This window comes from Aedes aegypti, chromosome 1, assembly GCF_002204515.2.
Source record: "Aedes aegypti strain LVP_AGWG chromosome 1, AaegL5.0 Primary Assembly, whole genome shotgun sequence".
In the NCBI taxonomy this organism is placed as follows: Eukaryota; Metazoa; Arthropoda; class Insecta; order Diptera; family Culicidae; genus Aedes; species Aedes aegypti.
The window spans coordinates 45,549,110-45,680,232 of record NC_035107.1 but is presented as its reverse complement, the minus strand read 5'-3'; the positions used below and the strand labels follow the sequence as shown (position 1 = coordinate 45,680,232).

The 131,123-nt window shown below is 40.7% G+C and overlaps 2 protein-coding genes across 5 annotated transcripts; one reads left to right on the top strand and one right to left on the bottom strand.

Moving 5' to 3' along the window:
- Nucleotides 1-21,080: 21,080 nt before the first annotated feature.
- Nucleotides 21,081-94,035, top strand: LOC5579479 (nuclear mitotic apparatus protein 1). Of its 4 annotated transcripts, none has more exons than XM_021841573.1 (8): nt 21,081-21,392; nt 21,460-22,168; nt 22,235-22,449; nt 50,188-55,617; nt 75,052-75,331; nt 77,826-78,040; nt 78,254-78,655; nt 79,616-81,361. In XM_021841573.1, the coding sequence occupies exons 1-8, from the start codon at nt 21,354-21,356 to the stop codon at nt 81,137-81,139; spliced, it is 8,814 nt and encodes a 2,937-aa protein (XP_021697265.1). In that variant the 5' UTR covers nt 21,081-21,353; the 3' UTR covers nt 81,140-81,361. The 4 variants fall into 4 exon arrangements, with proteins under 4 accessions (XP_021697265.1, XP_021697386.1, XP_021697321.1 ...); XM_021841694.1 differs by lacking the exon at nt 79,616-81,361 and adding an exon at nt 93,748-94,035 and having other exon boundaries at nt 21,082-21,392; XM_021841629.1 differs by lacking the exon at nt 79,616-81,361 and adding an exon at nt 78,815-79,276 and having other exon boundaries at nt 21,082-21,392.
- A 7,489-nt stretch (nt 94,036-101,524) lies between these two features.
- Nucleotides 101,525-129,579, bottom strand: LOC110675740 (NECAP-like protein CG9132). The gene is made up of 4 exons (XM_021841490.1): nt 128,815-129,579; nt 109,691-109,881; nt 109,450-109,631; nt 101,525-102,767 (listed from the first exon to the last, which is right to left on the bottom strand). Exons 1-4 carry the CDS (start codon nt 129,101-129,103, stop codon nt 102,704-102,706), a joined length of 726 nt encoding a protein of 241 aa, XP_021697182.1. The 5' UTR covers nt 129,104-129,579; the 3' UTR covers nt 101,525-102,703.
- Nucleotides 129,580-131,123: the final 1,544 nt, after the last annotated feature.

Genomic DNA, 131,123 nt, shown 5'->3' with positions numbered 1-131,123 from the left:
GGGTGGTGGCCGATCAATGAACGAATGTGCAAGTTAAGAATCAAAGGCCGATTCTTTAACTTCAGCATAATCAACGTGCATAGCCCACCCTCCGTAAGCACTGATAATGACAAGGCGCATTTTATGCGCAGCTCGAACGCGAGTACGACCGCTGCCCAAGCCACGACGTCAAGATCATCATAGGAGATTTGAACGCTCAGGTTGGCCAGGAGGAGGAGTTAAGACCGACGATTGGAAAGTTCAGCGCCCACCGGCTGACGAACGAGAACGGCCTACGACTGATAGATTTTGCCGCCTCCAAGAACATGGCCATTCGTAGCACCTATTTCCAGCACAGCCTCCCGTATCGGTACACCTGGAGATCACCTCAGCAGACAGAATCGCAAATCGACCACGTTTTGATCGATGGACGGCACTTCTCCGACATAACCGACGTCAGAACCTATTGTGGCGCTAACATTGACTCCGACCACTACCTGGTGATGGTGAAACTGCGCCCAAAACTATCCGTCATCAATGATGTACGGTACCGACGCCCGCCCCGGTACAATCTCGAGCGGCTGAAACAACCGGATGTCGCAAATGCATACGCGCAGCATCTTGAGGCAGCGTTGCCGAATGAGGGCGAACTCGATAGGGCCCCTCTTGAGGACTGCTGGAGGACAGTCAAAGCAGCCATTAACGACGCTGCCGAAAGCGTTGTCGGATATGTGGAACGGAGCTCAAGAAACGATTGGTTCGACGAGGAGTGCCAGGAGGTTATAGAGGAGAAGAATGCCGCGAGTTGAGATGTGCCGGGATAAGGATGGGAGCATCTTGACGGACGGACGCGAGGTGATCGAAAGGTGGAAGCAGCACTACGATGAACACCTGAATGGCGCAGAGAACACAGGCACAGAAGGTCAGGACAGAGAAGGCGATGGCTACGTCAGCACAGCGGACAGCGGAAACCAACCAGCTCCCACGATGGGGGAAGTTAAGGATGCCATTCAACAGCTCAAGAACGACAAGGCCGCTGGCAAGGATGGTATCGGAGCCGAACTCATCAAGATGGGCCCGGACAGGTTGGCCGCTTGTCTGCATCGGCTGATAGTCAGAATCTGGGAAACGGAACAGCTACCAGAGGAGTGGAAGCAAGGCGTTTTATGCCCTATCTACAAAAAGGGCGACAAACTGGAGTGTGAAAATTATCGTGCAATCACCATCCTAAACGCCGCCTACAAAGTGCTATCCCAGATTCTCTTCCGTCGTCTATCACCTATAGCAAACGAGTTCGTGGGAAGTTATCAAGCAGGTTTCATCGACGGCCGCTCGACAACGGACCAGATCTTTTCCGTGCGGCAAATCCTCCAGAAATGCCGTGAGTACCAGGTCCCTACGCACCATTTGTTCATCGATTTCAAGGCGGCATACGATAGTATCGACCGCGTAGAGCTATGGAAAATCATGGACGAGAACAGCTTTCCCGGGAAGCTCACAAGATTGATCAGAGCAACGATGGACGGTGTGCAAAACTGCGTGAAGATCTCGGGCGAACACTCCAGTTCGTTCGAGTCTCGACGGGGACTACGACAGGGCGACGGACTTTCGTGCCTGTTGTTCAATATTGCGCTTGAAGGTGTTATGCGGAGAGCCGGACTTAACAGCCGAGGCACGATTTTCACGAGATCCGGACAATTTGTTTGCTTTGCGGACGACATGGATATTATTGGGAGAAAATTTGAAACGGTGGCAGATTTGTTCACCCGCCTAAAACGCGAAGCAACAACAGTCGGGCTAATGGTAAATGCGTCGAAAACAAAGTACATGCTGGTTGGCGGAACTGAGCGCGACAGGGCCCGCCTAGGAAGCAGTGTTACGATAGACGGGGATACCTTCGAGGTGGTGGACGAGTTCGTCTATCTCGGATCCTTGTTGACGGCTGACAACAATGTTAGTCGGGAAATACGAAGGCGCATCATCAGCGGAAGTCGTGCCTACTATGGGCTCCAGAAGAAACTGCGGTCAAGAAAGATTCACCCCCGCACCAAATGCACGATGTACAAAACGCTCATAAGACCGGTAGTCCTCTATGGGCATAAGGCGTGGACTATGCTCGAGGAGGACTTGCAAGCTCTTGGGGTTTTCGAACGCCGAGTGCTAAAGACGATCTTCGGCGGCGTGCAAGAGAACGGCGTGTGGCGGCGAAGGATGAACCACGAGCTCGTTCAACTCTACGGCGAACCCAGTACCGTGAAGGTAGCTAAAGCTGGAAGGATACGCTGGGCAGGGCATGTTGCAAGAATGCCGGACAACAACCCTGTAAAGATGGTGTTCGCTACGAATCCGGTCGGAACAAGAAGGCGTGGGGCGCAGCGAGCTAGGTGGATTGACCAGGTGCACCAGGACCTGGAGAGCATGGGTCACAGTCGAGGATGGAGAGAAGCGGCCATGAACCGAGTGAATTGGCGTAATATTGTTGGCGAGGCTTTATCAAGATAATTGATGTAAAGCCAAATAAGTAAGTAACTCTTCTCTAGCGCTGTGTATTACCCCAAAGGACGGATGCAGCATGAAAATGAAAGGTCAGGACATACATGCGATTGACAAGGTTGTGCATAGGCGAGAACTACCAAGGAAACTTCTACAAGCAGACGAAAGTAGTCCCTATGGGGAATCCTCTCTCCGTTTTTGGGCGAGCTATTCAAGGCGAATTTTGAGGAAAATTTTAAAGAAACAAGAATATAGTTCACCTACGAGAAGGAGAAGGAGGGAAAACTATCGTTTTTGGAACTACTTGTCATCAGGGAAGAAAGTCCATCGTTCAACTTCGAAATATATAGGAAGCCTACAAAAAGCCAGCGAGGGGAGGCCCTACTCCTACACATCGAATCATTCGTTCCAGCATAAGATGGCAATCATCATTGACAATAATTGTTAGGAAACACAGCATATTCGGAGTGCTTTGACGACACTCACTTCTGTTATCAATCAACTCCGCCCGAAGCTAAGGAATTTCGGAATCGATTTGGTGTTTTCCAGCAGAGACAACCAACTCAAGACTTCGTTAGGCTCAACCAAGGATCTGGTTAGGACACTAAACAAGGCTGGCGTTTACAAAATCAGTTGTCCTCACTGCAGCAAGATCTACGTTGGTCAAACAAAGCGATATCTCGATGTTAGGATGTCCAAGGAACACTTAATGAAAATAGGAAAATAGGAAATTCTCATAAACATAACGTGCAAGCTTTATTGAACCTGTTTTGGGTCTCTCCCATTATTACTGCCCTAGCAAAATATTGCCCTATCTCTATTTTCTTCTCGCATGTTTGCGCAATTTTCTTACTCACGGTTCTTCTGGGTGCACCCATTCAATCGGCATTCAATTCTGTTGCCGGAGCTGCCATAGTCCTCCGAACTACCTACTTGCTGCTGGGCATCCCCTGGCCGACGAATTGTGGCTGTACAACTCGTCCACCGTTCCGGCTCACACATACACATCGACTGCCTGTTGATCTCCCACCGCTCCAGCTGGTTCTGCTCGTGTTTGAGCTCACTGCTTCGAGGGGTTGTTGCCCTGTGACCGGCTAGCACTTCGTCTCTTCAAGTCCCAGCTCTCGCACGGTACTCGTTCAGCAACTGCGAATCCTGCAAACGAAGCGACGAAAGTAAACCGTAATTACCAAAAAAACCCTAAGGAAACCAATCCCTTAGCATTTTCTCTTCCAATTGTGAGTTGGCCACTTACTTTTCTTTTGGAAGAATTTTATAGGGTTCCGGAGGACGTCCGGACGACGTTCCGCCGATTGCCATGACCACAAACGACGTGACCTTTGATCGAGTGATGCACCAGTAGCGTGTCTAGTTGGTCCCGATATATTCGTATGTTGGCGGGCATTATTTGTGTCCCGCCCAAATTTCACACGTGGGAAGATTTTCCGCACCATTCTAGGTGTGATTTCGTACAAATTTTATGCCTGCGGCTTTCCTGGGATAAAATCACAACGTTAGGGCTTATGTTGCCCTTTCTTTTGACGTTATACTCATCACTGGTTATGCAGAGCGTTTCCACCGATTTTAACCCGCAAGCGCACGATTTTCTGCCGCAATTTTACTTTTTCTGGCTACTTGTCAGCTTGCTGTCGAGTCCGCGAGCGTCGTGTATGTGTGATTCACCGGAAAGACAGTCAGCGATTTTCATTCGCTTTCGAGTGACAGATGATCTTCTTTCATCGAGATTTTAGTTCACTTACCAAGGTTCGTATGCACGGAAAAATATTTTTTTGCAATTTCTCATCGTAATAGGCTATTTTTCATCACGTCAATCTGTCATGAAACGGCCTACTTTCCTGCACTGAAGTATGCAGTGCGGGAATAGACATTACCTAACTGAAACCAGTGCTGTAATGATTCATTACGCAACGCTTTTTCATTACGCAACTGTTTTGAGTTGCGTAATGAATCATAACACAACACTTTTTCAGAAATTGTAAAACAATGGTGAATGCATTCCGATATAATTTCTGATACCCTCAAGTGGTCTTCTACGAAATTGCAAAAAATGTTGTACGTAACTCGTTGCAGAACTCGATTTTTACAGCACTTGTCGTTATTATCCTACTCGACAAGCCTCGTAGGATAAATTTACGACTCGTGCTGTAAAAATCATCATTCTGCAACTTGTTCCGTAAACTACTATTACGGTGCTTGTTCTGAGCTGAGAGAGACTCGCGAAGAGGAAAAATATCAACGTCATATGCAGCCCAGATTCCCCTCTCACGAAACGTCAAAAAATGCAGCCCACCGCTGAAAAAGTGAAAAGTATTGTGTTCAAAGTAAACTGTTATTAAAAACCTCAGTCGGCGGAGCAGTTTTGGAATAAGAAAAAAAACTCACCAAGCACAGAAAAAGAATACCGTCTTCGCGAGTCTCGTCTCAGGTTCTGAGCATAGTGGTTTTCACGCCCAATGGTATGGGTACCCTAGTGTAGATGTAGTTGTGAACCTTAGAGGAAAACAATATGCACTCAGTCTCGAAAAACACGCAGAAAACGGGTTTAAATTTTTCAAATTGGGTAATATTTCCATATGTATTTTGGTGAGTCTGGAAAGCGTGTGCAAGTTTCTTTGAGGAAAACAAAAACAAACTGTGTATGACGAGCGTATGCTAGTCTACGTGTGTTCAAATGTCACTAAGCTCTATATCGCGTCTCCACACGGAGAAATATTTTTACCTAATTTTTGAGTTTACTTTACCCAAAATTAAGTATATCGATTATAGCTTCAACTCAAAATCGCTCGGTTTTCTCTTTCTCCCACACGAATATTGTCAAAAATAGAGAGAGCTGCATCTACCCAATTGGGGTACTTTGGCCCAATAAGCCAAATTTGAGTAAATGCAACTTTTCTTATGTTTGGGTCGAAAGAACTCAATTTTGCGTTAAATCAACCTAAAATTGAGTATATTTTTCTAATAAAATTAAAGCCAAACTACCTAGTGGGGGCCTTGGAAATTTAGCCAAAATTGAGTTATTGGGCTTAACTACGGAATTGCGTTGAAACAACCCAAAATTGAGTTGAATTCCGTCTCCGTGCAGTTGAACGCTGTCACTATCAAGGCGTAAAATTTGCTGATTTCGACTGACCGACTGCGATACAACTCAGATCACTTTGTATACCATCAACATTATGCTGGTTATTCCATCACCAGTGCACTGATGGTGATAGAATATGAATATCACTGAAAGGATAAGTTGGGTCTTAACTTTAGTTAATAAAACGACAACTTATCAGTATACGATATTTTTAACAGTGCTGTGGATGGATGGCCACTATTTGTTGGTCACCGAAAAACATTAATAGCTTGGACAATTACCACGTGTCACTCATTCTGCAGTGATTATGATCTAGAGGGCGGTGTAACTGCTGTTGGTTGTCAAATCAAAATGATATTGATAGCTCGAGTGTGATATTGATAGTTTTAGTCTGGGAGGGAAAACCAATACAAAATTTCTCTACGTCGCAGTGAGCCGAGATTTTGATGTCACGAACTGTAACTGTGAGCCCGGATCTTTATGGACGAACATGATAAAAGCGCGTAATTAGCCAAAGCATGTTTTTGCATTTAATCAAAAGTAGCAAAAATAGAATAAGAATCAATTCATGCACAATCAAAAGTAACGTCACGAGAGCACTGTTTATTCTAATTGAATATAACGTATTGGAATGAGGCTCTTTTTACTGTTAAAAAAACTGAAAATTAAATGCATAGAAAATGAATCATTAAAATAACCAAAACGGCCGCTATGGAAAGATTAGATAGCGCCACCGTAGTCTTGTGTGTTTGACAGAACAGCAATGCTGTCACAATGTTAAATCCCATATACAGTGGTGCCTTTGTTTTGATGCGGTGAGCACTTGCAAAAACTACCTTCAATGATAGTGCGCATCGTACCTTCGTGCTGTGCGTACACGAATTCTCTCTGCTCTTGGAAGTTTTCTTAAAAACTACCTAAAGCAATAAAACAGTACTTTTCAGTGCTACAAAAACAGTACTTTTCAGTGCTAAAATTAAAAACGGTACTTTTCAGTGCTACTTTTACTACTATTGATCCCTTTACGATCCTTGTTTGGACCCGTGCCTTCGATTTTTCGTTGGACCCGTTGGCGAAAGCTAGCGGTGGTAATCCTTCTTGGACACCGTCTTGGGAAAAAACCTTTCGAAGGTCACGTCTTCTTTCGTTTATTAATTAAACATGGTATCAACAACAAACAAAAGGAAGGGTGAATCTCTGAATTCACTACTTCCTTCCAAAAAAGTGGGTTTTAAAACTGTCACTACACGTGGCAAGAATGGAAGAAAGGACGTTTCCCCGGAATGTGAACTTTCTTCCAAGGGTGAAATGAATAATTGTATCGAAATGAGCAATCAGTTCGATGCTCTAGACAAATTTTCCGAACACCAAATCGAAGCAGCCTCTAGCCCAGGCTCTTTGATTCAAGTGAGGAAGCAAAGAGTGCCGCCTATCGTGGTCAGTTGTTCCGAATTTGCGGGATTTAGGCAGGAGATCTTGAACTCCATTAGGGGAATCAAGGTTTCCTTCCAAATCGCAAAGAAAGGAGACTGTCGCGTTTTGCCGGAACTCTTAAAGATCGTGAGCTTCTTCTCAAACATCTTGAAGAGAAGAAGCACAAATTTTTCACTTATGACGACAAAACTGAACGTTTGTTCAAAGTTGTCTTGAAAGGTCTCTCAAGTGACTATAAATCACCTGAAGAGATCAAAAATGGAATAAATGATTTACTTGGATTTTCCCCAGTCCAAGTAATCATTATGAAAAAGAGAACCCAATCTGGCATTGTTCGGAAAGGGCTTTCTCAAGAATTTTATTTAGTTCACTTTAACAAAAAAGAACTAAATAATATTAAAGCTTTAGAAAAAGCAAAACTTTTGTTTGATGTCCGTGTGACATGGGAACATTTCCAAAAACCTGGAGGAAATTACCAGAACCCCACTCAGTGCCGTCGGTGCCAAAAGTGGGGTCATGGTACAAAAAATTGTCGCATGGATGCTAAATGCATGATTTGCGGAGGTTCTTCTCACGCCAAAGACGTCTGTCCAGTGAAGGAAGATACCACCAAATTCATATGTTGTAATTGCGGGGCTAACCATAAGTCCAATTTTTGGAATTGTCCTTCACGCAAAAAGGTCATTGAGGCTCGTGCCAGGCAGATGAAAGATAATATCCGTTACGATAACGGTCGTTTCCGGAATTTGCCTGGTAGAGTATCGAACAATGCTCATTTTTCAGTTAACGATCGCTTGATCATGAATCATACCCATCAGGAAGATCATAATCATGCTCATTCACAAACTAATTTTAATCCGTCGGGTAGCCGTTCGAATCTTTCTATTTCGAATGTATCTACCCACGGTAAATCCTTTGCCGATATCGTATCAGGAAATTCGAACTCCTCCCCTGTTCGATCCATGGGTACCCATTCTACTTGTTTCAAATCAAATGGAAAAAACCCTACCGCCACAGGTAACTCCGCTTCTTCGTCTACCGGAAATTCCAATGGGAAATCACATGACATGTCTGCCTCTGATTTTAATTTTCTAACTGAACAATTGAATCTAATGATTGATGCAATGTGCAAAGCCACCACTATGACTGAAGCAGTCCAAGTAGGTGTAAAATTTACAAATCAAATTGTTATTGGATTACGTTTTTCTAATGGATCCAAATAATAATTTAAATATTTTAAATTGGAATGCTCGTTCTCTGAATGGTAAAGAGGACGAGCTGTTTAATTTTCTTACGGTTAATAACGTGCATATAGCAGTTAGAGATCCTAACTTTTTTGTTTATCGTAATGATCGACTTGATGGGGCATGTGGGGGAGTTGCAATCATCATTCATAGGCGTATAAAACATCAACTGTTTTCATCATTTGAAACTAAAGTTTTTGAAACTTTAGGTGTTTCTGTTGAAACACAGTTTGGTAAATATACTTTCATAGCTGCCTATTTGCCTTTTCAATGCTCTGGACAGCAAGTTAATTTGCTCCAAACTGACTTGCGTAAATTGACTCGCAATAAGTCAAAATTTTTTGTCATTGGTGACTTTAATGCCAAACATCGGTCATGGAATAATTCTCAAAGTAATTCCAACGGCAGAATTTTATTTGATGAGTGCTCTTCAGGATATTTCTCAATTCAATACCCTGATAGCCCCACATGTTTTTCCTCTTCTAGAAATCCATCTACGATTGATTTGGTCTTAACCGACTCTAGTCATCTTTGTAGCCAAATGATTACTCATGCTGATTTTGATTCTGATCATGTCCCTGTTACATTTCAAATATCCCAAGAAGCGATTCTCAATCCTATCAGCTCCACTTTCAATTATTTACGAGCCGACTGGAATATATATAAAACGTATGTTGACTCCAATCTTGATGTTAACATTTCTCTAGAAACTAAACTTGATATTGACAATGCTCTTGAAACTTTAACAAATTCCATTGTTGAAGCCCGGAGCATTGCAATCCCAAAATGTGAAGTAAAATTTGAATCCGTGATTATAGACGATGATCTTAAACTCTTGATCCGTCTTAAAAACGTGAGGAGAAGGCAATTTCAACGCACTCGCGATCCTGCTATGAAAATTATATGGCAAGATTTGCAGAAAGAAATCAAGAAACGTTTTGCTCAATTAAGAAACAAAAATTTTGAAAATAAAATTTCTCAATTGGACCCTGGCTCTAAGCCCTTTTGGAAATTATCGAAAATCTTGAAAAAACCTCAGAAGCCAATACCGGCATTGAAAGAGGAAAACAAATTATTACTAACTAATTGCGAAAAAGCTCAAAAACTTGCTATGCAGTTTGAAAGTGCGCACAATTTTAATTTAGGACTTACTAGTCCAATTGAAAATGAAGTTACTCAGGAGTTCGAAAATATTCTCAATCAAGAGAACGTTTTCGAAAATGCCTGGGAGACTGATTTGGAAGAATTGAGAACTATTATTAAAAAATTCAAAAACATGAAAGCTCCTGGCGATGATGGAATTTTCTACATCCTCATCAAGAAACTTCCAGAAAGTAGCTTATCATTTTTAGTTAATATATTTAACAAATGTTTTCAATTAGCATATTTTCCTGACAAATGGAAAAATGCTAAGGTTATTCCAATTTTAAAACCAGACAAAAATCCTGCAGAAGCTTCTAGCTATCGTCCAATCAGTTTGCTTTCCTCCATCAGTAAACTTTTTGAAAAGGTTATTTTGAACAGAATGATGGCCCACATCAACGAAAATTCAATTTTTGCCAATGAACAGTTCGGATTCCGCCATGGACATTCGACCACTCATCAACTTTTACGTGTAACAAATTTGATCCGTTCCAACAAATCTGAAGGCTATTCTACTGGTCTTGCTCTTCTAGACATAGAAAAAGCATTCGACAGTGTTTGGCATGAAGGTTTGATTGTAAAATTAAAAAACTTTAATTTTCCAACATACATTGATAGAATAATTCAAAGTTATCTGCCAAATCGTACACTTCAGGTTAATTATCAGAACTCCAGATCTGAAAGACTTCCTGTAAGAGCTGGTGTTCCTCAAGGCAGCATTTTGGGACCAATATTATACAATATTTTCACATCTGACTTACCTGAGCTACCTCAGGGATGTCAAAAATCTTTGTTTGCGGATGATACAGGCCTCTCCGCCAAAGGACGAAGCCTGCGTGTCATCTGTAGTCGATTGCAAAAAAGTTTGGATATTTTTTCTTCATACTTGCAAAAATGGAAGATTTCTCCTAATGCTTCCAAAACTCAACTAATAATATTCCCACATAAACCAAAAGCTCTTTATTTGAAACCTTCAAGTAGACATGTTGTCACGATGAGAGGGGTTCCAATAAATTGATCAGATGAAGTTAAGTATCTAGGGCTCATGCTAGATAAGAATTTAACTTTCAAAAATCACATTGAGGGCATTCAAGCCAAATGTAATAAATATGTAAAATGCCTCTATCCCCTTATTAATAGAAAATCAAAACTTTGTCTTAAGAACAAGCTGTTGATATTCAAACAAATTTTCAGGCCAGCCATGTTGTATGCTGTACCAATATGGACTAGCTGTTGTAATACCAAGAAGAAAGCTCTGCAGAGAATTCAAAATACAATTTTGAAAATGATTCTGAGGTTTCCTCCCTGGTATAGTACCAATGAGTTACATAGAATATCCAATGTTGAAACATTGGAACAAATGTCAAATACAATCATTAATAATTTCAGGCAAAAATCGTTACAATCTTCTATTGCCACGATTAATGCGTTATATGTTTAGGTTAAGTTAGGTTAAGTATATTAAAAACTTTTTTTTTCTCTTATAAGCAGGTGAAATCAACTCACCTGTAAATAAAACTGAACTGCTACGGCAAATGAAATGTAATATGTTGTTTACAAAATGTTAATTAAATCTTAAATTTGTTTTACCAAATTAGGATGATAGTGTTATCAAATAACACAGAACACCTAGATATAAGAAATGAATGTAATGTTTGGAATGATACTAATAAAAAAAAAAAAAAAAAAAAAAAAAAAAAAACTACCTTCAATGATCCATTGCGACCCTTTTCAATGTTTGACCAGAAAGATCGAAGGTACACACCAAATGAAAACTAGCGATTTTCACCAAGCCTGCCTTGATTGTCGTTGGCAAACTGGAGTTATCTTGCAGTTTGGATAAATTTTGTATCAAATTTCGTGTGTAGCATCTGTGCCTCCCTCCCAGGTTTTAGTCCACCAGCCATCAGTTGATATGATTGATATTCTGCAACTCTGTGCCCGACGTAGCTCCGACGCATAGATTGGAGAACATCCGTTTTTCGCGTGTAGAAAATTCCAGTTTTCAACTGTGCGAATAATATTTCGATAAACTAATAAAATAACATACTAATTTAACTTATGTAACAGCGGATATCAAAATTTTGTGAATTATTTTTTCACCTTAGAAATTGAATGTAGCTGAAAGCAGAGTCTATACTCTGGCGAAAAGTCTGCAAATAGGGTCCTAAAATGTTTAATGAAATCTTGTTTTCATTTAATAACACGAAAGAGCATGTTACTGCAACCTGGGAGGGAGGCACCGATACTACACACGAAATATGACACAAAGTTATTTCAAATTGCAAGAAAACTCCAGCTTGCCAACGACAATCAAGGCAGACTTGATGAAAATCGCTAGTTTTCTTTTATTGTGTTCCTTCGATCGTTCTGGACAAACATGGATAAAGGGCTTAAGTTTTCTATGCATTACATTTTCGTTTTTATTGGAAAAAGTTAAATGATGCGTATTTGAATACTTTATATTCAATCAGAATAAAAGGTGCTATTGTGACATTACTTTTGAATAAGCATTAATAGCTTTTCAAACGATTTTTTGTCACATTTGATAAAATGCAAAAATATCTTTTAAGCGATTACGCGCTTTTATCATGTTTGTCCATTGTTTTAGATCTGGGCTCACAGTGACAGTTCGTGACAGCAGAATCTCGGCTCACCTTGACGTACATAAATTTCGTATCGGTTTCTCCCTCCCAGACTGCAACTACTTAAGCAATTTCTCCTGCTCAAATAACGGATATATCATATTAAAACTTTAATTCAAAAATTGACTTTCTGACTTTCAAAAATTGACTTTCTGACATTTCGGAAGGGACACGGAAAATAAAATACACCCAAAAATTTGAGTTTAAACCAAGGGGTGTGACAAAATTAAAAAAAAAACTCAAAAATGTTTTTTGGACCATCGGAAAACATTAGAAAATTGAGTAAACGTATGTTTTTGACCTAAACTTAAGCGTTTGACACTAAAATTGGGACAGGGCTTTAGGACCCTATTAGCACCTGCTTTCGCACCTTACGACGCTTCTCAACAGAGACCAAGGCAACGGCAATACGAGGCCTTTCAACTTGATAATACAGTCAACAGAGTAAATTGCGTCTTATGTCAGAAAATGACGTTTGCCTTCGTTTTAGGTGGGCTATAGCCCATCTAACGGGGGCCCAATTAAAACGTAACCCACTTAAAGGGTTTATTCATAAATTTCATAACGCCAAAAACGACCATTTCAGATACCCACCCACCCCCTCGTAACGCTTTTGATATTAAGTTAGTGCTCAACTTCCGAGCCGATCAGTCGATCCTATCGATAGAGCGTATTTCGGGAGCCGTTTACGGACTATATCATTCAGTATATATCGGTAGTTTTACCGTCGCGACTAGTTTCTTGTGATTCGTAGTTGCCGCGTCGCCGCGATACGCGATGCCACGCCGCGAAAATACTTTTCGCGTCGATTACTCGCAGTTTCCGAGGCAACTTTCCCACGACGAAATTCATAAGTTCGTCGGGGAAAAACTCGGTCTTACGCGAGAGAACGTGATTCTACTCCAACCAAGCCGGCGGCTGGGATGCACCTTCGTAGAGGTCAACAACCTGGAGCTCGCAGAGAGAATTGTTCGAGAACATGATAACAAGCACGAGTTCGTGTTTGACGGGAAGGTGTACAAGCTTCGTATTTTGATGGAGGATGGAGCCGTAGAAGTACGCTTGTTCGATCTCTCTAACGACATTACCAATGACCAGATCGGTGAGTTTCTCGCCGATTTCGGAGACGTGCTCAATATTCGAGACCTTCTCTGGGACGAACGTTCCGCTTTCAGCGGTGTCAAGACTGGTGTTCGCATCGCCCGAATGGTGGTGAAAAAGAACATCCCCTCTCTCGTAACAATTCGTTGTGAGGACACGGCGGTGAGCTACAGGGGGCAGCGCCAAACGTGCTTGCATTGCCAGGAATTCGTACATGTCGGTATCCCATGTGTACAGAATAAAAAACTGCTCGTGCAGAAGCTCGTAGCGGACAAATCGTATGCCAACGTCACGAAGCAGCCAGCGGTATCAAAGCCGACAAAACCGATCATTCCTCCACCGAAAGTACCGCAGCCTCAGGTACAACAGCACTCGGTGCGGCTTTTGAATGACAAACCACACGAAACCCGAACAACACCAAAGCAATCAACCACGATGCCTCCTCCCGCCAGCAAACCATCGACAACGCACTCAGCTGATCGAATCTCGCCGAATGTCATGCCAATCGGCAGCATCATCACCTCACATAAAAAATCTGATGGTAATGACACGGATAGCTCGCAAGCATCGTGTAGCTCAAACAACAGCCGCCGTCTGCGCAGTAGACGATCGCCTCCAGGGAAAAAGATGCGACACAGCGACGAAATCACCATCGAACACGGCCGAGGCTCCGGAGATGAAATGCAGCAGTAATGGAGCTCACCAGCGTGAATATCGGCACCATCAACATCAATACAATAACAAACGCAACGAAACTGAACGCTCTTCGAACCTTCCTTCGTACCACCGAACTTGACATCGTTTTTCTGCAAGAGGTAGAAAATGAACAGCTTGCCCTGCCCGGCTACAATGTCGTGTGTAATATCGATCATGCGAGACGAGGAACAGCTATCGCTCTCAAAAATCACATAAAATTCTCCCACGTCGAAAAAAGCCTCGACGGAAGATTGATTGCTTTGCGTGTACACAACACAACGCTGTGCAATGTGTATGCGCCGTCTGGTTCCGTTCTCCGCGCCGAGCGGGAACGATTTTTTAACAACACGATAGCTTATTATCTTCGGCATCGCACCGATCACGTTGTACTCGGAGGCGACTTCAACTGCGTGATTCGACAGTGTGATGCGACAGGATCGAACTCGAGTCCCGCTCTTCAAACAGCCGTACAGCAACTTCGGATCCACGATGTATGGCAACAACTTCGGCCCCGAGAGCACGGATACACTTTCATCACGCACAACTCATCTTCCAGACTCGATCGACTCTATGTAAGTGCCGAGCTACGAGAACAGCTGAGAGCAACAGCTGTTCATGTTTGTTGTTTCTCGGATCATAAGGCCCTCACTGCGAGAATATGCCTCCCCCTCCTAGAACGAGCGCCTGGCCGAGGTTTCTGGTCCCTCCGTCCCCATATTTTGTCGAGAGAAAATATAGAGGAGCTCTAAACACAATGGCAATACTGGACCCGCCAACGTCGTTATTTTCGATCTTGGATGGAATGGTGGTTGTCATGTGCGAAACCAAAGATGAAATCATTCTTTCGGTGGAAATCGAAAATCACATTCGATCAGTTTCACCGTGAACAACAGCGTCTCTACGGCTTACTACAGCATGCGTACGACGGGTACCATCATGATCGCTCATTGCTCCCTACAATTAATCGTTTGAAGGCAGAAATGCTTTCACACCAACGTCGTTGTACTGAAATGTTTATGCACATCAACGAAACGCACGTGGCTGGCGAAGCTATCTCCACTTTCCAGCTAGGAGAAAGAACGCGTCGCAGAACGACAATAGATCAGCTTCGAAACGAAAGAGACGAAACAATAAACGATTCCGATGGTATTCGGGATCATATGGTCGAATATTTCTCTAATCTATACGCACGGGAGAATGTAGACGATGTGGAAGGCAGTGGTTTCCAATGTGATCGTATCATCCCCGAAAATGACCATGTCAACGCATCATGCATGAGTGAAATCACTACCGTGGAAATACTTTCTGCTATTCGCACTAGTGCATCCAGGAAATCACCGGGTCCCGACGGGTTGCCGAAAGAACTCTACCTTCGAGCGTTCGATGTAATTCACCGGGAATTGAACCTGGTAATGAATGAGGCGATCAACTCAAATCTCCCCACACAGTTTCTCAACGGCGTTATAGTGTTGGTAAAAAAGCGTGGCGCAGGCGACACCGCCGTGCGTACAGGCCAATAAGCTTGGTCAATTATGACTACAAAATTCTCGCACGGATCCTCAAAACGAGGCTCGAAAATGTCATGCGTATCCACAACGTACTGGGCGACGAGCAAAAATGTTCCAATGGCAAAAGAAACATTTTCCAAGCCACTTTAGCTGTGAAAGATCGAATTGCACAGTTAAAATCGAACAGACAATCTGCGAAATTAATTGGATTCGATCTCGATCACGCATTTGATAGAGTTGACCATAGCTTTCTATTCAGTACAATGCGTGGCCTTGGCTTCAACAATGCGCTAGTGGATCTCCTATCTCGAATAGCAGCATCATCATCATCTCGTCTGCTTATCAACGGATTTCTCTCTGCCTCCTTCCCAATACAGCGGTCGGTGCGCCAAGGGGACCCACTGTCTATGCACCTTTTTGTGATATACCTACATCCTCTTCTACGGCGCCTGAAACAAGTGTGCGGTAGGGATTTGATTGTGGCATATGCGGATGATATCAGTGCTGTTGTTACCAGTGCTGAACAATTGAATGCGATGCGTGATCTGTTTCGACGGTTTGAACGTGTTGCGGGAGCTCGTCTCAATGAGAATAAAACAACGGCAATCGACGTCGGGTGTACCGATGCCCCTTTGGCTGTTCAATGGTTGCGAACAGAAAATTCAATCAAGATCCTCGGAATAATCTTCTCGAACTCAGTGCGGGAAATGGTTTCGATGAACTGGGACACAATTGTAGCAAACTTTTCCCGACAGATTTGGCTCCATTCATTACGCACCCTGACATTACATCAAAAAGTAATTTTGTTGAACACATTTTTATCATCAAAATTGTGGTACATGGCGACTCACTTGACGCCGTTGGCGGCACATGTCGCAAAACTGACGGCGACCATGCGGAGGTTTTTGTTCCGTGGAGTACCGGCGACCATACCAATGCTACAACTGGCCCGCAGGAAGGAGGACGGCGGGTTGAATTTGCATCTCCCTATGATGAAATTCAAATCACTACTCATCAACAGACACTTGTTGGAGATCGGATTCCTTCCTTTCTATAATTCCTTTATAAATCTAGCAAATCCTCTCCCGGCAAATCCAGTCCCAGACCTTCCTTGTCTAAAATTAATTATAAGCAACTTGCGAAGCCTTCCCCTCCAAATCCGTTTGAACCCCTCCGCCGATCTCGTCTATCGATTCTTCGTGAATCAAACGGACAGACCCAAAGTAGAAACCGAACATCAAAACACCAACTGGTCTCGAGTATGGAAGAACATTTCAGCCCATGGACTTGTATCAGCACAAAAGTCAACTCTATACATGTGGGTAAATCAGAAAGTGCCCCACCGGCGGCTTCTGTATAGAATGCGGCGAACGGATGGAGAACAATGCCTGTACTGCGGTGCACCTAGTGAAACATTAGAGCACAAATTCTTCTCCTGTACCAGAGTGCAAGGTGCGTGGAGATTACTACAACGAAGACTGATGGCGATAGCTGGTCGACGCCGTTCTTTTGTTTGCGACGAACTATTACGACCTGCTTTTGAATGGAGCTCGACAGAAAGAAGGACGATGATTTTAAAAACACTAGTGAATTACATTACCTTCATTGATAATTGTAATGGTAGGATAGATGTTGATGCACTAGGTTTCGACTTAGAAATCGAAGTTTGACTAATTATGTAAATAATTATTTTTAAGCAATCGATCAAATAAACAAATAAACATAAAAAAAAAAAAAAAAAAAAAAAAATATGAGGGTTCAACAAATTTTGTATGAGCCGTAACACGTCAAGGACACCCACCCACCCCATTCAGCGTTATGAAATTTGTGAATGGGCCCTATTACAAATCCTTCCCGTGATGTACCTTACAGCTCTTAAATTTTAAGTTTTTACCAAATAGGGATGGGAGTTATGACTTTCTACATAGTTTAAGTGAAGCCTTTCTTAGCCGAGTGGTAGGAGTCCGTGGCTACAAAGCAATTGCTCTGGCTTTAAAGCCATGCTGAAGGTGTCTGGATTCGATTCCCGGTCGGTCCAGGATCTTTTCGTAATGGAAATTTCCTCGACTTCCCTGGGCATACCCAAGAAACATTTGCCTATTTTATAATCATTTATTAGGCAATTTTTCACAACTACATACTGAATAGTTGCTTTATTATATTACTTTGCAGCTGCTACGCACACATTGTTCAAGCAAATCTGGCGAAATTATTAGGCTACTTATCATTTAGTGATTGTAATCATGTATTGTTATGATGTTTATTCAGGTTTCACTTAGCCTAATAAGGACTGTTGATTTAACAACGCTAATCTAATAAACAACATTATTGCAGTTTAATTCAGTATCATGTTTAACAACATTTTAATTATTTCAATGTGAAGCCTTTGTTCAGGCGTTGTTCACACAAATTTGGAGAAGTTATAAAGCGTGTCATTGTATATTTACTTTGTTCTACAACTTTAAAATCGCTTTATAAGCATTTATCTCAGCTTTTATTCAACTGCCACAAAATTAATTGAAAACAAATAAATGACCAAAAATCGCTTAACACGGTACTTCAAATGCAGTGTATACTTTTATCATGAATTAATAACCACTTTTAATAATTACCTGGATACTGGATTCAAACTCGAGACCTTCCCATCGTCAGCGGTATACCTTGCCATCTGCGCCATCCTTGAATTCATATATCAGCCTTCCAGTGCTCAATATACACCGCTTGTAGCTGAATATTGATCATGCTTGCGCTTCTTTTCAACAATGTCTAATCAACAAGTGCTATGCTGATCAACAACTGAACAAGCGCATTACTTCTGCTGCTGTTCAGTACTGATGCAAGCTGAATTCAGTCGACTATTTATAGCGCACAGTGAGAAAATTTATGACAATGCTGGCCAAAATAAAGTTTATTCATAAAGTAAAAACAGTCTGAAATGATTAATTGAATTTCATAATAAGTTTTAACTTGTTAAAACTTTAATTCAATTGATCATCTAAGTATACTAACATTCAATAATTTCATATATTATATTTTTCATTAGGTTAATATTTTAATCATTTGTCGCATTTTTTCTATCTATTAAGCATTATAGAAATATAAAGTATATTCCAATCATTTGTATGTTAAACGTGCTTTTTTTGTTTTTCAAAATAATCCTATATCAGAAAACTGATTCAAAATATTTTCTAAACGTAATTGAATAATTGTATTGAGCATGTTATGACGAATTTGCCAAGGGCAAAAAGCCACTCAAATAGAGATAAATAATAATAATATTAGTAAGTTGAACTCTGGAATACATTATGAATACAACGCAATTTTTAGATATTTTGACCATTTTTCGAAAATTTGGCTATGGTGTGACTTCTTTTGTTAGGCTTATTTGTTGCTGAACAATGTGTTTAGTAATCGTTATTTTGTACTTCTTCGAGTTAATCCGGATGATATATCTATGTTGTATTAGGATTTTATAAAATACCTATTCAGCTTTTAATCGTGTTCTTGTTAAGCATGGAAACAGCTGAAGTGCGAAGCAACCAAAACGTTAGTTCGTCTCCTGTACATCTGTTTACCCAATTATATTTGTCTGGTGGAATATTGGCTCTTTAATAGAAGGAAAAATAACTTGTTCAACTCATAAGTAAAACAATCTTGACAAGTCGACAAAGATTCTTTGGAAAAGTTTAATAAGTGTTGATTCTACTATTATTCATTCCAATGAAACATGTTGAACATTAACTTAAATTTGAATCTTAATAGCATCTTTTCAACTCTTTGTAGTGCATTTTTTTCAACTGTCACCGTTATTCAACAATAATTAAATATGTATGTTTATTCGTGACTTTGGACTGTAAGTTGGGTAACCTACATGAAAGTGGTTATTGTTAAATTGTTATTTATACTTAAATTATCATTTATGGTATTTCATCAAAACCATGATAATTGGTTTATGGTAAGTAACTTTTTCCGATATCAATAACGTCGCAGATGATAATCACTACATTTGGAAAATTTAAATTACTTATGATCATTTTAATCCAATGTGATTCGAACTTGTCTTAGACTTGATTTGAAAAACATTTGAAACATTTGAAAATAACATAGAAAAATAATATGTTTTGCTTGAATAAAAGCATACTCAAATACTGTTATTCGCATTGTTTTTAAGTTTTACTAATCATGCTGGTCAACATTTTAAGTATGAGGCACTGAAACTTTTGTACGATTTAATGTTAATCAAATGTTCAATATTCTACTAAAATGATGGCTACAACCTATAGAAGCTTTTAATCAGACAATTGTTAAACTTCTTATGTGTTGTAGAACAAAAGCTACATTAAATGCATTTTCGGAGGTTTATTCAGCTCTTACTCGAAACACAAACTTCAAGTGGAATAACAGCTTTTTTATAAGCGGAAATTAATTTTATTCAATAAATGATTCAACATAAAATTTGTTCAGCAATGGTTGCTGCTATGCAGCTTGTGTTAAACACGTAAGTATTTTAAAAGCTACCAATTGTTCCTTGGGTAGAGTGTCATCGTACCTACCACCAGATATACGAATGCGAAAACGGCAATTTTGGCAAAGGAAGCTCTCGGTTAATAACTGTGGAAGTGCTCATTGAACCTGAGAAGCAGGCTCTGCCCCAGTGAGGACGTAATGCCAAGAAGAAGACTGTTACTGTTACGGGTATGAATTTTCATAAATATATTTATACCTTTTTATTAACTTGACAAATTTTTAAAGACTGCCTATATTTCAATTTTGAGCAAAAAACTGTTTGTTGTGAAATGTCATAAAATCAGTAAAGACATGCTTTTTCAAAACTTTTACAAACCTTCCCCTCATAAAATTTAATGTGTCGTACCCCTTTTAGCAACAACAAACCGAGTTATTCGTGATCAAACGTCAACATCCCACCGCAAAATCGCTAATGTTTGGAGGTGATGTTAACCTCCAAATTGCGAAATCATCACCTCCAAGTTAGTTCTTATACCCTCCGTTATATGAATTATGGTGGCGCGTCGATCGTCGAAAGTTTCTCGTTAAACAGTCAATTGGGTCCTAAAATTTTTAATAAAATCTTGTTTTTATTTAATAACCCGAAAGAGCATGTTCCTTCAACTACTTTAGCATTTTTTCCCGCTCAAATAACGGCTATATCATGTTTGAACTTTAATTTGAAAATTGGGTCCATAAATGAACCTTGACACTTGAGATCATGTTTGACGTTCGCTTAGTCGACAAAAACACCACAGGGGTTTTAGTTTTAACACTGGGGTTTTTCCTATCTGACATTTCGGAAGGGACACGGAAAACAAAATACACCCAAAATTTTAGGTTTAAGCCAAGGGGTGTGACAAAATCTAAAAAAAAAGTTTTTTCGACTTAAACCAACGGAAAACATTAGAAAATTGAGTAAACTTGTGTTTTTGGAATAAACTCAAGCGTTTGGAATTAAAATCGGGACTGGGCTTTAGGACCCTATAGTGGTTTCTGCGTTCGTGTACATACATCTGATAGCTGGTTGAAAATATAAACAAAGATCAGCTGTTCCCAGCAAAATCAAACGGCAGTATTTTCAACCAGCAAATTTGCGCACGTGTTCGTGACACCGCTCGGCGAGAGCTCAATTGAAATACACATCGCTAAACGCACCTCACTCTCATTTTCACACGTGAGTGACCCGCTCGCACGGTCACTCACTGCCGAGCGCCATTTTTGAATCCACTCCTTTCTGCTCTGCTCGCGAAGATCGCAACAAACGGCGAGAAGCGTCAAAACTCAAAATCCACTTCTGCAGGCAGGTAGCACAACGGAAAAAAATAACGTATTCAATCGTATGTTGCTTGTTTCCGCGCAATAAAACGCATAAAAATTGCATTTACATGGTGCAAAGCAAGAAAACTATGAAAGTGTAATGAACAAAGTGTAATGAAGTGAACCACGAGATCAAAGTTTCCGTTGGCTTCTGTTGTTGATCTCAGTAACATCAGAAACAAACATGGACGGACTCCGCTGGTCCCGGGTCTTGTTACAATGGGTAAGTGGCCGCCACTATTTTGTAATCAGATAAAATTTGTTAAACAATTCGTCGTTTCATCCCACAGGTGAAAGATTCCCGCCTCATTCCATGCGAGTGCGACAGTATCGAACAGTGCAGCGTCGAAGAATTCTATCAGCAGTTCCGCTCCCGGATTCACCAAACGGTGGCCCTTCCGGAGGACAGCATCATCAGCTTCCTCCGGCAGCATTTCCCCCACTACGAGCTGTATCTAACCGAAACCGGTCAGATCGCCGCTCCCGATCACTTCTACATCTTCTCCCTGTTGCTGTTCTTTTCCTGCGTTCGCCATCCGGAACGGTTCTTCCAGCAGATTTGCAACGGGTTCGACAAACCGCAGCAATATGCCGTGACGGCCTTCCTCAAGTCGATGTTGGAAAGCGCGCAGATGCGCCAGGAAATCGACCGGATGATGATCCGGCGCTCGATTCAGGACGCCATGCCACAAACAATGTTGCCTCCGGAGACGCCTCCCAATCCCAATCCGGCGCCTCTTCAGCGGGAATCCTCCCGGCTGAGTTTGCCTTCGCGGCTTACTTCCTCCACCGTCAGCAGTGGGGACATCGTGGACGGCAGTCCGCTGCGATTGGGACGGCAACCGCCAAAAATTTCGCCTCCCACGCCCAAAACGATCATTCTGGACGAACGGACCAAACAGTTGAAGGAGCTGAAGGCTCAACTGGAGGCGGAACGCTACGAGAAGGGGTACCTCGAGGTGCAGCTCAAGCAGCTGCAGGACAAGAACGAGAAGTTTCGTAAGTTTTTCTTCTATCACAAATCTAAAATGCTTAAAAATCTAAGGTTCGATTTTTTTCCCGCAGTGGAAGACAAACGGAAGTACGTGAAGGAGATCCGAGAGTTGCGGACGGAACTGCAGGCGTGCAATCGGGAGAACGAGTCGCCGAATAAGCAGCGTGGGGCGGACCACAAGGTGGCCCGCATCGAGCGGCTGCTGGCCGAGAAGGAGGAAGCCCTGGATCGACTGCGGATCGAGCTGGAAACGGTCGCCGAGAACAACCGGAACTCGACGGAGATGGTGAGTTGTGCTTTTCGTGCTTCCCATTGGAAATTTCCCGAACTTCCTTTTGAAAGTGTTGCAAACATTGCGGAACTTCCTCTTGGAAGTTTCCCAACCTTCCCCTTTTAAAGTGTCCCAAACTTCCCCTTAGAAGTTTGCCGATCTCCTTCTTGGAAGTCTTCAAAATTTGTATCTCAAAAGTAGCCTAAACTTCCTCTTGGAAGTTTCCCAAACTTTCCTCTTGCAAGCTTTACAGATTTACTAATGGAAGTTTCTCAAATTTTCCCTTGGAAGTTTACCGAACTTCCTCTTAGAAGTTCTCCAAACTTCGTTTATGAAGTTTACCAAACTTCCTCTTGGAAGTTTCTCAAATTTCCTCTTGAAATTTTCCCACACTTCCTCTTGGAAGTTTCTCAAATTTTGCTCTTGGAAGTTTCTCAAACTTCCACTTAGAAGTTTACAAAACTTCCTCGTAGCAGTTTCCCATACTTTCTCTTAGAAGTTTCCCAATCATCATCTTGGAATTTTCCCAAGCTTCCTCTTAGAAGATTATTCCTCTTGTAAGCTTCCCAAACTTCGTCTTGGTAGTTTCTTAAACTTTTCTCTTGGAAGTTTCCTTCCTTCTGGAAATTTCTACAAACTTCATTTTGGAAGTTTCCCAAAATTCCTCTTAGAAGTTTTCAATAAATTTCCTCTTGGAAATTTCCCTAACTTCCCCTTGAAAATTTCTCGAACTTTCACTTGAAAGCTCCCCTATTGGAAGTTTCCAAACTTCCTTTTGGAAGTTGCTCTAACTTCCTCTTGGAAATTTCCCAAAACACCGTCTCGGAAGTTTCCCTCACTTCATCTTAAAAGTTTCTCGAACTTCCTCATGGAAGTTCGTTAAACTTCGCTTGAAGTTTCCTGCAGTTCCCTCTGGAAGCTTTACAAACTTCCTATTGGAATTTGCTCTAAATTTCTCTCTGAAATTTCCCCAACTGCCTGTGGGTAGTTTCCTATAGGTACTTTCCGCTTGGAAGGTTTCAAAAACATCCTTTTGGAAGTTTTGCAGAAGTTGGAATTTTTCCAACTTTTTCTTAGAAGTTTCCAAAAATTTTCCTCTGGAAGTTCTCCCAACTTCCTCTTGGAAGTCTCTCAAACTTTCTCTTGGAAGTTTTCCAAAATGTGTCTTGGAAGTTTCTCAGACATCCTATTGAAATTGCTCTTGGAAGTTTCTCAAATTTTCTCTTGGAAATTTGCTCGGAAACATGCCTTGGAAGTTGTCCTAATTTCTCTTGTAAGTTTCTCAGAATGCCTCTCGCGTGTTTTCTCAACTTTCTGTTGGAAGTATCGTAAACTTCCTCTAGTAAGTTTCTTAACACTTTCCTTCCCATGGTAGCACATGTGATCCACCACTACGCGTATGTCGTATATAAACTGTACAAGTTAGATCATGTCAATTTTTTCATCACATGTTCACATATGTTTCATGAAATAATGTACAAAGTTTCATCAAAAATAATCACTTGGATTTCTAGTTAAAGCACAATAACCGAAGTAAAGTCAGCATTTTTTCTAATTTAAATAAAGTGGATTTTCAAACTTCTATATTTAGAAATATAAACATTATTTTCACCAGACAAAAATAAAAACAAGCTCGATTGAATTATTTTTCCAAGATTCAGTTGAGTTATTAGAAAATTCTTTGCACAAAACTATTGATTTTGCGGAAAATTAGGTGGATCACTGGTGATCCATTGGGAATAAAACGACAATTCTGTTCTAACCTCTTTTTCGAAAACAAATCTATCATCATGTTTCGGAAAATGATTTTAAGTTGGAAAGAAAATTGTAAGACGCTGAGGACGATCGATCAACAAACTGATATACTCAGCTATAAGGACGGTATGACGGAGTAGAACATTGTCCCGTTGAATACCGTTCTGTGCAAAGATCAATGATCATTCAGTTCATTTAAATGCACTAAGTGTGATGTTTGCTTGTGTCTCAAAAAAGACAGAAACTTCTTACCAACTCTTCATTTTCATCCAGAATTGACGATGGTCAAATAAAATGTATGAGTTAAAACAATGAAATGAAAACATATTGAGACCTCTTTTTTACCCTAGTTGCTGTCATCTTCCCAATGGATCATTCACAAGTGATCCATCACAAAAAATATTTTTTTCAGTTCTATTCATATTTTCGAGTAAAACTTTACATCTTTTGTTCTGGTGATTTATCCAGATATCACATTTTCTATTTTTAAACTACGGAAAATCTCATGGGAAAGAAAGGGTTAAACATTCTCTTGGACATTTTTTTGAAATTTCTCAAATTTCTTAGAGGAATCCCAAATTTCTTCTCGGAAATTTTTCGTACATCCTCTTGGAAGTTTCCTTAATCTCTTATGGATGCAGCAAATTTGTAATATTTTTGATGACATTGCTTCATGTTTCAGCAATTGTTTGTACAAATTTGTTGTACTTACGTAGAAAATAGCTTTATTTCGCAGTGAATGTTCTCTAAATATGAAAGTTGCTTAGGCTTTCGCATCAAATGTGTCGTAGTAAGGATATCAGAAGTGTAGCTTCGGAAGTATAGCTTTCTCTAGCTGAAAATTGCTCATTTTTTACTGAAAGAATCTCAATCTTCGGTAAAATTTGCTCAACTGTCCGAAGAAAATTTCTCAAATATATGGCCTAAAGTCTCTCAAATTTGGTTGTAAGTTGCTCAAATAGTCGATGTTATTTTCTCAAAGTATAATTGATTTTGATAAATTATTCAAATATTTCCTAGAAGTGTTACAACTTTGTCTGGAGCTGGTAAATGATTGCTTTAATTTTATTTTTTTGAAAGTGCATATACAAACAGCTTCAACTTCTTTTAGTAATTATTTAATCTTTTATCGGAAATTTTTAAAACATTGTTTAACCCATTGACAATTGAGATGGACGAATTTTGTTGAAAGTTGCTCAATAGGGGGAGATCCCCCACAGCACCCAATATCGGACAAAGCCGAAACATTGAGAAATCATGGTCCAATCAAGATGGTGTATTAGTAGAAAAGAAAGCTATTATGTAGACTAATGATTGCGTAGAATAACACATCCTTGAAATATGCATGCCTTTTTAAAAAAAGTAGAAAAGTTTGAAAATCTTAAAAAAATTGACGTATCCACTTAATTTTGAGCCTATTTAGTAAATATTTTGAATATGAAAAAATACTTTGGATCCCGCAAGCATGATCGAACATAATCCTAATTTGATAGTATGAATGTATTTTGTACCGTAAGGACGCCATTCACCGCCCATGCTCCATTCACCGCTCATTGAATTATTTTGAAAAATCTGAACAAATTTTCGCAATAAAAGTCATCAACATGTATTAGTATACCAGAATGGATTGTATCAGAATGAAATTCATATGATTTAATATTAAATACTATTTATTAAAAATAATTTTAGGCTGTTTAAGGCGGTAAACATGATTTGAACAATGATTTTATTATGGCAGATCGACAAATGCTTCTTAGCTGCCACGCTTTAACATGATGTTGTACTATAGTACAAAGATAACAATTAGCTAATGAAAGTAAATTAATTCCAATTAAGTTGTGTATATAGAGCCTTATACTTAGGATGAGCGGTGAATGGCGCCTTACACATGTATCATTGGCATACATGTTATTAGGCACCATTATACGTTGTTCACATTCGAACTTCTTTCCTACAAAAGCAAATGTTTTATCTTGCGTCTAGCGCAAAAAGTTGCGAAAAATATCGAAAAACCGATTTTTGACTTAATTTAATGTGTTGAAATGCTGTTAAATGAGTGGTGAATGGCGTCCTTACGGTACCTTAATTGAACTAAATATGGACAAATTACAATTTTGGTTAAGCACCTCATGTCCCTCAGTTTCGGACAGCTTGATTTGTTATATGATATCTTTGTAATTATTGCATCAGTGTCTCAGAATACTTTCATTTTTCATGGGTTCCGTCGATCATGGTATCAAATATGCAATAAAATTAAGAATAATGAACATTCAGAACAACATCGTAAAATGTGCTATTTTTCATCATATATGAAAGAGGTTTTTGATAAGCATTTTGCTAACTAAGAAAACCTCAAATTGTTCTTGTAAATGTAGCCAATGCATTGAATTGGTAATTATAAACTATTCATATAGTGTACACATTCGATGATGTAACACGAGCCCATAAAATCAATATTTTTCGAATTATGAATTTAGTGGCTTAAGTGTCCGGTACTGGGGGATCTCCCCCTATATCGATTTGAGTTCAGAATTGAAAATTACTCTAATTTTCACCAAAAATTGCACACTTTCGCTAATTGTTACCGTAAAATGAGGTGAATTTGATTACTTTCGAGCGATTATGCGCTATAATGCCTAGTAGAACGCATGTATTAGGGATCATGCACAAATTCCGTCACGCTTCAAGGGGGGTCAAGCCAAGTGTGACAAGCCTTACAACATTTTCGAAGCACTCAAACAAAAAACGTGACCAGGGGGGGGGGGGGGTGGTTTGGTTAAGTCAGAATGTAGCGAGACATAATTTGTGTACCATCCCTAAGGTATAATCCAAATATTTTGAAAACCTGTACCGGTTGGATGTTTATCGAATTATAATGAACGTAATTTTGACAAAAATGTTATCATAGCAAAAAAAAAATTTGTAAATCAAAAATTGGAGTTTTTTTTATTCTGAGATGAAGTTGATCAATTATTGCGATAGATTTCCTAAAATAAAATACTCTGCGCACTTTCGCCAAAATCCATCAAAATCTGGTAAAATATTTAAATTTTCATTCAAAATTAATTTTTCATATATTGCTACAATAGTAATCAAGAAGTATGCGAAGAATTTTCTCGACATATTTACGTTTATTACTTTAATAAAAATTAAAAAAGCTTTGAAAACATTGAAAAACGTCCAAATTGACTGCCCGTTAGCAAAAATGCTAAGGGAGTACCTCATCACTTAAGTTATTTGAAGCAAATTTAAAAGAATATATTTCAGATTTTTAGTACGTAGACACAAGTTTATTTATCAAGCTATCTTAACTGGTAAAGTGCAACATAGGGGAACTGGGGGTAAAATGAACACCCTAAGCATTTTTCATGTTTTCTTGCCTATGAAGCTGTCATAATCTTTTTCAATTGCTCAGAATTGAAGAAGGATGTTTATGCTATGTAACAAGTTGAAATATTGTGATGGAAATATAATTTTATCAACATTATTATTATTTTGAAAATTGCTTTCCACAGAGTCAATGTTCCAAACATGTGGGTAAAATGAACATGTAACGGAGGTAATATGAACATATACTGGGGGTAAGATGAACACATGCTGGGGGTAAAATGAACATGTAGTGGGGGTTAAATGAACACCACTCAAATTGAACGGATTGCGGCATGATTCTCGGCGTCTGGTACATGATCAATGCATATTTCACAGATATTCTGGAATCGATGGAACGTTCAGCTGCGACCATTTGGATGGCTTACTGTCTTTGTATTTCCTCCGGGAAACTTTTGGCATCTGATATAAAATCCGGTAGTATTCGTCCTGCCATGGTGTTCATATTACCCCCATCTCGAGTGGTTCATTTTACCCCCAAGCAATCAACATATTCAAATCATTTGTTCTAAGAATTTAGAAGATAAAAATGCTTCATATTTCCGTCTACTTATCATAAATACTTTAAAGATATGATGTGCAACGCAGTTCAATAGATTTTTGATGATTTTAGTCATAAAAACCTTAAATTCCATGAGTGAAAATTTACATCATATGAGAAAACGGAGAGGCGTACTTTGTTTTTGTTTACTATTACAGCTTTTGACAGTTCAAGATCGCGTTAGAGTTGTTGAAATAGCTCCTTTATCTGAGGATTAAGGATGGTACTATGTTTTGCATAGTTTTGTAGCATAATTACCGTAAATCACTAACCTGTTCATTTTACTCCCCCTGTTCATTTTACCCACAGTTCCCCTATATTCTTTTCATTTTCTTATTTTTCTTAAGTGCGCATAGTAAGGAACCATATTTCAACTATGTTCCTTACTATGCGCAGCAGTTTTAAAACGTTATTTTCAACATGCAATCAACCCTCTATAAGTCGGTATTGAAGGGAATCATCGACTTATCGGGCCATCGAGATATGGAATAGAAATGCTTTGGAAAATTGTTTGAGGAGACCATCTTGGTAATGGAATATTCAAAAATGACGTCCATATTTTTTGTGATTTCTACACTCCACCCGCTCCCTCCCCTGTCGTGCTTTTTACAGTACCTAATGCATGCATTGTCACATTTTGGTAGACTCCTCCTTCCCCGAACGATGGACGTCATTTTTGAATGCTTCCTAACCATGCAATAAAGTAATTTTGATTTTTTGTTTAGTTTCATTTGACCAAGTAATGGAACATCAACTCAGGAGGTTTAAGCGTATTTGCAATATAGAAACGCCAATAAAATACTGTTATTGATTTGCAATAGGAATCGTTCATTAATTACGTCACGCTTATACAGAGCGGCGATACTTCTTGATTGAGTGATGAACAATACACTAAGAATACGATAATATCATACAAATAAGGGAGATGGATCGATATACCCTCTCAAATAACATTCACATATAACAAGCCAGAACCCGGCTCTTACTTATTTTTTTAAACCCGGACCCGACCCGAATCCGAGGCAATAGTTTAATACCAAATTCGGAAAAGCAAGAAAATGAAGAACAAATCAGAGTTTAAATGCTAGTAATGCTTTTAGTATAATACTTAACCCGTTATAAAGAATTTATCGAGTGCGCAGAGTTAGGAACCTTAATGCGCAGACTAAGGAGCATTGCAAAAATGAGTGCGCAGAGTTAGGAACACGTACACCCTAGAGAAGATTAAAAACATTGCAAAGAAAATCATTACTTAGAGAAGCTTTTATATTTTTCCCTTATACATAAAATCAATAGGTATCTGCTCCCAAAATTTCAGAGTGCTGTGTTTTGTTTTCAATTAATTACAGCTTATTGAAATTTGAAAAGCCTTAAGTGCGCAGAGTATGGGGCCTTCACGGTAATATGCTTTTCATTGAATTTGGGGTCACTGAACGAATCTGAAAGGAGTCTCACATATAACAGGTTATTGAAATACATCATTATACAGTGGGATTCCGTTTTTGGCATGCTCCGTTTTTGGCATGCTCCGATTTTGGCACCCCCCGATTTTGGCAACAAAATGGATCCGTTTTTGGCAACATTTTTCAATACCATTAAAATTTGTATTTATTTTGTTAATATTATCATGTCTGTTGCTTTAGTCATTTGAACAGCATGTCACCTCCACACTGATTATATTCCAGAGCTCCATTTTCATCGATATTTCATCAAATCTCACCAACTACTAAGGACTCACGTACGCGCTTATTTACTTCAGAATGGTCATTGGTCATACATTGACAACGTTTCATGAGGCCAATAATCTCCACCAGTATCTCAACTAAAGACTCTTTTCTTAGGCATTCATATTGAGTGTCCAGCCCACTTGAGTCTGCCAGTAGGTGATACAATAAAAAACACTATTCTTCAGATTTGGAACAGCTTGTTTGAACAAAGCACCAGCACCGACATAAGAGCATAGTCTATGACTCACACAGAGCTACAATCATAAATCTTGTCTCATCTTTTTGGCTCACTGTCTTTATAATTATGTATTTACAAACATAGCGCATGTAAAAACACACCGCAGCAGAGTTGCTCGCTGTCACTATCAACGCTTAAAATTTGCTGAATTGTACAGGCCGACTGCGATACAATTCGGATCAATCTTTATCACATCAACATCATGCTGTCTACTCCATCACAAGTGCATTGATGGTGATAGACTATGGATATCACTGATGGGTTAAGTTTAGCCTTAAATTAAGCGGTTAAAATGTAAATTTATCAGTACGATATTTTTGACACTGTTACAGGTAGAATGAAACTATTTGTTGGTCACTGAAAAACAGTAATAGCATTATTAATTACCACGTGATCACTCATTCCGCAGTGATTATGATCTAGAGTGCGAAGTCGCATCACTGCTGTTGGTTGTCAAATCAAAGTGATATTGATAGCTCGCAAGTGATAGTGATAGTTTTAGACCATCAGCCATCAGCTGATATGATTGATATTGAACAACTCTGCACCGCAGTAATATATACAAATATGTACAGCAAAATGTCGTGCATCATAACTTTTAATAAATTTCATTAAATAACATGACAAATGCGAATACAGTCCAAACTACAATTTATGTATTCTCAAAAATATCATTGAAGCGTGCGATAAATACGACTGAGAGTGTTTTAACTATTTGTCTGTGGTATTGGTGTGTATATTGATCTCTCTGCGTCAACTATTGAAAGCTACGTTTCCTTTTTTTCTATAGACTCTGTAAGGCGCTAGATTTGTTAAGAGACGATCCAGAATTCTGTAATCAAGCATACGTGTCTTAACATCATCAAAATGTTCCTTACGAGCTGAGTCTATGAGATTCCTAACTGTACCCTGGAGAATCCTTAAGGGATTCTTGGTTCTTGTGGAACTTTCCAAAAATTTTAACGAATTCATGAGGATATCTGCAGGTTCCAAGTGGACACTGAGGGCTTCTTGAGGGATCCTTAGAGTGTATAAATGGTTATGGAGAATTATGTCCAAAATCTGGTAATTCCTAATAAACACTAGGGCGTCCTGTAAATTTTAAGCGGGATAATGTAGTATTTTTAATATTTCCGGCGAAAGCTTGGGGGTTTTGAAAAGGTGCCCAGAGGAATTTGAGGTGTGCTAATGGTAGCCTAATAATAATAAACTTAAAATGTTTTTTCATCGGAGACTTGAGAATTTTCAGCAACATCGCAGCGGAATTCCAAAATATTAACTCCTAGCAAAATCCTTAGCAAGATCCTGAGAACTCTATGCAAGATCCTGCGGATGCTTGGCTAGATGCTTCAGAGCTCAAGCATTTTTCTGTATATTTCTTATGAGAACCTGAAGATTCCTATAAGGTTCTTGAGGTTTCATAACAGGATCCTGTAAATTTCAGTTGATTTCATAAGGTAGGTGTCAAACATGTATCAAGCTCAATGAAAAATTAAATTCTACAGAATTACAAGTCACATTTATGCATCATCTCATCTTTATGTTTGCCCTTTTGATTGCAGTCAACCGTTCATTATAAAATGCTTTACTTTATCAGAAACATAAATTGAAAAAGCAATTCTAAACTTACCGAATTTTTCAAATTTTACGTTTAAGTCCAATAGTTAAACTGATTTTCAATGTTCATTCAATTAAAAAAAGCTAATGCCGTTATGCAATACCCAGCGCTTTTGATTCGTAAATTCGTCTTTATAAGAAAACAAAAAAAAAATTTCGTGTTCTCTCATAGTTTTAAGAAAATGTCTAGTTCTTGAATAAAGGTCACTTATGCGATTATTGGTTTTACAAGGCCCATTTATACAAAAAATAAATAAAGCTTCTAAATATAATTGAAGACGTTGAGGCGTAAAAACGCCACCAGAAAAAAGTTTGCCAGATTTAACATTACGGGGCTATAGATTCATAGCATAGTATAACCCTTCGGAAAAATACTTCGAAGTGAACCTTTTCGAAGTCTCAAGGCCTTATGATTCCATACAAATGATGTATTAACATTGCAATGATGTTTTCATAACCAATAATGGAAAAATAAAATTTGAAATATGGGTTCCGATTTTGGCACGGTTCCGTTTTTGGCAACTGAATATTTAAACTTTGTTGCCAAAAACGGAATCCCACTGTATTTATAGCCTTAGCAATAGTAAATTTTTGAGGAAGAATCTTTCATCAAACATTTCCTAAAAAAACTGTTTATCCATGGTATAATTATATTGAAAGTCGAACTGAATTTAGGAACATCAAGACCAGCTATCAGGTAATGCGATATCACAGAAAATGTGCCATTAGGCCGAAGTATAGCTGCTGGGTCGAAAATCGTTAGGCCCACCGTACTTCGGCCTAATGACCTGACATCTTAAAAATTTTCCCTAGCAGTTGTTATAAACTCTAGCAAAATTTCTCTAGCAGTTGCATAAACTTGCGCTAAAATATATTCAAACTTTTATGGAAAGTGTCCTAAACTTCTACAGAATATTGACTCAACTATGACTGGAGTCGTTCCATTTTCCATCGGAAATTACTAGAACTTCTACAGAAAGTTTATCAAGCATACCATAGTCCAAAAACAGCTCAAATTCTCTCCTGCATACACTTTTGATTTCAAATTTTCTTTGAATGAAATCGTTGAAAAGCATAGAATGCTTAAATCCCGTAGAAGTTATTTTATTTCCCCCCCCTAACATAATTTAGGCTGATGTTTACTCAAAATTTCGTTTTTTCCCAAGATTGCCCAATTTTTCGTTGGAAGTTCACCAAAAAGCTAGCTCAAATTCCCGACTTTTGCTTTAAATTATTGCAAAAAAAAAAACCTGTTGATTCTATGTAGATTTGTGGCAGGGATTTACTCAAACATTCACTATGACTGTCTCAGCTTTCGCCAAAGATTGTTCAAAGTTTTTCATTTAGCGTTCGCTGTAAATTGTTGCAACCATAGCTTAATCTTTCGGAAATTCAAATTCAAATTGTTCAAAATTTCTCTACATTTTTTTCAAACTTTCACTGAAACTTGTACAAATTGTCGCTTAAACTTTCTAAAACTGAGTGTTGCCTATGCTTCCGTTCAAAGTTTGAACACTAAAAAAATCGCTACCTTGCTCAATTTTGCACTTGAAGTTGCTCAATTATGCACTGGATGAAGTTCTTTAGTTGAAAGTTCTTCCAAAAGTTCAAATTTCCAGTACAAATTACTCAAACTGCTGACGTAAGTATTACCGCTCATTTGAACTTTGTTGGAAATTTCTCATAGTTCCACCTGAAGGTACTCATCTCTGGAATTCGACATTGCTCAAATTTCCAATTTAAGTAGCTCAAAAACCCACTGAAGTTACACGATCTTCCTAACTAACTTTCGCCGTAGTTTCTAGAATTTCAGCAACAAAATTGCATCTATTGAGAAGAAGAGATTTGTTAGAAAAGACGATTCCAATCATTTACTGTTTGCTTTATAGTCTAAATTTACATAATTTTTTTTTTTTGTGGTGGTAAAATTCAGTTTTATTTACAGGTCATTTCAGGGTACAATACAGTTATTTACAAGTCAAAGACAAACAGTTATTTACACATCGAGATGAAAATTAAGTTGGTTAACATCAATTAAACCGTTAACGTCATTAACGAAGCAGATGTATTTTACAAAAATTTTTAGCATCTCAACTCTTGTTGTTTTCCTTATTCCGGGCAACGCCGGTCGCATCAGGTCTTCGAACGATAACCGTCTCCATCCATCCATCAGCGCGGTTAGCCTCTGTTGTACGACCGTCCATGCCGGGCCGACACGAGCACATTCGCTGAATTTATGCCGGAGCGTTTCGATTTGTTGTCCACCGCAGTGCACGCAAAATTCATTCTCTGCTCTCCGCATCACGAACAGCAGTTTGCGGTGCTCCCACTTCTCGTTTACCAACAGGTATAACTTGGTTCGTTCCGCCGAAGAGAGCTGCTTAACGTGGATGCTACGCCACGCACGTGGCCAGTCAATCGTTGGATGATTTTGTTCCACCTTGGGCAAGTCCGTCTGCGCGACGAAATGCCGATGGATGAGATCGGCGGAGGGGTTTTCTTGGATAGGGGGTGGAATGTGGGAGTAATTTGAAAGGATTATTTTCAGGTCGGGATTATCGATTGAAATTGCTGGGCGGGGATTGTCGTGGAAAATAAGGGATTTATAATAGGGAAGGGAATCGATCTCTTTCAGATGACGATTGATGGCGAGTGATTTTGCCTTCAACGCTGGTAGATGAAGGTTTAAGCCCCCATGCTCCTTGCTGCGCGCAAGCTGCATCATCGGAACGCGGGCAGGCATTCCTCTCCACAAGAACGCGCCCATCGTGGAGGTGACTTTCGCCGTGTGTACACCTAGTGGTGGTAGCACCGACGAAACGTACCAAAGCTTCGACGTGCCGAACGTATTTAACATAATCACTTTCTGGTGTAAAGTGAGCAAACGCAGCGAGTGTAGCCACATTTGTTGCGCAAACTTCCCCACCAGCGCATTCCAATTTATCGTTGTCATCAGTCGTATGGAGTTTGCGAAACTGATACCCAGAATTTTAACTACATCGGCTGTCTGTAGCCACTGGGTATTTATCGCATTGCCCTCATAAAAACCAACGTTGATTGACACCGTCTTTCGCAAGTTCAAGCGGGCGCCGGCAACAGCCTCGAACCGAGTGAATATTTCATTCATCAGTTCGATCTGCCCGGCTGACGTCACGATGACGCTGATATCGTCGGCGTATGCGACCAACAAATCGTTGCCGCATGCTTGCTCGAGCCTACAAACCAGGGGGTGGAGGTAGAGCACGAACAGATGCATGGACAACGGGTCACCCTGCCGGACCGAACGTTGAATCTCAAACGGACGTGAGAGACGTCCGTTGATGAGCAGCCGAGAGGTGGATCGACTGGCAATGCGCGAGAGAAGAGCGATGAGATCCCGATTAAAGCCGAGCGAGCACATGGTGTCGAAGAGGAAAGAGTGCCGGACCCGATCGAATGCGTTCTCCAAATCAAAGCTGATAAGCTTGCCGGCGCGCCGGTGGTGACGGAGACTCGCAATCCGATCTTTCAGAGCCAGAGTGGCCTTGTTACGCTCCGAATTGGAGCATTTCTGCCCGTCGCTCAGCACGTGGTGGGCTCGCATGACGCACTCTAGTCTGGTCTTGAGAATGCGCGAGAGAAGTTTGTAATCGCTGTTGAGCAGCGAGATGGGTCGATAAGAACGGGCCGTGTTGTCGCCTCCCTTCTTCTTCACCAGCACGATGATGCCCTCCACAAAAGCAGGGGGAAGGTTGCCTGCTAGTGCTTCGTTGAGCAAGAGATTGAGCTCCCGATGGATTACATCGAACATGCGGAGATAAAATTCTCGTGGGATGCCGTCATTGCCGGGAGAACGCCGCGGGGCACTCGCTCTGATGGCAGAAAGTATTTCTGCTGTGGTGATCTCGTCCGTGCAGGCTTGATTGATGGGATCATCGGGAGGGATCACACGCTCGCATGCAAACCCGTCATCGTTGTTGTCGTCTGCTGCTTCCTCTGTGTACAGACCCGAGAAGAAGTTGAGCAGATTTGCTTCGATCGCTGCTGGCTCGGCAACGGTCTCATTCTCCTCCGTTCGCAACTGGGTGATAACGGTCCTCTTCCTTCGTCTCTCCCCCAACTGAAAAATCGATACGGGTTCTCCCGCCACGTATGTCTCGTTCATACGCATAAACATGTGCGAGAAATTTCGCTGAAGCGCCAACATTTCGCCTTTCAAGCGATTGATTGTGGCCAACATTTCTGGGTGTTGGTAGTACCCATCGTACGCTAGCCGTAATTCCGCATATAGACGCTGATGTGCGTCATGGAATTCGTCATAGACGATTCGTGATTTGCGTTTGAAGAAGGTTTTGATTTTTGGCTTAGCGTACGAAAGCCACCACTCGATCCACGACCCGTAATTTCTGCGCTGCCGAGTCCAATATTGCCACTGTGTTTGGAACTCGGCAACGTTCTCGTCGGTGAGAAGAGACGGTCGAAGGGACCAGAAACCACGGCCGGGCTCATTTCCTAGCTGGGGGAGGCAGACACGAAGTGTCAGCGCTTTGTGGTCCGTGAACGAACAGACATGCGTATGCGCGGTACGCAAATGCTCCCGCAAACCGCTGCTCACATATATGCGATCGAGGCGCGATTGTGCGTTCCGGCAAACGTAAGTGAAACCGGCATCTCGGGGGCGCAACTTTTCCCACACATCGTGGAGCTGCAACTGTTGCACAGCTGTTTTGAGGGCCGGGCTGGTGTTTGCGCTAGACGAATCGCATGCTCGAAGCACGCAATTGAAATCGCCAGCGAGGATAATGTGTTGAGTGGGATGGCGGAGATAGTAGGCTAGAGTGCCGTTGAAAAAATCCTCCCGTGCTGCGCGCTGTGCAGAGCCGGACGGAGCGTAGAGGTTGCAAATCGTGGTATCGTGCACTCGCAGAGCGATAAGGCGGCTATCCAGGCTTTTCTCGACGTGAGATACCTGAATGTACTCCTTCAGAGCAACAGCTGTTCCTCTTCTCGTGTGGTCTACATTCGTGTATACGACGAAGCCAGGCAAGGAGAGCTGGTCGTTTTCCACTTCTTGCAGACACACAATATCGAGGCTTTGGCTGTGGATGAAGGTGCGCAGCGCCGCTAGTTTCGTGGGATTGGTGATGGTGCCGATGTTGAGGGAAGCGATATTGTAGGATGTGAGAGCCATTACTGTTGTGAATCCTCATCCTGCTCGTCGTCATCGTCTTCTCGGCGTGGCTTTTTGCCGGGTGGTCGGCCTCTGCTTCGCCTGCTGCTCGTGGATGCCGACGATTCATCGGTCTCGTTGCCGTTGCCATTCTTGCTGTGCGATCGCAGCGCATGGATTGGCTTTTTGAACAAGTCCACCACAGCAACATTGGGTTGGGTAGCTTCGGTGGCTTGTTGTGTCGTTCGGTGAGATGACGACGGACCTTGCGCACGATGCTGATGCGGGCTGGGGGACGCCGTTAAATCAATCTTGTCGGATTGACTGTTGCTTTTCGTCGCCGGGGCAGTCTGTTCGGTCCGACTCGGAAGCTTCGGCAGCTCGGGAAAAGCAACCGGTGAGGCGAGCGATGGCGCGGTAGAAGCTACCGATTTCGTGTTCGGTGGTTTCACACCGGACGATTTTTTTGGTGACTGACGGATGCCACTTTGCTTCGCTACGTTGGCGTAGCTCTTCTGCACCAGCAGTTTTTTATTCTGGACACATGATATGCCAGAGTGTGCCTGCTCTTTGCAGTGTTTGCATGAGAGCACCTGCCCCTTGTACACCACATACGCTTGCTGCCCATCGATGGTGACCCACGAGTCGATGTTTCGGTTTAGTAGCATACGGGCAGACCATATGCCGAGTGGTATGCCGGCGAACTCGTAGCTCTCTCCCCACGTTAGCTCGTGAACCGAGATCACTTCACCAAACACACGCAAGAACTCCACGATCTTCTCCTTCGTCACGTTTTCGGGTAGGTCATGGACCTTCACTTCGACACTTCCATCCTCGATGGTTATTCGAAGCTTGTGCTTCTTCCCGTCTATTTCCACTTCGTGACGTCCATCGTGTTCTTCAACAATTTTCTGTGCGAGCGTCAGGTCGCCGACCTTGACGAACGCACATTGTTCACCTCTACTACACTGTAGTCTCAACACATCTTCCTTCTTCAGGGCGAGCACTGTGCGGCAAAAGCCGTGCACCTTTTCGAACGACGGCTTCACGGGGAAGTTCGAATAATCGATTCGAAAGGTGTTTTCTCGCCTCATCGCGTAATCACCACACACGCGACGCGGCACAACGGAATATCGATAGAACGATCTGAAAAAAATGCCTGACTAATGAGGAGCGCAGTCGTAAAAACGTCTATGCGTCTCAGAAGCTGAGCGATAACTATAATCTTTCGGAAATTCAAATTCAAATTGTTCAAAATTTCTCTACATTTTTTTCAAACTTTCACTGAAACTTGTACAAATTGTCGCTTAAACTTTCTAAAACTGAGTGTTGCCTATGCTTCCGTTCAAAGTTTGAACACTAAAAAAATCGCTACCTTGCTCAATTTTGCACTTGAAGTTGCTCAATTATGCACTGGATGAAGTTCTTTAGTTGAAAGTTCTTCCAAAAGTTCAAATTTCCAGTACAAATTACTCAAACTGCTGACGTAAGTATTACCGCTCATTTGAACTTTGTTGGAAATTTCTCATAGTTCCACCTGAAGGTACTCATGTCTGGAATTCGACATTGCTCAAATTTCCAATTTAAGTAGCTCAAAAACCCACTGAAGTTACACGATCTTCCTAACTAACTTTCGCCGTAGTTTCTAGAATTTCAGCAACAAAATTGCATCTATTGAGAAGAAGAGATTTGTTAGAAAAGACGATTCCAATCATTTACTGTTTGCTTTATAGTCTAAATTTACATAATTAGCTGTTTTTAGATTCGTAGAACAGGTAGAAAGTGAGGTTACGAGTCGCCTCTGTGACTTCACAATCAACTTTCCATACATTTTAGAACTACGGTATTATAATTAAGAAAAAAATCGCATTTCTCAAATCTCGCATCATTGAGACCCCAGTATAACCCGGAATATCTCCGGCATGGTTCTGAATTCTGCATTGTTCGTTTATAGCAAATAACTTATACCTTTTTAAAGAACACTGGTTTCAAAAACATCGAATGAAAATCGATGAAATGACAGCTATTTGAAAATACCTTGTCTGGGATCGGGTATACTTACTTACTTATTTGGCTTTACATCAATTATCTTGATAAAGCCTCGCCAACAATTATTCGCCAATTCACTCGGTTCATGGCCGCTTCTCTCCATCCTCGACTGTGACCCACGCTCTCCAGGTCCTGGTGCACCTGGTCAATCCACCTAGCTCGCTGCGCCCCACGCCTTCTTGTTCCGACCGGATTCGTAGCGAACACCATCTTTACAGGGTTGTTGTCCGGCATTCTTGCAACATGCCCTGCCCAGCGTATCCTTCCAGCTTTAGCTACCTTCAAGATACTGGGTTCGCCGTAGAGTGGAGCGAGCTCGTGGTTCATCCTTCGCCGCCACACGCCGTTCTCCTGTACGCCGCCGAAGATCATCCTTAGCACTCGGCGTTCGAAAACCCCAAGAGCTTGCAAGTCCTCCTCGAGCATAGTCCACGCCTCATGCCCATAGAGGACTACCGGTCTTATGAGCATTTTGTACATCGTACATTTGGTGCGGGGGTGAATCTTTCTTGACCGCAGTTTCTTCTGGAGCCCATAGTAGGCACGACTTCCGCTGATGATGCGCCTTCGTATTTCCCAACTAACATTGTTGTCAGCCGTCAACAAGGATCCGAGGTAGACAAACTCGTCCACCACCTCGAAGGTATCTCCGTCTATCGTAACACTGCTTCCTAGGCGGGTCCTGTCGCGCTCAGTTCCGCCAACCAGCATGTACTTTGTTTTCGACGCATTCACCATTAGCCCGACTCTTGTTGCTTCGTGTTTCAGGCGGGTGAACAAATCTGCCACCGTTTCAAATTTTCTCCCAATAATATCCATGTCGTCCGCGAAGCAAACAAATTGTCCGGATCTCGTGAAAATCGTGCCTCGACTGTTAAGTCCGGCTCTCCGCATAACACCTTCAAGCGCAATATTGAACAACAGGCACGAAAGTCCATCGCCCTGTCGTAGTCCCCGCCGAGACTCGAACGTACTGGAGTGTTCGCCCGAGATCTTCACGCAGTTTTGCACACCGTCCATCGTTGCTCTGATCAATCTTGTGAGCTTCCCGGGAAAGCTGTTCTCGTCCATGATTTTCCATAGCTCTACGCGGTCGATACTATCGTATGCCGCCTTGAAATCGATGAACAAATGGTGCGTAGGGACCTGGTAAGTACTCACGGCATTTCTGGAGGATTTGCCGCACGGAAAAGATCGGGTCCGTTGTCGAGCGGCCGTCGATGAAACCTGCTTGATAACTTCCCACGAACTCGTTTGCTATAGGTGATAGACGACGGAAGAGAATCTGGGATAGCACTTTGTAGGCGGCGTTTAGGATGGTGATTGCACGATAATTTTCACATTCCAGTTTGTCGTGCTCTTTGTAAATAGGGTACATATAACGCCTTGCTTCCACTCCTCCGGTAGTTGTTCCGTTTCCCAGATTCTAACTATCAGCCGATGCAGACAAGCGGCCAACCTGTCCGGGCCCATCTTGATGAGTTCGGCTCATCCATCCTTGCCAGCGGCCTTGTTGTTCTTGAGCTGTTGAATGGCATCCTTAACTTCCCCCATCGTGGGAGCTGGTTGGTTTCCACTGTCCGCTGTGCTGACGTAGCCATCGCCTTCGCTGTCCTGACCTTCTGTGCCTGTGTTCTCTGCGCCATTAAGGTGTTCATCGTAGTGCTGCTTCCACCTTTCGATCACCTCGCGTCCGTCCGGCAAGATGCTCCCATCCTTATCCCGGCACATTTCAGCTCGCGGCACGAAGCCATTGCGGGATGTGTTGAGCTTCTGATAGAACTTCCGCGTTTCTTGAGAACGGTACAGCAACTCCATCTCTCGGCATTCCACCTCTTCCAGGCGGCGCTTTTTGTCTCGGAATAGGCGGGTTTGCTGTTTCCGCTTCAGTCTGTATCGTTCCACGTTTTGCCGCGTACCATGCTGCAGCATTGCAGCCCGCGCTGCATTCTTTTCCTCTATAACCTCCTGGCACTCCTCGTCGAACCAATCGTTTCTTGAGCTCCGTTCCACATATCCGACAACGCTTTCGGCAGCGTCGTTAATGGCTGCTTTGACTGTCCTCCAGCAGTCCTCAAGAGGGGTCCTATCGAGATCGCCCTCATCAAGCAACGCTGCCTCAAGATGCTGCGCGTACGCATTGGCGACATCCGGTTGTTTCAGCCGCTCGAGATTGTACCGGGGCGGGCGTCGGTACCGTACATTGTTGATGACGGATAGTTTTGGGCGCAGTTTCACCATCACCAGGTAGTGGTCGGCGTCAATGTTGGCGCCACGATAGGTTCTGACGTCGGTTATGTCGGAGAAGTGCCGTCCATCGATCAAAACGTGGTCGATTTGCGATTCTGTCTGCTGAGGTGATCTCCAGGTGTACCGATACGGGAGGCTGTGCTGGAAATAGGTGCTACGAATGGCCATGTTCTTGGAGGCGGCAAAATCTATCAGTCGTAGGCCGTTCTCGTTCGTCAGCCGGTGGGCGCTGAACTTCCCAATCGTCGGTCTGAACTCCTCCTCCTGGCCAACCTGAGCGTTCAAATCTCCTATGATGATCTTGACGTCGTGGCTTGGGCAGCGGTCGTACTCGCGTTCGAGCTGCGCGTAAAATGCGTCCTTGTCATCATCAGTGCTTCCGGAGTGTGGGCTATGCACGTTGATTATGCTGAAGTTAAAGAATCGGCCTTTGATTCTTAACTTGCACATTCGTTCATTGATCGGCCACCACCCGATCATGCGCCTTTTCATATCACCCATCACTATGAAAGCTGTTCCCAGCTCGCGTGTATTGCCGCAGCTCTGGTAGATGGTATGATTACCTCTAAACGTTCACACCAATTCTCCTGTCCAGCACACCTCCTGCAGCGCTACGATGTCGAAACCGCGGGTCTTCAGTACTTCGGAGAGTATGCGAGTACTTCCAATGAAGTTGAGAGATTTGCAGTTCCACGTACCGAGTTTCCAATCGCTAGTCCTTTTTCGTCGCTGTGGTCTTTGCCGATTGTTCCGGTCTGTATTCTCTCGTTGACGTTCCTGTGCTGATGTGTTTTTACGGTTGGCTTGCAGGGCCTGACACCAACCCCCTAGATTTCCGGAGGACCATTCCCCCTAAATGTTCGGAGGGCCATAGTGCGCAGTTTAGCTTAGAGTCCTTCTCTGGCACTCGGACGATGATCAGCCGCCCCTGACATGGGGAACAGACGCTGTTGTGAGTCGCTCCTAACATGGAGTACAGACGCTCCAGGTTTGCAAAGGCAAAAGCAAAAGCAAACCCCCCCTTCCCTGTCAGCATACGACCAAAGTTCCCACCGGGGGTTGGTTACCCGATCTTCCCCAAGGTTACTCGTACCCCGGCCAGTACCACGAGGAGGTAGGGATAGGAGTTGCTGGGCAAGAGGCTAAGGACCGCACAAAGGGGTCTATTTTATTCCTGCAGGTACGCGAGGTACCAATGGTACGCCATGCCCAGCCATTTACTGGGATCGGGTATGTAAAGGTTAAAATCGAACTGTGATTTGATCAAAGTGCTGAAGGTTATTTTTAGTACAAAGTTTTTCAATAAAGTATCCTATTTAAGATTGCTTGAACTAGCGCATAGAATTGCCCAAAGTATCGTTGAAATTTACGCTATCACTTACTCAATCTCAAAGAATCAACATAAACTTTTGATGAAGTTTGCTATACTTTCGCTCTTCTTCTTCTTCTACTTCTTCTCCTTATTCTTCTTATTGGCATTATATCCTCACTTGGACAGAGCCTGCTTCTCAGCTTAGTGTTCAAAGCCAAACTTGCCATTTCCGCATTCGTATAAATATCGTGGGGCAGATACGATTATACTCTAAGCCCAGGGAAGTCAGGGAAATTTTCATTTCGAAAAGATCCTGAACCGACCTTTGCCCTGCGTTACTCAAATTTTCAATAAATTTTGTTCACTTTTTCGCTGGATAATGTTCAAACTGGAGTTTGTAATAGCTCAAACTTCCGCTTTACACTGTGTCCAATATATTCTCATACACTTTTTCTTTTCTTTGGTATAACTTTACTGAATGTAGGATAATCCAATGTTGTAGTATTTCATTGTAGTCTGGTAGTATTATACTAACGTAGAATAGCTTGTTTTATGAATAAGAAAAAATTGCTATGATAAGTGATGAAATGTCCATTGAAGTCGTGTTTTGCACTTAAAATGAATTTTTGTTCATATTGGTCTGGTTTACAATGTGAAAATCAGAGCATTCACAAAAAAGTTTCAGAAACTTTAAGTTAATCCCCTGGCCTGGATCATGGGGATTGACGGTGCCAAAGTGAAGGTGCACCGTAAAATAATATCCGTCTGTATAAAATATCACCTTCCCAATACTTTGGCACACCTCTAACGGATCATGATTTATCATGAAACGGCTGCTTGCAGGCTGAGGATCTGCTAATATGTTTCTGCATATTATCAGGTACTCTTCGAATGGAGGGACCGCCAGGGCTCAGTAGTTACTTATGCACCACTACTTGTTGTTGCAGTTTGTTAAATGAATTGTAGCATCCTTTGTACTAATCGGTAATGGTGGATAGGTTTCGAAGCTAACGCATGATCCAACTTTTTGTTATGTGACTTAAAAGTGATTATTCGGTGAGTTTTTGTGTAACATTCGTCGTTATAAAATTAATGATTGTGAGGGTGATAATGATACTTGATGAATTGCATAGTGATGATGAACTTTTGAAATTGAATTTGAAGTGATTGTGAGGGTTACGTGAATACCACAGACATAATAATATCAGTATGCATTTTGCACTTATTTCTTTAAACAAAAACACTATTGCCTAGTTCTTTACACTTTTACAAGGACAGTGTTCATAATAACAGCGAGTGCAATAGAAGTGATCGAAGTATTTTTTTTTGTTACGGTCGTTGTGATAATTCGTAGTTCAATGAAATAGTAAAAAAATAAACATCCTTCAATTATTGGCAATAAAATAAATTGGTATGAAAGTGGCGTGATGTAATATTGGTGAAACTTTTAGCTTTGATAGTGGAAAGTGATAACGAAAGTTCATACATGATAATCGGATATAGAAGTGCTAGTGTCAAAAACAAAAGTGACGACAGCAAAAGTGAGGAAATTATGTGACAGTGGATGATAAAATAAAATGGGGAATGAGGACCTTTTAATAAAACTATTTCGTTCTTCACTTTAACCACTCTAGTAGCATTTCAGTCCTTATCATAGTTTGATAGTAGTCTGAACTACTAGACTGCAAAACTACGGTAAGGGCTGATTGCTGCTAGGGTACACAGTGACCATTTTAGCAACATTGCTTAGGAACGTCTGTGTGATGAACGCAATAGAGGCTTATAAAAGCAAATGCTGGGAAGGAGCTTAGGGCAGATTAAAAGTGCCAGTACTACCCCTATCGCTACCGACAAAAAAAAAAAAAAAAAAAAAAAGAAACTTTAAGTTAATCATATTGCGTTTTGAATAGATAAATATTGATAAAATTTGATAAATATATGTGCGATAACTGCAGATTGAAATTGGGCTCTGCCTATGAGCGTGCCGCTGGAAATATTCTTCGTAAATTCTTAAGTTGATAAAATAAGTTTATAATTGAAATATTTCCAAAATATTTCCTGTAGTGAATCAGTATTATAACCACTTTCAAAAAATATTATTACCAATGATGTCAGTTAAACAAGCGCAAAGTAACATTATCTCGAATTTGTATGAGAATATACTGGACACGGTGTAGGTTTACCAAAACTTCTGATATTTACTAACAATTCTGCTGTAACTCCTTCTGGAGGTTGTTCAAACTTTTTATGGAAGGTCCGTAAATTTCTGATGAAGCTGGTCGAACGTTCGTTGGAAGTTGTTCACAATGTCAGTAAACTGTAAGTACTCGAATAAATTCTAAAAGTTGCTTTCGATGTAAGTGTTTTAAACATATTCAGCAATAGTTTGCTGAAAACTGTTCAAACTATCGTTGAAAATTGTTCAGATTTTCACTGAAAATCGCTCTAACTTTCGTTTTTTGTTGCTGAACTTTTACTTAAAGGCGTTCAAACGTTGCTAAACCGTAGCTTAAAACTTTCACTAAAATGGTTCAAACGTTCGCTGATAGTTGTTCAAATCAGAGTCTATATACAGAAAGTTGCGCGAAGAGACTTCTTTGAATTATTGTTCATCTTCGCCTCCGAAAACGGCCCCTATCTGTTTTGCTGGTCGGCTCTGTGGGGTTGATAATTGATGTTGGCAAACGGGAGCACCACCTAAATTACGACGCGCTGCTTTTGACGTTACTGGAAGAGTGACGTGTTGGTTTACGCTATGCCTACTAGATAGCCTTAGCCTTATTTACAATTGGGTGTTATCTTTACATTCTTTGCCTACTATGTTGTCGCTAAGAGTTATCATAATGCCATTGGGAGCAAAGGGTTACAATACAGCGAGTTAATACCACACAGGCTCGATAGGTAGATTTGGTTTCACTCTTCGCGCAATTCATTTATAGACTCTGGTTCAAATACTCGTTACAAGGTTATCTAATTTTAAACTTCCGATAAAAAGTGAATCAAACTATCGCTAAAAATTACACAAACTCTTGCTATTTTTGCTGTAACTTATGCCAAAACAAAATTCCTAAGATGAAGCTCAAACTTTTGTTTAAAGTTGTCCAAACATTCACGAAAAATAATTCAAATTTTAGCTGAAAGTTTTTCAAACTTTCGCTATTTTCTGATGGTTGCTTCAACTTCCACGTTGCCAAAAGATTCCACTCTTTCCATCCTTTGATTGATTTATCTTTACACGTGGAATTGAAACAAATTCCAAATCATGTGCATCATCATTTTTCAAATTTATTATTAGAGCGTAAATTTAATGGATTTGATAGAAAGCAAATATTTTATACAGATGGATCGCTCATTAATAATAATGCTGGTTTTGGTGTCTATCATGTAGACGTTACACATTTTTTCAAATTGCAATCTCCTTGTTCCATTTTTATTGCCGAATTGATTGCTTTGTATTTTACATGTAACTTAATTAAAGAGTGCTCTCCAAATGTTTTCATTATATGTACTGATAGTATGAGTTGTATAAATGCTATTAAATCCATTAATTTTCATTATAAGACACACCATTTGTTATTATTGTTGAGAAGTTTGTTGTATAATTTACATAATCAAGGATTCGTGATTAAATTTGTCTGGGTTCCAGCTCATTGTCAAATATTTGGTAACGAGCAAGCCGATTGTTTAGCTAAGATGGGTGCAACTCGAGGTATTATTTTCAATCGTGATATTTTTTATCCAGAATGTTTTTCAAAATTGAAAAGAGTCACAATGAACTTCTGGCAAATTGACTGGAATTCTAGTGATAAAGGTCGTTGGTGTCATTCCATTTGCCCAAATGTCAATAAAAATCCCTGGTTTAAGTATTTATCTTCTGGTAGAAATTTCATTTGCCTTTTTTCTAGGCTTATATCTAATCATTATATTTGCAATAGCCATTTATATCGCATTAATATTGTAGATTCTAATTTATGTGACTGTGGCGAGTCTTATCAAGATATTGATCACATTATTTTTCATTGCAAGAATTATGTTTTACCTAGAAAGAAAATTCTTGATCATTGTCAAACATTAGGCCACTCTGTACCTTCATCCATTCGTGATATTATTGGCAGTAAATCTCTTTCTATGATGAAAATTATTTTTGAGTATTTAAATGAAATTTGTTATGTTGTATGATACCGCCTTTTTCAATTATCTTTTCAGAGTTCAAGAAATCTATCTCATCGTTTGTCCGTTGGCCACCACAGCTTATTGATGTTCTCCCTTCAAGATCTTGGCTCTGTTATGGATTATTTCCGGTTGAGCCTTTACTTTATAAGTAGTCTAGTCTTATTTTATAACGTTTTTGAAAAGATGAAGAGGTTTTGCGCCCTTTTGAGAAGTATTTTGAAAGAAAATCACTCAAAGGGGTTTTTCCCTCTTCCAAATTTTTTGTTAAAATAAATAAATAAATAAATAAATAAAAGATTCGCTAAAAGTTTCTTAAACCTTCGATAAGAAACACCCAAATTTTCGCTGAAAGTTGCTCACTTTCATTCATAATAGTTGCTCGAGTTTTTGGTTTAGGTTACTTAAACTTTAGGTTATTGAAACTTTCACTATAGGATGCCACAGTAGAGTGATGCAAATTTTGAAATGTTTGCTCCCCTATGCTTAAACGATTTTAATTATGGTAAATAGCATCCTCCCAAAGTTTGAAGTGATTCGGAAGAAATTTGACTGTGCACACACCATTTGAAGTTTATATGGAGATTACTATGAAAAAGGCCAATCTTTTGTGTTCAGCTCTCTATCTCTCCGTCATAATATTTTTTGGAAAAGTGAACAAATTCTTTTAATGTGAAATCCTCTTAGCTACAACTTTGCCGAAGACCACTTTTCGATTAGACATCAGGATAAATTGTTATTCATCATCATAAAGTTGGTTTGCATGTAGCATGCTTCACCAACTGTTCGGCAGGCAACAGTGGTGCTCCTGGCGGGAAGAATAGATCAAAGTAATCCAGGTTACTATGTTCTACAGCAAATAAGCAGTGTTGCTCTGAAAGTAATTGAATGATCATCTCAGCATGATTAAGACTTTGTTATCAATATTAACAAATTATCCTTAAGTCATGTGGTCTTCGGCAAAGTTGTAGCTGGGAAGTTTTCACATGAGATGAGTGTGTTCACTTTTCCATAGATTATTATGACGAGCAGTTACAAGACTGAACACAAAAGGTTTGCGTTTTCCATAGTAATTTCCATATAAACTTCAAATGGCGTGTGCACAGTCAAATTTCCTCCTAATCACTACAAATTTTGGGAGAATGATTTTCATCATAATTGACGTCGATTAAGCATAGGGGAGCAAAAACTTCAAAATTTGCATCAGTCTAATGCCACAGCGTAAGCTATAGGTTTCTCAAATCTTTGCACCTTTCGCCCAGAGCTGAACAAAAGATAACTGAACGTTGCTGAAATAGCTGAAAATGCCTGACACTTTTGCTGTACTTCCACTCACACTTACACTCAAATTCTCACTTCAAGTACTCAAAACTTCGCTGATGGTTGCTCAAACTTCTATTTTAGGTTGCTTTAGGTTTCAGCAATTTTCTAAACTAAAACTAAACTAAAAATTTATCAAGCTTCCGTTAAGTTGTTAATATTTCCGCCAACAACTTTTCACGCTAAAAGATGATCGAACTTACTCTGAACGTCGCTCAAATTTCCGCTGAAAGTTGCAACATTTTTTAAATCTAAGAAGCTTGAATTATTTTAAAAGGTTTGCTAAAAACTTGCTCAACTTTTGCTTCATGTTACTCATACATACCCACCTGCTTTTGGACTGTAGGGCTTACGAAGATCAAAGGAAGGAATGTGAACTAGGGTTAACTATAGGTAATATTTTAACAAACGAAGAAGAAAACGAGAAAAAATTGGAAAATTTCTTGAGGAAAACTGAATTAATCAACAAATTATGAACTGTAGCTAAGACATTGTTTAGAAATAAAATTTTAAAGGATGAATGGCCACTTCCGAGGCTAAAATCCAAAACAAAAAAAAAACTCATACATAACATCAAAATTTAAGTAAAATTTTTAGAAACTTCCAAGAGGAAAGTTTGGGTAGCTTCGAAGAGGAAGTTCGGGAAACTTCCAAAAGCAAGTTTGAGAAACTTCCAAAAGCAAGTTTGAGAAACTTTCAAGAGCAAGTTTAATAAACTTCCAAGAGAAATTTTGGGAAACTTCCGACGGAAAGTTTGTAAAGCTTCCAAGAGGAAGTTTTGAAAATTTCCAAGGGGAAGTTTGGAAAACTTTTAAGAGACAGTTTGGAAAACTTCCAAGAGGAAGATTGAGAAACTTTCAATAGAAAAGTTAGGAAACTTCCAAGATGCTGTTTGGGAAACCAAGCGCAAGTTTGGGAAGCTTTCAAGGAGAAGTTTGTGAAGCTTCCAAGAGGAAGTTTGGAAAACTTTCAAAAGGAAGTTTGGGAAACTTCCAAGAGGAAGTTTGGGAAACTTCCAAGAGGAAGATTGGGAAACTTCCAAGAGGAAGATTGGGAAACTTCCAAAAGGAAAATCGGAAATCTTCCAAGAGTAATTTTGAGAAACTTCCTTAAGGGAAATTCGAAAACTTTCTCTTGCAAGTTTTCGAATTTCCCTTTAGGAAGTTTCCCAAACTTCCTCTTGGAAGATTCTCAAAATTACTCTTGGAAGTTTCCCAGAATTCCTCTTGGAAGTTTTTCAAACTTCTTCTTAGATGTTTTCTAAACTCCCTCTTGGAATTGTTCCAAAGTTCTTTCTGGATTTTACTCTGAAATTTGTAAAAGGAGATTTGAGGAACTTCCAAGAGGAAGTTTGTTAAAATTCCAAGAGTGGAAATTTTGGGAAAATTCCAAAAAGAAGTTTCAAGAATCTTCGAAGAGGAAGTTCGGGAAACTTCCAGGAGCAAGTTTGAGAAATCTCCAAGTGGAATTTGAAAAACTTTCAAATTTTGGAAAACTCCAACGGCAAGTTTGTAAAAGAGGAAACTTAAAACATTTCCAAGGGATAGTTTGGAAAGGAAGAGAAAGTTTGAGAAACTTTCAATAGAAAAGTTTGGAAACTTACAAGATGCTGTTTGGTAAACCAAGATCAAGTTTTGAAAACTTTCAAGGGGACATTTGTGATGCTTCCAGGATGAAGTTTGGAGAACTTCCAAGATGAAGTTTAGGAAACTGCCAAGATGAAGTTTGGGAAATTTCCAAGAGGAAGTTTGTGCAATTAAAAAAAATTTTGAAGTTTGTGAAACTTCCAAGAGGAAGATCGGGAATCTTCCTATAGGAAGTTTGGGACACTTCCAAGAAGAAGTTTGGGAAACTTCCAAGAGGAAGTTTTAGAAACTTCCAAAAGGAATTTCTGGAAAATTCTAAGAGGCAGTTTGGGAAACTTCTAAGACTCAAACTGTTCTTAAAGTTTTGCATAAATCTGTTCAAACTTTTTCTTAAAATTGATCAAACATTCACTGAAAGTTGCTCAAGTTTTTGCTAAAAGTTGTTGTTCCACTTTGTACTGCTCAAACCTTCACTGAACGTTTTCCAAACTTTCGTTGACAGTTACTATAGAGCTGTCGTTAAACGTTACTCAAAACTTCTGTTGAAAATTGCTTTAAATATCCAAGTCAAATTTATAGCTGCTACTTAACATCAGTGGTTCTAACTCTTCTTTTCCTCTCTCAACACTCTTCTTCCTTTCCCCCAAAACAGATCAACTACCGCAACGTGCAGATCGTCAAGCTCAAGGACCAAATCCATGAGCTGGAGAACTCGCTCGGATCGCTGTCGGAGTGCATCGCCGAGAAGGACGAGGTGATCAAGTGCCTGCGCGAAAACAACGAGGAACTGCAGCGCTTCATCGAGGAGAGTCGCTTCAAGCAGAGCGGACCCCTGCCGGAGAACTTGAACACCTCGTTCGACGGGATGATGGAACTGAGTTCCGGTGGCAGCAGCAACGGCAACGGAACCGGCCGAAGCTACAACATTACGCCGGAGAACATGGCCCATGCGGTTGTCGATGTGCAGCTGAAGGAGAAGGAAGCGGAGAACTGTCTGCTGAAGCGTTCGCTGGAGATAATCGAACAGGAGAAGGTTCGGGTTTCCGGCCTGGTCGGGAGCTTCTTCCGATTGTACGGTGACCTTGTCGGAGCGATGCCGTACGGAAGTGCGAATCCACAGGATGTTGGATTTGTGGAGAAGATGAACATTTTCAAGTCGTGCTATGAGTCGTTGTTCGAGGAGCTGGGGAAGTTCAAGGAAAGCAAGGAGATGCTGGAGGAGAAAAGCGACGCACTGGAAAAGGATGTGCGGGCGTTGAAGACGGAACTTCTGGCTCGCACGGAGGTGCTGGAAAATCTTGAGCGGCATTCGGCGGATATTGAAAGGCAGCTGGAGCTGGTGAAGCAGACAGCGAACGAATATCAGCGGAAAAATCAAGCTCTGGACGAAGATGTGAACAGGCAGAAGCGCGATTTGTTGAAGTTGATATCGGAGAAGGATGCCTTGAGTCAGCAGAATCTCACGTTGAATGTTGAGTTCAATAGCTTGAAGGGAGAGCACGAATCGCTGACGGCGAAGATTGACTATTTAATGCTGTCGCTGAACGAAGATTACGAGGGCAGTGACTTCTCCTCGTGGTTCGACAAGATGGACGATCTGAAAGAACGTGTGCGAACATTGAAGGAGGACAAAGAACGTTTGACGGGCATGAACATGAAGATCACAATGGAAAAAGTTGGCTTGGAAAAACACATCAGTGTCAGTGAAATGCGGCTGAAGGAGATGAAAGAACTACATGTAGAATCGGAGAAGAAGTTAAGGCGACTAAGCGAACAGTTGAGTGAAAGTGAAAAAGCGTTGGAAGAGAAAGGTAATTGCGTTACCTCGCTGGAAAAATTGAAAGCCGATCTGGAGGAGAACATTCAAGGATTGTCTGCTGAGCTTCTAGAATCGCAAAGCAAACTCACCGAAATGTCCGAAGACTTCCAATCTTGTGAGGAAACGCTTCGAAGCGTTAGGGATGAGATGAAATCTCGAGATCACGAGCTGTCGTGCGCTAAGGATACCATTGAGGAGCTCCAAACAAATTTGGAGAAACAGCAAGTTGAGCTTCAGAGTGCGATGCAACTTCAGCTAGAGACTGCCAGTGAAAAAGAGCAACTGGCAGTCAATCTTACGGATATTCAACAAAAATTGTCCGAAGAAAGTGAGATGTTGCAGGAAACAATCAAGAAACTTGAGAAAGCGAATCTTGAAAGTCAAAAACTCACAGAACATCGAGATAATCTTCAACAGGAAAAGCTCATATTGGAAGAAGCCCTTGCAGAACAATGCAATGAGTTAGGCAAACATTCCAAAACGATTCAGAACCTAGAACTGCAATTACAAAACCTGCAGCAACTGCTTGCCGATGAAGCCGATCAGTCGAAGGAAACTCAGCAGTCACTCAACGCTCAAATCATCGATCAGCAGCAGCAGCTGGATGCTTCACGAAAAGAGCAACAAATTCTATCCGCCGCCAATCGATCTCTCCTCACTGGGCTTGAATTGGTTCAGGAGAAGATCACTCAACTGGAAGGTCAATATGTGAGCAAAATCGGCACTCTTGAAGCAAAGCTCGGCGAGTTCGCGGCCTTACTGACGAAACTCTCCGCGTACCAGTTCAAACTGCGTTTGGAGAAAGCCCAGTTGGAGGACAACTTGGGCAAGATGATACGGGAGTTCGAGATCCTACAGACGGAGAATGATAAACTGCTCGAAGCAGAGAAGGCGTTGCAACAGACGGTGCAGGAACTGCGGTTGGAGAAGACGGCAGTAGAGGAGCGAAGTGTCGGTCTGGAGGAACAACTCGCGGAAATGGAAGTGCGAGTCGATTTGAATGGTAACAGAATCAAAGAGCTGGAAGGAAGCTGTGCCGAACTCGAAGCTGAGAGAATTAGATTGCTCGGTGACGGTAGTCAGCGCGAGAAGGAGCTTCAAAAACAGATCGAAGAAGCTGCCGCGTGCTATGAGAAACTAGAACAAAAAAACAAGCAGATGAACAAAGCTCAGTCCGATCTGCAAGTTCAGCTCATCGAAAAGTTGGAGCAGTTCAAGTGCGTATCTAATGAACGCGACGAGATGGAGGTCAAGTGTGCGCGACTGGAAGTCGACATGAAGGAATTGCAAGCCGATTTAGAAGAACAGAAACAAAAGACGGCCAGCAACTGTGAAGCGAAGGCTGCACTGGAAGCTCAACTGCTAGCAGTACGAGAAGAACTATCGCAACTAGAACAGGATAAATCTCGCGTGGAGGAAGCATTGGAAGAGAATCGAGCGACGCTCGAGGAACGTACCGAGACAATATCGCGACTGAGTCGCGAAAAGGAACTGCTAAGCGAGAAGGTTCAAGAGTTGGCAACGGTTCTAGCAACCGTTCGGCAGACCAAATCCACCATACAGCAAAAGCTCGAGGAACAGCAGGAGAAGTCCGACGAGTTGTCCTGTCAGCTCGAGGATCTTAACTCGAAACTACTGGCAGTTGCGGAAGAACTCGGTCGAGTCACCGAAGAAAAGGAAGCGATACTGATCAGGCAGAACGCTGAGAAACAAGAGCTCGTCGAGAAAGTGGAAGAGTTGACTGAGTCAATAGCGATGGCGGAAGAAGATCGAGATACGTTGCGCGAGGAGAAGTGCCGACTGCAAGCAGAAGTCGAACGGATCGAGCACGATAAGGGATCCCTGGACGAGCAGTGTGGAAAGTTGTTGAAGCAGCTGTCGAAGGAACGTGAAGATGCGGCGAATGAGAAGGCACGGCAGGAGATCACGATAGCGGCTCTAGGCGAGGAACGTGACGCGTTGCAGGAGAAGTTGGCTGCGATCGATGAGGAGCGGGGCGCTCTAGCCGGTAAGGTAGCGGAATTGGAGGAGACGAAAACGGGTCTGGAATGTGCGCTCAGTGACAAAGGGGCGGTGGAGAGCAAGGTTGTTGAGCTATCGAAACTGATCGATGAATTGCGATCGGAGAAAATGAAGCTGGAAGGCGAGTGGTCAAGCTTGAGCGAAGAGCTGCATTCGAACAACAAGACTATCGAAGAATTGAAGGAGAACGTTCGCACTTTGGAAGAAAGCAAAAAGAACCTTCAAAGTCAAGTTTCAAACGGTAATGAAACCAACAAACAACTGCGACAGGAAGTACAAGATTTGTCGAAGGCACTTCAGGCGTCGAAACAGGAAATTGAAGCAATGGAGGTCGAGACAAAGAAACTGGCGACAGAATTGACTCAATCGGAAGCTAAGGTGGAGGAACTCAGTGCAGAGATCAAGCAAACTAGCAGTCAACTACAAGAAGTGGAGGCAATCCTGAAAACTAAGGAGCGCGAATCAGCTGTGGTGTCTGAAAAGCTAGTGGAACGTACAAAAGACTTGGAATTGGTCCGATCACAGAAAGAAGACGTGATCTTGCAGCAGTCGAGGAACATTGAAAGCATCCAAACCGAACAACAGGAGCTTGCGAAGCGTTTACAGCAAGTACTAACTGAAAGTTCCAATCGGGAGGCTGAAGTCAAACAATTGACTGGCGAACTGAACAGCCGGTCGTTGGAACTGAAAGCAAAGGAACAAGAAGTTCATGCGAAAGAGCAAGAAATCCGTTCGGCAACCGAGTTGTTAACTGCTTCTGAAGCCAAGGCCGCCGAGCTGAGCCTAAACGTAGATCAACTCAACGCCGCTAAGAGTTCCCTCGAAATGCAAATACGTAAACTGCAAGATGACTTCGACCACGAGAGGGAACTCTGCCAAGCCACGGAACGGAAAGCGGAAGATTTGGCTGCCAGTCTCAGCGAAGCCAGCGAATCAAAAATCCGCCTCGAACATCAACTGCATCAGTTGGAAATCGAACGAACGAACGCCGAATCCGCAAACCAGCAACTCATCCAGCAGCTTTCCGACCTGAAAGCCCAAGTCGCCAAACAGCAAACTTCCATCGATGCGAAGGACACGGAAATTCACCATCTGACCGAGGGGCTGGAGAAAGTCAAACGTATTCAGTCGCACCTGGAGGAGAAGGTTACCGATTTCGAGTCGGTCGTCACCGAGAAGGACGAAATCGAAACCCAGTTGATCCGGTTGCAAAACGAACTGGAGACGATTCAGGACGATAAGCGTAGGATCGAGACCGAGTTGGATGCGGTCAAGGAGGAAAAAGCCGACGTGGATCGGCGGTTGATACAGCAACTGCAAAACTACGATACGGTGAACGAGGCTTATCGGAACGAACGGGAAGCCAACAAGGAGTTACAGGCGAAACAGCAAAATTTGAACAAGAAACTTCAAGAGGCGACTGCGGAGAATGCTCTGCTAGTACATACTCACGAAAGCTCTAAGGCGCAGTTGGCGGCCAAGGAGAAACGAATAGCTGAACAAGACAAGCAGATGGAGAAGTTGAAGCGTGAGATGGAGAACTTGTTCGGAAAGAACCAGCAGATGGATTCGCTGGCGAGCGAGTTTATGCACTTGAAGGTGGAGAAGTCTGAGCTGGAAGCCAAAAAGGAGGAACTGAATGAGGCAATCGAACAGAAGGAAATCGAAGAGAAGGCCATGCAGGAGAGTATGGAACATCTGAAGGAGAGTTTGAAGGTGAAACAGCAAGAACTGGACTCACTCCATTCGGATGTTACAAACCTCAAGGAGTCGCTGCACTCGTTGAAGATCGAAAACAGTAAGTTGAAGTCAACCCACGAACTGCAGCTAACGAAGATGCTCAATTTGGAGCTGAAGAATGCCGAGCAAAGCAAGAAGATAGAAAAGCTAGAAGAATCGTTGAATAAGACCGAGATTAGCCACCTGGAGGACAATTCGAAGGCATCCACATTGCTGAAGCAACTGGAAAAGTACAAAGGGTATATGGTGAAGGTGCAGGAGTTGGAAGAGCTACATCAGAAGGAGCGTGAGCTCAACAAAATGCTCAGCGGGGACATCGATGTCCTGAAGGCGAAATTGAGCAAGCACCGGGAGAAAACCGAGGAAAAAGAGCAGCAATGGAAGCAGGAACGTTCGACACTGCAGCAGAAGATAACGAACGAAATCAAAGAGAACGAGATCAAGTTGAGGGACTACCGCATCGAGTACGAATCCAAACTGGAGAAGATGAAGGAGAAAATGGTGAGTACTATACGGGTTAAGCATGTGTCAAATATGTTGAGAGTATACCCCATTTGGCATTGCAACAATACATGTTCTTGTTGTTCCGAATTTGATACTTTCATCTTCAGTCCATCCATACTAGAAGCAATAGTAGTCATGAAACATCTGGAATTTGTTCAGTCATATCTATCCCATTGAATCGCACTTTCCTTGCATGATGTTAAACTTATTCAAGTTCCCGCAATCCGCCTCGCGAAAGTTGTAGTTAACCCTTACGTCTTTCTTTGGCTCTCTTTCTTCCAGATGGTTCAGTCTACTATTGTGTCTAGTACTTGTGACGGTGCTCCTGAGGGTATTGCTTCCTCGTCGGAAACTACGGTATCACCCACCGAACCTACAGCAGTTGCACCTGCTGTTGAGGAAACACCTACCCGTACTGCTTCTCCTCTTGAAACGAGTGTCCGGTCATCCCCCGGCATCATCGGTGGAAGTCGTTGGAAGCGCGCGTTTTTCAAAATCATCAAATATCCGCTGATGATTCTGGTGGTGAACATTTTGCTGATCGGCTACATTAAGCGATCGTTGAGCGATGCCGATCTGGAGCTCAATTTGAAACCGGTCGTACCGCCGTTCCACTGAAAATGGTGGAAAATTGTACAGTAGCTATTGTTTTATATTTATTGCATGACTGAGTTTTTTACTATTTTAAAAAGTTTTATGAAAATTACGTTTTAGAATATTAATAAAGAGAATGGCACATGCTTGTATTGTTTGATGAATGGTTCACACGCCTCAATGTATACATTATGTTCTGTACAGATGTTGATGACACGACGAAATTCACGATGAACAGAAGTACATATAGCTGTTTCCACATAACAGAAGATTTGCCCGTATCCGCCGAGCAAAGGGAAAAAGTTCTAATTGCTGCTGCTTTGACAATTTGTAACGCATTCCCTTCGTCCTAGCTCAAATAGAATCGTTCGGATGTCTAGTTTTTCGAAGACCTTTGGACTTTTTGGAATGTCAACCGGTACTAATGTCCCCAAATTCCTTTTTAGTCAATTTTAATCCAAAACAGTTAACTTTTTACGGCCGTTTGGCTATAAATCGTTGCAAAATTTGACATGGAGGTCAGGAGCTATTTATCTATGTAGCTCGATTTTGTTCAAAAAATGATCGAAATAAATAGTTCAGCTTATAATTTAAGCTCCCTTGCACCGTGGACCTATGTTCCTATGGTTGCACAACCATAACACTACCATTCATATTTTTTCGCAAACAGGAAAATTTAAATGAAAATGAAGTAAGGAAAATTTCAATGAAGAAGCGAAGACAGCAAACTTATCTATTCCGGGATGAAAAGCGCCGCCTGGAAGAGTTGGAGTGCGAAGAGTTGAAGTAGCTGTACTGTTCTCGAGAAACGCGTAAGTTCTACAAGAAACTCAATGCATCCCGCAAAGGCTTTGTGCCGAAGGCCGAAATATGCCAGAATAAGGATGGAAGTATCTTGACGGAATAACGTGAAGTGATTGAATGGTGGAAGCAGCACTACGATGAACACCTGAATGGCGCAGAAGAGGAAGGCCAAGGCAGCAAGAGCAATGGCTTCATCAGTACGGCGAACGAGGGAGAGGTGCCAACTCCCACAATAGATGAAGTTAAGGATACTATCAAACAGCTCAAGAACAACGAAGCACTACTTGTCTGCATCGATTGATAGCTAGGATCTGGGATACAGAACAGCTAACGGAGGAGTAAAAGGAGGGAGTAATATACCCAATATATGTCAGTGAATCATCGATTTGTTTTCGGTGAGAAGTAACGTACAAATAAATTGCCATATTGTCCGGACGTTTCGGTCGTTTTACTGGCCTACGACCATCTTCTGCGGACTCTAAAATATATTTTTGAACATTTAAAACATAAAATTAAACCCTTACAATCAGTCTTCAAAGATCATCATTGCTGCACAAATATTTTGAAAAGCATGCTTTGAAATTATCAATGCTTCGCTTAGGATTCGAGCCTTTTCATTTCAATTGCTCCTGTGCTCACTTGATCAAAAATAATGCATCATTGATTCAAATCATTTCACCGCAAACTGCATACCGTTTTGTCTCAAATTCCGAACAGACTCATATTCAGAACACTCGGTTTTTGTATGGCGATTTGGTTGAAATGTTTCGCTGATATATGTCATAAAATTACAAGTAAATGGCAGTCAATTGCAATTCAATGTTAACGTATTCAAATCTATTTTATACCTCGGGAGTAGTGACGATTCTTTGGTTCGAGACCAGTAAAACTAGCTTAGATAAATTTATTTGCGAAATTATTCATTTGAATACGATTTATTCGTGCTGTTCGGAATTTGAATCAAAGTGTTCGGAATATGAGACAGAATGAACACAGTGTTCGGCATTTGAATCAAAATGTTGTTCCATACTTTTGCGTAAAAACAATATTAAACAAATTCAAACAAACAATTTTATCGGCACACCCAACAACTAACAGTTAGGCTTGGCGCATAAATTACAATTTTCACAAATATCATCTAATTTATGCCTATCATATGTATTTGAAGTCACTGTTGGCCTTAAGTGTTCGGAATATGAGTCAAAACGGTACTTTAGACCTCGGATTGCCAGCCTCGGTAATCATAAAAACAACCATTTTCAAAAATGCGATTTTCAGCGAGCTTTCAATTGGAACTTCTTGAAACCTATCTAAAGGGCAATGTAAACAGTATAGTAAATAAATAAATGTGTTATAGTCTAATGTACTCTAATGTCTAATGGGTATAAATTTATAATTTATATGAGTAATATCATTCGTTTAAAGATTAGCTCTTTCTACGAAAAAAAAGATAGTTTGATGTAAAAGGTCAGTTACATTTTCGCTAGTTGAGGTCATTTATGTCGTCAGTATTCCGCTAGTACTGCAGTATTAGCTTATCATCACATAACTTAGAAACATATTTCCTATTGGCAAGAGACAATTTATAGTGGGAATTCGCTCGCTGGGGGTCCACTACATGGAATGACTCGATGGTTGGATGGTCGCTGATTGGAAAAAAAAATCCAACTTAAAAGCACTCGAATGCCAAGAAAATATGTCAAACTGATTTGACGCCTGAGTACCGGCGCAATGAAGTATCCCTATATAGAACAAATGTGTATGTACGCACATATTTCGTGAGGATTTGCGCTCCAGATGCGTTAGTCTGGAACATTTTCACCAGCTGTTAGTCGCTCCAAATAACGGGTCGGATTTGCTTGATGGAAGGCAGTCGTGTTCCTACCAGCGAATCCCCGCTGTATATGTTTAAAAACATTGCAGATCAGACTGTCAATAATTTTAATTGCCTCGTTTTGGCACCCAGTTTTATGGAATCAGAAGAAATACATTGCGCCGATTCATCAACTGGATAGGTACTGACAAGCACTTTTTGACCTTGCAATGAAAAGAAAACATTCTTGGTTGCTAAGCCTACCAACAATGTTTGTTATCCTCCTGCAGCATAGTGCGCTAAGTCGAAGGAGCCACAAATGATTCAAATAAATGATGCAGTATTTTCACCGAAATGATTGGAGCAAATCAAAGCCTTGTTGGATTGGAAAATAAGGATCGTGCATTCTCTTTCTCCTTGTTTTATACATCAAAGCAACGAAATGCCAAGGCAATTTCGAAGACTGCTTACAATCTTCTAGCCGTTTGTTTACAGTTGGACGGCCATAACTTTTACAAACATCATAATACATACATTTCTACATACAACATAGGTACATACAAATATCTTCTGGTCAAGTGTTGGTAATAGATTTAAGCTTAGTTATAATAGAGTTGTACGCCGTCTTAAAATTGGTAGAGTTTTTCTGTTTGTTTACAACATTATCATCGCCTCGTATCGTAATGCGAAAAGTTTTTGTTATTAATCTAGTGTACAGTGATGATTCCCTAACCTCAAATCTACCTGTTCCACGATTACAAATTCTGGATTTTCAGCAACAAATTAGCATCTAACAAATAGAGCTTTGTTAGAGAGGAGGATTACAACCATTTACTTTGTGTTTTATAAACTAAATTTGTCGAATTATCCGTTTTTAGATTCGTAGAACAGGTAAAAAGTGAGGTTACGAGTCGCCTCTGCTAGTGTAGCTATTCGTAACTTTGTCAAGTATTTTTGTCTTGTCAAAGTCGAAAATATGTCCTTCTTCTATAGTATGTTGTGACAATCCTGTACCAGATATGTTTTTTGTTTTACATTATACTTATGCTGATTTAGACACTATAGAAGAAGGACATATTTTCGACTTTGAAAAGACAAAAATACTTGACAAAGTTACGAATAGCTACACTAGATTAATCCCTCTACCGGCAGCTTCATTTTTTACCGCAAGAAAAAATTTCAAATCGCTATAACTTTTTTGTTTCCCGGTATTTTTGCACCGTTTTTTCACAAGTTCTCAAAAAACTCTCCTAGTTTAAGAATCTGTATTAACATTGATCATTGGTCATCTGAATCCAGAGATATTCCGAAATTCCTTGGGGGACCGACGCGTAAACATAATTTACGTATATATCACAGGCTACATTATTTTTATCGTATTCGGATATCCACTCTTCGGAACAATACATTAATGAGAGCATGTTGTGAAAAAAAATGAAGCATTTTGGTCCAGCCGTCTTTGAGTAATGAGCATGTATGTTGCTGGTACCACGCTGGCCAAATAAAGTTCTTGAAAACTACAAAAAACCTCATTTCGTAATTTTTAGATATCTCTAAAAATACTTAACCAATTTGTATGATTTTTTCAGAGTAGCTCCTTATCACATGGCATTGTATAGTACACGTTTTATTTTTTCGATAAGTTGACGTAAAACAAAATGGCCGCCTGAGACATTTTATATGGAAAATGTCGGTCCCCCAAGAAATATTGGAATATCTTTAAAACCAGATCACCAATCATCAAGACCGACACAGATTCCTAAACTAGAAGAGTTTTTTGAGAACTTGTGAAAAAATGGTGCAAAAATACCGAGAAACAAAAAAGTTATCGCGATTTAAATTTTTTTCTTGCGGTAAAAAATGAAGCTGCCGGTAGAGGGGTTAATAACAGAAACTTTTCACATTACGATACGAGGCGATGATAACGTTGTAAACAAACAGAAAGACACTGCCAATTTTAAGACGGCGTACAACTCTATTATAACTAAGCTTAAATCTATTACCAACACATGACCAGAAGATATTTCTATGCATGTTGTATGTAGAAATGTATGTATTATGATGTTTGTAAAAGTTATGGCCGTCCAACTGTAAACAAACGGCTAGAAGATTGTAAGGTGTTAATTTTATGTTTTAAATGTGTTCTGACACATCAAGTCGCGGCGATTGAACCATTGATATCATACCCAATATACAAAAAGTGTAACAAGTTAGAATGTGAGAACTATCGAGCAATCATCATTCTTAACGCAGCCTATCAAGTGCTTTCTCAGATCATCTTCCGCCGTCAGCCGATTTGTGAGAAGTTATCAAGTCGGTGTCGTGGACGGGCGATCGACAACAGACCAAATCTTTATGTTGCAACAGATCCTCCGAAAGTATCGCGAATATCAAGTCCCAACGCACCACCTATTCATCGACCTTATTCAATCGGCCTTTGATACCATCGACCGCGAAGAGTCAGTTCATCTGTTTCGCTGGCGACGTGGACATTGTCGGAAGAACGTTCCAGGTGCTTGCTGAACAGTATACCAGGCTGAAACGTGAGGCAGAACGGGTTGGATTGTAGGTAACTACGTCGAAATATCTGCTGGCTGAAGGAATCGAGCGCGATAGAGCTCGCATTGGCAGACGCGTGATGATCGACGGAGATGAGTTCAAGGTGGTGGAGGAATTTGTCTAGCTCGGATCATTGGTAACTCACTGAGACAGAGCTTGCTTCTCAGCGTAGTGTTCTTATGAGCACTTCCACAGTTATTAACTGAGAGCTTTCTTTGCCACAGTTGCCATTTTCGCATTCGTATCGTGTGGCAGGTACGCTGATACTCTATTCCCAGGGAAGTCAAGGAAATTTCCTTTACGAAAAGATTTTGGACCGACCGGGATTCGAACCCAGACATCTTCAGCATGGCTTTGCTTTGTAGCCGCGAAAATTCGAAGTAAGCAAGCTGATTGGCATCTCTGAATGAATCACTACTGTCACTTTCCCACAAGATGCATTCATGCTGCCTCACTTGAGAACCGACACTTGTCTGGATAAGTTGCATAAGCATCGCGTGGAGCGTGATTCCTTTGATTATCCAAACTGCACAGTAACGTCAGATAACAACTGCAGCAGAGAAATTCGAAATAAGAATTGCTTACTATGGACTCTACAAGACCTTGCGGTCTGGCAAACTTCACCTCCGTACTAACTGTACCATGTACAAGACGCTGATAAGACCGGTAGTCCTCCGGTAGGGCATGGGATGTGGACAATGCTCGAAGAGGACCTGCAAGCGCTAGAAGTTTTTGAACGACGTGTGCTTACGACGAACTATGGCAGAGTATGTGAGAACGACGTATGGAAGAGAAGAATGAGCCACGAGCTTGCGCAACTCTACAATGAACCCAGTATCCAGAAAATCGCCAAAACTGGAAGGGTACGATGGCCGGGCCACGTTGTGAGCATGCCGGTCAACAATCCCGCAAAAATGATGTTCACCTCATATTCGGCCGATACAAGACGGAGAGGAGGGGGGCCAGATAGCCGTAGCGGTAAACGCGCAGCTATTCAGCATGACCATGCTGAGGGTCGTGAGTTCGAATCCCGCTGGTCGAGGATCTTTTCGCAAAGGAAATATTCTCGATTCCCTGGGCATAGAGTATCTTCGTACCTGCCACACGATATACACATGCAAAAATGGTCAATCGGCAAAGAAAGCTCTCAGTTAATAACTGTGGAAGTGCTCATAAGAACACTAATCTGAGAAGCAGGCTTTGTCCCAGTTGGGACGTAACGCCAGAAAGAAGAAGACGGAGAGGAGCGCAACGAGCTAGGTGGTTTGACCAAGTGGAGCAGAATCACTTTCCGTTGTGGATAACATACGTTACCGGCGCCCGCCACGTTCTAATCTGAAACGACTCAGACAATCTGGTGTCACTACTGATTACTACAGCGTCGCCGGATGAGACAACTGGGATCTCATCAAAATTGGGAGTGATACAAACAGATAAGGAGACAGCTGATCCTTTCCTGAAGCTGTATTGATCTTAGGAAACGCACAAGATCTACAACGCATTCCGCAAAGGCTTCGTGTCGCTAGTCAAAATGTGTTGCGATAGAGATGAATGTATTTTGAAGTATGAGGGCGAGGCGATCGAAAAGTGAAAGCAGCACTGCGATGAAATCCTGAATGGTGTGGAGGCAGAAAACGAAATGACAGGAGACATAATTATATCGATACGAAGGCGATGTGTCGACTCGCAACGGTCTAATCTGAAATCTCCTTTGAGGACTGCTAAAGAGGCGTTCAAAGCAGCCATATACTGCGTCGAATGATTATCGAGTAAAAGAATACAGTGCAGGATAATGATAGCAGGGAACTTGTCAAAAATAGGAACGATACAAACCGCTGGGGAGACAGCAATCCCCTTCATTCCCGGATTCCCGGCCGTTAGAAAGAAGCTGTGTCGTTCTCAGGAAACACACTAGTTCTACTAGAAACTCAACGCATCCCGCAAAAACTTCGTGTCGTGAGCCGAAATGTTGTTGTTTTTTATTTCATAGTAGAGTAAATAAAGACTTCAAAAGCCTGATCTGTTGTTTGTTGGCACGGTTTAGGGCTCACGTTAGGCACTTGCACCGGGGCTTTGGACAGCTTTCTGTGCGACGACGCATTCTACTCTTGGGCCGACCTCACGTCAAAGCCCTGTTGAACTTCTACTGGACGCTCATGCGCACTTCACTACTCTACTACGACTCGTTTTCCGCTGCTGCTGTTCGAGCTATCCTGGTTGACCAGTTGGATGCCGGTTGGAGGATGGCTTCCGGTTTACTGTCGCTTCGACGACTCAAGCCGCTAATACGCTACGTACTACTCTGAGTAGTCCCCGGTGTTGGATCTATCCTACTCCGACGAAAATTTCCTCGGCGGCGAAGATCTCCCGAACCGATGTTATCCGGGCTGACGAAGAGATCGGTCCTGTGATTCCGGTGGTGGGAAACTTCCGGTTCACCGGGACCCCGATGACCTTTTGCCGGTGCAACAACGTGATCTACTCAACTAGTCCCCAACGGTGGACGTAGTCTACTCCGAAGCTGGCCAGGCAGATATCGAGGTCGATCCTGCGATTCCGGTGGAGGGAAACTTCCGGCGATCATTTGCCGGTGCTGTTTCGCACACGACGTTGGACGGCCAAGTGCCAGGGTTGGTTCTGCAATTCCGTTTGAAGGATGACTTCCGGTTTGCAGCTAAGAGAGAAGAGACGGCTCACTGACAGCTGGCATGTTTTCTTGCCTTCTTTGAGTTTTTTCTTTAATTTTTGGGTTGTGCACAATGGTCAGATGAATTTATTTTGGTCAAAATAAGAAAAACTATTAATACAAAAAAATCAATAGCAGTTTGCCAATAACTATATTTAGGTATACAACTTTTACAAATGGGGCCCAGATAGTCGTAGCGGTAAACGCGCAGCTATTCAGCATGACCATGCTGAGGGTCGTGGGTTCGAATCCCACTGGTCGAGGATCTTTTCGTAAAGGAAATTTTCTCGATTCCCAGGGCATAGAGTATCTTCGTACCTGCCACACGATATACACATGCAAAAATGGTCAATCGGCAAAGAAAGCTCTCAGTTAATAACTGTGGAAGTGCTCATAAGAACACTGAGAAGCAGGCTTTGTCCCAGTTGGGACGTAATGCCAGAAAGAAAAAGAAGAAGAACTTTTACAAATGTGAAACCTTCGAAAAACACCTACAAATTTCAATTACTTTTACTTGATTTTTGACGGTTTTTCATACTCTGCCCTTCGATTGTGCGGTTTTCCAGTGACAGTTGGTGACAGGTACCCTGGACTTTTGATAGCTCGCAATCTAAGCCAGCTGTCTCCTTTCTCTCAGGTTTGCAGGCGCTCAGACGACATATTACCAATACTACGCTCCACTCGATCTAATCGCGTACGGAGGATCTAGCCAACTCCGATCGCTGCCCGGAGCTCTCTGGTCTTAACGCCACCTCCTTTGCAGCGACGACATAATCTGCGTTATTCCTCTGTTCATCGCATTCCAAGTACTTACATGCTGGCACATGGTCTGCACGATGTGGTCCAGATTTAGGATGCTTGCGGTGTCTGACATCATCTCGTTTCGTATATCCCTGAATCGAGGGCAGTCAAATATTATATGCTCTGGTGTCTCCTTTATATTTGGACAGGCCGGACAGGTCCGAATCTGTACAGATATTTCCGGAAGCATCCATGGCTTGATAAAAACTAGGTCAGGAAGAAGTTATCTTCTCCATGATTTCTGGTCGTCCACATCGGCACGTTAGGAATGAGCCTATGGGTCCACCTTCCTTTCCCCGAACTATTACACTCCAGCTGCAACTTGGCCGTTGTATCCAATCTGATGGTATTCCTCAGGAATATGTCAATGAAATTATGTCGACAAGCCACAAATTGGCCGATGTAGGCTTCAAGGTGGATGATACATGGCTAGCAAGCTTGCTCCTGATGGGATTGCCAGAAAACTACGAGCCGATGATTATGGGTATAGAAGCTTCGGGTACCAAGATAACAGCGGATGCAGTAAAATCAAAACATCTTCAAGATGGTAAAATCACGAGCGTTCCCAAGTACTGTGGATCGGAAGGTGCTTTCGTAAGTAATTTTCAGAAGAAGCCACCCAAGAAGGACAAATCTAGCGCCAAGTACTTCAAATGCAAACAGATTGGACATTTTGCTTCGGACTGTCCTCAGAAATGCATGAATGAAGATTCTAGTGCTGGACCGCATCATAGGAAGAGCTCGAGAAACGCCGCATTCAGTGCCAATGTGAACCAGATGAAGAACCAAGAACAATGGATATTTGATTCCGGTGCTATTGTTCATATGTGTCGAGAACGAAGTAAACTCATCGATGCCAGAAGCACCTCACAAGCTATCAATGCTACCAATAACGCAGAAGTTCCGGTGTTTCCAGTTGGAAATGTTCTCCTAGAAGCTGCAGTACAGCCTGATTTCACTCTCAGATGTTTTATGTGTTCCAGATTTGGCCATCCATTTGCTGTCGGTGAGCCAGATTTGCAAGAAGAGACATAAGATTGTCTTCACGGATAGTGCTTGCAAGGTCTTCAATGCTCAGACGAACGAGTTGGTTGCAATAGGATCTCAGGCAAACGATCTTTACAAGTTGAAGATGGTGAGTCAGGCAACAGCATGTGTGGCGAGTGACAGAAGAGAGATATAGTTATGGCTTTCCAAGATTTCAAAGCATACTTTTAGACACAAACTGGTAAAAAATTGAAGCGATTAAGGACCTATAATGGAAAGGAGTATTTTGGAAGCAATTTTGAATGTTACATTCGTGAACACGGCATTTTACACGAGACAACAGTTCCATATAATCCCGAACAAAATGGTTTAGCAGAAAGGAAGAACCAATCGATTGTGGAGCGAGCTAGGGCTTTTTTATTCGATACTGCATTAACCAAGCGGTTCTGGGATGCAGCTGTTGGTACTGCAGTTTACCTTAATAATGGTTGGTATCCACTTCGTAAGTACTGTGCAAAAGGATAGGACAAGTAATGGCCAAGAAATACTTCAGCTGTCCAAATTACTTGAGCTGTATCCAGTTGACAAGTAGCGCTGATTTCGTAACATTGGTAACGCCTGCCGTACAAATCAAATGGAGCTGTCACTATTCCGTACGGAAAAATGTGCCGCTCAATTATTCCGCAAGTAAAAGTGACACTTCGCTCATTCTGAATCAGCTGTCAAAATTACTTTGGTAATTAGCAACAAATTGTACTTGACCGCTCTACTTAGGATGTGGATACTAGGCTTAAATAGATCGCCTACCAAAGGGGCTATTGTTACTGCGGAGGAGAAGTTCACTCAAGTCAGACCAGTTATTTTACACCTGAGAACATTCGGCGCGAAAGCAATGGCACATGTACCGAAAAATAAGCGACGAAAATTGGATAGAAAATCTGAAGTGTGTTTGTTCATTGGATATGCAACGAATTCCAAGGGCTACCGGCTGTATGATTCGGAGACTGGTAAGTTAGTTATTAACTGATACGTGATTATCATCAATGAAAGCGTGAGTAGTAGCGATCGTGATTAAGTAAAAGTAGTAGACGTAAATGACATGGACTTAACTGAATGTGCAGAAGTCTCAAATCCGAATGTAACACCAGCAGTTGATGAAAATGATGGAAGCGACGAAGAAAGCATGGACGGATACGAATCGACCGTTGATGAGCTCGATGCAACCGTTGTGGAGCCGGCTAGCATCACTGCGCTCCCTCCGCAAATTTTAGTGCTACCGATAGAAAGTGTGGTGAGGTGCAGCGCGAGGGAGCGCCAACACCCAGGCAAGTATTTTGATTATGAGTACAGTGCCTTCCCTCAGAAACCTGCCATTTCACAGGACAGTTCTGATGAGCGAATCTCTCGCCAGGCAGGTGGACAGGTTGGTCAACGTTTTAACGACACGCAGAAGGCTACTGATGTTTTGCAAGACCCTAATACGTACCGTGAAGCGGTGGAACAATGTTTCAGGGAGCAATGGATTGATGCAATGAACGTCGAGTATGAAGCGCTGATGCAAAATCGTACGTGAATTATAATGCAACTACCAGCTGGGTGAAAAGCATTACGACATAAATGGGTATATAAAATCAAGACCAATTCGGAAGGATCGATCGACTGTTTCAAGGCGAGACTGGTTATTAAAGGCTGTTCTCAAATCGAAGGCATAGATTATACCGAAACGTATTCACCTGTTGTCTGATATTCAACAATTCGGTATCTTATGGCTAAGGCTGTAGAGTTGGACATGGAAGTTCATCAAATGGACGCAGTTACTGCGTTCTTACAAGATGATGTAGGAGACGAGGAAATCTTCATGCAACAGCCTGAAGGTTTCGAAGATGGGACAAACCGAGCGTGTATGTTGAAAAAGGTGCTATATGGATTGAAACAGGCCAGTTGCGTTTGGAATCTCAAGCTGGACAGCGAATTAAAACGAATGGGTCTGAAGCGACCGAAATTTGATACCTGCGTTTATTATTACATTGAAGGAGAACAAGTTCTAATCGAAGCTGTGAAACGAGACCTTGCAAGGTCTAGGAATCCAGATTACCAAAGGAGAAGGATTCATCGCCACCGTTCAAGAACGCTATGTAAACGAATTGCTGGAAAAATTCAAAATGGCTAAATGCAATTCCGTACAAACTCCATTGGATCGCAATCAGAAGTTAACAAGCCAAATGAAACCTAAGACGGAAGCTGAACGTGATAAAATGAAGAAAATTCCTTTTCGGTAATTAGTCGGAAGCTTGCAGTTCCTGGCTCAGTGTTCAAGCCCAGATATTTGCCATGCCATGCTGTAAACCTGGTGAGTAGTTTTTGTGAAGACTCTGAGAGGCTCTTTAGATCGCTGCGAAACGTATCTTGAGGTACCTAGAAGGAACAAGAACATGGAAGCTCACTTATGCAAAGAATACTGCCAATCAACTTCAAGTTTACACAGATGCTGACTGGGGAAATGATGTGGATATAAGGTGCTCTACTAGTGAATATGTGTTCCTGAAAAATGGTCGAGCAGTGGCTTGGAGTTCGCGTAAACAACACACTGTTGTGCTTTCCACTGAAGCTGAAAATATGGCACTATCGGCTGTGACTCAAGAAGCGCTTTGGTGGCGAGGCTTTATTACTGAACTTGAAGGAATCTCATCACCACTCCTAATGATCTGTGACAATACAAGTGCCATCAGTCTAGTAGAAAAAGAGATGGGATATTCCCCAAGAAGCAAGCATATTGATATAAGGCATCACATCGTTCAAGATCAGATAGAAAAGAAGACATTACAATTGAAACATGTCGCTGTAGTGGTTATGGTTAGAATGCCCAGCGAAATTGCTATATTCGGCGATGTGTGTAGAAGTTGGAGATTTATCGTGCCATTTGAGTACCCCTAACCGAAAAAAACGTGTTAGTTGTACTAAACCGATTTAGACCCGACGAGCGAAAGTTCGTGTCGTGGTCGGAAACGCAACGTGAAGATTGCACTTCGTCTCACGCTCGTAAGTGTGGCGATTGTCATGCGATTGAACCGAGATGAAATCGGTTCAGCAGAAATGAGTGGTAGTAGGCTTCCGTGGAATCGTCAGTCATTCTGGTAACTATCGTAGTAGCGATCAGATGTGAATGTATTTCTACCATCTTTCGTTCACTACAATGGTATTGGAAAGTTTAAGAAAAAAAATAATGAAAACAACATAAGAATGGAGATTATTCGGCTTTAACTTGGATAAGATTTGAATTGGATGTGAGATGGATTTAGATTGCTTATGATTTAATTTTATCGGATTATGTTTTAATGTGAATTGGATTTGATTTGAAGGTGAATAAGATTTGGATAGAATCAAAAGTGATTATATTTCTCCGGATAAGGAATGGGTAAGGTTGGATATTTATTCTATTCGGATTGGTTTTAGATTGAATTTGGTTTTGGATTGGATTTGGATTGAATTTGGATTGGATTTGAATTTGGATTGAATTGGGATTAGATTTGCATTTGTATTGGATTATGATTCAATTTGAATTGGATTTGGATTTGATTTGGATTTGATTTGGATTGGATCTGGAATGGATTTGGATTGGATTTGGATTATATTTGGATTTGGATTGCACTCGAATTGCAATTAGATTGGATTTGGATTCGAATTGAATTGAATTTGGATTTGATTTGGAGTGGAATTTGGATTATATTTGGATTTCATTTACATTGGATTTTGATTACATTTGGATTGAATTTGAATTGCAATTGGATTGCATTAGGATTGGGTTTGGATTAGATTTGAATCGAATTTAGATTGGATTTGCTTTATGATTGGATTTGGATTGGATTTGGATTGGATTTGGATTGGATTTGGATTGGATTTGGATTGGATTTGGATTGGATTTGGATTGGATTTGGATTGGATTTGGATTGGATTTGGATTGGATTTGGATTGGATTTGGATTGGATTTGGATTGGATTTGGATTGGATTTGGATTGGATTTGGATTGGATTTGGATTGGATTTGGATTGGATTTGGATTGGATTTGGATTGGATTTGGATTGGATTTGGATTGGATTTGGATTGGATTTGGATTGGATTTGGATTGGATTTGGATTGGATTTGGATTGGATTTGGATTGGATTGGATTTGGATTGGATTTGGATTGGATTTGGATTGGATTGGATTGGATTGGATTGGATTTGGATTGGATTGGATTGGATTTGGATTGGATTTGGATTGGATTTGGATTGGATTTGGATTGATTTGGATTGATTTGGATTGGATTTGGATTGGATTTGGATTGGATTTGGATTGGATTTGGATTGGATTTGGATTGGATTGGATTGGATTTGGATTGGATTTGGATTGGATTTGGATTGGATTTGGATTGGATTTGGATTGGATTTGGATTGGATTTGGATTGGATTTGGATTGGATTTGGATTGGATTGGATTGGATTGGATTGGATTTGGATTGGATTTGGATTGGATTTGGATTGGATTTGGATTGGATTTGGATTGGATTTGGATTGGATTTGGATTGGATTTGGATTGGATTTGGATTGGATTGGATTGGATTTGGATTGGATTGGATTGGATTGGATTGGATTTGGGATTTGATTGGATTGGATTTGGATTGTTGGATTGGATTTGGAATTGGATTGGATTGGATTTGGATTGGATTGGATTCGGATTTGGATTGGGATTTGGATTGGATTTTGGATTGGATTTGGATTGGGATTTGGATTGGATTTGGGATGGATTTGGATTGGATTTGGATTGGGGATTGGGAATTGGAATTTGGATGGATTTGGATTGGATGGATTGGGATTTGGATTGGATTGGATTGGATTTGGATGATTGGATTGGATTTGGATTGGATTGGATTGGATTTTGGATTGGATTTGGAATTGGATTTGGATTGGATTTGGATTGGATTTGGATTGGATTTGGATTGATTTGGAATTGGATTGGATTGGATTGGATTGGATTTGGATTGGATTTGGATTGGATTTGGATTGGATTTGGATTGGATTTGGATTGGATTTGGATTGGATTTGGATTGGATTTGGATTGGATTTGGATTGGATTTGGATTGGATTTGGATTGGATTTGGATTGGATTTGGATTGGATTTGGATTGGATTGGATTGGATTTGGATTGGATTTGGATTGGATTTGGATTGGATTTGGATTGGATTTGGATTGGATTTGGATTGGATTTGGATTGGATTTGGATTGGATTTGGATTGGATTTGGATTGGATTTGGATTGGATTTGGATTGGATTTGGATTGGATTTGGATTGGATTTGGATTGGATTGGATTGGATTTGGATTGGATTTGGATTGGATTTGGATTGGATTTGGATTGGATTTGGATTGGATTTGGATTGGATTTGGATTGGATTTGGATTGGATTTGGATTGGATTTGGATTGGATTTGGATTGGATTGGATTTGGATTGGATTTGGATTGGATTTGGATTGGATTTGGATTGGATTTGGATTGGATTTGGATTGGATTTGGATTGGATTTGGATTGGATTTGGATTGGATTTGGATTGGATTTGGATTGGATTTGGATTGGATTTGGATTGGATTTGGATTGGATTTGGATTGGATTTGGATTGGATTTGGATTGGATTTGGATTGGATTGGATTGGATTGGATTGGATTGGATTTGGATTGGATTTGGATTGGATTTGGATTGGATTTGGATTGGATTTGGATTGGATTTGGATTTGGATTGGATTTGGATTGGATTTGGATTGGATTTGGATTGGATTTGGATTGGATTTGGATTGGATTTGGATTGGATTTGGATTGGATTTGGATTGGATTTGGATTGGATTTGGATTGGATTTGGATTGGATTTGGATTGGATTTGGATTGGATTTGGATTGGATTTGGATTGGATTTGGATTGGATTTGGATTGGATTTGGATTGGATTTGGATTGGATTTGGATTGGATTTGGATTGGATTTGGATTGGATTTGGATTGGATTTGGATTGGATTTGGATTGGATTTGGATTGGATTTGGATTGGATTTGGATTGGATTTGGATTGGATTTGGATTGGATTTGGATTGGATTTGGATTGGATTTGGATTGGATTTGGATTGGATTTGGATTGGATTTGGATTGGATTTGGATTGGATTGTGATTGGATTTGGATTTGGATTTGGATTGTGGATTTGGATTGGATTTGGATTGGATTTGGATTGGATTTGGATTGGATTTGGATTGGATTTGGATTGGATTTGGATTGGATTTGGATTGGATTTGGATTGGATTTGGATTGGATTTGGATTGGATTTGGATTGGATTTGGATTGGATTTGGATTGGATTTTGGATTGGATTTGGATTGGATTTGGATTGGATTTGGATTGGATTTGGATTGGATTTGGATTGGATTTGGATTGGATTTGGATTGGATTTGGATTGGATTTGGATTGGATTTGGATTGGATTTGGATTTGGATTGGATTTGGATTGGATTTGGATTGGATTTGGATTGGATTTGGATTGGATTTGGATTGGATTTGGATTGGATTTGGATTGGATTTGGATTGGATTTGGATTTGGATTTGGATTGGTTGGATTGGATTTGGATTGGATTTGGATTGGATTTGGATTGGATTTGGATTGGATTTGATTGGATTGGATTGGATTTGGATTGGGATTTTGGATTGGGATTTGGATTGGATTTGGATTGGATTTGGATTGGATTTGGATTGGATTTGGATTGGATTTGGATTGGATTTGGATTTGGATTGGATTTGGATTGGATTTGGATTGGGATTTGGATTGGATTTGGATTGGGATTTGGATTGGATTTGGATTGGATTTGGATTGGATTTGGATTGGATTTGGATTGGATTTGGATTGGATTTGGATTGGATTTGGATTGGATTTGGATTGGATTTGGATTGGATTTGGATTGGATTTGGATTTGGATTTTGGATTGGATTTGGATTGGATTTGGATTGGATTTGGATTGGATTTGGATTGGATTTGGATTGGATTTGGATTGGATTTGGATTGGATTTGGATTGGATTTGGATTGGGATTTGGATTGGATTTGATTGGATTTGGATTGGATTTGGATTGGATTTGGATTGGATTTGGATTGGATTTGGATTGGATTTGGATTGGATTTGGATTGGATTTGGATTGGATTTGGATTGGATTTGGATTGGATTTGGATTGGATTTGGATTGGATTTGGATTGGATTTGGATTATATTTGGATTGGATTTGGATTGGATTTGGATTGGATTTGGATTGGATTTGGATTGATTTGGATTGGATTTGGATTGGATTTGGATTTGGTTTTGGATTGGATTTGGATTGGATTTGGATTGGATTTGGATTGGGTTTGGGATTTGGATTGGATTGGATTTGGATTGGATTTGGATTGGATTTGGATTGGATTTGGATTGGATTTGGATTGGATTTTGGATTGGATTTGGATTGGATTTGGATTGGATTTGGATTGGATTTGGATGGGATTTGGATTGGATTTGGATTGGATTTGGATTAGATTTGGATTGGATTTGGATTGGATTTGGATTGGTTTGGATTGGGTTTGGATTGGGTTTGGATTTGGATTTGGATTGGATTTGGATTGGATTTAGATTGCATTTGGATTGCAATAGAATTGCATTTGTATTGGATTTGGATTTGATTTGGATTGGATTTGGATTAAATTTAGATTGGATTTGGATTGCATTTGGATTGGTTTGGGTTTGAATGGAATTTGGATTGGATTTGGATAGATTTTAGATTGAATTTGGATTGAACTTGAGTTGGATTTGATATTGATCGGATGTGAATTGGATTGGATTAGCATTTTATGTGAATTTGTTTGGATATGCATTGGTATTGGGTTCGATTTAGATTGGATATGGATTACGTTAGATTTGATTTGAATTAGATTCATGGATAAACCAGGACTAAATCTATTTAAAAAATGAATTCATATGTGAATTTCATGAGATTTAAATTGGATTTGGATATGGATTGAAAATGCTTTCGATTCGGGTTGGAAATTAATTAAGGGGACACGGGAGACCGTGTTATTTTCCCTATCTTTTGTCTCACTCTAACAATCATCATCAAAACTTTGTGAAAGCAAATCTCGAGTTTTAGTGAACCGATGAAGCTGAAAATGTATTAGGTTGTGCACTACATATATAGAATCGTAGTGATACATTTTTCGCATCGATATATGGAGTGGTTCTTGGGATTTGCTTCTTCAAATGGATAGGGTGATTATGATGACGTCCCGTGCGGCCTTAAATTTAGTAAAAATTTAGTGATCGGATTGGCTTGGTAATTGTAAAGAGTTTGCATTGAATCTAAGAAAATTTTCACGTAATGATGACTCAAACAAAATCGAAAACATGTTTTTGCAGAGTAGAGAAGGGGAATAATGTAGTGGTTATGGTTAGAATGCCCAGCGAAATTGCTATATTCGGCGATGTGTGTAGAAGTTGGAGATTTATCGTGCCATTTGAGTACCCCTAACCGAAAAAAACGTGTTAGTTGTACTAAACCGATTTAGACCCGACGGGCGAAAGTTCGTGTCGTGGTCGGAAACGCAACGTGAAGATTGCACTTCGTCTCACGCTCGTAAGTGTGGCGATTGTCATGCGATTGAACCGAGATGAAATCGGTTCAGCAGAAATGAGTGGTAGTAGGCTTCCGTGGAATCGTCAGTCATTCTGGTAACTATCGTAGTAGCGATCAGATGTGAATGTATTTCTACCATCTTTCGTTCACTACAGTCGCTTCCAATGATAAACTGGTAGATATCCTCACCAAAGCGGTACCAACCCCAAGTGGTACTTGAACAGCATTGAACTACCTTGATAAGTAGCTGTACACAGTTTGTATTAGCTTTTCAGCTATGTGTGCAATACATAAAGAAATATATCAACACGTTAAACTAAAGCTTTCAATCCATGTTTAGTAGGAAAAATATAAGAATTGATCAGAAACGTTGTTTCTATAAACCATTCCATTCCATATTCCATTTGTGCCGTAAAGAGGTATAAAATCCGGGTGGCAAATACCGGTACAAACTTATACCCTGACATCCACAACAAAACGAAATTAAACAATAACGTTCAATGATTACATTTGCCACTATTTTTTTCTTTACAGGTAACGTTATACCACGAGGAAACTGGAAAGAAGGATGCCAAGCACGAGAAGGATCTACTGCAACAGAAGCTCGGCTTTGACGAAAAGCTGAAAGAGAAAGATGAACAGTTGGAAAAACATCAAATCCTCACCAGCAAACTGCAGAAACAGATAGCCGATATGAACGTGACACATCTCGAGATAATGAAGGAGAATGAGTTCATGAAATCCAAGCTGCGCATCATGGAACAGATGAAGGAGCGGAGGTCGCTCATGCCGCCACCGGGTACCGTTCAACTACGTAAGTATTCGTTGAGGAGAGCAATGTATCTTTTTGCGAACGATTTCGAAAGGAACTCACTCAAAAGCCGCTTTACTGTTCCAGCTGAATATTGAATGTCAGAGATTTTTTGTTCTAAAAAAAATGGACGCCATACAATTTTGTTTCTGAGATTTGGCCTGCGGTTCTAAAAGGTTGGGCATTTCTGTCCTAAACAACTTAAGAAATCGGTGGTTGAATTAGTGGAAAAATATCTGGAGGATAGCCTATGGAAAGTTTTTAAAGTAATTCTTTTGGAAATTTGTTGGAGGTATTTCTTGGAGCAAATTCTCAAGAAATTTTTCTTAGCATCCGCTGAAATATCGCTGAGAGAATTAGTGAAGGAATCCCTGTAGGAGTCCCTGAAAGTATCCCAGTAGAAATCTGAAGGTTTCTCTGAGGACCCTAGAAATTTGTCCCAGGATTCGCAAGCATATTATAAAAGTGACCTAAACCATTTTGGTTTAAATAGAGATTTTAGAAACCTTCCATTGGGGATGGGTGGGGATTGCTTATCAAACCTTCCGGTCCGCCTCATAGTTACGTACTATTTGGTGCTGGGTGTAGTTCTTGTTTTTCCAGCTGTATTGAAAAGCATGAGCCATAGTCTTTGGCATACAATCGGGTCTTTCTTTAGCAGAAAAGAACCGAAATGTCTATCGACGACCGGTGATTGCTAGCAGATATAGTGGAGAGCTTGTCTTGATACGTTCATCGCTTCAAGCTAGTTGAAAAACTGAATACACTGATTGCCTGTCGATCAGAGCCGAACTAGGCATAGATCGTCTACATACATCTGAATCTACATGTCTCCGATGTATTACATCGTTCCAGGTGGGAGTTATCTGATATGTGAATATGGTACCATAACAGAATTTTCCATCTGAACGAAGTGATAAATCATAATATTCCGCAAACTGTATCACACATCTACAGAATGTATTGCGTGAAGTTAAGACACAGCAGAGTATTGGGTACATAGGACCAAGTCCCTGCCGGGTGGCGCGAAACTGATGAGCGATAGACAATAGAATCAACAACACTGCCATAAGGGATAGTAAGCATGTGACTATTGTCGAAACTATGATTAGGAGGCAAATCAACATCCCAAGATCAAATTTTTGTTACAACCCAATGTAGGTATTATTAAATTAGGCTGTAGAAAATGATAAATATCTGATCACTTAGGAACCTTGCAACAGGTAATAAATGCCCGTAGTCTGTTTTATTCGAATACACATGTATAAATTGTTAAAATTGCCGAATCATACGCGGAATTTATTAAACGGATCATGAAATTAGGACTGAAATCATAATGATGATAGATTATCAACTTTCCTTTCGTCTTGCTATTTGTTACCGTTAGAATCACCAAACTGATTGGTTTCCCACTACTTACACCAATACAACAGCACGAAAACTGAAGTATTATAATCGCGCGTTGGAACTTTCAATATCCATATATTACATCAATAGTGAATTCTTGTATGTAGCCAGTATAAATAACAGAATCATCAACTTCTTGAACATTCTTCAACTGAAAACAGGATGCTTGTTTTATCAAACATGCTCAATCTGCACCTAAAATCTCGGATCCAAATAGTTTTCTAAATAAAAATTGTATCTAAATAAAACGTGTAGGCCAACAAAACATAATTGAGTAGGAGTTTACAAGTTACTTAGCACATGAAAAGCAGTTTAAATTAATCTATTACTAGATCAACACTAATGCTCACATTTTTATATTCTCATTTCATCATGGTCCTCATTGCTCGAGCGGAGACGAACACCCTGGAGATGGAAAAATCGACAGCGCTACGATAAGGAAACGTAACAGATGAGAAACTATCGATACATTTATCAATTATAAAACCCCGTTTTAATGTTAACACTTTGTTTCTGTTTTTTCTGTTTTTTTTCGTTTCAGCAATCAAATAACCGAACCAACTCTACTATCTTTTCGTTTCTTCTTCGTTATACTTATAGTCCTTCTGGCACTGAACCGAGTGGTGCGCCTTCCGCTTTCTTACTGGTGCTGTTTTTCCTGTACATTTGGCATAGTGTCGGAGGTGGTGTACTGTATTTGCTATACAACGCACTACTTTCGATATTGTGCTTGGCGTGTGGGGAAGCAGTACTAGTGGTGAAGCGGAGGGCGCCATTCGGTTTAGTGCCAGAGGGACTAAATCTATTTAATGTATCTGAAGCTTGTGGGACCGCTTTAATTCCGGCGCCTGCTTGTGGAAGATCCCGGTGTGCTAAACGGTATAGGACATGTTAACGGGGGAGGCTAGGTAGGTCCTCACCCAGCCCGTGTCTAGATGGGCGGATAATTGTCTGCCAGGGTGTGGATTGAGCAATTACAATTACAATTACAATTTTAGAAACCTTCCATTGAAAATAGAGACGTTGTAGAGACTTGCAGCTCTAGACTGTTGAAAAGCCCAACCCTAATCGAGAAAACCTCCCTATCCAGGTTCCCACCTCAAGATGGAGGACGAAGAGGGCGAACAGTTCAACAACACCTACCTGACGGATCTGAAGACGGGTCGTATGTCGCCACCGTTCGGCGGGCGTGAATCGATCCCGCTGACGGAACTGCAGAAACGCAACTCAATGGTTAGGCCGCATCTCAAGGATAGCTACGCGCTTCAGTACGTCGACGGAAATCTGACGGACGACGACAATCGAGTAAGTACGGCCGTACCGATCGTCCAGAAACGTTGTGGTGTTATATTAGAGGAAGACGAATCAACCGGCCGCCATTCTGCTTGATTCTCGATGAGTTAAGTTGGTATTTGTGGTGTGTGCGTTTGTGTGTCCGTTTGCGTGATTGGTCGTCTTTCGTTCTTGCTCTGTCCTTATATTCCGTACTTGAACTCTGCGTTGTCTTCTCCAAAACAGGATCTCGCTGGCGGTAACTTGGACGACAGCAGTACGAGCTTGATTTCGCGCAAGAAACAAAGTGGAACCACTTCCTACAAACGACCGGGACCGCCGACGCCGAGCAAGAAAGCCGGTCGTCTTTCGTTCGGTGGATCTCTGCCGACCAACGACTTCCAGTACAAAGAAATTCTCAAGGACAACAGCAATGGATCGTCCTCGGGCGGCGGTGCCTTCGGTGGCCGCCTGAGCTTCGGCCGGAAAAGTAACGTGGATCCTTCGACGGCTCTAGCTACCACCGCTGGCAACAGCAGTGGCAGCAATGCCGACCTCAACGCTCGCCGGAAGACCCCCGGCAAGTTCAAGCAGATGATCAGCTCGTCGAACCTGTTCAACTCGTCGCAGCCCCAGCAGAAGGACGAGGTAGATAAAGACAAAAAGTTTTTCCCCTTCTACATTTAGGTTCAGTGTCGGATGAGGCAGTGGATGGAATCTCGCTATGATTTGCTATGCTTGTGTGTATGTTGGTTCTGCATGGTTTACCTACTAATCCGTCCATACGTTTCTTTTATGCCCTTGTAGGTTACTCTACTGAACATAAGCTGGCGTTTCGATGAGCGACGAAAACGGCAATACGTTGTTAAGACGCCCGTAAAGTAGACTGTTTGTTTTAGGTTTACAAAATACAGTGTAATAATTTATCATTCTTTGGTAAATTACCTTCGTTACTTTAACTCTAAGAAAATTTGAGTTGATGTAGTTTTTCTGTGTTATTTTCTTATTTTAATATATTTTTTACAAGTAGCTTTCTTCAATTGACATTCTCTATAATTTTGTTGGGATGATTAGCAACTTACTTGCCGAACTTTTGGTGTACGTTGGATTGCCAAGGCTAATAAGAAGATCTAAGATCCTTAGTGAATTTTTGATAAGAACCTTGATGGTAACCTTATTGTGAGATCCTATCGTAATCTTGAGATCCTTAAAGCTTAATATAGAATTATTGATGAACATCTGGCGAGTTGCTCGTCTCATTTCAAATTAGATAGTTGTACATTTTTTTGTAAGAACCTTACTCCATTTGAATGTCTTACTGGTTCAGTCCATTCCATTAGGTACAATACTATATGCTAAACAAATACACAGCATGAAACGGTCTCACCACATTGGCTCGAATTGTTAGGAGATGTTGCATTAACCGCGCTGGATAATCTTTGGATTCCAGAGTTATCGTATCGGTCTTAGACTCCCAACGGATATTGGCGCTATCCCGTAATTTTCCGAATATGCGTATGTCTAGTCTCATAACATAATTGGTGACTGATCGTTTAATCGTCCATTTTGCCATTGTTCACTCTTACCTTAACATTCATCAACCTCTAGACCCCTAAAAGAGGTGACTTGCCCCCAATGCGACATCCGTTCCCCTCAAAACTCAACTCTATTCGAGGACAAACCGCCGACTGTGGAAGTTCTGACCTTGACGAACGACGACTGCGACGCCGACGATCAAGACTGGTCTCCTCGACTGACGACAGCTCGCCTGAAAACCGGAAAAATCTCCCCATTCGTAAGGTTACGACCCGGTTCGACACAAATCGTCACCTCAGCAGAAATTCTAGTAGTGACAGCGCAGGAAGCAGTCCTGCTAGCGGTGTTGATCCTTCCGACGATCCCTACGAAGGGTTCTCTTACGAGGGACCCTCCGATCAAATCCGCAAAATTGATATCAACAGAATGGGCGTTTCGGGGAAAGGTGACCCCAAGGCTCAGATTCGGCACAAGGATCTGAACAACAATAATCACGAACCTTCGAAAGTAACCCCGGAAAATGTCGGAACCAAACTAATCAATTCGGAAAACAGTACATCTCAGCCGATCGTTAACGATCTTTCCATAAGTAACTTCGTACAGCTCTTCGATCGAATGAAGCTGGATTCCATCTCCGAGAGACATCGATCAGATGGAAACGAAGAGTTCGGCAACGTTCCTTCCAGGAGTAACGTCGAAGAGTTCAACGATGAAATGGCGCTGGATTCCATCGATCGATCGGCCGTGAACCAAGAGTTCGGCAACGATCACTACATGAGTAGCTTCATAAAGCTCATCGATGAAATGACGCTGGATTCACCAATTTCCGACGGACATCGATCGGACGTGGACGATCACTCCAGAAGTAACTTCGAAATACTCAACGATGAAATCGTACCGAACTCCAACCCTAATGAACATCGATGGGACGAAAACGAAGAGTTCGCCCACGATCACTCCGCGAGTAACTACGAATCGTTCAACGATGCAATGGTGCCGGACTTTAACTCCAATGGACATCGTTCCGACGGGGACAAGGAGTTTGGCAGAGTGGTTCCGGACTCCAACACCGACGGACGTCGATCGATCGTGACCGAAGAGATCGACAACGATCACCTCAGAAGTAACTTCAAAAAACCTAACAATGAAATGGTGCCGGACTCCAACTCCAACGGACATCGATCGGACGCGAACGAAAAGTTCGCTCACGATCGCTCCATGAGTAACTTCGAAGCGCTCAACGATCAGATGGTGCTGGATCGTCCGAGCGAAATCTTACCGTCCAATCAGCTGCTGCTGTACCGGAGCAGTATGCACGATCCGTTCGAAAACGTGGTCAGTAGTTCGACTACGGGATTGGGACCGGTGAGCGTTCCGCTGTTGGAACGATTCTCGGAAATTTTCCGTATTGCCAGCATTCAGAAGCAGCTCTCTACGGTGACAGCGTTGGAAAGTTTCTCGGCAGGCGGTCGTGATGATCGAGCTACGGATGCCAAAGTGGACTGGACCCCGGAGGTTCTACTAGTGTTTGCTGGATTGAGTTTTTCAGCGCTGCTTTTCAGCATCTATCTGCATTACGTGGGGTTCCAGGTATAGAAATGGTTGTGAGTTTAGTAAAAGTTAAGTATTCCGAAAGAGGATAAAAGCGAAAACGATTCCATCCACTTGCTCCATCATATTAGTGTGTTTAGCGAATGTGTCCCGTAGTTTGTAAGATTTCAATTTTAAAATATAACCATTAATTGTGATAAATGATTCCTAAACTAGCTATTGTGTGATTGTGCCGTGAAATAAAATTTGAAAATTTAGTATATGAAATGTGTAACTTTTAATGTGTTGTTTCCTAGATTTTTTTTAACGAAAAGTAGTGTTTACTGTAGAAAGAGTTTGGATATCGTAGAATTAGTCAATTTGTTTTTTTTTTTTTTTTGTAGATTAGGGTGGCACCAAATTTGTCGAACTGAAACATTCATTAATCCAAATGGCTGAGAATCATTAAAATATGCTAAAATTCAACAAATTTATGTTGTTAAGAAAATTTCAGCAAGGTAAAATTCAGCAATTGATTTATGAATTTAACTAAAAAAATGGTTTGTACGAATCCATTCAGCAAACAATTGCTAAAAATTTCAGCAAGGCAAAATACAGCAAAATGCTTCTTCTTCTTCTTCTTTCTGGCGTTACGTCCCCACTGGGACAGAGCCTGCTTCTCAGCTCAGTGTTCTTATGAGCACTTCCACAGTTGTTAAGCTTACTTTGCCAATGACCATTTTTGCATGCGTATATCGTGTGGCAGGTACGATAATAATTTATGCCCTGGGAAGTCGAGAAAATTTCCAACTCGAAGAGATCCTCGACCGGCGGGATTCGAACCCACGACCCTCAGCTTGGTCTTGCTGTATAGCTGCGCGGTTACCGCTACGGCTATCTGGGCCCCAAATGTTGCTGCATCTAGCGAAAAAAAAAATGGTTTATAGGTTACACCCCTGATATTTTGTTATCGAAAATGTGAACGAAATCCATGGAGTTTTTGAAGTTTCGAGAGAATCGAGAAAATGTTGTTTTAGTCAGGTGGAGCGAGTAGGACAAAAGTTGTCCAAAATTTCTAACTTAATTCTAAACCAATAAATGAATCGAAGAAGAATCGAATCGAAGAAATCGATTAACCCTTGAATCCCGGAACAAACCTTGAGTTTTTAAATGGCCACAATTCGGAGACTGATAGATCAATCTACTTTTCTAGGTAATGAAAAAAAAAACATGAACAGAAGGGGTCAAAAATTGGCCTCAAACGGATATCTCAGTATTCAAATGAACTAGAAGGTCGGTGTGTTCAGCAGATCAGGAGCTATTTGGTGATGAAAAATTTGATTGAGAGTCCATCCTCTAAGTGACGCTAGTGACAAATTTTCTTCAACTGTCTGTTTCTCAATATTCTTATCCACCAGAAGGTTTGTGCCTTCGGCAAAGCTGTTCAGCAAATCCAAGGGCTCTGAAAAGCCTGATTAAAAAAATTTCCGCTAGGTGAAAAAAAATATAGGTTCAGCAGCATGTTTACTTTGGATACTAGTCAATTTCCATTAATCTTTTTAAAATATTAGAACAACTACTGTATGAAATTATTATCGAAATCCACAAACAAAAATCATTTTGAGACTTAAGCATTCACTAATTTACAGTACAGTGAAATATTTGGTCAATTTCAATGGAAATACAGGATAGTTCTTCTTGAGAAATGTTGAAAATTATCTAAAAGTTGTTTTGAAGAAATTCATAAGAAAATTATTGTTGTTTAGACGCATCTGCATAAACAACTGACCCTTTATTTTATTTTTCAATATCTTCAAAAATAATTGCAGATCTTTCTAGAAATTTTATAATGGTTTCGTTTAACAACGCCTCCAGAAAACATTTTTAGTTGTTTCGCGAAGAGTTTTCCAATCAATGGAACCCAATTCGCCAAATCCTTTGGATAATGTTTAAAAGATTTAAAAAAGCTCTTTGTTCAAAATTTATAGTGGTATCAGAGAAAATTGAAATTTATTTCCTAGATAGTAACATAAAAAAAGTTCTTAAAACAATTTCCTCCTTAACTTTCATTTCGTCCAATTGAAAATCGGTCAAATTGAATTGTTTAACCGTTTGAGTTATAATTCAAAAAAAAAAAAATCAAAATCACGGGTTTTCTGCAGAGTTGCTTAATATCAATCATATCAGCTGATGGCTGATGCTCTAAAACTATCAATATCACTTGCGAGCTAACAATATCACTTTGATTTGACAACCAACAGCAGTGATGCGACAGCGCACTCTAGATCATAATCACTGCAGAATGAGTGATCACGTGGTAATTATCCATGCTATTAATGTTTTTCAGTGACCAACATATAGTTTCAATATATTTGCAGCACTGTCAAAAATATCGTACTGATAAATTTCCGATTAAGTTGCTTAATTTAAGGCTAAATTTAACCCATCAGTGATATTCATAGTCTATCGCCATCAATGCTCTGGTGATAAAGTAGACAGCATGATGTTGATGTGATATGGATTGATCCGAATTGGATCGTAGTCAGCCTGTACAAATCAGCAAATTTTAGGCGTTGATAGTGACAACGAGCAACTCTGGTTTTCTGGTCACCCTATTTCGGAAATGGTCACCCTAATAAAAAAAAATCCAAAAACACCTGTATCCTTATTTCGGATAAGGAACAAAATAGCAAATTTTCACGGAATTCGGTGATCCACTAGATCGGTTTTACATGAAATGGCAGCATTTCTTCTCAATCTGAACCTTCAATTGAACACGGCAAAATTGATTTATGCTTGAATCAGTTTAAACGGCTATACAAGGAAAATCACTTAGAGATTTAGAAAGTAACTATACAAACTCCAATGTTAAATTTTTAAATTATGAAGGGGGATGGTCCTGGTGTAATGGTTAGAACTCACGCCGAGGACCTCGGATCGAATCCCATCCCCGAGGTAGTCACTTATGACGTAAAAAGTTATAGTGACGACTTCCCTTGGAAGGGAAGTAAAGCCGTTGGTCCCGAGATGCACTAGCACAGGGCTAAAACTCTCGTCAATAAAGATAGAAAAAAAAATGTGTGGGTATAATCGAAAAGATCAAAAAATCATTGAAATCGATTAAGGTGAAGCGGCGTGTAAGTCAAAGAATCATTAGAATCATCATTGATGTAATAGTAGTAGTGTCGCCTTTCCATGTATATTTTCAAAACAAACAAACAAAAAATATAACATTTGTGTTAAGCATATTTTTATGTAAACACATGGGCAATTTAGTAGATTGACGAAATCAATTGAGATTGGAAATCAAAATCAACTCTTCAATCGTACATATCAAAAGAAAACATTACAATTCAATGAAGGGCAACGGAATTTCTCTGTTTCCAATTGGATTTATCGCATATTTTTGTTATGCATCGGTACGGTTTATGTTTGCAAGGGATGACGGTGTTGCCAGGTGATTGGTGACAGATTTTTCTAGCAGTTGTTATATGCTTGTTTTCGGAACATTTGCTGCATATCATAAAAACTTATCATTTTGCAAATAGTTTTCCATCACAAGATCACTGATTTAATAAAATTTTAATGATTTTTGTGATCAATTAACATTAAATGCTATGATTTTACAGATAGCAACTCTGACATCACTGTGCTCAACGATCGCGATGATTGTGCACACACGATAGACGCGTCCCTACGCATCGCACTGTGGAGCTTTTCAATTATTTTGGGTGGTCCAAATTGATAAACACTTGGTATGATTTTATGCTTCGTAGAGATGGTTTTTGTAACTTGAGAGAATCGAAAAACAAACAACGTATGAATTTCAAGTGTCTATGCTTTGCCCAACATATCCGCACTGAAAATTAATACAACAGAAAAAAAGTTGAATATTTTAGACTATAAACACAGGCATGTCTCAGTGTGCGATGGCGGCGTCGATTCGCAGCAAGTGAAAACCACCGCCATAATAGTTTTGAGTGTTGCGGTTGATAAAACTTTATAAATATTTTATTCCCGTTTGAAATTTGTTCCTTTAAGGGAAGTGAATGGAAGATTTGTTTAGTGGAAGTGTAATGAACGCAATGTGAAATCCAAAACACAAATGTTTGCTGCAGAATTACAATGGAAAAGGTAAGCACCTTCTATTTACAAGTGTAGTTGTGTGAGGCAATGAAATGCGGCATGAAATCGGAGATTTTTTTGAGAATATAAATCTCATGTATATTGTCGCTAAATTGATAATGCTGTACCTGAAAGTGTTGATTAAATATTGAAATACCACCTGAAGCATTTTTCTTCGCATAAATTATCCATTAAATCAGGTGATAAGCAGTTATATTTCATCGATGTTGCAAATACCAATACTATCATAACAATATGTTAATGATTTTGGAAGAAGCCATTTTGTGATGACGCACCAAAAGGCCTTAAGGAATTGTTTAATTTTTGCGTTGAAGAAATTCTTTTGAAATTGTGACGCCTCGCCCAAAAATTTACTAAATGCGTGATGCAAAGGCTGGCGCTGTATATAGTAAACCCTCCCTAGATTTTTAAGGAATCATCGAGTCAGGTAGATTTCAATGTACTTTAATCATATTTTTCAATATTTGACTTTTTTTTGCCAAAATACATTACAGTAGTTTTGAAGTAAAAATGAGAAAAATACCAACAATCATGTTTTTACCCTGTTATGAGTTGTCATCCTTCATTTGAACATTTTAAACGAAGACATTAACCTTCTAAAAGCTCAGCAAGATCTTCACATATAATTGCGAAAAATAAATTGCTATAAAAGGATGCATTTCAAAATAAGTTTCTCCGTTTTAGAAAACCTGCGGCTGAATAACTTTGCCGACGATGACACCAAACATCTAGCTTATCAAGATCTTGGAATAAAGAATGTTGGAAAAAGTTACCAGGATCGCCTAGCGCATGAATTCCCAGTAAGGTTACCGCCTTAGCTCTTCGATAGCCTTTGTTCTGCTGAACAGCTTTGCCGAAGAAACCAACCTTCTAACTCATAAGGATTTTGAGATACATGCAATTGAAGAAAATTTGTCACTAGCATCACCTAGCGAATTGATTGTTAATTAGATTTTCCACCTACAGATAATCTGCTGAATATGTTTGCCGAAGACACAAACCTTCTAGCTGTTCAGGATCTTGAGATACAGATGATTGAAGAAAATTTGTCAATCAGATTTCCATCGCCAGATAGCTTTTGATTTGCTGAACAACATTGCCGGAGACACCAACATTCTAGTTCAGTTGGATGTTGAGATATCCGTTTGAGGTAAAGAAAGGGGGGTGTATGAAAAAAAAAAATGAAAATTAAAGGTTCGTCCCGGGATTTCAAGCGTTACAATTTGGGAAAGTTACAGCGCTTTGTTATTTGTAGACGTGAAATTTGTAATTTTCGGTCGAATTTCTATTACATATAACTAAGCGGAAATAAAATATTAGATATTTCATGTAAGGGCATAATTAGGCCTATCGTAAGAATGCTTTGAGATGTATTAGTCTTTGTATAAATGTTTGGAAACCAATTTTGGACCATAGTGGTGCAAAAATTCGAATCAGCTTGTGAAAAGTTTGAGTCCTATATAATCTTACGAAGAGTCTTGTAAATTTGCTCAAAACCAAACTTAATTCGAACTCTTACCCCAATGGTGGGGCAAAAGTTCGTTTAAGAAAACCAATTTTTAAACCAGTGGTTCTCAACCTTTTCAGAGCTGCGACCCCCTTTGAATCTTATCAAACGTCTCACGGACCCCTAAATATGGATGTCCTTAAAATCAATGTTTATGGAAATACCGAATCTCAAAATGATTTACCCTTCCGGTTGTCATGCGGTTGACCATCGCCAAAGCGAGATTTTCTGAACTGTGTTGTACAAAATGCATTGTGTGCATTGAAGTGTCATTTGATGTCCTGGGCAGGTATTCCTATAAATCATGTCTGTAATCCAGATCTTAATAAATCTTCAGTGCAAGTGTCTTGCTGAATAAGAAGCCCTTGAAAAACAACGAATGTTGTGACCAAATATGAGCTCAGCAGTTCAAAAAAACGTTGTCGAGGTGAATCAGAAGTGCAAAGAATAAAATACTTCACTTGCAAACATTTCTAATTTCGCTTGTAACCGTCAAAAATTTTTTAGAAGCTAACTTTTTAGCCGTTGGGAGAATTATAAGAAAAAAAACCGTCAGGAAACTTCCGAAAACCTTGGATATCTTCAGTAGGCTTGCAAATTCTACTAAAGATTAAGTCACAAAAATTCCAGAAATTTGAAAATATGAATACTTCCAGTAATTATCATTTTTATACTGGACAGAATTTGAATGGATGTTGAGTAATTATGACTGACATACAATTTTTACCTGACAGGATCACATTGAAGGTATTTCCCAGTATTTTCACAATTGAAAGAAACAAAATAGGTTTCAATCAAAATACTTTACAGATAAAAAAATGCTACTCGATTATAATGGTCTCTTGATATCAAATCGGATTCAAGAGCCCTCGTATTTATTAAAAAATCAGGAGAAACGACACTTGCTCTCAATGGCTTTGTTTCGACACAAGTTTATTCAGCAAAATTGTAGCCAATATGTTGAACGTCCACTGTGGGGTATTTATTACTTTTCAACTGTTAGATAGTTTTTTTTCTGAAAATATTGATTATTCCACTAAGGTCGAACTCTTGCCCCACCTTACTCTACATATGTGTGTGCACTGAACAAATTAAAGGGGTGTTATTTAGGATTTTCATAGTTTGATTTCTTCCATATTAAAATGGGCCACCTTACTGTAGATAGTAGAATGATTGTTCGTCTCGATTTGTGTAGTCTTAGTTTTGTGTTCAATAAGTTTCTGTACAGATTGTCAGATGGGCTGGATTATGCAGCAATGAAATCAATTCTATAATGAATTATGCAAGCATTGGTAAGGTTACAATCACGCAATACCAGGATTTGTTTCAAAGGACATGCACCTTTGATTCATTTGTGGAGGGTCAATAATCAATAATCAAGCACTTGCTGTGTTCCAAATCAAATGAAACTTGCTGGGAGTTCTAATTGAAACCTAACCTATCATTTAATGATGCACGCTTTCGGTTATCTGGTTTCATGGACCGGTCTAATGCCACATGCCTCATAACTGATTGGCAGACTCTCGTTTTTAAGCGGGGACGCCATTTGGCATAAAGTCATTTGGCATAAAGCCGTTTGGCATAACGGTCGTTCGGCATAATAGTTATTTGGTATAATGGACGTTTGGCATAATCATTGAAAACTGAGTTGCTGTGTTTTTGGCATTACCATTGCTAACATTCTCATATGTGATTTTCCCTTCTTTTGTTTATAGGCTGTTCTTTCTCATTACGTTGTTAAACTAGTGGTTTGCATTGTAACTACTAACATTTTCATTGACAGTTTTGCCTCCTTTCCCACGTTGGCATTATAACTACTAACATTTTCATCGACGATTTTCCCTTTTTTTGATCACCAGATCTTCTTTTATGCAGCACTATTTAAATTTCTAATTTCTTTTCTTTTATGCCAAACGTCCATTATGCCAAATGACCATTATGCCAAACGACTTTATGCCAAATAGCTTTATGCCAAATGACTTTATGCCAAACGGGGTAGCCCCCGTTTTTAATTATTTATGTCAATCCCCCTTTACACAAATCTCCATTATTCAATCCATGATTGACATAAAAGCAATCTTCTACTATTTGCTCTAAATATTTACACATACATGTTTCAAAACGCTCTTTCATTTTTTTCTGGGATCATTTGTTTGTAAAATTATTGAAAGAATGGGGCTTTGCACTGTTTTGATTTTGTATGGGGTTTTGACGTTTACTGGCCTTGTTGTTTACTAATTTCATGGGAAAGTAAAAGAGAGGGACTGATTTTTGTGCAGAGCCCCATAGGTTTTTCGATGAAATTTCAGGAAGAGGACAACTTAAACTTCTGAAAACAACTTAAAACTATAAAGCGTGTGTTAGAATAAGGGCAATAGTAACAAGATGCACGTTTATTGCCGTTTTTTCATCTAATGATATAAGATTTCGCTGTCAAACGTGAGAAACTGCTAAGACACTTGCATCTTGTCATCTTAAATAACATATTTTTCAAGTTTATGGAACCGTTTGATCAACATAAAAAGTCGAGTCTAGTACACGACACTGAAGACGGCCTTACAATTGAGGTCGAAATACGCGTATCTGTCAAAGGATACAAACTAGTGGAATTGAATGGTATAGTACTAAATTCGGTTTTTTCATCTACTTATAAAAAGTTTGTTGCACCAGTCTATTTTATTGACTGATGTATTGAATGATACCAACTCGGAGAGCAGCCATTTTGATTTTTTGTTTCATTCTGTTAATGTGGTGGATTGATGTTTGGTTTGTTTTCTAAACTGATTTCTTGAAGAAGTTTTCTAGGGATTCATCTGATAACACAGAGAAGAAAGAAATTTCAAAAGGACCTAATGAGAGATTATCCCCTCTCAATGTTAGATGGGTACTTTTGAAATGTTACGGGAGAATTGGTCAGCGTACTAGGGACCATCGAGGTAGCCATGAAAACCAAAGTTTACTATGTTTTCTAACTCCATATCGAGTAAGGGACAGTTCATTGTAATATAACGGATGCCACCATAAATTGTTGGTCCAAATATTTTATATGCTTGATTGAACTATTCAAAATAGTTGTACCAACCTTACACTGAACCAAGTATTCATGTAAGATTTATCTGAAAACACATATAGTTTTTTTCCATATAGCTTTTCACATAACTTTCATCAGTTTACAACATGAACTATAGCTATTTCCTTTTGATTAAATTCATCAGAAAAGCATACATTTAATTAGAAATACTTATGTGAGTTATTGGATTTTGTTAATGAATTTCATGCGAAATTCAGGTGAAAATTATTATTTTTGTTCGTGATTCTCATATGATCGTTTAATGATTTTTAATAATTATATTTCAGTTTTATGGGTTTGTTCTACAACAATAAAAGAAAAATATAATTCATGTTTAAAATTATTTATTTAATACATTATCTGCGTTTCTCCGTAACACCTTTTTGCAGTAGATAAAGATTAAGTTTGATATTATTCGAAAGCATCAATGTACCTTATACAACTTAACTTCATGAGCAGTAAATGTTTTATATAATATAATTTAAACTTTAGATATAACTTCGTTCATAGACCCAATCTTCGGCTTCCACATTATTTCAACAAAGAGATTTGAACTATCCAATTCCACGTCTGTTTCTTCCTGCCATGGCCCATCAACTGCGATTTGTGAAAGTTTGGTTGATTTATTTCATCATTATTCTGTGAAATTCAGATTCAAACAACGGATTAATATTTAATTATCTTATATGTAGTCATCAAACTTACCTTCCTTTGACATAATTCACATTGACTATGCACAAAAACATTGAAAAAGTTGTGAGAAGACTTTCAAAAGTCCTAAGCCTGCTGAAATTATATAAACTGAATACGCCATCTTGAAAACACTGTTTTGAAATCCTAAATTTTCATATCTGAAAATCACATGAACATTATCGGATAACGTACATGGATTATGTTCAGATACAATTTACAGTATTGATCAATAAATATGATAGGGTATTTTAATATGTTCTATGTGCTTATTGCATGAATTTCAATGGATACATATAACATTGATAGGATTTCAATTATTCCGAATGTATGTGACGTTTTTAATACTTTTTATGATATTTCTTGGTTCAGTGTAGATATGGTTGAGCTAATGTTGAAATACAATAAACACAACTATAATATTGATGATGTCGGCACGAAGCTTCTCTTTATCGACACTGCGAAAATGCGATCAAATGTATAACTTAATATGAGAGCAGGAATACAATCCGCCATTTCGGAAGTGAGAGCTTATCAGCTTACACTCCAAATCCGCTGGTTGAAATAAAGTATGGTTTATAGCTGAGACGAGACTTCTTTTTCTGTGTTTGCTGAGTTTTTTTCTTATTCCACTTTGTGTTTATATCAATTATGCGCAAGCCGTTCAAACCCTCACATGAACCTCTCAGCAAAAAATGATTGAGTTTGCATCACATTGAATCATAAATAGTCATTTGAGTGAAATTTCATGCCAGCAAACGTAGCAGACATTAGAAATAATTAATCTTCTGCTTAGATTTATTAGCAACTTTGGAAAAAACTGCTCCGCCGACTGAGGTTTTTGATAACAGTTTGCTTTGAACACAATACTTTTCACTTTTTCAGCCATAAAAACGGTGGGCTGCATTTGACGTTTCGTGAGAGGGGAATCTGGGCTGCATATGACGTTGATATTTTTCCTCTTCGCGAGTCTCTCTCAGGTTTATAGTGTCCTAAAGCCTCCTCTAGTTTAGGCTAGAAGCACATGTTTACTCAATTTTTAAATATTTCTCGTTGGTTTAAGCTTACAAAACATAAGTAGATGAAAAACTGAAATTTAGTACTATACCATTTAAGTCGAGTTTAGTACACGACACTGAAGACGGCCTTACCAGAGGGATGACGTCCTATTTTTTCACTATGAATGTCCTATTTTTTCACTATGGAATGAGCTGCAAAATTTAGGGGAAAGTGAGGCAGTTTGGTCACCTTAAGGAAAAGTCGATAAAAATGCTGAAAATATTATGAATTTTTCGAATGTTTGCATGATTTTCAACAATTTTTAGATGAATACACTAGATCCGCATGATTTCCTTTGTCTTATAAAGTTCACGGATGAATGATTGATTTTCCAAATTTTCCCAAAATAATCCCATATAATCTAAAAATTCAATTATGTTGTTACTACACTTGAAAGTTATTAGTATTTATAAACACTCCGTGCAAGAAGATATACTTTTTTAAGAACATTCTAATAGTCAAACATCATCATTCTGAAATGATGAAATTTAAAAGAGCCATTCGGGCAATATGGGCAGTTTTTTCGAACATTATTTATTTAATTTTCTTTGAGTTTTGAACACTGCCTTATAATATGCCTACTGCTGCATTTCCTCATCAGCTTTGGGGTTGCATGTTATTTCAGATGAAATTTCAAGAATTAATGCAGTTTTCAAGGGGTGCTCATTCTACCCCATTGGCCAAACCGCCCGGACTACCCCTATTTTTTTTTTTTTGTTTCTGTTCGGGATGAACCACTGCGACCAGTTTTCTTTGATATTTTGTGGTATACCCGTGTCCTTTGTTTAGTGCATGTCGTTCTACTCCATTACTATTGAGAAATAATGAAGTAGTCGTTTTTTATGCAAATATCATTCTTTACCATTTTGCATAGAGCCTCTTTAGAAAAAGATACCGCTATTTATACCTTTTGGAGGAAACAGTTTGTCACCAGCGTGCCCCTTAATCAGGTTCGACCACTATGCTGGTTGAATGATACTGATTTTGACCATGCATCGGTACTCTAGCGTATCAAAATATTGCTTCTACTTATAAGCTTCAAAGTCGTTTTTTGAATCTGTGAACAGGTTTCATCGCATGAGACATTTAGATTCCTTGAAACAAGAAGCTTATTTTAGAAGTTAGGAGTTCCACTTCGACCTCCTCATCATCTAGGACAAATAGGTGGGTCTTAGTGACTTGTTACTCTCTTATACTCTTCCGACTGTAACTTATAAGTATTCACAAGAACAGATACAACAAGAGTACAATATGGTAGATCTTACCCCGTAACGCGGTAGATCTTACCCCGTAACGCACCTCGAAAAGGTGATCTGCCCGCGGTATGGGACTACTCCTATACTCCAAAATCAAATTCCACCCACACATGTACATTTCTCGGATGTTTACCTTTTCCTACGAGAGAAAACAAAATACATGGAGCGCATTAAAATCTGCTAAAGCTGTTTGATGGTAATGAGCTACAGAAAAGCAAATGTTTCCTCGGATAAACTAGCCATAGATATGTACCTATCAGATAAAAAAAGAAAGTGCGAATCAAAAGATAGTAACTATAGTGGAATTAAATGGTATAGTACTAAATTTCGGGTTTTCATCTACTTATAGGTATTCCACTAAACAGCTCAAAGATTTATTATCATTAAAAACATTATTTTCCGGTGTTAGGATCAGTTTTATCATGCACTGTTATCCCCCATATAATCAGAGTTATAGCAGTAGATGATAAACAGACTGTCATGATGTGTTCCGGATCATAACTGTTACAGAGAGCGATAAGTGAGATAATCTCAATTTTCTCAGAATTCGACACCTGCTCTCAGTGGAATTCTAAATGACTGACTAGAAAATAACCCGGAGTATTTTATTACTAAATTCTTCTGACACGAGCAATAGATTTGAACGATGACAAATGACTACTTTTCCATATTGTCGTAACTTTTTATTTCTGTGTTATTTCCTTTTTCACGTTATGGTCTACAAATCTGTTGTAATAATTCTAATGTTTGCATCATTATTTGAATTAAAACAAATGGTAATCTCAAAACCGATGTTGCATGCTAACCAAACTAACCTCGTGAATGTCCCCAATCTCTGTTTCCATGTGTGACTTACCGGGCCGGAAAAGTAAGTGTAACTAATGCAATCTTCCAATGTTTCCTTTCTCCCCTCTTCGCAATCGCTTCTCTTCTGCCACGGTTCCAGAACACTCCACCGAGGAGACGCTTGACACTGTTCAATATGTACCATCATAGAAAGTAGTAGTTGCCAAGCTGTGGACCAGAATCTGTATGCATAGCAATCGACACAGTCGGTGTATGTACTCTAGTTAGCATATTGGTATCGATTCCACTTTACTCGTGTGTATTATAAAGTATTATAAGTGGTTAGCGGGAACAGAAGACTTTCTAGTTTTAGGAAATGGACAACAAAGACACGCGAAGTTCGTATTTTATTGTTTTCAATAAAGAGACTATATATGGCAAAAGCAAACCGTTAGTTGTCTATTTTCGAAGAAATCCCTGAAACAAACCTCCGGATAGCCATCGCTTTCGATAATATAGTTTATTCTCTAGATACTACTCTTTTTCAATTTCAACAAATGCTTTCTTATTTTGCATTTTTTTTGTAATTTTCACTCTACATAAGTATGTTTTCTGTTTTCTTCGGTTTTATTACGCCTATAAGTAGTTTTTATAAATTATCTGGTTGTTCTCCTGTAAACTGATAACACCCTCGTCCGCGGGTTTTCTCTCTAGTATTCGTGTGTTGACCAGCAAACTTGTATGTCCATCCTATGTATGCTTCTCATCATCTCGGTTTTAGTCATTTTCTCTCTAGAGACTTGCGTGTGTTTTAAAGTTTCTGTGAACATTTTCTACATTTTCACTTGCGTTGTGTGTATGTGGTGGTGGATGTGGTTTATGTGGATTTAGGCGGTGGTGATGGGTGACAAAAGCTAAGAACCTCTAGTAGGTATTGTTCGTTTGTGTTTCGCGCTATACAGATGTGAGATTTCGTTTGCTTTTTCAGTAGTTGGTATAACACTTTGCTCAATCGTAGGGATGCAACCGAAGTTCTTAGGATGCGAAAATGGAATGCTAGTTGCAAATAGGACGTTTTTCTTTTAAATAAGGGATGTTTGGTAGAAGTATTCAAAAACATTGAGCTGAGAAGCAGACTGTGACCCAATCGGACGTTATATCAAAATGATAAAGATATCCAGCCATTGGGAATACTCCAGAATAAGATCACTTTGATCCTCTACACTTCATCAACGAATCAGTCAACGAAAACTTTTTGAAAGCGTCCAAATTATTGGGTTCTTGATGGATTGCACTTTGCCGTTAGGATTTATCATGGTACTAAGATTAGGCATAACTATCGGCAGAGGAAGAAAAAGGAGTGCGATAAAATCATGAAGCTGTATTGCCTTCAAAAATATGGAAGCTCCGCCATTAGCTCAACATATCCCAAAGAGAGTGCGATCAGAGAGGGATGGACGTAAGGTGAAGGCAGTACTATGATATACATTTGACTGAATATGCAGGCTCATGATCGAAGCTCGGTTCATCAACTTAAGTGCAATCAATATTCACAGAGCGCATTCCGGAAGATGATGATGAACACGACTTCCGACAATAATACGTCTTCGTTTTCTCTGCTGCAGTTGTTATCCGACGTTACCAATGATCCGAGGTAGACAAATTCGTCCACCACCTCTAACTCATCTCCATCGATCATCACACGTCTGCGAACACAAGCTCTGTCGCGCTCGGTTCCTCCAGCCAGTAGATATTTTGTCTTCGGCGTATTTACCTTCTATCCAACCCGTTCTGCTTCACGTTTCATCCTGGTATACTGTTCAGCAATCGGATGAATTGGCTGGATTGCTTGCTAGCGGCGATAGACGGCGGAAGATGATCTGGTAAAGCACTTTATAGGCTGCGTTAAGGATAGTGATCACTCGATAGTACTCACATTCTAGCTTGATACCTTTTTTGTATATTGGGTACATTACTCCATTTTTCCACTCCTCCGGTAGCTGGCTATCAATCGGTTCAGACAAGTAGTCAACCTATCCGGGCCAATTTTAATAAGTTCCGCTCCAATCTTCCCAACTGCTTTGTTGCTCTTGAGCTGTTTGAAAGCATCCTTAAGGTGAAAAATCTCGGAATCCAAATATGGCCGTCACAATGGCCGACTTGTGGCCCCCATTCACGTTTTCAAAAGCACTGAACTGGCGAAATAGAAGGTAAACGTTCCTGATCTTTTTTAAGCTTTCTGCTAGTGCACAAAGCTAAAATAAAAAGTGCACTGTTATACAATTTCTTCACGAGATTAGTGCCTCTGATGTTTTAGTGCAATCTTGGAATATGGATTCAAAACTGTTTCACCTTAACCTTCACTTATAGTGAGAGTTGGCACGTCTCCTTCACCCGCTGCACTGATTAAGCTATTTCTCTTGCTGCCTTGGTCTTCCTCCTCTGCGCCATTCAGGTGTTCGCCGTAGGGCTGCTTCCACCTTTCAATCACCTAACGTTCGTCCACTATCATAGGTATCCCGGCTCGCAGCACAAAGCCTTTGGGGATGCAAGTTATCACCCAGTGGCCCACGCACCACAGCAAAGTAAAGCAATCGTCATTCGTCAGTTGGTCACACGAATTATCGCTGACGACGACAAAACATCCGCGCGGTATCGCGTATCATTCTGATTGTTTAGGCTAGGAGGCAATATCGTTTTGTTTATTGTGAGGTTTGATGAAAGTAAAATAAAGAATGTCCAATCAGTTCATTTCTGACCGTGATCGAGAGTAGACTTTTTTTAAAAAGCCGAACCGTCCGTCGAAGATGTAACTTGCATTGAGTTTCTTGTAGAACTTACGCGTTTCTTGAGAACGATACAGCTGCTCCATCTCTTCGCACTATAGAGCCCTTCTAGGCGGCGCATTTTATCTCGGAATAGACGGGTTTGCTGCTTTCTTTCGCCTTGCTACAGCATCATCGCCTGCGCTGTATTCTTCTCGTCCTAAACCGTCTGACATTCCTCGTCGAACCAATCGTGCCGTCGATTTCCTTCCACGAATCCAATGGCATCTTCTGCTGCGTTGTTAATGGCTGCTTTGACAGTACGCCAGCAGCCCTCAAGAGGGGCTTCGGTGAGCTCTCCCTCATCCGCCAACGCTGCTTCAAAGCTATACGCGTAATCAGTTGCGGCTTGATGCAGGTCACACAGACGAGAAGAATATGGTGGCGCGGATAACGAGCATAACTATTTGATATCCAAGATGCTGTTTCTATATTCTGCGATGGGACGTGTCTGGCCGAAAAGGAAATTGTTTTCGCGGCACAAAGTATATGGACAGGTAGACACGAGATGAAGGTTCAACACGTCGGATCGGATCAGCAAATGTTAATGGATCCAAATAATAATTTAAATATTTTAAATTGGAATGCTCGTTCTCTGAATGGTAAAGAGGACGAGCTGTTTAATTTTCTTACAGCTAATAACCTGCATATAGCAGTTATTACCGAAACTTATTTAAAACCTGGATCCGAACTAAAAAAAATCCTAACTTTTTTGTTTATCGTAATGATCGACTTGATGGTGCATGTGGGGGAGTTGCAATCATCATTCATAGGCGTATAAAACATCAACTGTTTTCATCATTTGAAACTAAAGTTTTTGAAACTTTAGGTGTTTTTGTTGAAACACAGTTTGGTAACTATACTTTCATAGCTGCCTATTTGCCTTTTCAATGCTCTGGGCAGCAAGTTAATTTGCTCCAAACTGACTTGCGAAAATTGACTCGCAATAAGTCAATTTTTTTTGTCATTGGTGACTTTAATGCCAAACATCGGTCATGGAATAATTTTCAAAGTTATTCCAACGGCAGAATTTTATTTGATGAGTGCTCTTCAGGATATTTCTCAATTCAATACCCTGATAGCCCTACATGTTTTTCCTCTTCTAGAAATCCATCTACGATTGACTTGGTCTTAACCGACTCTAGTCATCTTTGTAGCCAATTAGTTACTCATGCTGATTTTGATTCTGATCATATGCCTGTTACATTTCAAACATCCCATGAAGCGATTCTCAATCCTATCAGCTCCACTTTTAATTATTTACGAGCCGACTGGAATACATGAAACGTATGTTCACTCTAATCTTGATGTTAACATTTCTTTAGAAACTAAACTTGATATTGACAAATTCCATTGTTGAAGCCAGAAGCATTGCAATTCCAAAATGTGAAGTTAAATTTGAATCCGTGATTATAGACGATGATTTTAAACTCTTGATCCGTCTTGAAAACGTGAGGAGAAGGCAATTTCAACGCACTCGGTATCCTGCTATGAAAATTATATGGCAGGATTTGCAGAAAGTAATCAAGAAACGTTTTGCAAATTTAAGAAACAAAAATTTTGAAAATAAAATTTCTCAATTGGACCCTGGCTCTAAGCCCTTTTGGAAATTATCTAAAATCTTGAAAAAACCTTAGAAGCCTGCCGGTATTGGCTGAAAGAAGAAAACAAATTATTACTAACTAATTGCGAAAAAGCTCAAAAACTTGCTATGCAGTTTGAAAGTGCGCACAATATGAATTTAGGACTTACTAGTCCAATTGAAAATCAAGTTACTCAGGACTTCGAAAATATTCTCAATCAAGAGAACGTTTTCGAAAATGCCTGGGAGACTGATTTGGAAGAAGTGAGAACTATTATTAAAAAATTCAAAAATATGAAAGCTCCTTCCAGAAAGTAGCTTATCATGTTTAGTTGATATATTTAACAAATGTTTTCAATTAGCATATTTTCCTGACAAATGGAAAAATGCTAAGGTTGTTCCAATTTTAAAACCAGACAAAAATCCAGCAGAAGCTTCTAGCTATCGTCCAATCAGTTTGCTTTCCTCCATCAGTAAACTTTTTGAAAAGGTTATTTTGAACAGAATGATGGCCCACATCAACGAAAATTCAATTTTTGCCAATGAACAGTTCGGATTCCGCCATGGACATTCGACCACTCATCAACTCTTACGTGTAACAAATTTGATCCGTTCCAACAAATCTGAAGGCTATTCTACTGGTCTTGCTCTTCTAGACCTAGAAAAAGCATTCGACAGTATTTGGCATGAAGGTTTGATCGTAAAATTAAAAAACATTAATTTTCCAACATACATTGTTAGAATAATTCAAAGTTATATGTCAAATCGTACACTTCAGGTTAATTATCAGAACTCCAGATCTGAAAGACTTACTGTAAGAGCTGGTGTTCCTCAAGGCAGCATTTTGGGACCAATATTATACAATATTTTCACATCTGACTTACCTGAGTTACCTCAGGGATGTCAAAAATTTTTGTTTGCGGATGACACAGGCATCTCCGGCAAAGGACGAAGTCTGCGTGTCATCTGTAGTCGATTGCAAAAAAGTTTGGATATTTTTTCTTCATACTTGCAAAAATGGAAGATTTCTCCTAATGCTTCCAAAACTCAACTAATAATATTCCCACATAAAACAAAAGCTGTATATTTGAAACCTTCAAGTTGACATGTTGTCACGCTGAGAGGGGTTCCAATAAATTGGTTAGATGAAGTTAAGTATCTAGGGCTCATGCTAGATAAGAATTTAACTTTCAAAAATCACATTGAGGGTATTCAAGCCAAATCTAACAAATATGTAAAATGTCTCTATCCACTTATTAATAGAAAATCAAAACTTTGTCTTAAGAACAAGCTTTTGATATTCAAACCAATTTTCAGGCCAGCCATGTTATATGCTGTACTAATATGGACTAGCTGTTGTAAAACCAGGAAGAAAGCTCTGCAGAGAATTCAAAATAAAATTTTGAAAATTATTCTGAGGCTTCCTCCCTGGTATAGTACCAATGAGTTACATAGAATATCCAATGTTGAAACATTGGAACAAATGTCAAATAAAATAATCAATAGTTTCAGGCAAAAATCGTTACAGTCTTCTATTGCCACGATTAATGCGTTATATGTTTAGGTTAAGTTAGGTTAAGTATACTGAAAACGTTTTTTTTCTCTTATAAGCAGGTGAAATCAACTCACCTGTAAAAAATCTGAACTGCTACGGCAAATGAAATGTAATATGTTGTTGACAAAATGTTAATAAAATCTTAGATTTGTTTTACCAAATTAGGATGATAGTGTTGCCTAATAACACAGAACACCTAGATACCATGCCCACACAGTTACGGATCACCCACAGTGACGGATCACTTTGGCGTTCAACATCGGATAACTCGCTCAAAACATAAACGTTGACGTAAAACATATTTTTCCCATGTTATACTATTTGTCTTCTAGCATTTGTAAAGTTAAGCACAACATTCAACCGCTTAATAAAGGTGTTTTTGACAAATGTTTAGTTGGTACCACACAGCTATCATTATATGGTCGTTTTCTGTAAGAAGTGCCGTCAGCATTCATAACCTCCCACAAGTGGTAAAATTCATATATTATAGCATAAAACATGCTCGTTCGCTTCGATTTAGTGTGAATTCATCTTTAGAAAAGAGTTTTCTTGATTGTTGATTCTAAATACCGAATATTAGCACTTCAAACTAGTGATCCATAATATGGACCAGGAAATGATTGTTTACCACGGTTATGGATCACTACCAAAGAATGTAGATTTCTACCATTTTAAGCATTGGATTCGACATTTTCAGACAATAGCACTGAGGATAAAACTAATACAACATCAAGGTTGGTAAATTTCATTTTTTAGCAGACAAAAATGGGTGGAAAACTTGGTGTGGAGCGAAAACAGTTCATGCCTCATTTACTACAATGCAGTATATCACAAAAAAGGGCATTTTACCCTTGTTTCCAGCTCTAACAATGCTATTTTTTGCAGTTATATGTGAAACATTGTTAACTTTCACCAAATCATGCAATACAGATGCATTGAGTTTGAATTCTCTTGATTTTGCGCACTGATCCGTAATATGTCACAATTTGATCCATAATATGAAAATTGATCCATACTATGGTTTTCAGAAACCGATGCAATTTTTAATTTTTATGTAATCATATGTAAATATTACACTTAAAACAGTTTTTTTAACCGAAGTTCCAAATTGAAATGATTCAATTTGTGCTTTTCAATTACAATTTTACGTTTTCCATGTCGTTTTATTGAATTTTATAGGTTGGACTCCACACTATTTGATCCATAACTGTGGGGTCATGGTATAAGAAATAATGAATGTAATGTTTGGAATGATACTAATAAAGAAATTAAAAAAAAAGGATCAGCAAATGGCTAATGTACTAACGAAGGAGGTTCGGATAGCACAATTTGTTGAAGCTGCAAAACAATTTGGATTACTGCAAATTCCTAGTTAAAGAAAACAATATTGCCTATCTTAGTGATTCATGATTTAAAAACTTAAGTAAATGAAGAGTGAATGTTCCCTGTTCTATCACAAGCTACTAACCAGACGTAATAGAACCAAGTTGAAGAATGGATCACGAGACTGCTCAATTCTACAACAAACCTAGTATTCCGACAAAAGCTGAGATGATACGATTAGTGGCCAGATTGTAGGATAAAAACCCTGAAAAATAGTGTTCTGAAAGGCGAAGCACTGCGAGCAAGATTAATTAGGCAGTTACAACAGGATCTTAACAGCTAGAATGGCAACACGTTTCGATTGGGTAAACTAGTTCTGCGATAGAATTTATCAGCTCTATTGATAGGATTCAATGAAATCGAATACTTACTCGAAAGTTACTGACAAAGATCATCAGATTGGCAACAACAAAAAAATTGCGAAACGCAAACTTATTAAAGTCAGGATCACAGACAAGCAGACATAACCCTCACACAATTTGAAATTTAAATACCGTCGTCGCGTTCTGTCCATTTGTCTATGTTAGGGATGTGCATCATACCTTAGATCATCACTACTCTTCCCAATATTAAGCTACATAGAAAACAATCATTAGCTTCACACCTTCGCTAGAATACAGGTGTACTTCTGTGTGAGACAACACTATTTTTATTGATGCTTCATAAATGTACTGTTTACGCTACATTTTCTTGCTAATCTTTATTTTCCGCGCTCCTAAGTCCTAAATTTAATTAATCTAAATATACGTAAAAAAATAAATCATCGAGAAATGTTTCAACAGTATCAACTTTGTTTTAAGCAAAAATTCAAACGAACGAAACTCACGCGCCATCAACCCAAGGTACAGAAGGATACAGTTCAAACTATAGCTATACATCATTGTTTTCCTGCGAACAACGCTTCAACCTGTTCGATCAATTGTTTCATAATGGATTAAATAGCTATATCGATCGGTGTTATGCCCTCGAGTACGAAGTCGATTTCCTAAATTTGAACTCAAATCGTACGCAGCTTTGCACTTGCACTATTCAGATAAGGACACCTTTAGTCGTCATTGCAGTGTAGTAACGAAATTCTTCAAAGAAGTAACCTAAACATACCAAACAGAGTCATACGATTCATGAAATAGTCTATAGATTTGTGGTTGCTTGTTGTTTCGAGTTACTGTACTCCCAAATTTCCGCTCACCATTATTGCCTCTAACTCTATATACTCTTTAACACATATATAGCATTGCCAAACATCTTCCGGCTCTTATCGTCAAAAATGTTGTGTATATTGATCCGATATACTTTTTATCATCCCTCTACTCTGCTATGCAAGATGGTTATATGTCACTGACTCTATGTATGTATGATTCGACAATGGATTCGGCGGCCAAAAGTTTCCAAAACGCAAAGCTCTTTCTACACGAAGCATGTGTATTGTTCTATGTTTTTTTCTTATGGTTGTATATGAATACCTTTCCGGGATTGGGAATTTTGGTTCTCTGGTGCTGCGATGACCATTTTCGGATTTGAAAACGAAAAAGGAACAAAGCAATAAGTGTGGGTTTGTGTTCGTGTGTGTGTGTTTGTGTTTAAGTTAGGTTTAACAACAACATCAACAACAGTAGGATGTAGTAGTAGTAGTAGTAGCACTAGAAGTAGTATTAGTTGGGTCTGGATTCCGTTTGTTGTTAAATTATGTTTTGTATAGGTTATCTTCTTTTGTTACCTTCCTAGTTATATTTTTGCTAAGGATATTTTGAGTTACTTCATTCGCATAACCTTAAAACTGCACCCAGTTGGCATTCGTTTTACTCGGTGTCGTCGCTGTCGTTTGGGGTTTTGCACTGTAATGAGGAAAAGGTAGATAGGTAAGGAATGTTAGTTAGTATACTGAATTTATTTATAATTATTAATGATTTTATCTCTCTTCATGAACTGAATTCGAATTTTTAATAGATTGACGTTCTTTAATTCAATCAAAGGGGTCATTCATTAATTACGCCATACTTATCAAACGAAGGAAGACTCCTAAATGTATGAAAAACAATGCATCAATGAATAGTTCCTAATCGGTAGACGGTTGATCATAACACTTTGCAGAACATCGCAACATGATATGTATTTCTACTTAGAAATAATTCAGAAAATACAGATGTCCTCAACTAGATTAACTATGCTTCACTGCCATTTGAAGATATTGGAGTGTAGGTACATCACACACCTTTAGTGGACCATGGTATTGTTATCAGTCAGTAGTCTTCGATTCGGCGCACGCAGAAGAACGATATGATCTTCGTTCTGAAGAAAGACCCCTCTGTCAAGAGCACGGCGTTCAAGGAGCTCATCGCCAAATCCTTGGGCGACGAGGCCAACGTAAGAGCTCTTTCGCAGGAGGCAGTGGTCGAGTGCAGAGATCTGGATGAGATCACGACGGAAGAAGACCTGAAGTGGGCACTGGCCGAGCAGTGTAACCTAGAAGGACAGATGTCTATGCGGATAAGGAAGTCGTATGGAGGCACACAGACGGCGGCAATCCGGTTGCCAGTGGATGCTGCCAACAAACTGGTGGCGTTAGGCACGATCAAAGTTGGTTGGTCGGTGTGCCCGCTGAGATTGGTACCTAGAGTCGCCAAGCAAATGGAGAGATGCTTCAAATGCAGGGGATTCGGCCATCAGTCGAGAAACTGTAAGGGCCCGGACAGGTCCGACCTATGCTGGAATTGCGGCGGAAATGGTCACGTTGCTCGGGACTGTACAAAGCGGACTAGGTGCCTGCTATGCATGCCGGAGGACGGAAACGATCATCCGACGGGAGGCTTCAAATGCCCGGCGTATAAAAAAGCGAAGGCGGGCCAATAAGGATGGAGATCACGCAAGTGAATCTCAATCATTGCGACACTGCACAGCAACTGTTGTGGCAGTTCACGACAGAAACCAAGTGCGATGTAGCAATAATTGCGGAGCCATATCGGGTTCCCCTCGAAAACGGTAATTGGGTGGCTGATAGAGCAGGTATGGTGGCAATACAGGTGATGGGCAGGTTCCCCATTCAAGAAGTAGTCGATAGCTCACACGACGGCTTTGTTATTGCCAAAGTCAACGGAGTCTTCGTATGCAGCTGTTATGCGCCTCCGAGATGGACAGACGAAGAGTTCAATAGAATGTTGGATTTGCTCACAGATACGCTGGTGGGAAGAACGCCGGTGGTCATAGGAGGAGATTTCAACGCCTGGGCCGTAGAGTGGGGCAGCAGATTGACCAACGCCAGGGAGTACAGCTTACTCGAAGCTCTGGCGAAGCTAGATGTGAGGCTGTGCAACGAAGGGGCTGTTAGTACATTCCGTAAAGACGGTCGGGAGTCCATCATCGATGTTACGTTCTGTAGCCCATTGTTGTTGGTTGACATGAATTGGAGGGTGAGCGAGGAATATTCCCACAATGATCACCAGGCGATTCTCTACAGCATCGGCCGGCGAATCTCCCCAGCGCCGATGAGAATGAGGACTTACGAGCGGAAGTGGAAGACAAAGGACTTTGACAAGGAGGTGTTTATTGAGGCGCTTCGAACATACAGCAGGGCGAACCTTGACGCAGAAGAGTTGACAGAAGTGGTAGCAACGGCTTGTGATGCATCGATGCCGAGAAAGTTGGAGCCTAGGAACCGAAGGCGCCCAGCGTACTGGTGGAACGAGACGCTTAGTACCCTCCGTGCTGCATACTTCCGAGCCAGAAGACGCGTCCAGAGAGCAAGAACCGAAGTAGAGAGAGAGGAACGGAGAATCGCATTCCGTGAAGCTAGAGCTGCTTTCGAACAAGAGATTAAGCGGAGCAAGTCCAGCTGTTACAAGGAGCTATGTCGAGAAGCCGAAGAAAACCCTTGGGGCAACGCCTACCGTATTGTGATGGCGAAGTTTAAGGGTCCGGCGACACCAGTCGAAACATGTCCAGACAAGTTGAGGATTATCGTGGAAGGTCTGTTTCCGCATCATGACCCAACAGTGTGGCCGCCTACGCCATACGAAGACGAGGAAGAAGAACCCGGAGGTGTGCGAATCTCTAATGAAGAGCTACTAGCAGTGGCGAAGGGTCTGAAGGTGAAGAAAGCTCCTGGTCCGGATGGGATCCCCAATATAGCACTAAAAACCGCGATATTGGCGTTCCCGGATTTGTTCAGGACGACGCTGCAGAAACTCTTGGATGAAGGCTGTTTCCCAGACAGTTGGAAGGTTCAGAAGCTGGTGTTGGTGCCAAAACCAGGGAAGCCACCAGGGGACCCAGCATCGTATAGACCTATATGTTTGCTGGACACACTTGGTAAGTTCCTGGAAAGGATCATCCTTAACAGGCTGACACAATGCACAGAGAGCGAGAGTGGCTTATCGAAGAGACAATTCGGATTCCGGAAAGGGGTCTCGACGGTGGATGCAATCTGGACAGTTGTGCAGAATGCGGAGAAGGCATCCAAACAGAAGAGGAGAGGCAATCGGTTCTGCGCCGTATTGACGATTGACGTCAACAATGCTTTCAACAGCGCCAGCTGGGAGGCTATAGCCTTAGCACTGCATAGAATGCGAGTTCCTGGCTACTTGTGCAGTATGCTAAAAAGCTATTTCCAAAACAGAGTCCTGGTATATGAAACGGAGTTGGGTCAAAAGTCGATCAGGATCACGGCAGGAGTGCCACAAGGCTCAATCCTTGGTCCAACGCTTTGGAACGCGATGTACGATGGAGTATTAATGCTGGAGCTACCTAACGGAGTGGAAATCGTTGGATTCGCAGATGATGTCGTTTTAACGGTGACTGGCGAGACGATGGAAGAGGTCAAAATGCTGACGACGGAAGCGATTGACACGGTTGAAGCGTGGATGACTGGAGCAAAACTGCAGCTGGCTCATCATAAGACGGAGCTAGTGCTGGTTAGCAACCACAAAGCTGTTCAGCGGGTTGAAATAAACATCGGTAGACAAAACATTTCATCAAAACGTGCTTTGAATTATCTGGGGGTGATGGTAGATGACCGTCTAAACTTCAACGCTCACGTGGACTACGCCTGCGAAAAGGCGTCGAAGGCGGTCAACACGATAGCGAGGATCATGCCGAACGTCGGAGGACCGAGAAGTAGTAAAAGGCGTCTCCTAGCGAGTGTAGCGGTCTCTATTCTCAGGTATGGAGTCCCAGTCTGGGCCGCAGCGGTAAAAACCAAGCGTAATCGGAGGATGTTGAACAGCACATTCCGACTCATGGCCATACGAGTAGCGAGCGCCTATAGGACGATTTAATCGGAGGCAGTATGCGTTATCGCTGGCATGATGCCCATCTGCATCACCCTGGCCGAGGACGTGGAGTGTTATGAGCGAAGAGGCACCAGAAATGTGAGAAGGATCGTCAGAACGGACTCGTTGGCTAAGTGGCAGCAAGAGTGGAACAACGCGGAGAAGGGAAGGTGGACTTACCGTCTAATTCCAAATGTATCACTGTGGGTTAATAGGAAGCATGGAGAAGTGAACTTCCATCTGACGCAGTTCCTGTCCGGACATGGCTGTTTCCGGAAGTATCTGCATCGGTTCGGACATGCTTCTTCACCTTGTTGTCCGGAGTGCGAGAATGTGGAGGAAACACCGGAACATGTAGTCTTCGAATGTCCTAGGTTCGAAGAGGTGAGGAGGGACATGCGAGGAGTCACTGTCGATAACGTTGTCGAAGAGATGTGCCGAGAAGAAGGCATTTGGAACGCTGTCGATAGCACGGTATCGAGAATAATGTCCGAGCTTCAGAGGAAGTGGCGTAGCGACCAACGATCTGCTAGCTAGAGTGAACGCATGAAAAGGAAGAATGGCTGCTCGGTTTCGGGAGATATTCCTTTGCCGGGGAACTCTTTGACGGAGTAGGCTAGATCCACTGCCGGGGACTAGCTGAGTAGACGCGGCGTTGCACCGGTCCCGGGTCGTAGGAGCACCAGTGTACCGGACGATAGGCTTCACCGGAATCGCTGGACTGACTTCGGCACCCTACCGGTCGTCCCGTAAAAAAGTGAAGATCCGCAGTAGCAGCAGCAGCAGGAGAATCGGTCTCGGGAGAACTTCCATCGCCGGGGAATTCTTCGTCGGTGTAGGCTAGGTCCACCGCCGGGGACTAGTTGAGTAGACGTGTCATAGCGCCGGTTTTAGGGTCGTCGGGGCACCAGTGAACCGAAAGCTAGGCTCCACCGGAATCGCTGGACTGACTTCGGCACCCTTCCGGTCGGCTCGAAACGTAGAAAAAGAAGAATCGGTCTCGGGAGAATTTTCACCGCCGGGGAATTCTTCGTCGGTGTAGACTAGGTCCACCGTCGGGGACTAGTCGAGTAGAGTACATCGGGACGCTGGTAATGGGTAGTCGAGGCGCCTACGAACCGGAAGTTATGCTCAACCGGAATCGTTGGACCGACCTCGGCATCCTACCAGCTGAACAAAGAAAAGGAGAAGGTCGTCGTAACTGTGTGAGTACGCGCTCTGAATGAGTGCAGAGTAGTGTACAAACTGGAGCCGAAGGGCTCAGAATGTTGCATGTAGGTACTAACAAATTGACGGGTCGCCAATGGGCGAAAATAGGTACCTACTAACAAATTACTAACGTGAGGAGCCGAAGGGCTCAGCATGAGGCACAACGTTGAACGGTTTTAAAACTGCTAACAGGAGCCAAAGGGCTCAGGAGCCGAAGGGCTCAGGAGCCGAAGGGCTCAGCATGTAGAGTAACAAATTGAAGAGGTGCGCTCAGCACGTTAGCCTCCCCTCCGTAGTAATACCGGAAGGTGGTTCCGGAGGGTTATGGTACTAAACCTAGGAGAGTGTTTTTAGTGGGGAAAGCACTTTGTGGATCCCACACCGCGCCAAAAATTACACTGGCATGAGCATGAACATATACAGGCCAGTCTATGAAGATTTTTAAACTCCTAGTTGCATGAAAAAAAAGTCTTCGATTGGAAGGATAGTCTCTTTGTTTCAACAGGTTCACTGGTCAACAGGCACGCGCTGGAGAAAATGTTGAGGCCGATGCGACGAAGGGCCATGAAGAAGCAAAACTTGAAGGAGGAGACCGGACTGGACGACGAAACAAAACCTTGACGAGGAGGTACCAGCCTGGACGCTGTATTTTAGTCTGGACAAGGAGGTAGTTTGGACGAGGAACTAAGAGTCGGAGGCCAAGATGCAGTGGTCGAGACTTGTGAGATGCAGAACTCGTTAGTCAGGAGGAGCTTGTTACAAGGTAACTGCACCTGGCCAACTGGCCAGGAGGTGCTCCTTTAGAAATCATGTCGCGGATTGTTTTACGATCTTTTTATCTCTCTTTTTTTGTATAATAATTTTTCAGCGGCGGCAACAGAGCACAACGTGGAGTTGGCTTTATAGTGATTGGAAAGCAGATGAAACGATTTGTTCGATGGAAACCGGTAAGCGATCGAATCTATGTGTTAAGAGTTCTTCAACTACATGAAGGGCAAGCTCTTCAACTACAGCTTGATCAGCTATATGTGCCAAAGAAGCCCAATAGCATGACGAATAAGTTCAATGAGAGCCTAGATTAGGAAAGTGCCCAAAACAAGATGTCAAGATAGTCATCGGCGACACAAATGCGCAGATCGGGAAAAAAAGACTTCTTCCGACCACTGGTCAATGACGAAGACGAATAAACGACTGAAGAGTGCCAGAGAGTGACAGACGTGAAGAATGTCGTCAGAAGACGTATGAATGCTTGTGGCCAGTCCGGTACCCAGCAGAATAGAAAGCGGTACATAGCAGCTAGAGCCAAAGAAAAGCGAATCCACCGCAGAAAGAAAAGGCAGCACGAAGAAAGTGTGCTAGCTGAAACTCAAGACAGCATGAATGGCGGTGGCTGCAAGGTGGAAGGAGCACTCTTAGCAGTTGTTGAACGGCGAAAATGGAAATGTTGCGAGAAAAAGGATGAACATTGATGATGACGATCAAGCTGTGGAACCACCTACCATAGGAGAGGTTGAAAAGGCTATCGGCGAGCTGAAGATCTGTAAGGCTGCTGGGAAGTGAGCAGCTTTACCAGTCGATCCACCGAATACTTCTGAAGGTATGGAAGACGAAGGAACGCCCGGCAATGGCGTTACGCTACACTATAGTCATCAAGGTATAAGGTAGGTAGGTTGATTTTTATCAGGCAATGGACATGCCCTATATCAGCTGCAGCGATTTGTAGTAGACAGGATGTCCCGGGCCCGATCTATCTGACAAGCCAATCGAGCCCTCTGTCACCATAGAAGATGGTGTCTCCATCATGTCGATAGTCTGATTTTTATTAACGATCCTACTTTCTTACTGATCCACATCTGTGCTATGAAAAATGTTATAAATTTATCAGGCTAAGGATGATAATTTGGTCTTGTATAGGGTCACTATGATTTTTAATAATATTATTTTCTAAAAAGTGATCCTTAATTTATTCATAACTCTGGGGTGACTGTACAATTCTTCCTTTCGAAGTAACTAAACAGCAATCATCTATTTAGTGGAAACTTACCCAGCCGAAGTGAATTCACCCCAATCCGACTGGCCTGCGGAACCAGCCGCAGGCTGATGAGATGGCGACGCTGCCGAGGGTGGAGGCGCAATCTTGTTTCCTCCGGGTGGAGGTGGCAGCAGTCCTAGCCCACCGGTCTTCTTGGCACCGGTTCTGGATCCTCCTTCCGATCCGTCTTTTTTCTGAAATTCAAATTTAATGAGTCTTAATCCAATCATCATCATTCCTATTCCTTCCTCACCGTGATTTTCATGTTGATCTTGATCGTCTCGCCCTCCTTGAAGCCCAGGTCCAACTGCTGCTGGGGTTCTTCCTTTTCCTTGGCGATCTGTTCTTCGTTTTTGACCCACTTGAAGTGGTCCTGCAGGGCCACGTTCATGTCGAACGAGTCGGACCGGTCGCCGAAGCCCAACCCGATGAATGCCGTCCGACCTGCAACCGAAAGATCAAAGCATTAGTTAACCCAAATCCGATTCAAGTCTTAGGATCGATAATTAATTTAGTGATCAAATTTAGGAAATTAGGGAGCAAATAGATAATGTACTCTGAAATTTCAATATATATTACCAAACTTTTTTTTTTTTACAGAACTGGAAAATAAATTTGCAATTTTGTCTATTTCCCATACCACATGGTAAGCTTTTGGGAGTTAGATCTGAGTTATTGATGGATCGATTTCACAAACAATCCGACCATTCATCTAATGATTTTTCTAACAGTTTTTGGAAATTCCTTGTTACAAGAATCACGGCTACTGTAAGATTTTGCCATGATTTTCTCCAGATATTCATTACAAATTATTTCAGATATTTGGTCAAAGTTTCCTTAAGATATTACACCGCAGATTTATTCATAACTTAATATAGTGATGCTCTTACAGACAGGAATTTCGTTCAAGATACATTCAAGAACTCAACCTGTTTTTTTTTTCTAAGAATAATCCTGTAAAATTACTCTATGCGTTCCACCAGAAATATCTCCAAAGATTATTTCAGTAACTTCTCAAGAAAGTCCTATGTCCTATGGAGAAATCTTTTGAAGATTTACTGGAAAAGTCCTGAACGAATATCGTCAGAAACTGTGGAATAAACCTATACGGTAATTATTGAAAGACATTTTCGAAAGATCTCATAGAGTAGACACTTTTGAAATTGGTGGAAATGTAGAAAAGGGATTTTATCAAGGAACCCTACACGCAAAAAAATTGTGCGGTAAAAACTACCATTTTAGGGGGTTAACTTAAGCGCTCGCACCGGCAATTTTCAGCAGACCAGAAATGCGCTTGATTTTACCATGTCTGTTGTCGAAATTAGATTGTTGTAAATTATTTCTGTCAAGTGTACCAGTAATGTGGTGGGATGTACCGTAAACATAGTAAATTGATCTAAAATTCCATGGTAGTTTCAAGAATGGGCGTAGTCAGCTACAATAGTAATTTTTACCACAGAATTTTTTCCCGTGTACGAGAATTCCAACGCCTTTTCATATGTATTCCTTCAAGAATTCATTCACGGTTATATTTAAGAATAGCTTAAAAAATCCCTCTCTTCCAGGAATGTTTCAATAAACATAGATTCCTCATAAACTTTCTATAGATTTTTGTTACCACCACTACCAACGGTCGGCGTACCTACTGCCTAATCTACATACGTTGTCATCGCTGATGAGACTGACAGTCCGATTGAAAGGCAATTGATTTCGTAATAGCCATCGAATGGTGTATAACGTGGTCTTGATCCTATGTGCAATATGATTGATTTTGTGAATTTCCCGATTATAATTTGGTACATATAAGTCGTTGAACTGGTGAAATATCTTTAGGCTCGATAGGTAATTCAATAATCTTGAATTCGTGAAATAGTTGTTAGAATGCCCTGTTTTTATATGTAGTTTGCCAATATAGGTTATCTCCCCTCAATTGTGCCATTAACTCTCAAACCCCCAACGTCTGACTTTTCATTAAAAATGAACTTTAAAAAATCATAACTTGGCCAATTATTAATCAATTTTGGATCTTTTGGTCTCAAACAAACCGCATACACCTCATATTGGTCTTTGGCATTATATCTATGATGTTCTGGATAAAAAATCAGGAATTTTGAGCCGTCGCACGGTATGAGTGAGTAGGATTACGAAAGTGTCCTACTGAGGCCCTCCCGGATCCGATTCCGGGGTATCCGGATGTGACCAGAACCTCATATTGGTTTTTGGCATTATATCTATGCTGTTCCGGATAACAAATCATGAATTTTAAGCCGTCGCACGATATGAGTGAGTAAGATTACAAAAGTGTCTCTCTGAGGCCCTCGCGGAACCGATTTCGGGGTATCCGGATGTGGCCGGAACCTCATATTGGTCTTTGGCATTATATCTATGATGTTCTGGATAAAAAATCAGGAATTTTGAGCCGTCGCACGGTATGAGTGAGTAGGATTACGAAAGTGTCCTACTGAGGCCCTCGCGGAACCGATTCCGGCGTATCCGGATGTGGCCAGAACCTCATATTGGTCTTTGGCAGTATATCTATGATGTTCCGGATAAAAAATCAGGAATTTTGAGCCGTCGCACGGTAGTATTCTTTGAGTTTCAGAAAATGTCCTCTCTGGGTACATTCAGGAACCGGTGCCAGGTGACCGGGTATCCGAAATGGCCAGAATCAATGAGAACCAATGTCATTCGACCTTCTGGCAGCTTTTTACTTATAGAAAGTACACAATGAATAATTTTCTTACCTCTAATCTTGAAAAATCTAAGGGAACTATCACTTCCGGAACGAATATACCCCATTTGAATCCGGAATAACTCCGGAACCAAGTGGCCAATCCCATTTCTTCCGGAACACAATAAATCTTGAGGAGTATGCGGTTTGTTTGAGACCAAAAGATCCAAAATTGATTAATAATTGGCCAAGTTATGATTTTTTAAAGTTCATTTTTAATGAAAAGTCAGACGTTGGGGGTTTGAGAGTTAAACCCGAAGTACTTGCGGATACCACCATAGAATTGTTGAACTCCAATATACAACACATGTAAGCCTCCACAATTTAGCCGTTGAATGATTCTAATTGCTAAATTTCGATTTATTTAGATTGTATAGACCATTCATTCGTACGTTACCTACCACTTTTCTCAGAGTCAGGGTTTGGAAACTAAATATGTAAGATGATCCATATTATGTTCAATAGTCAAAAGTTCGATAATAATAAAATCTCTTTTTAGTTTGAGCTGATTCTCTAAAACGCGCTGCTTCAAAAATTAGTAACCACTCTGTGTCCGAACAGTTACTCAAAATATTTACTACAAGATGACCGGACAATGTAAAAAGTGCAACGAGTCGGACAACGATGAAATGGTGGCCTGCGATGCGTGTGCAACTTGGTACCACTTTACGTGTGTAGGAGAGTCTCCCGGAGTCGCTAATCGCTCCTTCTGCTGCCCCGTGTGCTAGGAGAAAAGGAAGAAAGGCAAGAAAGGACAAAAGGGAAAAACGGCGAATCAATTAGGGCTGTTTGCTAAGGGGTCGTCCATAAATGACGTAGCTTTTTAGGGGGGAGGGGGGGCTTCACGAATTTGTGACGATGTGTGACGAGGGGGAGGGAGGGGTCCTAGCTATTGGACGTAGCATTTTGAATCACGTCGGTGAAATGAGAGGCGCTAAAAAAACGGCATACTATTATTTTTTTCATTGCTTGACTTATAAAGTTGGGTTCTAAAATTATGATTCAGCTTCAAAACATTCATATGACAAAATTGAAAAAAAAATGTAAGAAATTTTAGATTTTCTGTAGTGCAATCAAACAGATTTTTTTATTGCTTTAAATAATTATGTGAACATTATATTCATGTAATAATAAATTAATTTAAAAATAAATAAATTATAAGATAAATAAATCAATTAAAAATCAAGAGTTTAACGACTTGGAAAACATTGATTTTGTTTTACTCATATTTATTTTTAGAGCTTATTTCTCAAAAAATATTTGTTCGTTTTGGCAAATATTACATTAAAACATGATATTCATTCCGTGAATTATGCTCTCAATGTTGCATAAGATCTCCACCCAACCAACTCATCGATTTGTTTTGATATATCAATGCTCTTGATGGAATAGCCTGAATAAAACTTGATGGAAAAGCCTGAACAACAGATTCGTGTAATCGAAATTGTTCTATCATTCAATTTACTCAATCCTCGGTAATTTGAAGAAAGATTATTTTCAGTATTTATTTTTTTCGTAAGATTATTTCAGTATGGGGAACGATAATGAAGTTAAGCTGAAATATCAATGAAGTTGAATAACTTGTAGAATAATCGCTAAGATTTTCTGAACATTCCAAATATTACAAGTGTAATCTTTTCCACATCTGGCACCTGATTGCTAAATGGATTTGAATTTAGAAAATAATGACGAGTATCCATTTCAAATCAAACATATCTTAACTTAACATTCATTGATATCTATTTCCTAACAACGAATAATTAAAAAACAATCCTCTAATAATATAACTAAATCTCTTTTCAACATATTATAAAATCTATTGTGCCCTAACCCGTTACTGTTGATGAAACTCCAATCAAAGTTTTTTCCTTTTTTATATTTTCAGCTGTAAACTAATGTTTCATGGTAACAACAGCAAAAGTATTACAATTTAGCCAATAATTTAAACAGGAATAAGTTCATTTAAAACTGTTTTCCAAATTACTTTCGAGCGCTACTGCAAACCAAACATTTATTCGTTAGATTATCCTTAGGTTTCAGTCAGTAATTAATATCAAAATCTGTATTCAACTTTTGAATTCTTTTTTTTTACCCAATTGCTAAGGAAAACAAATAAAACAATTGTAGGGGGGGGGGGGGGGGTTTGCTTGTAATGCTACGTATTTTTCAAGGGGGGGGTATCAACATTTGTGACGAAATGCTACGAGGGGGGAGGGGGGTGTAAAAAATCAGTGAAAAAATGCTACGTCATTTATGGACGGCCCCTAACGTACCTGGTACGTCCAACGATGCATCTTCTTCCAAGAGCGTCTCTTCTAAGAAGTCCACAGCAGCAGCAAAGGATAACGACCCAGCAACGAAATCGTTTCCATCAAGAGAAATCGACGCCAAATCAGTAGCTTCCAGCTCGAGCCGTGTGTCAGAATCACGTATGCAGCTAGAGTTTCGTCGCATGGAAGAGGAACTGGCACTCAAAGAGAAACAGCTTGACGAGGAAAGGCAGATGAGGGAGAAGAAGCTTGAGATCGAGAAGCAGTTCATTCAACGAAAAATCCAACAAGAAAGAGAATTGAGAGAGAAGGAGCTAGCACAAGAGAAGGCACTGCTAGACAAACAGCTAGCTGATCAAATTGAGTTCCAGAATCGACAGCGTGAGCTCCGAGAGCGATTCCAGCGAGAAAAGTTTGAAATTCTTTCGGCGAACTTGGAACTGGAAGGTGCAGTCGGGGGTATGCTACCCGGCGTAGATGTAGCACAGGATAACCAGCATATGGTGGAGGCCTGGTTGAATAAGGATGGGGAGAAAACAATCCACGCAACAGTGCAAGGATGCGAGGCTTCAGATGAAGCAGAAGCAAAATCAACTTCAAAGCAGCGTATCACTAAGAAACAGTACGTGCTGGAGACTCCCAAACGACATCCTGAAATAACAGCAGTGCCGCCTGGTGCGACAAATCTTAAATTTCCAACCTTTCCACAAGCCGAAGATTTCTCCGAACGAAATGCGAACGACGAGGACGATGACGTTTCAGAGGATGATAACTCACTAGATGCACCACAGGCGGTTATGCCTGCAGGGCCTTCAAAGGCGCAGCGCGCAGCCCGCCAAATACTTTCTAAGAAGCTTCCTATCTTTACGGGAAAGGTGGAAGAGTGGCCTCTGTTCTATAGCAGCTTCGTGAACTCAACAACAGCATGCGGCTTTTCGAACATTGAGAATCTTGTACGCTTACAAGAATGTTTAAAAGGTGTTGCATTAGAATCTGTTCGCAGTCGGCTGCTCCTACCGCAAGCTGTGCCACAGGTAATTGAAACACTCCGGATGTTATACGGACGCCCCGAGCAGCTAATCCATACCCTTTTGAATAAGGTTAAGAAAGCTGATGCGCCCAGAGCCGATCGATTAGAAACATTCATTCCGTTCGGACTCGCCGTTCAAGAACTGTGTGATCATTTGGTGGCAGCAAACTTCCAGGATCACCTTGTAAATCCAGTACTCATACAAGAGCTCGTAGACAAACTTCCTGCGCCTACGAAGAGAGAATGGGTACAATTCAAACGATTCGTCCAACCAGTGACCCTCAGTACGTTTGCACAATTTACTTCTAAACTGGTAGCTGAAGCCAGTGAAGTTATCCTCGTCATCGATCCAAAAACGAAGGGCGAAAAGGTGAGAGGCAAGGACCGTGGATTTGTGAACGCACACACAAATGTACGGGAATCGTCTTACACCAATCCGAAACCAGCGATTCTCTGTCGAATATGCCAAAAAGGGGAACATCGTATTCGAAATTGCGAAGAATTTCGGCGACTTAACCTTGAAGAACGTGTGAAGGTCATGGAACAACTTTTTTCCCAAAAGCACAATATGACTCTGAGCAGCTCCGAACACGTTCGCGAATCACTTTTAGCTTCAGTTACTCGGGAGTCGACAGATGCGAGTAAGCCAGCGCTCTGACGCTCGGGAGCGTTTGGTTTTGTTTTTGTTCCAGTTCAGATGAAGCGTTCGCCACTTTCCATCACTGGGTGCAAGTTTAAAATTACCTGTAATGTAGGCACTTGCCGCCTCCACCATCATCCCTTGGTACATCGTGAGCACTCAAACGTTTCAGCAGCTCCAGCTCGTACACCTATGCATCATGCACCGAGCAACAGCTTCCACTATATGCATGTAAGCTCCACCCCGTCCATTATTTTTCGAATTGCACCAGTTATGTTGTTCAATGGTAGCAAGTCCGTCCGCACGATGGCCTATTTCGACGAGGGATCTGAATTAACTCTAATTGACGAGGATCTAGTTCGGGCCTTACGAGCCAGTGGAATGTCACAACCACTGAAACTGCGCTGGACGGGAAACATCGTTCGCGAGGAGCGGCATTCGGAATGCGTTTCGTTGGAGATTTCAGGAATGGAAAGTTTCCAACGTTTCGACCTGAAAAATGCACATACCGTCGAGAGACTGTATCTACCTAAACAGCACATCAATTTTGGTGAAATTGTTCGTCAGTATCGTCATTTGAAAGGAGTTGAAATACCCGACCAAATAGGCGACCAACCGAAGATCCTCATTGGACTCAACAATGCATATCTACTTGCACCGTTGGATTCCCACATTGGAAATGCAGATGAGCCGATTGGTGTAAAGTCTCATCTTGGATGGACAGTCTTTGGCCCTACACGTTCACCCCCTCCAATGGAATCCTTTGTTGGGTACCATGTCGGCCTGACAAACGCGGAATTACACGATGCCATGAGGAAGTATTTCACCGTCGAGGACATGGAAGGGGCAGTGAGTCTACTCCCCGAGTCAACAACAGACCGTAGAGCAAGAGAAATCATGCAAAACACAACGGTGAAACGAAATGGTCGTTACGAGACAGGTCTTCTGTGGAAAACTGATGACTTTACCTTTCCCGACAGCCTGCCGATGGCCTTGCATCGGCTTCGTGGTTTGGAGCGTCGCCTGGAGAAGAACCCAGATTTGGACAAGAAGGTTCGACAGCAAATCCAGGAATACCAAACTAAGAATTACATCCATAAAGCCTCAACGGAAGAACTCGAAAATGCAAACCAAGCGAGGGTCTGGTACCTTCCCCTTAATGTGGTTCTAAATCCTAAAAAACCTGGAAAGGTTCGTTTGGTTTGGGATGCAGCTGCACAAGTACGAGGAATTTCGCTCAACTCAATGCTATTAGCCGGTCCAGATTTGTTGGTCCCCTTGCCGGCGGTGCTGCAACCATTCAGAGAACGCGCAGTAGCCTTTGGAGGAGATCGTAAAGAGATGTTCCACCAGTTCAACATACGTGAGGGCGACAAGCAAGCGCAGCGATTTATATTTCGCACTGATCGTGAGAAAGATCCGGAAGTCTTTGTAATGGATGTTGGAACCTTCGGCGCTACTTGCTCTCCTGCATCGGCGCAGTTTATCAAAAACCACAATGCTGCTAAGTACGCTGTTCAATATCCTGAAGCTGCGCGTTCCATAATCCGCCTGCACTACGTCGATGATTACCTAGACAGTGCGGATAGCATCGACGAAGCAGTGAAACGTGCTAAAGAAGTCCGCTTCATCCACTCTCAAGCTGGGTTCACCATCCATAAATGGATTTCGAATTCACCACGATTTCTAGAGGAAATTGGAGAACGGAACACAGAGGAGAAGATATCACTTCAACTCGACGAGGGCTCTACAGAACGAGTGTTGGGTCTCATCTGGCGCCCTAAGGAAGACGTATTTATGTTTTCAACCTCTGTAAGGGAAGATTTGGCGCCATACTTGTTAGGAACCGACCGGCCAACTAAACGATTGGCTCTCAGCTGTATGATGAGTCTTTTTGATCCATTAGGTCTGCTGGCGCCCTTCACTCTGCATGGTAAAATACTGCTTCAAGATTTATGGAAAAGCGGCTGTAACTGGGATGAGGAGATCAACGACGAGTGCTTCAAAAAATGGACATGGTGGAGGAATACTCTTTCATCGATTGAGAATTTGCAAATACCTCGATGCTACCTGAAAGGATCTTCAGCTGCAGGCTACGATAATTTGCAACTTCATGTGTTTTGCGATGGAAGCTCACAAGCGTATGGATGTGCAGCCTATTTTCGTTTGGAAACTCCTGGAGGCATAATTTGCAGTTTGGTTATGGCCAAAACCAAGGTGGCCCCCTTAAAGCAGCTTTCGATCCCTCGAATGGAACTACAAGCAGCGGTGCTTGGGGCTCGATTGGCCAACGCGGTGATCGCTAATCACAGGGTTAAGGTAGCTAAACGCATACTTTGGTCTGATTCTCGGACCGTTCTTTCATGGATCCAATCCGATCAAAGGAAATACAAACCCTTCGTTGGATTCCGAATTGGCGAAATTCTGCAAGAAACAGCTGTGGACGATTGGCGTTACATTCGAACGAAGATGAACATCGCAGATCTGCTTACTAAGAAGAAACGAGATAGCAGTTTGAGCTCGGATGGGGAATGGTTCCACGGGCCGAAAATCCTGTATGCACCTGAAGAGAGTTGGCTCGGTATCAATCAAATGACCCCGAATACAAACGAAGAGATACGCGCTTGTCACCTTTTCCATGCTGGCCCTGTAGTCGACCTCGAAGGGCCACTCATCGATGTAACGCGGTTCTCCAAGTGGAATGTCCTGATTCGCACAATGGCATGTGTATTCCGCTTCATCTCAAATTGCCGTAAAAAGCGACAAAATACATCAATAGAAGTCGTGGAAACTACTGATAAGATTAAAAAGCTGGCTCGTCGTCCAATTAATTCAATATTGGTTCCTTTGAACCAGGAGGAGTATGAAATGGCCGAAATTGTCCTATGGAAATTAGCCCAAAGAGACGCCTTCGGAGAGGAAATAGCAATCTTACTACGCAATCAAAAATCAGCGACAGAGGAATGGTTGAAGATGGACAAAAAAAGCGTTCTGTATAAACTCGCGCCGTTTCTAGACGAATTCCAAGTTCTACGCGTTGACGGTCGTTTGAGTGAAGCTGAATTCATGCCATACGACACCCGTTTTCCAATTATCCTGCCTAGCCACCATCCAGTCACCAACATCCTCATTGATCATCTTCATCGCCGCTTTGGACACGCATTCAAAGACACAGTCGTCAATGAACTGCGAAACCGTTTCCATGTTCCCAAAGCAAGATCGTGCGTTTCGAAAGTCATCGAGAGATGCCAAACTTGCAAAGTGAAGAAAAGTCAACCGTATATACCCAGGATGGCTCCTCTTCCGATCAAGCGGCTAACCCCGTTCGTTAGACGTTGGGATCGATTACTTTGGTCCAGTTGATGTAGTCGTTGGAAGACATGGTGAGAAGAGATGGATAGTACTCTTTACTTGTCTGTCAGTACGGGCTGTCCATCTAGAAGTGGCATATAAACTGGACACAGCGTCTTGTATAATGGCTATACGGAGATTCGTTCTGAGGCGGGGTCCACCTATCACAATATTTTCCGACAACGGGACTAACCTCAAGGCAGCCAACAAAGAGCTACAGGAGCAGATCAAACGTATTGATACAGCGTGTGCCAACGTATTTACCAATGCCCGGACGCGATGGAGGTTTAACCCGCCCTCTGCGCCACACATGGGGGGCGTCTGGGAGCGCATGGTGCGTTCCGTCAAACAAGTGATGTCGGAATTGAACACCGGTAGAATGAATGATGAAACGCTATTGACAGTGATAACTGAGGCTGAAGAAATCGTCAATTCGAGACCGCTCGTTTACATGCCACAGGATTCGATACACGCTGAAGCATTGACCCCGAACAGTTTTGTTAGAGGAGTAACGTCGTGTTTGGATAATCCAGCAATCGCATCGACAGACCAAGCTGAAGCCCTTCGAAATGCTTACAAGCGTTCACAGATAATTGCAGACACTCTGTGGAAAAGGTGGATAAAAGAATATCTACCTGCTCTTAATTGCCGAACCAAATGGTTGGAGGAAAGTAAACCATTGGCTGCGGGAGATTTAGTTTTCATCGTAGATGGACCCAACAGGAACGGGTGGATTCGAGGCCAAGTAGAATCTGTATATCTGGGCAAGGACAATCGCATCCGACAGGCATCAGTTCGTACCGCTCACGGAGTGTATCGTCGACCTGTAACCAAATTGGCGGTTATTGAAATTGCATCTTCTGGTAAATCTGTTCCAAAACTAGGTTCTGGACAGGGTTTACGGGCCGGGGAACTGTTACCACCACTACCAACGGTCGGCGTACCTACTACCTAATCTACATACGTTGTCATCGCTGATGAGACTGACAGTCCGATTGAAAGGCAATTGATTTCGTAATAGCCATCGAATGGTGTATAACGTGGTCTTGATCCTATGTGCAATATGATTGATTTTGTGAATTTCCCGATTATAATTTGGTACATATAAGTCGTTGAACTGGTGAAATATCTTTAGGCTCGATAGGTAATTCAATAATCTTGAATTCGTGAAATAGTTGTTAGAATGCCCTGTTTTTATATGTAGTTTGCCAATATAGGTTATCTCCCCTCAATTGTGCCATTAAACCCGAAGTACTTGTGGATACCACCATAGAATTGTTGAACTCCAATATACAACACATGTAAGCCTCCACAATTTAGCCGTTGAATGATTCTAATTGCTAAATTTCGATTTATTTAGATTGTATAGACCATTCATTCGTACGTTACCTACCACTTTTCTCAGAGTCAGGGTTTGGAAACTAAATATGTAAGATGATCCATATTGTATTCAATAGTCAAAAGTTCGATAATAATAAAATCTCTTTTTAGTTTGAGCTGATTCTCTAAAACGCGCTGCTTCAAAAATTAGTAACCACTCTGTGTCCGAACAATTTTGTTTCTAAAAACTTATCCAGGATTAAATCCAAACATTTGTCAAAAAATTCTAGAAAAAAAATATTAAGATTGTCCAGAAAATCTTCTGATCATTGCCACACAAATTCCTTTATATATTCCTTTCGATGTTTTTCGAGGAATTCTTCCAGAAAATCCTACAGGATATTATTCAGAGATCCGATCGATTTTTCCAATTATCTGAGTCATTATTCGATACACTTGAAAAAATCCAGTAATTTTCACGGAAACAACAACTTTTCCTCTACAGCCATGTCAAATTAAAACTTGAACAGTGAACATTATAAATTTGCCGTTCGTAAAATGGGCCAAGAGTTAAGTATCATAACAAAACATAAAAACATAACAGATAGAAAAAACAACAATTAAAATTTAGAAAACATACATTTATTCATAGGAAATACAATTTTCAATTAAACAAACTGCGATGAGCCCCGCTTGACCCGCAATTATTCGTAAATATATTAAAAGGGAATAGGTTGAGAAACAGCATGATGATAAAATTAGCTGCTACTACTTGCAACTTTACAAGATATGCACACTTAAATTTGATGTGAAAAAATCAGAAAATCGTTCGTAAATCTTCAACGTGAAGAGCTAGCGCTTTAGTGTCTTTGGCAAAAATGTGTATTTTTACAGCACCTTAAACATTGTAGAACATTGTAAAAATGTAGAAATTCAAATTTAGAAGTTATGGAGAAAATTTTAGTTTTAAGGGGGTACCCATCATTTTTACCCCCTAACTTCGTCAGTGTAGGAGATAGAGCTTTTCCGTCTTCGACAAACTTTCATGAAATGATGTCGCCTACAATACTTCCTTAGACAGTTTTCAATTTTGACAATAATTAAAAAAGTTAATTTTTTTTCTCAGTGTATATCACTTCAAGTGAAATTTTTTTCAGTGTCTAAATTAAGTAGGGTAAGTGTTCCCTTAGTTGTGGGTGTTCCTATAGTTGCGGTAGTGTCGTATTCACTGATTTTATTACATTTGCCACAGAACCGACACTGCCAATCGACGTATTGGCTTGTTGATACACGGAATAGACGAACAGAGCGTTCAAATCGCTTTGAAACTGATAAAATATCACTACAATTGCTAAAACTGGCCTTGCTTGTACCAATAGTTGCGGTAAAGTGTTCCTATAGTGGAGGATCCCATAAGAAAATCACGGATACCGCAACTATAGGAACACAAATTAAAAATATACCGCAACTAAAGGAACAGTGTACCAATAGTGGAGGTATTATTTTTCACTGACATGCCGTGGATTACAGCGATGAAATATTTTTTCTCATTAAGTCAATGGTCGTTACTTCCCGTTACAACATTTACATGTACATTAATTGCGCTTCTTGAATATAGGCGGTTAAATGAAGTTCATTAGTGCTTAGTACCTCCACTATTGGTACATCTACCCTACTCAATAAATGATGAAACTTTGTAGAACATGTCGAAACGCTAAAACCAATAGTTTCAGCACAAACACACATGTCCCACTTTTTTTGATTTCGTCCCACTGTGCGCTGTTACAGAAGAGGTATATCTTATTATGGCAATGTAAAAACCATATTAAAATAAGATTGTCGCCACTCATTTCTACTCAGTGAATCTACTAGTCATTTTCCTAAGAGTTCCTATGTATTCCCTACGTCGTATATGATAACGATGTATCTAACTAGCTAATAGTAAGAGTGGCTACGGATCATTCTGGTTAGCAAAAGGCTATCTGAACGTCACCAATAGTATTAATGTCCACTTCGAATAGATTAATTATTTGAAATGGGCATCAATTCTATCAATGACGCAGAATGTCCGTTGGATCACATCCGAGATATTATTGCGTCTATGCCATATGAATTATGACGCGGCTTTAAGCAAAAAATGCCAAAATGTGATACCACCACTACAGGTTACGCCTTTGGTTTCCATCATATGGGCTAATGGATTATGCCCTCCCATCGCGGCAAGGTCGCATAACCAAGGGGAGGGGATTTGCAGGATTTTTATGAGATTTGTGATGGAAAAATACCCGTATTCCCTTGCTTCTGAGAAAAGGAAGCATTGTGAAAATCAGCAGCTCCATCAGAATTTGTTTGAAATAGTAGTGTAATAGTGTTATTAATAATACTGTCTAGTCGAAATGGTTTTGAATAATTTGTCATTTAAGTGCTATTTTGATTACTCCTGTCTTTTATGTAAGATTAGAGTCTTAAATGTCAATTGTCGTCAAGTCTTAACAAAAATAGGCTGTTTAGTAGTAGTTCTAGTTAATGTAATTTTTTGTTGTTAAAAGTATTTATTGGTCATTACGTTCATATATCCTTAAAGAAAAAAGTCACTTTTCTCGAAACTAGCAAGTGTACCCTAATGATCGATCTTAGCGTCTTATTTTACATAGTCATTTTTATAGTAAATATTTAAGATTAAAGTTACCTTAGGCTTCTATTACAGTCTCCGACAAGATTCACTTTACGGTGACAAATGCAATGCTTCACAACGCCTACTTTCTACTTGTAATTTTTGCGAAAATTAAGCTGGAATTAGATTATTTATACCGTTGTTACAAAAGAGGTATTTCTTTTTATGGCAATGTAAAAACCATATTAATATAAGATTGTTGCCACTTATTTCTACTCAGTGAATCTACTAGTCATTTACCTCAAAGTAATATTCCCTACGTCGTACATGATAACAATGTTTCTCGCTAGCTAATAGAAGGAGTGGCTACGGATCATCCTGGTTAGCAAAAGGCAAACTGATCGTCACCAATAGTATTAATATTGTGGCATCTGTATTCCACATGTCATCCAATCCCGCATAGCAACCATAGTTTCTAGAAGGACCACACCAGTGGTACCTACCGCGAAAGTCAAAACGTTCCCATAGCATCGAACTGCTTAGGCGACACATGCAATGTACGCATAAGCAGGACGATGACCACCAACCGTTTCGACAAATCTGACATGACAATAATGTGTCATACTCATATTTCAATTTCTCAAAGCACAGTCGGTAAGTTATCACCAAGTGCCTTCAGCCTTGAAACTGCCTTCTCCACATGTGCATTCATTCTCTCTCTTTCTTTCTCGATACCGATCGTTATCGATCGCTCACACGAATACATGCATATGATATCCAGCTACCTCCAGTAGGACCTTATGTTAAAAGAAACTTTGAATAAACGATTCATTCTATTATCAACCTCAGTCAAGTAGAGTTGAGGATCATTTCACTTCGAAAAACCATTATCAAGGCTGATCGCCTCAATATCCACTTCGAATAGATTAATTATTTGAATGTCCGTTGGATCACATCCAAGATATTATTGCGTCTATGCCATATGAATTAAGACGCGGCTTTAAGCAAAAAATGTCAAAATGTGATACCACCACTACAGGTTCATCAATAATGCTCAAAAATCGACATCTCTTCTCGACATTGCGTCAAGCAGCGATTCGAAAATTGAGTGTTTGCGGATGCCCCCAAGGGGGAGTCTTGTCACCACTTCTGTGGAATCTCGTAGCAGATACGCTATTGAGGCAACTCAATAATTGCGGTTTTCCAACTTATGGATTTGCCGACGACTATCTAGCTCTGATAGTTGGTATGTGCATAAGCACCCTATTCGACCTGATGCAAAGTGCTCTTCAGGTAGTCGAGAGTTGGTGTCGCCAATATGGCCTCTCGGTTAACCCAAATAAAACATCTATTGTTCTTTTTTACAGAAAGACGAAACCGCGATGGAATTCGACCTTTACGTCTTTTTGGCATTGAGATTAATATAACTGATCAGGTAAAGTATGTCGTAGTCGTTCTAGATTCCACATTCTTTGACACCTCACATTGATTTCAGAATCAAAAAAGCTTGCATGGCATTCGGTCAATGCCGGCGAACCTTTGGTAAAACTTGAGTCCTCAAACCAAATGGATTCACACAACAGTTGTCCGACCAATATTGGCATATGGATGTCTTGTGTGGTGGCAAAAGGGCGAAGTGAGAACAATCCATTCAAAATTGGGCCATCTCCAAAGGATGTGCTTAATGGCGATGTCTGGTACGTTCTCTACGACTCCCAGCGTAGAGCATTTTTCGACGTTGCGCTACTACAGATACATCTTAAACAAGAAGCACTTTCTTGCTCTTACCGTTTATGGATTCTGGATCTATTGGAGAATAATCCAGTGAATCGTAGATCTACACACACTTCGTTGTTTCCACTTTTGATGAATTGGGACAAAATTATTCTTGCTCCAAGTGATCTCACAATTGCTTGTCACTTTCCTTACAGGACATTTACCACACAATTCCCTTCACGGGAGGAGTGGACGTCTGGCTATTTGAAAAAAAAAGTATTTCAAACAATATAGTATGTTACACTGATGGCTCCCTTCTTGAAGGTAGAGCTGGTGCAGGTGTATATTCTCGTAAGCTAAGGCTGAATCAGTTTTACTAACTTGGTAAAAACTGCACAGTTTTTCAGGCGGAAATATTTGCTTGTGGAGTGCAATCAGCACTTCAACAGCGCGTAATGGGTAAAGTCATATACTTCTGTTCAGATAGTCACGATGCTATAAAAGCTCTTGCTTCGGTCAACTCAAGGTCGAAGCTTGTTATCGCATGTCGAACTCAAATTGAGGAACTAAATTTAGTCAACTCTGTAAACCTGGCCATTCTTCCATCGGGGGAAATGATTTGGCTGATGAGCTAGCTCGCGATGGAACATCACATGACTTCATTGGCCCTGAGTCAGCTATTCCAATTGTGAACTGCTGGGTGAAGCTTCAGATAAACTCTTGGGCGGCAACTCAGCACAAGCAATATTGGAATAATGTTGAGTCGTGTCGTCAAACAAAATTGTACATTACTGAGCCATCTCCAAGGGTGGCGAAGTATTTAACAAATCTGTCAAAGCAGAATTGCAGTCTCTTGGTCAGAGCGTTGACAGGCCACTGCCGACTCGACTATCACATGGCAAATATTCAGTGCGCTGACTCATTTGTGTGTGATAGTTGTGACTCCGATTATGAAACTTCGTATCACCTAAAATGTACTGTCCAGTTTTTGCGCAAATTGTGATTCCAATTACTTGGTAAACACTTATTAAGTGAAACTGAATTCAGAAGTCTGAATCTTCAGGAATTCTGTTATTCTTAACCTGCTGTGGTAATGAGCTATAGGCTCTCTTTACGCTCATGCGTTTTGCAGTGCCCTTTTAAGGGCGCTGTTCGAACACATATGGAGCTACATGCTCTCATTTCGCTTATGCGATCTTCCCTCCAGTGATGCCACATACACAGATTTATCTGTAATTACACAGATTTTTTCCTGATCTTGCCTACAGATACAGTGGATCCACAATTAAGAATCGTCCACAATTTATGAATCAGCTGACTTTAAATGACAAAATAACAACAAAAATCAACACAAAAAATCACGTAAACAATTTTACTCAAAATAAATTATAAGCGAAAATGTTTCCGTGATGTTTTGTGCTATTTTTTACTGTTATTTTGTCCTTTAAAGGCAGCTGATTCATATAATGTGGGTGATTCTTAATTGTGGATTCACTGTATCTGTGATCACAGATCACAGATTTTTTTGATAAAAAAATTTTTTAAGATTTTAGGATATTTCATAAATTGAGGACACAGTTTTGGAAGATAAAGAGCAGAAATACCATTACTCAGTTAAGTTTTTAAGAAAAACTTAAGTTTTTTGTAACTTTTAGAAACAATTATGCATTTTTAACTTACTTTTGGTAGAATAAATTCAAATTTATAACGGTTGACATGCCAAATACATCTACAGGGTGATTACTAATTCCTGTCAGTAAAGTAAATGATCGTAGATAAAAGATGTATGTATGAATTTTAATTTCCGGTGTACATCCTGTTTAGCACATCTATAAAGTTTGTTTTGACAAAGTAAAGATTAAATATTTTTTCATTTACCTTAGTTTTTAGTCATATGTGTTGTTTTATTTATTTGGATTAAGCTGAGTATAATTTTTAATTTCTTTATTTCTATAATTTTAAGGTAAGATACTTTAATAACACTATATATGATATATTACTATATATTGGGTATTGGGGAGGGGTAGCCTAAGGGAGTTAATTGAACTGTTGACTGGATGAAAGTGCGTGGGGTCGCCAGCCTTTTGTCATGAGAAAACAGCCTTAGTGTTGTCTTCCACAGGTCTTCAAAGATATTAACTAGCCCTGCTACAACAAACCATCAGGTAGATCATACCATCCCGGTATGATTCTGCAGCCATAGGTAATCCTTGCGCTGATGGTGGCTAAATAATCATCATCATCATCATATGTGTTGTTTTAAAGGCATTGCACCTGGCACGCACGTTTTCCGCAGATATGTATTTTAGACTAAACTCCGCTGAAAAAAATGCCTGATTGAAACAGCATGGTATCACAATCTTCTAGACTTACTAGGGAATAGACTGATTATGGAAAATTTTAGCTAAAAAAAATATGTCTTTTTTGGTTAAAATATATGCTTCTGAATAACGTGCGTGTTAACAATAATGCTTCTGAAACAACGCTTGTGACTGGAAATTGAGGTAAAAAAAATGTTATCTATGTATAGCGAAGACAGATGTTATAGATGTCCAAAAATGGATATACACTGCTAAATAAAATTTATACAACCATCTTTTTTGTATGATAACTTATTTTACTGACAGGATAAAGTAATCACCCTGTATAATACGTTTGCGAAGGCTCTTTTTGGCCTTAAAAAGTCAATTTTAGATTTTTCAACAACACAGATTTTTACTAAGATTTTTGGAGGTTGACTTAAGATAAAAAAGATTTTTTCGGCTGAAAACACAGATGAGATTCGGAAAAAAATGTGGCAACACTGCTTCCCTCTTCAAGGGACCCCACTCCTAATTTCTCCTAACTTTCCCTTCCCTTTCCTCTCCCATCGGGTAGATGATGAATTAGGCTCAAATATGGCGATGGCACAAAAAATCTCCCAACTGGTGGGGAACGTGCCTTTGGAGCAGGCCTTCTGATACCTGATCTTCTTTTTTTTCTTTCTGACTTCCCAACTGGGAAAAAAATTGTATTTCTGCTTAGTTTTCTTATGAGCACTCCCACAATTATCCACTGAGCCAATAAACTATTTTTGCGTGTATGTATATCGTGTGGCAAGCGCGAAAATATTCTATGCCTTGGGCAGTCGTGACCGCTACGGCCATCTGGGTCCCACAAAATGATATACTTTCTGTAAATTACCACATTTGGAATTCATTATTCGGGAGCATTTCAGACCTTGACTGTTGCTCTTGTTCATATACATTCACCATCAAGTTGAAAAAAGGTGTTTTTATCAGATTAATACTGGAATAACCTGTTTAGATATTATTTGAAAATTGATTTTCGATAATGTTTTGGAATATTGCAATTGTTTTTTTTTATCTTTATTAGCCAGAGTTTTAGCCCTAGGCTAGTTCATCTCGGGACCAATGGCTTCACTTCCCTTCCGAAGGAAGTCCTCACTATACCTTTGCGTCATGTCATAAATGACTATCTCGGGGATGTAGTTTTGTAATATTTCCCTGACCCCAAATGAAATGACTTTTCATGATTTCCAGGTCGGGTTTAGAATTCAAAGCCATTCCCTGACATTTGAGTATTTTCTCAGGTACCTAGTCGACACCCTGTTAGTAGTGTAAGGACGACATATGACGACTGGCTTCAAAAGAAGTGAACCGCTACCAGCCCTCCAGTTCCCCTTTTCCTCCCACCCGTACTAACCATTATCGTCCTGTATCCGCAGCACGAAGTACCGGGAGCTGTCGGACACGGCTTCGATGGCCACTCCCGGGTACGCCTCGATGGGACAGTTGGCAAACAGTGCCCCCGTCACTTTGTCCTCCAGTTTGACGGCCAGCGTCTTCCCCTTGGACACCATCCGCAATCGGCCGGTCCACGTTGGCTCGCCCAGGTTCCAATCCGCGGCCCGGTAGCCACGGTTACTCTGCCTCGGGGGGATCTTGTAGACGAACACTTCCTGCTTGACCAGCACTACGCTTTCGTACTCCATGGCTTATCAATATCCAACAATGATTGTTATGCTTCCTTGCCTTGCGCTTTCGATTCTCGTTCCCTTATCAATCACCAGAATCAGGAAGAGTCGCTTTTTCTTAGGGCTGAGAAAGCAAAAATCTCGCGGTGACACACAAACGCTTGGGGCCTTCCAAAAATACGCCCCCCTTTTCTGCTGGAGTTTCAAAATCACTTCCGGTCACGGTTCAGTGGAATGTTTTTCGTTGCGGGTCCGGAAGGGAACGCGTCGCGATAAAATGCTTTCCTGGCGATACGGAATCTGCTGACGCGAGTGGAAAAAATCGGTTTTCGAATTCGCGGAGAAAAACACCACCTCCAACAGCAATGATGATTATTCGCTTTTGCTGCTTTGTAAAAACTTTCTTCCTTTGCACTCTCACTCGCGCATACAAACGAAACGACGGAAGATTTTTTTTCTTTTGTGTTTTCTCTGCTCTGAGTTGACATCCACAACAGAAACGAAACGTCAGTCAACGACGAGAGTTGTGACGTAAGCATTCAGCAGTTTTTAGTCGGGCCATCGGGCGCATGCTGAACCGGTTCGAGGCGATGAGGCACAGAGGGACAAAACGGATAAATATGTCCAAAAACCAGGGTGGGTGTACGGCTGTCAACTACAAACAAAGCTCGCCTAACAATCATCTCTCGGGCGGGCCGTCCCAAACAGCATCATCTCTCACGCGGGCCGACCCCAAACAGCACAGGTGGAACGCGGGCCATGCCAGACAGCTAATGCTGATGCATTTCAACACTTAAACAGCGGGATGCCTAGCAGCGTTGTGAGCCAAACGAATACACCCACAAAACATGAACGGTAGGCGAACCTCGTTGCGTATACCCCCCCTGCCAAAAACTGAATGAAAAGTTCTCGCATAGGGTGTTTCATGTATTTTGGACAGAACGTTACGAGTATATAATTTGGCTACCTCTATTTGATTTAGCCGTAAATGGCCAAATTATATACGCATAACGGTCTGTCCAAAATACTTTGATCACCCTAATCTGTGATCTCGCCCTAAAAGCCATTGTACAATGGTCGGGCAAAACTACCAAAACCTTTTTTTGAGATTTTTATGTTTTTTATCTTTTAATATACCTCATGTATTATTTTATAATGATCCTTAAGGCCCAAACGCAATAATAGCGGAACGGCAACGGAAAGCGGAACCGGTTCTCCAGCATGAACTTCAACAAGCTTGTCGACTCAGTTTTAGTTCAATTTCATTCGTTGTCAGCTCAGTCGAGATTGTGTGATTCATCCTGGCGAACCGGTACCGCATTCCGTTGCCGTTCCGCTATCATTGCGTTTGGGCCTTTAAGGCCCAAACGCAATGATAGCGGAACGGCAACGGAATGCGGTATCGGTTCGCCAGCATGAAGCACACCATCTCGACTGAGCTGACAACGAATAAAATTGAACAAACACTGAGTAGACAAGCTTGTTGTAGTTCATGCTGGCGAACCGGTTCCGCTTTCCGTTGCCGTTCCGCTATCATTGCGTTTGGGCCTTTAATTGAAATTGAACTAAAATTTAAATTTCTATGACTTTTATGACGGCAAATCGGCCTAAGTCAAAAAATTGAAAAATGTAACAATAAAATAAAATACAAAATTTATAATTTAGGAATGCAATATTTCCACAAAGTTACGCACTATCTGATAGCTTACGGTTCAACACTTTTATAGAGCATGAGGATGGAAAAAATATATTTGGTTGAAAATTCAATACTACCGGCACAGACAAACAGACGTCACACTCTCATCATTGTCCATCGACCACTTTTTTAACGTTCGATTCAAAAATATGGTAGGTGGCCAATCCGCCACCCGCAGCGCTCGCATCGTTTTTGTTCGCGTTTGACGTTTACACACTACCGCTATCTGTTGGCCTGTCGGCCAAACACATTAATTTTAGAATTGGGCGTACATGCCCTCGTGACTACACAGCAAAAAAAGTTGTTGAATATTACATCGAAACTGCTGCAACCAAGTCATTC

Bases quoted from the DNA above. Each gene is read 5' to 3' on its own strand.
- LOC5579479 (XM_021841573.1), top strand. From the start codon at position 21,354: ATGGACGGACTCCGCTGGTCCCGGGTCTTGTTACAATGG. The intron at 22,450-50,187 runs GTGAGTTGTGCT...CCCCCAAAACAG, and splicing joins ACCGGAACTCGACGGAGATG to ATCAACTACCGCAACGTGCA. The intron at 78,656-79,615 runs GTAGATAAAGAC...ATCAACCTCTAG, and splicing joins AGCCCCAGCAGAAGGACGAG to ACCCCTAAAAGAGGTGACTT.
- LOC110675740 (XM_021841490.1), bottom strand. From the start codon at position 129,103: ATGGAGTACGAAAGCGTAGTGCTGGTCAAGCAGGAAGTGTTCGTCTAC. The intron at 109,882-128,814 runs GTTAGTACGGGT...TTTCGGTTGCAG, and splicing joins GCGGATACAGGACGATAATG to GTCGGACGGCATTCATCGGG. The intron at 102,768-109,449 runs GTAAGTTTCCAC...TCCTCATTACAG, and splicing joins GGTGAATTCACTTCGGCTGG to TGCAAAACCCCAAACGACAG.